The 117,368-nt window shown below is 37.6% G+C and overlaps 2 protein-coding genes across 5 annotated transcripts; both read right to left on the reverse strand.

Annotated features, from left to right (window-relative positions):
• Positions 1-35,461: 35,461 nt before the first annotated feature.
• mknk1 (MAP kinase interacting serine/threonine kinase 1) lies at positions 35,462-58,345 on the reverse strand. 3 transcript variants are annotated; one of them, XM_031900025.1, is made up of 12 exons: positions 58,218-58,345; positions 53,913-54,014; positions 52,275-52,372; positions 49,956-50,035; positions 48,033-48,106; positions 45,585-45,689; positions 42,175-42,230; positions 40,077-40,172; positions 39,267-39,461; positions 37,457-37,621; positions 37,114-37,157; positions 35,462-36,592 (listed from the first exon to the last, which is right to left on the reverse strand). In XM_031900025.1, the coding sequence occupies exons 1-12, from the start codon at positions 58,225-58,227 to the stop codon at positions 36,352-36,354; spliced, it is 1,266 nt and encodes a 421-aa protein (XP_031755885.1). In that variant the 5' UTR covers positions 58,228-58,345; the 3' UTR covers positions 35,462-36,351.
• Positions 58,346-70,070: 11,725 nt separating this feature from the next.
• On the reverse strand, positions 70,071-106,854 carry mob3c (MOB kinase activator 3C). Of its 2 annotated transcripts, none has more exons than XM_002931406.5 (4): positions 106,601-106,854; positions 96,002-96,492; positions 76,376-76,578; positions 70,071-71,480 (listed from the first exon to the last, which is right to left on the reverse strand). In XM_002931406.5, the coding sequence occupies exons 2-4, from the start codon at positions 96,417-96,419 to the stop codon at positions 71,451-71,453; spliced, it is 651 nt and encodes a 216-aa protein (XP_002931452.1). In that variant the 5' UTR covers positions 96,420-96,492; positions 106,601-106,854; the 3' UTR covers positions 70,071-71,450. The 2 variants fall into 2 exon arrangements, with proteins under 2 accessions (XP_002931452.1, XP_004914043.1); XM_004913986.4 differs by lacking the exon at positions 106,601-106,854 and adding an exon at positions 106,296-106,406.
• Between the last annotated feature and the right edge of the window lie 10,514 nt (positions 106,855-117,368).

A 117,368-nucleotide genomic window follows, 5' to 3' on the forward strand; every position in this document is an offset into this window, starting at 1 on the left:
TCTCATCCCTTGAGTCAATGCCCTTTTTATACAAGACAGCACTTTATTTGCTTTAGTAGCCACTGAATGACACTGCCTGGAATTAGACAACTTGTGATCTACAAAAACCCCTAGATCCTTCTCCATTAAGGATGCCCCCAACACACTACCATTCAGTAGATAGTTTGCGTTTATATTATTTCTACCAAAGTGCATAACTTTGCACTTGTCAACATTGAACCTCATTTTCCAGTTTGCTGCCCAGTTTTCTAATTTTGTCAAATCGCCACTCACCCTCGTTAACCCCCTCACCATCACATACTTTACTTTCAAGCACTGCTTCTATAATGCTTTTCTTTCTAGTTCTAGAGAAAGGCTGTTGTAGGAAACATAGAACAATATTGTTGGAAATTGTATCTTCATTATGCTTTGATGTATCAGATCTCTATTCATAAATGTATCTAAATTTTGTGCCTTTATGTAACCTTTATCTATTTATAATGAAAGAAACGTAATGCCAAGCAACTTTCCAATAGGCAATAATTAAAAACATCAGTGGTTTCGAAGAAAATGTAATTGCTGTTGATATAGATATTTGTTTATCCCTTTCTGTTCTCTGGTTCTGACATTTGAATCGATGCCACATTTTGCAAATAACTTTAAAACCTATGAAAATGTTTAGTTTGATTTGTTTGATTTATTTCAATATGCAAAAAAATATTTTTGTGTGAAGATCCCCTTTTATACATATACATTCCATTAGTACAGCATCAGACTGGGGTGTGCAGGGCCTATCATTGCTGCCAACTCAGGGATCATCAAACTCCCCAGGGACCCCCACAAACTGACCACCCAACCCCCCATACCAAGTGTACAAACCCTATTCTTTAACGTAATTGGGGGAGGGAGGTCAGCAGGGGAGGCATATGTTTCCGATCGGGTCTGGGTCGACAGGACCAATAAGACCTGGGGCCCACCGGGGTTTTTCTCTGTTTACCGCCAGCCAAGTCTGACCCTGCATTGGTATTACTGTATAGGAGCTGTTTGCTTCCCAGTGACTTAATATTAGGTTTGTGCAATAATAAATCTGCTGATTTTATCTAAATCAAAAATCAATACAGTAAAAGACTCAAACAGAGTTCCTGCCTGGCCTTTCATTTGTAATGGTAGGAAATGTTACAATAATTGTCTTAACACCAGATTTAACCTTAGAGGAGCTTGTACTGAAAAACTTTAATCTTTTTAGTTCGAAGTTTCTTTTTCAATTCCTTTTATTTCCTAATCATGAATGCAACACCTTGATGCTCTTAAAGGAACATAGGTCATGTAAATATCTAAAGATATCTTAGTAGAAGCCAAGGGACTGATCCAGTATTTAAAGACAGATTGTCTCAATGCAGCAAAATAATGTTGACCAAAACGTAACTAGGCTAAGTTTTTCTTTTTTCCAAGAGGTTTGATTCACGTATATTCCTAGGGAAACTAAACAAACAAATTAATGGGTTAAATTTTAAAGTAATATGTAAATATCTCTTCTATTTCTGACTATATTTTTTCAAGACCACATGAAATTAAGGAAATCTGGATCTGGGGGTCTCCCCAGCTCAGCCCCTATCTAGCAAAGAGCTGTCCAGGTGCCGTGCTTCTAATGAGCATGAGTTCTGTAGGACATAAACACTGAATCAAATCAGCTTCACTACATATCTTAATGTAAACATAATTCCAGTCATTAGGCCCCATTCACCATTGAGGGTTTAAGAGCCCCATTTTGCAGAATTACATTGTTTGTGTTATATTTGTATTGCATACTTAGGGGCCCATTTATCAATGTACGATTGTTTCCGAATACAAAAAAAAATCTTATTTTTTCTAAGTTTTTGTACTGTGTGTATTTTTTGCAACTTTTTCGTTAATTTGCGCAACTTTTTCGCACTTTGCGACAAAAAGCATGAAAATTTGTGCGACAAAATCGTACTTGTCGCACCGAGTATGAAAGTTTCAGATTCATTCAAGCTTCGTTTCATTGGGCCGGGTTGGAGCTGCAGAGTGCCATTCATTCCTATGGGAGGCTTCCAAAAACATGCACAGAAGGATTTCCCGCCCGCCAAAGGTTTTCCCGCCGTTTACAATCGTTTGGATATGAAAATTTTGTGGCTTTCAGATCGCCAATACGATATTATCGTGACTAATACGATTTTATCGGAAGCATTTTCGTGACATTTCCGATCATCAGAAATTATCGTATCGAATCTGAATTCCGGGATTCAAACTCGTACTTTGATGAATCAGCCCCTAAATGTGTCAATAGTGAGAAGCTAAATAACAATAATAGAATATTTAAATATATTTTTTAAATAGCCATGCAGAAGTAAGCAGCACAGATCCCCTTTTCTAAAAACAATGTCAAATTTCTAGTCGCTGTGCCAAGTACAGCTGGGTGATTAATAAAAACACACACACACACATTCTAAATGAATTCAAGATAAATGGTAATATCTTGTTTTCTTGCATGACAACTTGTATTGCAGAAATACAACACATATTTGACAACAAGTTCTCAGCATTAAACACCTAAGTAAGAATCTAAAGGTTTCTTTAAAAAAGTGCTGGGCAGGGTGGGAAACATAGCCATGGTTTCTGCTGCTTGACCGCTAGCCTGTACTTAGCTCCCCTAGGCAGAGGTCTTTGAGCTCCAAGTATCAGAAAGGATAGGAAATACACACATATATAATATATTTGCTAGCTTATTGACAAAACTTACTATATACCCAATGGCAGGCCAAATATATTTTCCACTGAATATGCCTCTTAGATTTATATATGTATAATTTAGTATAGTATCACTCACATATTGTGCTTGATCCACCTTTCTCCTGGCTTCATTAAAGTTACAGCATGTTGGATTTCTTTTTAACTCAACATTTGTGTTGTTTATCCCAAGAAGTTACATAGATTCACATGAACAGATAAACACATTGCACATACATACAGTTAATGCATTTTATAATTTCTACCAATCACAGATGAGGCAATTCTGTGCCCTTGGCCACCCTTGGATGGGGCTTTACAATGCCGCCACCCTGCGCCTGCTGTTCGGTGCTTCGACATGGGTAGAGCAGGGGTGGCAATTGCCCCCGCTGTTAACTTGCACGGCGCCACCTAAGGAGAATCTCCCAATTCACCTCATGGCAGCAGCACACCAATATTTTGTAGTTTGTGACCTTGGTAGGTTTATTGACATATACTCCCAAAAGACTGGAGTCTCTACAGTCATGTAACTGCAGTGGGAGGGTCTGTACAAATGCTATTGGACTCCATTGCAATTCATGAGGCAAATCAGCTTCACATATACAGTTTTATCTAAACATTCCAGTGGGAAAAGTTTGTCTAGCTACAGCGCAACATATTATAGATGAATTATATAATATGTATACAGTATTATGTTTATGAGACTATTATTCATCCAGTTCATGATATACAGTTGCTAGTAGAATTAAGTCTAAAGCAACTGGAATATCTGAGGTTTGTTTAAAACAGTTTACCACTCAAGTGGATGAGGTGTACAGTGTTACTGAACACATCAGACTACCACTCCAAAGTTGCCACACTACACAGTGATTCTGATACATATGAACAACTCAAGAGGGATCCTATGAGCAGCTACAAGAAAAAAGCTATAGAATGCTTGCAACAGCTTAAGAAGGCCAAGGCCTGCTGTCTGGCTTTGTATCACCACCTCTACCCAGGTGAAGCCACTCTATGCCTATATAGACTCCCAAATTTACAGAAGAATGGAGCCCATCTGAAGTCTATTGTCTGCAGCATCAACAGCATCCCATAACACCACATAACAGAACACCACATTCAGAACTCCATTGACTTTGTCAACAAAGTTCATGGGGTAAAACTGGAGATCGATGAGAAAATGGCGTCCTATGATGTTACATCTCTAGTCACATGCATAGCCATAACCGAGGCAAGTGAGGAGATGGGCTGGAACAAGACACCTCCCTCTGCAACAGAACAAAGCTAATCCCAAAATAAGTTTGTTCCTTACTGGACCTATGTCTTAATATCACTTACCTTAAGCACAAGGAAGTGTTTTATAGACAAAAACATGGCTGTGCCAACACTGCCATATGTGAAATAAAGGCAGTTTTATGAGTATGAAATGGGAGTGCTGCAATTTCGATATTTTGAAGTTTAAAGGTATGTGGAGGTGAACATATGATGCTGCGTGCACCCCTCTGATAAACTTACAATAAGCGTACTGGAAATCCATTGTATTTTAAAGGTAACTGTGTTGACATCTGTCTTTTGCCAAGATAAAAGGAGGACCTACTGCTATTGCACACTGTTGGGCATATCTGCACCTGCCATTGAATGAGGGTGGAAGACAAACATGGCAGTAGATATCAGGCAGCTCTGGGTTTCTCTTGTGTGAAGCAAGCATGACAATCCAGCCAAGAAAGAACTGTTGAGCTGCACGGCATACATACAGGGGCAGAGGGCAAATATTCTTTCCATTAGGTAAGAACAGAGCAAGCCCATGTAAAGGGTAGGATTAATAACCTACAACTACAGATAATGTTGCTGGAAAATTCTCGCCTGCAGGTTCAGAGATAAATATAGTAGTTAGAGGGCTTACAGCTATAAACCACTCCATACCTGGGCAGCAGAAATTTCTGCTTCAGGTTAGAAATTCCCAGCTATGAATGTTAGCTTATTTTGTGTCTGCCAGCCCCCTGTTGGATTGCCTGAATGTACCTCTCCTGTACTCACAATATCTCCTTTTATGAGGTCCAAGCCTGCATTCAGCTAGATCCAACTTGAAAAAATGGGCCAGGATTAAGTTTAGAGACATTGATTGTGACTATTATTATAGAGGCAATCCACTAAAAGATAGTTGGTTAACAAATGTTTCATACGGGTTTCCCACTTGTTGAGATTATATATAAAGATATATTTGTGTGCTCTTCAAAATTTTGTCCCTGACTGATTTATGAGACAAATTTTTGGTTGTGAAAAATAACTGTTAAAGTAGAAGGAAAGCTACCGAGATATTTTATTGCCAATAAAAAAGTCACAATAGTGCATGCTAGAACATTATATTTTTTCTGTTGAATGCTTTACCATACAGACCTAGAAGCTGCAATTTTAGCTTGGTCTGATGCCACTTCCCTGCCTGCACACTGCTCCATGGAACAGCTCTCAGCTCAGATTACAGCAGGGATGGGAGGGAGGAGGAGGGAGAAGAGAGGGGGAGAGAGCAGAAGGAGTTTTCTGAGAGAAGGAAGTCTGACACAGAAGATCATGTATACAGAATAGGAGGAAAACGTGGTGTTTATTTACACTGAGCAGCAGTTCTGTAAGTGTTTGTTGCTGTATTTTCAAAGACCTTCCTGATAAAGCTTACTTAGTTTTTACCTTTCCTTCTTCTTTAATCAACCTTTCCAATCTGAAAATACAACTCTATGCAGATCAGACATTGTGCTGCCATTTCAAACAGAGGACAAGGTACTAATGAGGAAAATAAGAAAATCATTTATGCAGTCTCAGGCAGTTTACTAGTAATTTATAAATGACGCTACAAACATTACAATTTATAATGCTAAGTTCTTAACCTTTTGGATGTCAAAACAGAACTTTACAAGACAAGTTGTGGCTCCCTCTCGAAACTCCAACATCAACAGCCCCCCCTCAATTCTGGAGCTACATTATGGTATATTTGCAAACCAGTTTTTCTTCTAATTAATATGGTTATCTTTTTTACTGAGATTGTTGCCATTCTCATAATATATATTTATACATACAATAGCAATAATACATGCTGACATTATGGACCTCCTCAGTGGGTAAAATTTATATCAATCTGAACAGGATATTGCCTTAATTTGTGGATAACTGATGTGGCTTCTGGGCGATTAAATCTGGGGGACCAGATGATGTCCTGAAACAGACACAAAAAGGAAGTTATTTCTAGCCCAAGATAGCAATTTATTTGTTACAGAAAAAAAGGAGAGAAGACAATTAACAGTTATTGTAACCAGAAAAAAGGTGTTTCTTTTTGCCTTTTATTGAGGTGTGATACTGTGTAACAAAGTACAACATATTTTTAAAGAAAAAAGTTTTACATTACTTCCGAAAAAAAGATATTCTCTCATTTATACTTGGCAGAATTTGTTCCCTGGTGTTCATGTCACTATTACTGCTTCCTTATAGCAAACAAGTTCTGACTTTCTCTATGTCAGGGTATAGAGATATACTCTCAAGAGCCAGTGTCCCACAAGTCAAAGCAGTCTAACTCCCCCATTACCACTGCTGCTTTGGTGCCATTTGTACAAGAAATAGTATTCCTCTAGGCACCTTTACTGGATGTTTCCCTCTTGTTATTCCAATTCCTTGCTTCCAAATACAATTTTTTCTTTCTTTTTAACTCTAATTCACATGCACTTTGCCTTTAAGTTTAATTTCCCCTCTTCCCATTTTCTTTCCATCTGCTAAGCATCCTGCATCCCATACATTATAAATATATTTAGTTATTTATTAGTGGAGGGTATAATTGACTTAGAGAAGTTGGAAGACTTAAGGGAGCTGAAACTTGAAAAAACTAGTGTATTAAAATCCTGCAAAATTTTCTAATAAAATGTTTACCAGATATAATATCAGAAAAACTGTTTTTAATATAAAAGCAGAAATTCTCACCCTTCATCTGGAGAAAGCGTGTGATCCCTGGGACCACTGTTAAGTGTTTTTCCATCTGATGTATCTTTAATTGGGCTCAAAGAACCTATGGAAAGAAATAAAGAAAGTCATTGCTGCTCATTTAACACTGTTCTAGGCATTCAATGGATGCATGTCACGCTTCTACTTTCCTAAGGGGGTTATATAATAAAAGGTACAAAGTTTGACCAGGAGCAGTTTGTTTAAAAGCAAACATCCTATTGGTTGCTATGGGTTACTGCTCCTGGGCAAACTTTTTTTTTATTATTATTATTATTACATAGGGTTGAAAAAAGACCTGTGTCCATCAAGTTCAACCCATCCAAGTAAACCCAGCACACCTAACCCACACCTACCAATCTATACTCATACATAAACTATAAATACAACCACTAGTACTAACTGTAGATATTAGTATCACAATAGCCTTGGATATTCTGATTGATCAAGAACTCATCCAGGCCCCTCTTAAAGGCATTAACAGAATCTGCCATTACCACATCACTAGGAAGGGCATTCCATAACCTCACTGCCCTCACCGTGAAAAACCACCTACGCTGCTTCAAATGGAAGCTCCGTTCCTCTAATCTAAAGGGGTGACCTCTTAGTGTCTTATATACAGGGGTTGGTACTTTTTGTTATGGATTTTACATGCCTTCTGTAGAATGAATTGTAGACACACAAGAATCACCTAAATCAAATACTTTTAATCATTTGAAAGTATTTGAACTTATTAATAACAATGTGAACTAAAAACTGTTTAGCTGTTATAAACTGTATTTGTATACCTAATTTGCAAATGATATTTTTTTCAGTGAAATAGGATTGCAAAGGAAGAAGGAGCATTAATTAGCGTGGAAACACAGAGCTGTTATTTAATGGCATTGTGGGTCACTTTGTGTCACTGCATTAATACACATACTGCTTCAGCCTACAGTGACCTTAGTTCTATTTCCCACATGAAGTTTCTTTAATTTTAGCAGGCTCAAACTAAATCATATATATATATGATGTGCCCTACATATTATAGTTAAATATAAATGGTCTTGTTGTTGTGGTGAGCACAACTTCCCCTTTAGTTGCTATAGTTTACAGAGGAGCAGTGTCCAGCTCCATGTTGTAGCTCCCACCATTCCCAGCTACAGGTGATCCCAATGGGCCAATAAAAGGGTAACCATTTGGGTGTTTTAACCTTAAAAGCAAGCAAGTTGCTTTTTCAGCCCCATTGTTAAATGTATATTGAAGTAGCAGAATTCTTCATGAATCAGATAAGTCAGTGTAGGACTGGCCAGACCGGGGATGATTTTGACGTAGCTTGAAGTATATTGCAATATATCGACAAACAATCCCTCCCAGAAGGGCAAACATTGTTGGTAATCATACACATGACACATGCATGAGACGAAAAGGATGCAAAAACCTAATGACCATTTATTTTAATAGCACATATTAGTCTCCAGGTTTGTCAGCCACGTTAATGCACACACAGAGGGGGGTAGCTGGTGCTACTTTATGGTAAATATGCCATTAAAGTGATACTGACACAAAAAAATGACTTTTCAAATTATGAATCTACATATAAAGTTACCTATGGGTCATGTTGATCTTTTTTTGCTGATAGGGCTGGTTTTGAATGTAATTGTTGCTTGAAGTTCCTAAACCTGACTGTTTTGCCAACCTGACTGTCCCTTCTCAGACTGTCAGTTATAGCTTCTAATGCTAACGGACTCCAGCTGCACAAATATGGCAGCCCCCTCATAGAAGAACATGGGGGATCAAATAGAGAGGATCATTAAGATATGATTGAAATGTTGTATATTTTGTGCCCATGTAAAACACCTTTACAGCTCTTTATACTATAAAGCAGATTCAGGTTAGTGATCATTTTAATGGTTACTGTGTACCAATTGTACTCAGGCTGGGATTTGTGGCGAGGCCACAAAGGCCCGGGCCTAGGGCGGAAGATATGTAGGCATTGTGATTTTTCTCATGGGAGCAATTGGGACAGGATGCGGAGAAACTTTGCGCATCCTCTCCCCACCGCTCCGTATGACTTAAGTGGCACGCATGCGCGAACTGGGGGGGAGGGGGTTGGCTGCGCTAATGGTGTGGGTGCGCGCATGCACGATCGAAGTAGACGGGCGGCAGAACGGGGGCGGCCTTGGGGCGCCAAATACAGAAATCCGGCCCTGATTGTACTCCCAGACTGCCTGTTCCTTTAGGGCTCTGGCACACGGGGAGATTAGTCGCCCGCGGCAAAATCTCCCCGTGTGCCAGAGCCCTTAAGGGTGAAGACATACAGAGCTACTAGTAGCAACTACTTGTGGCTACAAAAATAGACAATGCTGATCATTTACTGATAATTGTCTTTACATGTGTTTTAGCAGAGGCAATTCTCAGTATTGTCTATGGCAGGGTATTTCTGGCATTTAGTAGCCATGACAACTAGTCACAAGTAGCCGCAAGAACTTTTTCTTTTTCTTACTTTCCCTTTTTGCTGGTTCATTTGTCATCTCTTCATTATTTGCAGATGGATAGGGTTGAATCCTTGAATGTCCTAAAATTTGAGAAATAAATATCATTAAAAAAAATAAAAAGCAAAGAATTTGTTAGACCATCGTTAGTTAATATGCAGTCTCAATTTTTATCATTTTGATTAATTTGGAAATTACAGAAACACGCTATAGTTTTTCTACATTTAGAAGAAGATATTGGTTTTTTACTTATGACTGAAGTGCAGTATAGATGAGGACACTGGTGTGATGTACAGCATGTGCTTGTCATGGCCCTTGTTTGTGCCACTTCAGTCTTCTTTACTGTAATCTACAAAATAGACAGAGGAGTCTGCCATTTCTGGGTGATTTGTTATACAATAGTTTTGCCAGTTGGAAAAGAAGTTGATAGCTTACAATATCACTGATGGTTTTTTCCCATAGCACTAAAACAGGTGCCAAGTTGTGTGATAGATAAAACTGACATATAGAATGGAACAACAGCTAAAAAGATGTATCTCCAAGAAATGACAGATACCTTGGCTCAATCAAATTAAAAAAATATGTACCATACAGTATATAAAGAAAATATGTGATATCAAATTTTCAAAGGCAAACTGTTACTACCCTAAAACAAGTACAGAAGACTGTATTTGATGTTCAATAAATGTCTTAACTTTTTTATAATGGAGATCATTACCCTAATAATAACCAATATCAAGATAATCAATACAACAATACTTATAGCATTGACTTGGCTCTACAGGGCTTTCTTGGAACTTTTCAATGGGGTTAATCTCAACCTTTATACTTACAATTTGAGTATCTATGCTAATGATAGCCACTTGAGTAATGATCCCACTAATAGTTCTCAGTTGCGCACAAGTTCTAACACCGAGCCCCAATTTTGGTACTAGCTTTGCAAACTTTAACCTTACTTACTTGGTCCTCTTTCCAGACTGAATCTCTTCTTTAAAGGCTTATATTAAGCAACCTCTGAATTCACATCCATCCTACTTATTCAGGGTGATTCAAATAACTGAAATATATTTTATTCTATAGGATCTTACAGTATATCATTATAGTGGTGCTATCCTTAGCTCATCCCCTATTTTCTTCCAAAGAGCCATACTTTCCTACCAGGTAGGAACTTTAACCCTTTACTTGTATCCTTTCACCTCATTCCTCCTGAGCCATGTTTAAGGAGCAACGAGTTAAGCAAAGTCTGGTGGAATGTGAAAGTGAATTCCAGAAAAGTGGTGCACCTCTACAGAAATCTGGAAGATACGCGTTTCAAAAGGTAATAAAAAGAACTGGTGACAAGTAGATGAGTAGAAGTAAAAGGGTGGTTAGATGAATACTTAGAGATGGGGTTACACATAATAGGTGGAGAGACATTGTGGACAGCTTTGAAGGTCAGGGATGTTAGATTTAATTGTATCCTAAATGAAATTAATAAAGAGTGTAGTAATCATAAGTATGCCAAAGTATGGGTTATCACCTGAAAATGCATAAGAAAATATAAGAAATACATTTTGTTCAGTGAAATAGATAGGAAAAAGTAACATGTAGGTATTTCAGGATGACATTTGTGCAGACTAGCAATACTCCATAACAATCCCAGCATCCTCAGCCAAATCTCATTGGCTAAGAATGATGGAAATTTAGAATGATTAGAGTTTAGCAGTAGCTGGAGAGTGAAAGCTTTGTTCTTTCTCTTTACATGAAGTAATAGCAAGATAATTTAATTGTAGATGTAGTATTGCTGCAGGTGTCATGGTGGCAAGGTGCTCTCTAACTGAGAGGTCTTTATAAAAGGGAGTGTAACATTTTGTATAAAGGAAGATGCATTGATAATAGAGAAAACTGCTTTGGGTAGCTGATGAATACAAAGCGAGTCACCTTGACATTCCACTGCAGGCGGCACTGAATGTAATTATGTGTGGATACAATGCTTAGATACCTGCGAGCTAGAAAGAAATGTTTTACCATGACACATACTTTTGGTTTAATTTACATATAGCTATTGTTTCAACTGCCAATTATTATTCACTTGATTTATACACATAAAAATTTTAAAAAAGGAAATGTATTTAAAGGGAAGCTAAAGCCTGTTCTGCAGTTAGCATGCATGTTTCCATAGACAGTATCCCTAGGGAGCTTACTGCTAGATGGCTCCACCAGCATATTCTCTGGATTCCAAACGTGTGTCCCATCACCCCCATCCCCTTGGGGAAAAGCAGTGGCTGCTCTAAAACTTGGGGTCCCAGAGTTGATTTCAAATACACTTTAACTTCTACCATGAGAGTGAAAAACTGTAAATACCTAGAAAAAAACACCTCCTACGGCTCATGGATGTTGTTCTGTTTCCTGTCACCTAACAGGTGACAATTCCTAACTGGTATTAAGGCCTAATGTGTTAATTAGTGTTAGGGACCTTGCAAAATCAATGTTTAAAACTGAACAAGTAGAGGGGTGTCAAAACTTTTGTACAAGCCACAATTACTATTTTTTTTTTTGCTCCTGTGTTTTAAGTTTGAGAAATAATATGTAACTGTGCATTAATATTTGCAAATATTTTGTTTTTTAAAGGGTTTAAATTGTGTAAAAAAAATGAGAACATGTCAGGGTATTATACTCTTTTAAATATATAAGGAATGAGCTTTGAAAAGTTTAGGGCTGATTTATTAAAAATTTCTCCAAAAGCCCTACTGTTCCACTTCCTGCTGCCTCCTTTAGGGGGACCAACGACATTCATTTGAAACAGGGATAGTGACCATAGCAGATCTAAAGGGAACTCCAATAAGTAGGTTTTGCTAAAGTGCTTGGTCTTATGCCTCAGAATACGATGCAAGACAGGGGCATGCTGGTAGCCTCCCATGTTCCCTCGTGGCACAACTTTCTCCTAAACATGTGCAATTCGCTACTTGGCTTAACTGGACCGGTTCCAAAGGGTTAAATCTTTGCACCCAGTTCTAGAGGGGCAAAGTTTTGCATCATTACAATGGGAATGATTACTCTAGAATGCTGGAAAAGTATAGTGCCTTGGGCAATCTGCACTAGTTTTTTAAGCATGCATGCCTTTGAAAAGTGCGTTCTGAAGTTTTGAATTCAATAATTAATTAAAGACTTTAAGAATCTATTCAATTACTTTAAAAATGTGTTATGATAAACTGTATAACAATGATATCACCGTGCCATTTTCTCTAGTCTTTTTTTTCAGGAGTCATTACATACTGAGCACTTGCTTGATTATATGTACACAGTCCCCACCATTTATCCTGTGAGGATAATAACTTATTTGGCAGGTATAGATTTAATTAAATACATGATTCATTTTAAGCAATCATCTTCGTTCATTTATGATTAGTTGGTAATTAAAAATAAGATGGATTACTTAGGTCTGTTACCTAGATAATAGCTTACCTAGGAATGGCAGCATTTGATTGAAGTTCAACCATGCCTTAATGAATGGGCTTATTGAAATAAAGAGAGCTGTTGGAAACCAAAAAAATGGCTGTATCAACCAGTATTATGAGGACAAAGCACAACATGTTGACCATATGAGTTAAGTAGCAGATGCCAAAAACACTTTTTAAGATCTGATGGGTTCTATACATACATAGTAATGTACACAACCTAATAAACAGAAAAATGTTTTAGTTTAGATTTAGATTTCAAGTATAAGAAAAATGTGAATAGCATTGTTTGTGTACATTAAAAAGAATAGAGCTGCAGACTTGCATTGAAACAAAACAGAGGCAGATGGCTCCCAATGATCAATTATATTACATACGTTCCAACTTATGCAAACAATTGCTTGCGTTGACAAGGTCATAGGAGGAAATTGTGTTAGGCAATTTATTAGCAGCTTCAGAGTCCAATTAAACACAAGGTAATTATAGGCAGACAATATACATTACTTAGAAATCCCATATTATTATTTCCTAATTGGTCTATACTGAACTTTTTCAAGAATAATCCACTGAAACAAATAAATGTAAATTTAAAAAAGTAGATCTAAGTACTTTTGTATTTTTTTTAATACATTTTAAACATCAGCACCTTGCAATTCAGGTTTTGAGAAAAAGTCTTGTGATGTTTCTCAGTTTAGAAAATGCAGAGCAATGGCATAAGGCTTTCCTTGTCTCAAAACTCAGGGGCCCATTTACTTACTCACGAACGGGCCGAATGCGTCCGATTGCATTTTTTTCGTAATGATCGGTATTTTGCGATTTTTCAGATAATTGTTGCGACTTTTTCGTTGCCATTCTGAATGTTGCGCAAAATCTGGCGATTTTTTCGTAGCGTTAATACTTGCGCGAAAAGTCGCGAATTTTTCGCAGCTTTCGCACCGAGTACGAAAGATTCGGATTCATTCAAGCTTCAGTATGGTGACTTTTCTTGGGCCGGGTTGGAGCTGCAGGGTGCCATTGAGTCCTATGGGAGGCTTTCCTTGGGCCAGGTTGGAGCTGCAGGGTGCCATTGAGTCCTATGGGAGGCTTTCCTTGGGCCAGGTTGGAGCTGCAGAGTGCCATTGAGCCCTAGGGGAGACTTTTCTTGGGCCGGGTTGGAGCTGCAGAGTGCCATTGAGCCCTATGGGAGACTTTCCTTGGGCCGGGTTAGAGATGCAGAGTGCCATTGAGCCCTATGGGAGACTTTCCTTGGGCCAGGTTGGAGCTGCAAAGTGCCATTGAGTCCTATGGGAGGCTTTCCTTGGGCCAGGTTGGAGCTGCAGAGTGCCATTGAGTCCTATGGGAGACTTTTCTTGGGCCAGGTTGGAGCTGCAGGGTGCCATTGAGTCCTATGGGAGGCTTCCAAAATCATGCTAAGTCTGAAAGTTTCGCCCGCCGCTTACGAGCACTCAATACGAAAAAGTCGCGACAAGATACGAGCGCATTGTAATGGCTACGAAAAACTCGCGTTTTTTCGCACAAATCGTATTGGTAACGAAAAAGTCGCGACAATTTCCGCAAAGTCGTAAAGGCGCCGAAAATTCGCAAAAAATACGAAAAAGTCGCAAAATGTTCGTTTTCCAATCGGAATTTTCCCAATTCGGATTCGAATTCGTGTCTTAGTAAATGTGCCCCTCAGTGTAGAGAAGATTCAGTTCAATGGGTTTACTTCCAAAAGTCAGAAGTTGGTAAGAGATGATGATGATACCATCCTGACACATCATGAGGACTGTTGTTGTTATTTGTTGAACGCAGACCCATTCTGCAAAACCTGGCCTATATAAAATAAGCTCAGACTTTTTATTAGTTCTAGAATAGCCAGTAGTAGCTTCCACTTCTCACAGGGCAGAGTAATTGTATACTCTAGTACGCAGAGTACATAATGGAAAATGAAACTTTCTCCATTTCTATTGTCATCAAAGGTCACAGGAATCTACCTCTGCTTTGTCCCATAGGCTGATGAAAATACAGCTTTTGGTTGGTTCTTCAGCAGAGCAGGATATGATACTATTAAAATTCACATTGCCTAGTAACCTTAATTTGTACTGATGTAACTAGATACATTAAAATGATAGGATTTTTCATTGTGTGTTTTAAATGTCTTTCCCAGGTGTTCCAGCTTTACATTTGGGTTAACTCAGCATTTAAATGTCAACATTGCCCCCAGTCCCTATTTCAACGAGAAGTCTTGTTTCTTAATGTATCATTTTTATAAGCACAGATGGTATTAGTGTTTAAAAAACATGTAAAGCCTACATTTGCCTACAATGTATATCAGTTGGGCACGTCTCCCCCACCCAAATAGCATCATTTGTACTGCATATATGCCCTCTGCTTGCCAGCACCATCACATTTTCCTAAAGCAAATTGCAGCTTTCACCCAGTGGCCATTTTTCCTCTGATACATAATCAGATACATTTAAATCTGCAAATAGCATACACACACAAAGACTCTTATTCAGCAAACATTTCATCAAGAATACAGGCTCACACAGGCAGAACTGTCTTTTATAAAAGTTCTGCTTTGTTTGAGCTGAGCTCAGGAGAGGAGGTTAGGAGAAAAAACCTGAAGCAGACAGCTAGAGCTGAGTTTCTATGGGAACCGGCAATGCCATCTCTTTACTGGCTGCTAGACTGGAGGATGTATTAAGTAATCTGAGCTTAGAACAACTGAGCATGCCCACAAGCCAGAAGTCAAAGCAAATTCCCGAGGGAGGGGGCCGAGTGGGTTACAGGAGGAGAAGGAAATCGAAGTGATTAGGGGAATGCTGCAGCCTTACTATTAACCTCTGGGCAACCAGAGGGGCAGGTATTGAACGATTTCAAAGAAGCTGTTCATTGATTACATTTTTGTGTGAGGAGTTTACATGTCCTTTAAAATCCAAAATGGCTGGCTAAGAAAAGCTAATCACTGGGTTATTTCTATAGGTCACTTGCCATGTGCAGAGTTGACTAGTGTTAAAGGAACAGTAACACTAAAAAATGAAAGTAATAAAAATATAATGCACTGTTGCCCTGCACTTGTAAAACTGGTGTGTTTGCTACAGTAACACTACTATAATTTATATAATAAGCTGCTGTGTAGCCACGGGGGCAGCCATTCAAGATGGAAAAAAGGAGAAAAGGCACAGGTTGCATTGCAGATAACAGATAAGTTCTGTAGAATACAATAGTGTTTTATCTGTTATCTGCTATGTGCTTGTGCCTTTTCTCCTTTGAATGGCTGCCTCCATGTCTACATAGCAGCTTATTTATATAAATTATAGTAGACTTTCTGAAGTAAACACACAACTTTTACCAGTGCAGGGCAGCAGCACATTATATTTTAGTTACTTTTATACACTTTGATTTTTTGGTGTTACTGTTCCTTTAATAAATGAGCCACTTTCTTTTGCTTTCAAAAAATCCCACATAGCTTGTATAAATACATAATAGAAGTAAAATTGCACCATGTCACATTAGCTTAAATGTGTGATTAAAATTTAGGCAACCCAGAAAAGATATCCAATATAAATATATATTTGTAAAATGAGAACAATGCCCAGCAATTTCCATTGGTAATTTTGCTTCAAGTACTCAAGAATGGAGGAAGAACAAAGAAAGCAATATAATTTATATATATAGCGAGAGACAAAATGGTGCGCACCACTCCCAAAGAGCAAACCTGGGTGCGCTACAGAAGTATTTGAAATAAAAATAGTGAGCACTCACTGGATTTTTAAAAAAAAAAATGAAATGTCAATACATTTGTCCCATAATGTCCCATAGTGACTCAACTTTTCTGTCCCCCACAGGGGCTTCCATCAGGAGAGAAGAAAAGGTGCACCTTTCTACATATATATAAGATACACAGAAATAACAGGGGAAATTGAGAAAATTAAAGGCCAAGTCCTGATATAATAATGAGGTATACATCATTCTTTTTTTTTTGTATACTTTCATTTTTATTGATTTTTGACACGTTTTATAAACATAGCATATTGTTTGCTAGATACATTGTTAAGCTTAGGTAGTTCTTACATTCAGTTTGTTGCATATTTATGTGCATAGTAGGAAGAGAAGGGGGGAAGGATGAGAGGGGGGCAAATGCAGAGGAGAGAGGGAAGGGAGGAGATAAACGGGGGGGGAAATAAAAACAAGAACCAATATAACTTTTTGCGCTCTAGGTTTCACTGCTAGTGTGAGATGTTTATTGTTGTTTTACATCATTCTTTTTCATATTAACACCATGGTAAGTGCCCTTCTATGTGGAGCAGACACATAACACATATATAGTTGACATTTTTATGTTGGAAGTGAATTTGTTGAATGTATTATTTACAACAGATGCACATGTAAAATCTCATTCCCTAGTACTAGTAAAGAAAGGAATCTCTACCAAACAAGCTTTCCTAGGACTAACAAATATCAATATATTTAGATCAAGATCAAGTCCTTATGTCATATTTATCGGAACAGTTAAATGTAAGATTTCATTTAAAAAATGGCTATTAAGATATATATCTTTATCTTACCAAATCCAGCTGCACCCAGGAATATTCCTCCAACCGCAGCTGCTCCACACGAATCTGAGACTCCCACAATGATGCTCCCAGCCACTATACCAATCAGAGCACTAGCTACCCGAAGACCATAATATTCATTGGTGCTGACTGGATTCATACATAAAGGTTAATAATATCAGATATTTCACATTAGGCTGTGTGAAAATGCTAAAGCCAAAAATTGATTGCTGTGCATTGCAAAATGCTAGAAAATGCAAAATCTCATTAGCACCCACTCATTTCTGTGCATGTTTAAGGTTTTTTGCCTTCGGTCTATGTTCTTGGTTGATTAACAGTGCAAAACTTAGAGCCTTGATGATCCTTCATTCCCATTCACTTTACCCTATTAAAGTTTAAAGTTATGTGTTAGGTTACTTTAGGGGAGAAGGTCCTTTAAAAGATTATGTTGAATTGTTAGATTCAGACTTGCAGGGCAAAGTTTCATCTAATGAAAAGCAATTTGTTTATCTGCACAAACTGAAACAGGATCTGTACAGTAGTAAATAATTTGCACTCTGCTCAGTCTGCCCAGAAACACTATTCTCATATATTACATTCCAAATGTCTCTATTTAGTCTGTCAACCCAGAATTCAAGTGGCTGACCTTAATAAATGCCTTGGCCTTCTCACTCCTGTATAAAGTTGCCCTTTTTTCATAATCATCTCTTCAAATTCATGTGCTTCTAGCAATGGCCTTAGTAACATAGATTAAATACCAAACTGTCTTTGTTTAATAAGACAGAAATAAGTTTCGGGAGCAGATATTTGTCATGCAGACATCTATATTAAACCACATCTCTGGCTATTTAGCACAGATAAAAGTCATTAATATGTCATTTAAATTATTATTTTTTTAGACTTTCTTTTCAACTTTCTGTAATATTCTTGTGAACCATGGTCCATGGCAACTCCAACATAGCAAGGTTTTTCAGATGTTTGTATTCCTTCTCTCTAGCCTCTGCATTTGTTGCCACAGTTTCAGCTTGATTATGTAAAGTGTTTATAATCCCCAGTTTATGTTCCAAAGGGTGATGGGTATCAAGCAGCAAATATTAATCAGTGTGATTGTGTTTCCTGTATACTTCATGTCCAGGTCCCCTCTCTCTTTGATAAGTATTGCACAGTCCACAAATGCCAGTCTTCTGTCTTTTACATCATTCGTTGTGAACTTGATGACAAAAAGGAACACCAAGAGCCCCAATAGTGTAATATGTTTTTACAAGGAGTAATGGTAGAATAAACAAATAAATACTCACAAGCCAGGGTTACCAATAGGCAACCACTGTATAGGCAGGTGGGGAGATTGTCCTGACAAACAAATAAATACTCACAAGCCAGGGTTACCAATAGGCAACCACTGAAACAAATAAATACTCACAAGCCAGGGTTACCAATAGGCAACTTGATGTTTTTGTTCAGTGAAGGCTGGAACCTTGTGTGCTTTTATTGTGACCCAGGTTTCATCCACATATCTGAACCAATGACTTAGTTCTGTTCCCTTGAAGGTGTTCAGGGCTTTCTTTTCCATTTTTTCCATGTAAAGGTTCACTACATTTGGAGACACAGGCGAACCTGAGATGTAGATAGACTGCCCTATCTTGTCCTGAAGAGATTGGCCCAACATATGAGGGCTTTCTCATACAGAGCGGTTGTTTAGTCTCCCCAATGTATAGATCTGAGCACTCTTCACTACACTGAACAGCATAGACCGCATTACTTTTAATGTGCTTTGGTGTTGGATCTTTAGGGAGCACAAACTTCTGTGTCAAGGAAAAGGGACACTCCTTTGAGGACAGCAATGTGCATATTTTGGACTGAGAGGATAGATGGTTTGAAAGAGGTGTAAAAGAGGCCATTTATGCCAGACTGCAAAAACCATCCCTGAACACAGGATGTGTTAACCTGTGTGATTAACCTTCCACTAGCACAGGGAGGGCCCACCTAAAAGAAAAAGGATGACATGTAACTCATTCTCTAATGGGAGTTGCAAGGAGTTGTAACTTGCCCAGCCAAGTTCAAGGTAATCCATTTGGGGTAATTCAGAGTGTAAGATACCACAACTTCCTAAAATAGTGTTACACGAGGTGCCCTCAATTCTTTAGCCCTGCTATTTACAAACAGGACAGTAGTTCTCCATCAGCAACATATCAGTACCATTCTTACATAACTATTCACTTAATAGGCATCTATGACATTGATATGTTGTGACTGTTTTCTTAGCAATGATTCATTTATTCTGCAATGTAAATTGTGGGGTGTATTGTGGCAAATGGTGAGTTTCTTATTTCACTGGTTAAAATTAGTATGCAAAAGAGAATAATATATATGAAACAAAGGGAAAAAAAGAGAGGGGGAAAGACTGGACAGAGAGAACATAATCAGGAGTGACCCTAGGCCTAGTGTAGAGAGGTAGACCATGCCAATAAATTAGCAACATTAATAAAAAATAAAAAAATACAAAAGGGTTAATTTATAATGAGTAGGTTGCAATGATCACACTGAGGAAGTTAGAGACCATGGATTTACTACTTGCTCACCCTTTGTGAAAGCTGGAATCAGCAGTATAGGGCTCCCTTGCTGGTGTTCCAATCTTGTGTGTCCTGAATGATGCGCAAGGCACGGGGTGAATGACTGTGTGCAGCCAGGGAGAGATTGTATGCAGCCCTGGAAGCCTCTGCCAGTTTGAAACAGAACCCGATACAACTCTTTGCACTTCATCTTGCAAATACAAAGACTTTAAGCTATAAAAGCAAACAGGAAATGTCAGAGGGTCAAGAAGCAAAGTGCATAAAACAGGCTTTGAGTTTTTTTGTGCTTCGCATCTTCTACTGCCATCATAAATGAGCCCTAAAGTGTCTGATGTTAAGAACAGAGATACTGTTAGTTTAGGATTTTCCAATGGTAATCAACTGATGGTGTATGGTCTTCATCCGGAGCTTTAGTACAGGGGAAAAAAACTGCTAAGAGCAAAGAGTAGAAGGATAAAAATGATTCTAATTTGCTATCATTTCCTTTAGTCTACTAGCAATTAAATAGGCTGGAGCTGCTTGCTGATATCTGAAGCCTCTATAGAAGTTAGTCCTTAAATAGTATGTTCTAAAGTAGCTCAGGGGATTTGTATGACATTAAAGCATTTTCTTTTAATTAGAATAGAACTATCCTGAAACTGTGGGCATTTATTTTAAATTGATCAAATACTCTGCAAAAGGCAGAGCATCATAGTCTATATGGCTAAAAGAATTAGACTCCTGCATAGCCAGCATATCATTCCCAAACCAAGCGTGTTAATGATAGTGGTCGTCTGTTTGTGGTCTTTACCCTTTACTTTTCTTGGAAGGCTTTCCACAAGATGGTAAAAGATTGTTGGTGGGATTCGTTTGCATTCAGGTTGGGCTGGGATAATACAGATTGGCTCACAGTTGCTGTTCTAATTTATTCCACAGCAATTTAGTTGAGTTGAGGTCAGGGCTCTGTGCAGGTCAGGCAAAGTCTTTCACTCCCATTTCTGCAAATTAATTCTGTATGGACCTTGCTTTGTGCATGGGGTTATTATCCTGCTGAAACAAAAAAAGGTTTTGTTGTAGAAAGCAAAAAAGATTGTTTTATGATTTACTGGCATCTATGATGATCTGTGGTTTAAACTTTCAATTCCAATAATAAAATAAAAATAAAAGTCTTAAATATCTTAAATAGCAATTCTAATAATAATAATAAGCAACAGCTACTTCGGAACAGTACTGGGACCAATACAGCTGTGTATAGGTAGAATTTACTGCATTGTACATATCATTTGGTGTGAAAACATACCCTTTTATTGCAGCTGAGCCTTTTAGCAATCTTAAATAGATATAATTGTTCCCTGTGTTCCACACTACATTTGTGATTTGGCAACATAGGATGCAGCCCCACTATAATATCACTGCTCACTGTGATTCATTTTAAGATCAAATTTTCCCAACCACAGGCACTCTATTTAGGTTTCTACAAATTGCATATTTAGGGATTTAGTAATTATGATGTCTGTGCTGCAAGAATGATTTTAATAATTTTGTTTCAGTGCTATGCTGTGTAATGTACTTTTCATGGTTGTCCTGCATCATCCCAAATCATATTTACAACATCGGTACACACAGGGGAGACTTGCCACACAAACTTCCCAATGAACAATAGAACCAGAACTGGGTATCACAGGCCACTGGGCCCCAGTCTGATGCCTACCTTCCCTGCTCCTTCCTTCCTGTCTGCTGGGACACTGTGCCCTTACACACTTTCAGCACAGGTGTAAGCCTTGCATTTGAGGCACTAGGCTCTACTTAACCTAGTCCCTCTTCCACTGGGTCCATATCTAGGCAAGGTACTGCCAGGGCACTGGTGCTTTTAATTTACTAATTTACCCACCACTTACCTACAGTGAGCTCCACAATAAACTATCTAATCTAACTCAAACCTCCCAACAGTCCCAATTTTCATGGGACAGTCCCGATTTTATTAGCACAGCCTGCTGCCTGGAAATTGTAATGTAGATGCCCTGCAATGACAAAAACCACTAGACATTCCTCATTACATCTCTTCTCTTATGTCTCCGAATGTTCCTGGCTGACTCCTTTGTTCCTCGCAGAGCAATCGTTTGGTTGCGCCCCCCACTCCTACTGCTGTTTCCCGCCTTAAACCTTTCTGCCTTGCTGCCCCTTACATTTGGAATGCACTCCCTGATTTCCTCCGGAGAGAATCCTCCCTCAGTCTTTTTAAAACTGAACTTAAAGACTACCTTTTGGAGCACTCACCCAGCACCTGATCTGGGAATCAGCACTTATATTGTAGTGTCACCCACTGTGACCTACAGCACTTATATTTGCCTATTTGTGTCTGTAAGTTACCCTCCCATATAGATTGTAAGCTCTACGGGGCAGGGACCTCCATCCTCTTGTGTCTTTGACTCTTAACTTATTGCAACTGTATTTATCTTGTATCCATCTGTATTTATTGTTATACTTTGTATTTATCTATTATTATCTTAATAATCCCCTGTTTGTATTAATGTATTCTACTGTACAGCACTGCGTACATAAGTAGCGCTTTATAAATAAAGATATACATACATACATACATACATAGATGTTAAATATTCCTCAAGTGACTATAGCTCATCTGCAGTTCTTAAATGAAACCACTAGGTGTCAGTACTACAGGGACCTGTTCCTTATTTGCTTCTTATGGGGATCTGTGGGGATCAGCCTTATTTCCTGGCTCCCTGATGCTGATGATCCCAAGGGTTGGTAAGGTTTGTACAGTTCATTCCTAAAGTAGCTTTTTATGCCACAAGCCATATTGGGATTTGTTTCTGAGTGTGCAGCCTTTATTTGCTGCCTCCCTGGTGCCAAAGGGTTGGTAAGATTTGTTTAGTTTATTCATTAAGTCGCTTTTTACGCCACAAGACTAATCCAGGGCCACTACCTAGTACAGAATGCTTTTAAATACTCCCTTGCAGAAGGGAGGTGCCGTTGTCTGGCAAGTTTATAATTATTTTGCATAATAAAAACTAAAGATACGCCTTCAATCTGTGGCTGTGGGGGTTAGAGTAGTAGCCCATACCACAGATCATATACAATGCTTGCAGGCTATGCATGTGTTTCTTGATATTGTATATGACAGGATGCCTTTAACTCAACTTAAAGATAATCACATCTTTAAACTGACACCACTCCATGAGCCTCTAGACTGGTGTGTCCTGGTGTTGCCAGGTTTTTGGCATCTGAGGCTTGTGCGTAATGTGCCCTAGTTGCAATGCGGCTGATACACATGGCAGAAATGGGCCCTAAGTTTTAAAAGAGACAATATGCTTGAAGGGGTGTGGCAAAAAGTGGGTGTGGTCAGGAAATTTGGCTGTGCTGCCCATGGCTATGGGTGCTGCTGCCATGAGGCAAAAAGCTGCTCTTCCGATATTTAAATCAAAATTCTGGCTCTTCTAGTGCAGAGACCGCAATTGCAATGCAGTCCCCTCTGGCCCCCCCTCTGACATGAAAAAGCTAAACGCAACTTAGCTGCCTCAGATGGCTGGGACCCCTGTGGCGACGCTGCACACTGTAGATCATTCTGTCCCTCTCTCAAATGCTGGGAGGTATACTAACTAACCACTCACCTTGGTATCCTCATTCTCCGTACAAAACTCTAGCCTAAAATAGCAAATACTCCTCCTCTTCCATCTCAGCTACCTCTATCCAGTACTGCAGAAGCAACAGGATGGCTGTTCCAGGGTGGACTCCAATGCTCTTGATAGCAGACAAGCAAAGGTAATACAGTATGTAGAAAAGTGGGGGAGTAAAGGATGAAAGAAACATTTTTGTATTTTATCAATGCAACATTATTGAAGCATACAACTGCCTAATACTAATTCTACACATCTAAGAATTTCACCACAAAAATATTTCTATAGGTCCCATTTAATATATAGAATCCAAGTTACATAAAATATGTGGTTGCAACCACAATAGCTAATACCCACTATAAGATATTTTTATAACTTCAAGTGGTTAAAGCATGACTGCTTCTGATGCTATCAGAGTTTCATGTACAACCGAGAGAGCCTTGAGACTTAAGGCAACTAGATGTAATGTTTTCTTTCAGTCATTCTGACACAGAACATGGTTGCTGGGGTGAGACTAAATTAAACTACAAGAGGTTCTCCTAATGGACTTATGAAATCACAGCTCTTCTATAAATACCAGAAGCCAGACAGCCGCAGTAAGAACTGAATGGCAATGGTGGCTTTTTAACAGCCTTGTATATATAATATAAAATTTATATATATATATATATATATATATATATATATATATATATATGCAACGTTTTAAAGATGTGAAGAACAGGCTTTTAGTGGTGTATTAATAAGTGCTATGGGTGTATTATACTTGCAGTTGCTTTGTAGCAACCGAAAAAAGGTTTAATTGTATAGTTTATAGTCACCAGACAGAATCTAGTTATAACAATCATGACGATTCATGCCAAAAGAAAATACTATTTTTAATTAAAGTGGACACACAATTAAGAGATTATTTACAAATGCAATATGAAAATTCCAAAAACACATGCAAATGGACATATCTTCTACATACAAACCAGGGTTTCCCCCAAAATCCTAGCATAATAGGGGGCAGACCTAAAACAGCATGTATTAGTAACCTCAGCTGGTCTTTTCTTTCTTACTAGATTAACTACATTAAAGGGTAACTCTACCCAAATACAACTTGAGCTTTTTTGGGGAAAAAATCATAATTTAAAGCAACTTTGCAATATACATCCACTAAAACATCTGCAGACTTTTCATGAATTTTAAAGTAATAATATGGTTTGAAACAGTCACCTAAGCCTGACCCACTGTTCTCCTGCTGATCTGGTTGAATACTTAAGAGAAAAAAAAAAAAAGGAACAGCGGTCGACTGTCCTCAGCCTGCATCCTCCAAATCCCACAATCCCCCGCACACATGATGTCAATAAGGAAAGGCTTGTCACAGTGCAATGCAGTGTGGGTTATGTAGTTACTGCATGCCTTCTGCAAGCTGTGGAGAAGTTGTTAGAATTTGTTACATCAGTGTTTTAGTCTCTCCTCCTTGCCAGGATTTCAAATGATGCACAAAGAGAAGAATTGTTTTTCTGCTGGATTTCAGCATAAAAAATGGCATTTATTAATACTTTTTGTAGGACCAGATTACAGTGATTACAGATCCCTTCAGACCGCCCAAATACTCAACCTCACTTGTTATAAATGTCTTTATACATGTAATTAGAGATCAGTACAAAATATCAATTATCCTTCATCATAGTTCATGGAAGCCACTAACCAAATATTTACACGTGATAGTGTTTGTTTATTATTATTCATCCATTTGCATTGCACTCACTTTGAGCGATCTGTTTACCATTAAGCCTTGAAGAACTGTATAATATACTGTATATTACAATATACTACAGAGGTATATCTTTATAAATTACATGGTTTTAAAGGGTTTACTTATATGCCCTGAGAGTGTAATTTGTCTACCCTGGCTCATAGGCTTCTTTTAATCTTCTCCTTTCTAAATTGATTTGAATATATTTACTTTCTTCTTCTAGGTAAAAATAACTTGTTCTCCACTTATAACCGTTTGAGTTACTGTCCAAATGCCACATCGACAAAAGCAAATATTGCATCTTTTTAGCATAAATATGTGCCAAAAAGCAACACCTTCTGTTTTTATGATCCTTTGGAGAAAATGTACAAATATCTTAGTCTTGCTTCAATAGACGAACATGTACACACACATTATTGCAATCGGCTTTTCTATTTAGTCAGTTGTGACTAAATGTAAGGGGAATCTGTATTTGCAATCTCTTTAAACGCAATACAGAAATATATAAGCTGATACGCTTCTTCTGTATAAACTGTAGCTACTGAAGAAAATTAAAAATAATCATTGCTATCGTTGGAGTTTTCATTTTCATCGCCCTATCCACCCAGTAAATAGGGGTCCTGTTGCTCTGCTTTTAATTACATTTGGCTTGGTGGTTGAGAGTGATAAGGATGCTAATGGTATGATCGTACCAGTGCCTCCATCAGGGGTATACAGTGATTACCATTCAGGGGTCAGGAGTCAGGGGAGATGGCAGGCAGAGTCCAATAATGTTAGGATATTCAGGGACAGAGTCCCAATAATATGCTAGTGTCAGGGCAGGCAGAAACAGAGGCCCAGAAGCAAAGTTACATTAACATACTGGAGTCATGGCAGGCAAATGCAGGGTCCAATAACAGTCTGTAGTCTTGGCTGACTGAATGCAAATAACAGGTAGAAGTCAGAACCAACAAAGCCACAGAATAATTCAGGACCACAGGAACCAAAGCATGACTTTAGGATAAACAGAAGCTATGGAACACGCAGGCAGTGTAGATCATAGGGTGGCGTATTACTAGAGAAGCTGAGCTGGCAACGCTTTAGGTGGCTTAAGGGGGAAAATGCATCAATAAACTATTGCACAGTTCAAGAATTGAATCCAGGCAGTCCCTTAAAACAGTATTTTTTTAAACTAGAGTCCAAATGTATCAAGAGGCAAAATAGATGAAATAGCTGAAATTAGAGCTGGAGAATTAAAGCAGAAAGATAAAGGCAATCTCTCATAGACTCCATTATAAGCAAATAATTCTAATTCTTAAAAATCATTTCCCTACCCTCAGTAATAATAAAACAGTAGCTTGTACTTGATCCCAACTAACATATAATTAATCCTTACTGGTGACAAAATTATCCTGTCCCAAAGTACAGAAATATCCCTAATCCAGGGGTGAATATTGATGGAATCTATTACATTTAAGTTAAAAACACATCTCCTGGACATAATCCCTTTTCAGGTGTGTATGACTAGGCCCAGGAGTGGTTTGAGAGTAAGTATGAATATGACTAAGTGAAGGATGTAAAATAATTATTTTTAGTGAGGTGTAGACCAGAGTTTTCCAAATTGTGGGGTGCCCCTGCCTGGGGGCATGAAGTGCAGGGAGGGTGTGGTGCAAGACATTATCACAGTGCATACTGCTGTTGTAATGTACTTATGTGTTACTAACAGTTCTGCTTGGATATGAGCACTATGGCCTCCTCTAGAAACTGACCAGTTCTACCATGGTACCAACTTGTTTATGGATACTTTCCATGCTAAAAGTACTAATATGTCATTATTCTCAGCCCACTACAACTGAGGCAGACCTGCCCTGCATCCTAGAGTGGTGCAATATTCATAGTGCCGTTTTGAGCCTAAGTTGCCAAGTCTCTTGGTGCAATTGCACTGAAAATCTTTGGTACTAGAATGTCATCATTTCTGTTGCTCAGCATTAAAATGTCTGTGCATGATTAGTTAAGGTTAAGTAAGTTGCATCTACTGATACAGGCCACCTTGGGAACCACACTGGCCTCTAATGTTCCCCTACATCATTAGGTGCATTGTGAGCAATTCAACCAAACAGACGTACTTTTTCCCAAAATGCACAAGTGCAAGGACTGGCTTTAGATGCAAGTACCTTTAATGAATGGTACCAATTTGCAAAAAAAGTGACCTCTTTACGGAACCACAACTGTAGTTGTGCTTTGTAAGTAAGCCCTATTAAGTTGGATTTTTGCACCTGTGTTATAGTGAATATATACCAAAAAACATCACTGAACTCTTTATCTTTCAACTAAAGTCATAATAACCATTTTATAAGTGTGTTTACACGCTAAGCACGCTTCAGCCTTTTAAAAAATATTTGCCTTCCTACTCAGTTTCCCTTTTCAACTCTGAACAGCTGTGAAGAGCAATTTGTCTCAAATATGAAATGTCAATTGGAGCACAATCAGTTTTTCCTTTCAGCATAAGATCTAAAGCAAAAATTAGCACATGATAGCAACAGCAAAAAGAAAAGTCTCACTCATCTGTATGAAAAATAAGCAAGTTTGTTTAAAAAATGTTTTATTTTATACCGGACTATATTAACTCTCTTGGTGCTAGGGTAGATCTCTTCCAGGCAGTGCCACTACAGCACTTCATCATCAACATTTACAGTATTTCTATTGAACCAATACATTGAAATTGTGATTTACTGCAATATAATAACAGGTGACTTACATTAAAGTAGCTGAACGGGATGGCGAACAAGTGACATATTGGAATCTGTGAAAAATTGGAGATCTATGTTTATGGTATGCTGACTTGTGATAAGCCAGAGGAGAGGCTACAGATGCCACCTGACCGATATTTAACCGGCCTGGCTGATAAATCACCAGCTACAGCTGGCACTAGTATTACAAATTTGCAGACAATATACTTGCCAGTAAATTTGTAATACCCTATAAATCACCCCCTCCCCTCTTTCCTCACCTTCTCCACACTGATCAGCCTTTATACACACAGGCCTACTACTGCCCTGCCCATTTACCTGCCACCCCTATTTTCCTACCACTTCCATCATAGCCCCACCCCAAAATTACATCACGGCCCGGTCCAAAGTCCAGAATTATAGAAAAAAAGGTGGCAACACTATGAAAGGCAGGAGATTCCTGAGAGAACTTTTGAAGTCAAGAATTGAGTCGGAGAGAGGTAAAAGTCAGAATAGGAAAACATGTGGTGTGAAGGAGCGTCAGAAAGTTTCATTATTAATCTTACTCCCATATTTAATGAAAGGCAAAGTTTGCCCATTAGCAGTAACCCATAGCAACCGATTAGAGGTTTGCCTTTAAAGAGGTGACCAATAAATTCTACCTGCTGATTGGTTGCTATGGGTTACTACTCCTGTGCAAAATTTGTGCCTTTTACTACATTACCCCCTTTGACTTTAATCGAGCACATCAAGGGACTTTCAAAATAGCTTGTGGTTAAATATAGGGGGATGTAGAACATTGCTTCTCAGCAATTGAGAAGCCAGATTTCAGATTGTCAGGTATGCGGTTGAAAAATTAGTGCTTGTGTAAATAAAGACCAAAAGTTTAAAACGGTGATTGTGGATGGAATTGGGTGGAGGATGTGATAAAGTATTGGGTTAAGGCAGCGCTGTCCATCTTCTGTGGTACTGAGGGCCGGAATTTTTCTTGCTTACACGGTGGAGAGCTGATAATGGAAGCCTGTTTTGGCCACTCCCCTTTTTTTAAAACCACACCCATGTTATCACAAGAGCTTTTAAGACCATATGCACATAAATGGTGGTAGCACACCAAAAAAAAATAATTGGTAATCACTGCAGGGATAGCCCCATTCACTCATATGTGATAGATCACATTAAGACATACTGTACCCTTAATTTCATATGGCCTCCTCCCTTAGCACAGCAACCCCCAGCACAACAGTGGCTGCTTTTTGCTTATTTTTTCAGCAGTTTTGCAAACTTTTTGGCAAAACAAGACAGATTCACTCATCACTAATTGCAAGCAACACAAACATTGATATGCAATAAACACTTTAATAAGCCATAAAATCCATAGAGAAGTTGGAACCTTCTTTAATATTATTTGATCTGCAAATTAAATAACTTTACATAGACAATAATATTCTTTCCAATTAACACAATTTTTGTGGTTCATATATACAATATGAAATTCCTATTTTTAGGGTTGACATGAACTATTAATACATAAAGATGATAAAGAGAAGTATTAATTATTAGTATTACTAAACTGGAAAGGAATGATGAAATATTTTCATAAATACCTGGCACCAAACGTGGTCTCATCAGAAAACAAGGATAAGATTGTATGCAGTTGGGACAAGCTATGTGTAACCCCGATATCCTGTTTAAATAGTTTATAGGTAGAGGGTAACTATTAACTCTTGTTCGACCTACTGCGGTTGACCTGGGGGAAGGTTAACTTGAAACTTTTTTTCTTCCAGATATTTTGGTAAAATCTTTGGCTTTTTTGGTGAAAAAATATATATTTGTATAAATGGTGGCCGAATGGTAAAATATGTCCTTGGCAGTTGCTTGTTGTCTGAAAACTATTGTTACCAGAAGTGAGCACATTAAGCATGGTCATTAGCCTTGTTATATATGCATGGCGGTTCTTATAAAAAATTCTGCTTTATGCTCAGTTATCATTGGCCCAGCAGTTTTCTCGGGGTTTAATTCTTTTCTTACAGACATTGACATGTTGCATTTGATATTTCAGCTTGGTTTTAACTAACCCATAAATGTGTTTATTCTTTTTATTATTATTTTGTCTAGTATTATGTATACTGGGTTGCTATATAAAACGCTTCTTTTATTCCTTATCATCACAAATTTCACTATTTATAGGCTCCTCCTTTGTTTCCTCTTTCATTATTAAGAAATGCTGTGCTTTGATAGATACCACCAAGCTGTTAAGCTAGTTCTGACAGTAGATCATTACAAAAAAATTAAAACAATAAATCACGCCTGGATCCCTTCAGCCAACAAGACTATTCAATATTCCCTTCAAGACCTCCCTTCTATTAGTTGCTATGGCAATTGGTTTCCATGGAAGCAAGCCACACTTGTTCAAGGGAACACGGAGGTGCTCCAATCTCGTTTTAGAAATTGTGGAAGTTTCAAATTCAGAAAAAAAGGACTTCTATAGCCCGGAACTGTACTGTATGCTTGGTAAAGTTCAAACAGTACTGACAAGAAAACACTGTTTCTGAGCCTAAACCATAGTTTTATGCACATTTAATGCATGTCATATTGACAATAATATGAGGGCATTTAAGGACATGCACAAACCTAAAATGAAAGCTTGCCAGCCTTGCTTGTATAAAAAGGCTTCCAAGGTTTTGCAGTGACACAGAGAAATATTTATTTACTAAAAGAAATCTCAAAATAATATCCAAGTCAAAGTTCCCCAAAGGATCATATTGCTCACAGCCAAACCTAAACAAGTGGGACAAATGATATTGTATAGATGAGCATGGACAGATTACAAGGTTATAAATACTGTGCTGTGGAGCTGACGGAGCAAGGGCCACATCAATGGTCGGGGGACAATCAAACCTGCCCAATCAACATTTGGCTAATTTTAGGCCAGATATCTAACCTTATTTAAGTATGGTATCCCCCCCCCAATGCCAAGAAATATTACATTGCAATCGCTGAACTGACAGTCTATAAATGCATCACCTTAAATCAGTTTTTAAAAGAATATCTGAGCAGCTGGGAGAGAAGAAACGGAAAGGTTGTGCCTGACAGACATACTGCCATACCTTCTGGTTTCCTAGGCAGTGCAGTATCCACATAAGCCTTGATTAGGTTACATTCACAGATGTTATTAAGATCCATCAATACACAGAAATCGCAGGCAGAATACTTCATTGGGATAACGGCCTGCTAGCTGGCCAACAGGCAGAGAAAGCTGTGTCTTACAGAAGTAGTTTAGCTTTAACTTAACTTTTTGTATTATAAAGATGGTGCCTATTGGCAGTGCAGTTGGTATTCATTTTTTAAATTATTTTGCTTTTAGCTCAAAACCTCTCCAGTCTGGGACTTCAGCAGCTATCTGGTTGCTAGGGTAAAAATTGCCCTAGCAACTAGGCAGTGGCTTGAATGATAGAGACTGTAGGATGAATAGCAGAGGACCTAAATTAAGTAGTAAAAAGTCATAACAATAAAACTGTACTCTCGCAGAGGGGGTCAGTGACCCTCATTTAAGCTGGAGACAGAAGGCAGCAAATAATTCAGAAACTATAAAGTTGCTAAGAATAGGACATACTAAATATACTAGAATATAACATATTAAAATTAAAATTTGTTCTGGCCCATAAGCTGTGCTTATGGCTAATAAGGTTAGCAGGAAAAAACTGGGGTACAGTTTTTAAAAAAAATCAGCTTAGAGGGGTTGCATTGCTTGTATTACGTAGAAAAGTACTTTAACCAAATGATATCAGGCATCCTTTTCTGTTCTGCATCTACATTTTAATGTTTTTAATAAGCCCTGTCATTTTAATGTGCTAACTCACACTTGACCACTGATAACTAGGTGCAAATGTAACTAAAACCCAGAGCAAATTCTTGTACCAACACACTTGGCCAGCAAGTAAACAAGAGACAATTTTAAGCAAAAGGCTCTATATGCAAAATCACCACAAGATTGGTACCATTTTCATCTTAGTTTCCGTGTTTGGAAAGACAGTTTCATGTGTTTAGGTCTCATAACACAATCTTTGTGAGCATTAATGAAGTGTTAGACAGGCACCTAGCCAAACTTTGTGCCTTCTGGTGGAACAATTTCATGCCACTTCCAGCAAATTAATTAACCACGTGTAGAGATTGTCTGCCCATTGTGAGTGAACATCAGCTCATGCCATCTGGAACGTACATTAGTTTTGAGATCATTTACAGCATTTGACAGTCTATGATGCATAAGATGAAGGATTTATAAGCATAGAGTTACACTATGTATTAACAGGAGGCTGCTTTGTGTGATCAAAACATTAAGCAGGCGGTTTAAAGAGTGACAACTTTTAATAAAAGGATCTGATGAAATTCCATAGAATGTGTGTCTAAAGTGAGATATTTAAGACAACGATAGCATATGATTTATGTGCATTTGTAAGTGTCAGAATCACAATGAAGCAGAGAATAAGGGGGAAGCTGGCCATGGGAACCAGGCAGAATAGATAAGTCCAATGGTGTGGAATCAGAAATCACACCAACAGGGGACATTGTAGAGGTGTATGATTATAACAGATACAGAAAAATACAATTTAAAAACTAAGATACTACCTATGTAATATTAGTTGCCTCACTGGCCACTCCAATTACCTCAGCCTATAATTCCCAATAGTGGGGCACTATAACTTTACATTTATTATATATACACATTAAAAGCAACACATACTAAAAATTACGTACTGCTAGCAAGGGTACCTATATAAAGTACTGGCCAGTAATCGCTACAGAAGATGCACAATTGACAAGAAAAAAAGTGCAAGGATTTAAAAGCTCAAATAGGCAAGCCAGGCACCTCAGGAAGTTATGACCACCTTGTTCCAATGTGACTAGGCAGGAATGAGAGCAGCTGATTGAGCTAACTGCTATTAATTCACATATGATTGCACCATAAATAGTGCTGCAGAATATATATTATAATAATAATAATAGATTTGGCTAATTCAGCCGTCTTGTTAGGCAATATTTGAGGGGTACCTACTGCTTTTAGAAACATCAGATCAAGGGGGCAAAATGGGTCAACTGTAATTAGTGTCCTTGTTACTAGTAACCCTGACTATCCTGAAGATGAAGAGATTAGGACACTACCACACTGGTAAATTAAATATGTTAAGAATAATAGTTAAAGGGGAACTATCATGAATAGATAAGTGCTTAACTTGGCTCGGTACTGACAGGCAGCTTGTGTTTTGAGGAGAGGAGTGGGAGAGGTCCAGCCATTCTTGATTGACATCTTAAGTTCAACTCCCACATGCCCATCATTCCTATCTGATAAAAAAACCTGGAAAAGACTTTTAAGAAGGTCTAAATATTCTACCCATTTCACCCTTACATAGTCAGACACTTTCCTTCTCACTTACCAAGTTCCAACAAACACATAGTACATTATTTCTTGGTTATTTATGAGAAAAGCATGAAAGGTGCCACTTGCTTTTTTGAGCAGCAGCAATCAAGTTATTTAGCACAAAGACCCAGCAATTTGAAGCACACTGTACATGCCAAGTGAGCTGGCAGGTGCTGCTGGGAGTTGTAGTGAAACAATAACTTTAGGGCATCCACTTACACATTCCCATAAAACTACAATTTGCCTTATTGTGCAATAACATAGTCATTCTCAGGGGCGTTTCTGGCCCCTGAGTCAGTTCCTCTGATGCAGCCCCCGCGCTTAGCTTTATACCGCCAAAGGGGGTCCTGGGGGGAGGTCGCATCGCTAGTGTAGAAAGCGCGCCATGCGCTTTAAAAATTTGGTTACCAGGAGCAGGTTTTTTGATTGTCTAGACTTTATATTTCAAACATTATAAAACATTTTTCATGATTGTTCCCCTTTAAGTTTTTGTCTTTGTGCATCCTGTTTTATTGGAAGAATATCAAGCTGATATTTGGTAAGCAGAGCCTAGCAAGGCAACTCATTTTCTTTCCTTATTACATTTATCTTTACAAAGCCACAGGAACATATGGTGCAGAAATGTTTCTAGGGATTTAATGAAATAAAAACATGCTGCAGAATATATATGAAACATTCTGGTCACAAACACTATGTTAGAAAACACATTTTGCCACAAGCAGTGCATACATGAAATGTAAATAGAAGAGCTGTAGAGATTTACATAAATACTCACCCCATAAACTTTCCATATCTGGAACATTTAAGACAAAGGTTTTTGACAGTGTACGTTTATGCCCCTCTAACCAGAATAAAATATATTCAATCACCCAATCAGCTCTTGCTAAAGTTATAAAATATATAAAAAGATAATTTTAAGTCAACTTAAAAATAGTTTAATAAACATCCAGGAGAGCAAAATATTTTTCCACCCTAACTGAGTTACCCAATCATTCCTTTGAGCCATCATAGAGACTCCAGCTTTACAGTTGGGGGAACTACTTAACTATTATGTTTCAAACTGACTCATTTGTTTGTCACTGTCATAAATGTCAATTAGATTCAGACTTTGTTCCCATATTTAACCCGTTGGGTAAAATTTCACTTTAATCTAAGTAACCTCCACATGTCTATCGTCAGAATAAAATATGCTTGTTTTCTGGAAGAACAAAGTACATGGTAAGTAAATGAGGGCTGCTTTAGAAAAATGCAGTTTACATTCATTCTGAAACTTCTAGCCTTTCACCTTTGGGCAAATTTTTTATACAAAAGTTATTTGTTCTCTTAAAACTCTCTCTCCACAAGTTTTTTTTTTACAAGGTCATATATTGTCCAGAACAGTGATCCCAAACCTGTGGCTCAGGGGCAACATGTTGCTCACTACCCCCTTTGATGTTGCTCCCTAGGTAGGTGCCCATTTTTACATTTCTGGCTTGGAGGCAAGTTTTGGAAGCACAAAGACACAGTTTTACTCCAAGCAAAGCTTCCTCCAGGCCAGCAATCCACATAGGCCACCAAATAGCCAATCACAACCCTTATTTGGCATCCTCAAAGAACTTCTGTCATGCGTGTTTGGCTCCCCAACACTTTTTTTAAATCTGAATGTGGCTCACAAGTAAAAAAGGATCCCTAGTCCAGAACATGGATTTAATGCTGGTTTACTGGTCATAATTTCCACTGGCTGGCACCCCACTCCCTGGATCCATTGTTTTGGGGAAACAAATCTCCTTACCAATTTATTGGTCCTACAAGCTTATCCTCCCCCCAGCTGTGTGTTTTGATAGAACAGAGTAATCCAAGATAAACATATTATTAAATTCATATGAACACCTTTAAAGGGGCAGGTTAGGGACCATAATACCATATAAATGTATTGTAAGAAAAACTCAAGGTATTGTGAGGCCAATCAAAGGCTAAACAAATTGTAAGCACTATTAATCTGGCCAAAGTTATTACAAAAAGAGAAGAATGCACATTACCTACCTCCTGTTTTTTATAGGCTGGAATCTTCCTGCCTAGAGAAGTTACACTCCTAAAACTTGGAACCAGGGAATGTGCATTAATTTTATATTTTATTAGGCATTAGAATGTCATCGCTTTTCAAAACATACAACAGAAAATGCAGGAAGCAAATAGCACTTTGGATTTCATGCCAGCTGTTTCATAAGGAACACAGTGAGCTCATTAGCACTCAAAATCACTCCAAAACAAAAATGTGTTTGTAAAACTTAAAAAGTAAGTAAATTTATTTCTTTGCATTTGTATTAAATAACATTGACGAACCAACTCCATTTCCAGGCTCTTCAGGAGTAGACACAACGTTGTCAATAAGAATATTTAACAGCTTGTCACATTGCTACAGTTAATGTGACAGCTACATATTCATTTACAGTTATAGCTCTATACAAAACATTCGATTGTGCATTCCCCATATGAAAATAATATGGTTACCAAAATGTTAAAAATATGAGTACTTATATATTTTTTCCCAACATTTTGATATGAGACAAAAATAAATGACCCTATGGTATTGACAATGTATACACATAATTTAAATAAAAAAAATACATGTAAAAATACACATTTTGTAAGACATGTAAAAAAAAGACAATTTTTAAAATTAAAGAATGAGGCAGTTATGTTAAATAGACTTTGTTTTTATATTAATAAATAACCAGTGATTATTATTACCATTTTCTGGTTTTGTTCTTACTTTTCGTTTTGGATCAGTTATGTCCTGGGAATGCTCTAGCTATGCCCGTGGTGTTAGGCAGAGCTCTATGTTAAACTTAACAATAAAATGAAATTGTAAAACTACATCTTTTTACATATAACAGAGAAACACACACAAACAAACAGAGTTAAGTGTCACAGTTATTTAACCAGATTTTGGATTAACCTCTTTTACTTTCAGAGAGGATTTCCAATTTGTTGCTGCTAAATTAGCACCTGAGATTTAAAGGGAAGCACTATTTGAGCAAAACAAATAAAAAGCACCAGTTTAAAGTGCTCTTTAAAATCAAAATTGATTTTTAAAGTGACAGGACAAATAGTTCCTATACAACCCACATTGCTACTGCAAATAGGGAAAGGTGTCAAGAGAATCTTAGGTTGCCCCTTGGCTTGTCACAGTAGTATGGGTAAGATGGGAGCCACCCTTGCGTGCATGGGCCTGGGCCCGACGCTTTGCAAGTCGAGATTTTGATGGCGGTGAGAGTCTCATAGAGCAGACTGTGTGGATGAAGCTTTCGTGCTCCTCATTCAGATCACTGTCATGCTGTGAGAGCTGACGGTTTAAGGCAACTGCTTCTGCTGCAAAGATAGTCAGGTCCTTTGTACTGCTGTTTCTGTCACGACAGAACAGGGGTAGAAGCTTAATATATTGCAGTGTTATTTATTATGAATGCAATTTATTGCGTGGTTCATAAACTTTCCTTTACAGAATCATTGTTCACTCAATCACTCTCTCTTAGGAAAAACTCCTATAAGCAAACGCCAGCAAATATCATGAATGTCTTTGGATGGCTATTATGGATGACACCAACATATAGCTCTCATCATGAAATCATTATAAAATCGCCTGCACCCCATAGATTAGTGGTTTGTCTAATTCTGCAAGCACAAGAATCTGCATGAAGTCTGGTAGGATGTCAGAAGTGACATATTTGCACTTGCCTGCTGGCCTATGCCCTCCCCTCACAGAAAGGAAGGAAGAAGAGCACAGCTGCTGCACAGACCTAATCTGCCTTTATGGCTACAGAAATTTGTTTCTATGCTTCTTAAATAAAACACGAATGATCTACAGAAGCTCATTTTCATCATCTCAATCAGAACTTCATTGTGATACCTTATAAAAAAAAAATAGTACCTCTGAAGCACCAGTGGGGTGGGCAGTCCTCGCTCTGGAGCATCCTTGAAAGAAAATAAGGATTAAAAAAAACATCAAAGTGTGTTTCTTAACCGTTATACAGGCATTGGTGACGATATATAAAAAGGAACAAAAATGTCTACGTGTATAAAATCCTTTATATCTGTAGGTCTTGGTATAAAAAAAAAAAAAAAGTAAAAATAATCTAAATTTTGAACCAAAGAAAGCAAAATAACAGACGAATATATGGCTTTCAGCCGAGATATTAGCTCTCTAGTACTCACACATATCGCCATGGTGATAGTGGACAGGCATTTTCTCAAACACTGATCGCAATGCTTACCCCTTGCAACCATGGGTGCTGCAAAACCTGAGCAGCGCTCAGTCGCTCTTTGGCATCCCGAACAAGAAGCTTGGAGATCAAATCTTTAGCAGAGTTGGAAATATGGGACCAGTCCTTTTCTGGAAATTCATACTTGCCTTCTTGGATACTTTCAAATAGCTTGTTCTATAATAAGCAATCAAATTCAAAACAGACAAGAATAACTTGACACGTCGATTAATACAAAAAATACACAAATCTGCAATATACCTGTACAGTGTACTATTTTTCTAAATTTATGGATGTCACTGCAAAACCACATTGCTTAATTTTCCAGGATTCTTTGATGTCTGGCATGATTAACTGTGAATTGCTAATGTGGTGCCAATATTTAAAAAGGGGTCCAGTTCTCCCGTTCTGCTTGAAAGCTAGAGGCCTGTTAGTTTGACATCAGTTGTAGGAAAGCTTTTGGAGGGGGTAATTAGGGCTAAAATACAAATCACAATATAATTTTTGTGCCAGCATGGTTTTATACACAATAGATGTTGCCAGACAAATTAAATTGCCTTCTGTAAGTAGGTGAGCAGAAGCCTAGACAGTGATCATGTTTTACATCTTACTTAGATTTTGCAAAAGCATATGATACAGCACACAGAAAATTACTGATTAAACTAAAGGGTTGGTTCACCTTTAAGTTAACTTATAGTATGTTATAGTATGCCCTATCCCTAGCAACTTTGCAATTGGTTTTCATTATTTCTTTTTTATATATTTTTTTTAAATTATTTGACTCTCTCTTCTCCCTCTTTCCAGGTTTCAAATGGGGGTCACTCCTGCAGCCAAAAACGATTGCTCTGTGGGCTTACTATTATTGTTACTTTGTATTACTTATCTCTCTCTGCAGGCCCTCTACTATTCATATTCCCATCTCTTGTTTAAACCACTGCCTGGTTGCTAGGGTAACTACAACCCTAGTAACAAGATAGCTGCTGAAATCCCAGACTGGAGAGGTTTTTAACAAAAAGTTAAATAATTTAAAACATGAATATCAATTGCACTGCCAATAGCACAATCTCTATAATGCAAAAAGTTAATTTGAACCTAAGACCCTTGTAACAAGATAGCTGCTAAAATACCAAATGGAGTGTGGCTGAACAAAAAGCTAAATAACTGAAAAACCATCAAAAATAAAAAGAGAAATTGCAAATTGTCTCAGAATATACTTACATACTTACGTTGTGTTGAAAAAAGACCAGAGCCAATAAGTTCAACCCTTCCAACTGAACCCACACAAAAACCTATACTGACCTAACTATATATTCCAACATCAGTACTAATTATAGATTTCAGTATCACAATAGCCTTGGATACTATGCTTGTTCAAGAAATCATCCAAACCCCTCTTAAAGGAATCTGCCATCACAACAACACTCAGAAGGGGATTCCACAACCTCACTGCCCTCACCGTCCATAAAATATTAATGAGCTAGAGAAAGTACAGAGATGTGCAACTAAGAAAAAGAGCATTTGCGAGAGGACATGATTTCTCTTTTCAAGTACATTAGTAGAGATTATAGACAGACAATGGGGAATTTTTTTCCCCATAGAAACTAACAAAGCAGAAATACAAATGGTTCTTCCCAATGAGGGCAGTAAAGTTGTTGATGTCCTGCTGAGTAATGTAGTGATGGAAGATTCTATTAATGCTTTGAAGTGTGGTGTTAGACAAGTATAACATTCAAGGCTACAATAATCATTAGCTCTAGAATTATTGTCCTGTTCAACAATAAAGACCATTGTACAGAATCACATTTAATTAAAAGTACTTTACCTGGCAAACTCTGCACATTTCTCCTCGATCCCAACCACAGTCTGCCCCACAGTTGCCCACAAAAGGAGGATACCCGCTAAGCATAATGTATAAAATTACGCCCAGACTCCACAAATCACAGCGCTTGTCATAAAAAGTAGCTTCCTCCGTGAAAACTTCCACCACTTCTGGAGCCATGTACTCTGCTGACCCACACTGTAAATGAGAATCATATGGAAAGGAACTTAAGTTAGTCTGCCAATAATAATATCCTGTTCATAATGCTTCACTATAGCAAGCCATGGCAACTTTTGATCAATGTAAATATCCGACTGGTTGTTAATGTTTACAAAACTAAAGCAAATTTGTATGTTATGTTTTCACCATTACAGTATTCCTAGGGAAATGGGGCAGTCAAAATGCCTTTTTCTGTCTGCAACTGCTTCCCATTCATAAGAAAAAGCAACCCAGTTGTTTTGTACCCTTAGGGATTAATAGCTTTTATCCTTAAAAAAGGAAGGGGAGGGAGAAAAAAAAATTCAACCATCAAATATGGTTATGGATTTCAGAGCACTACACATAAGTAGCTGAAGGCTTTACCTGCTGTTAGAGGTAAAATTTTGCTTGCAGTGTCAACTCATTGAGGACAAAAAAAATATCATAGACTAGTAATTCATTACAATGGTTATTTAAGGAATGATAGCAGTTTTATGACTGTAAGCTTTTAAGATCCCCTAAAACTTTATTTAAAAGCGTTGAACGAATGCAGTAACACATCAAAAAGCATTTCTAACCCTATAAGTGTACCAAAAAACCATGTTTGCTACTTACAGGTGTTGTTAACTCAGGCGTGGTTATAGGGGTGCATGCACTGTTTAGTTTTACACCGCTTCCAAGATCAAAGTCACAGATTTTCACAGGTGACACCTAAAGACAGAATGATAATATTACAAATTGTGAAAATTATTTTGCAATTTTGTCTTTACAAACTTTAAGACAGTTGCATGTCCAAGGATATAAAAAAAAAAATCAAACAATTAGGTTAACAAATAATTAAAGGAGAAGGAAATGGAAAAACTAAGTAAGCTTTATTAGAAAGGTCTATGTAAATACAGCCATAAGCAGTAATGCTGCACTGAGCCTCTATCAAAAGAAACACATGATTTTTTTTTTTTTTTTTTAACATGATGTTCCAGTGTCTGACTTCCTCTCTCAGAAACATCCTTAATTCCCCAGGCCAGAATCTGCACAGTTCTCTCCTCTTTCCCCTCTCCTGCCAGCCCCCCCCCCCCCACCCCCACCCCACTAGAATGCTAAGAGCTCCCTCCCCCTCCCTTAGGAATGTGTGCTCTCAGCTATAATGGCTAAACTGCAGGAAGGAAGCTACTTAAAATGGCAGCTACTATCTTAAGCAAATGGAGAAAGCTTCTAAAGCTGTTAACTCAGGTATAGTAATGGTTTCTGCAGAATAAATATTTTGTTCTAGATGGCACTAATGTGGCAAATAATTACTTCTTTGTATAAACATGGTGTTTTTAAATTTCTTTTTCATAGGTGAGCCATCTAGGCCAGACTTGAACTAGAAATACAGTACAAGACCCCCCAAAAAAAGACGATATGGACCAGAAGTAATGAAACTCTGTCCCTGGCCAGCTGTCCTCGAATCACAACTCTCAATAACCTTAAGCTGTTGGTAAAACATTGGGAGATGTCGGCCATTCCAAGCATGAATGCTATAAGTGCCTTATAGCAGTATTATACAATGTAACAGCCTGTAATTAGTATTTACACTTAGGATGGCAGCCAGTTTAATTACACTCTCTATCCTTCCTTAAAACTGGAACTGTAAGGAAGCAGTGCATTTTACAAATATAAAGAGAGTTACCCTATAATATAACCATTTCCTTTATCTGTGTAAAGCCACAGATCAGTGTGCGGGCTCCAAAATATCGTGTTGACAATTTCCATGTCATGGTGATCGGTTGTTTAGTCAGACAGGCTAGAAATTTTACAATAATATGTGCATGTATTGCAATATCCTTGTGTGACCTAAAATGTATTTCTGGGACATAACTTTCGTACGTGTTGTCTGGCAATTATTCAGAACAACGTCCCAATTTGTTATTTGTAGGACTAATCTGACAATTTCAATCTGAATATTAGTTTTAGATCATTGTATTAAACTATATGATACTCGCAAGATGATTGTTGCAAGATGCTTAAAATCTAAACCGGATGGCCACCTTAATGGTGGTTATACACAGGTTGATTAAAGCTGCTAAATCACCCCCTCCAGACTGAGTCAGCAGCTTATAGTCCTATGTATGGGGTCCACCCAATGGCCTGCTCAAATGATAAGATCAAAAATTGGCTGGTTATTTAAAAGGTTTAAAAATCACGCCAGGCAAGGACCACATCAATTAATGTAGTCCAGATGGTTTCAGCTATTTTCTGTTAATTACAAATTAAACTGAATGGCTCCAAAGGTTCTATTTCAACATACATAGATAAGAGCTCCAGTACACAGAAGAGTACATAGCCTTTTATTGCATTTATAGAAGTTCATATAGATTATTAAGCGGCACACACATTTTTAGGAACTTCTAAAATATGTCCAGAAACCTTAAAGAACAAGGAAAGCTTGGAACAAACTGGCACCCACAGTCATTTTAGTTTACTTGTCCTTTAGACAATAGATACATAAGAGAGAAAATAAATATACAGTAAACAGAATTCTGAGCTGAAAGGTTTCCCATACAACAGCACAAAAAACTATATATAGTATGTTATTTCTTTTAAGTCCCCATGGGGGTCCTTGATAAAGTGCCCCATGGGGACTGAAACATGTACAGCGATATAGTAAAATAAAGAACTATGGAGAAACACACCATAAAAAGCCAACAATATAAATTAGAACAAAATTACATACCTTATCTTTGAATTCACACAATATGTTTTCTGGTTTTAAGTCACGATGAGCAATACCTAACAACAAAAAGAAGATGGCAGAGTGTAAAGAAGAGCTAACAAAATGTACTAGGGAACACTCAGAAAGGGATTTTTGCTCAGATTATTAAAGTAAAAGTAACACAAAATTTTTAAGTAAAAAATATATTCTACCCTGCAAACCATTTATTATTTTGAATGCTGTAGTACAAAATACCTGTTAAAAGTTAGCTTTCTGGTCATTTAAAGAAAGGCGATACGGTGTATCAGGGGAAGCATCCACTATGCGGCAATTGATTGATCGAGCCTAGCCTGACTCCTTCTTCTACAGAAGGAAAGCTAGGCTCAATCAATCGTTTGCCGCATAGTGGACGCTTCCCCCGATACTTCACCTGCATCGCCGTATCGCCAACTTTTAATAGGTATTTTGTACTTCAGCATTCAAAATAATAAATGGTTTGCAGGATAGGGCAATTATAGGATAGAATGGATTTTTTACTTAAAAATTTTTTGTGTTACTTTTCCTTTAAGCACTTTGCCTTTTTGCCATGTCTCTTCTTAGCACATTTAATCAATAAGTTAGAGTAGCAACCTTCTAACAACTTTCTTTTTTTTTGTGTCTTTCAATGAATGAAGTGTCCAAAAAAAATCCGAAAACTTCTAATACCACAAAGCAAAAGAAGATATTTCAATTGGAAACAGGGCAGCCCAGTGACTATTACATGACCTAGACAAGTTTTAAATGGCATGGTTTTACTTTAGGATTTTTCACTGTTCTGACACGTAATAAATGAAAAAATAAATACAAAAATGAAGTCTTTTCTGTGAAAAAAGCCCAGTGGGTATCGGCTAGTCCTCACATCACTAGTTTGAACTGCTACCACTTGGTGGTAGAGAAACCCTGTTTTACTATTATGTGCCTTGCGTCATATTTATAGTATAGTGAGCAGGAGAAACAATGGGTTATCTGAAAGCAGTTCTATGGTGCAGTGCTGGCTCCTTCTAAAGGCTCATAATCAGGCACAATGCACAATGGCGCCTACACACCAACATTACAACTAAAAAAATACATTTGTTGGTTCAAGAAAAAGATTTTACATGGTAGAGTAATATATTTGCTATGTATAGAGAGTAATTTAGAAATACAATGTACATGTAAATCATGACAGAATTCCTTACAAGATGATTTGGTATTTAGCCAAATCCAAAAATGATGGCTTTGCTACATCCTAAAGTACCAATTTTGAAAGAAGCATCGAACACCCCGGACGAAGAGAGTCTGCTAAAACCCGGTCTTTATTTCTTCGTTTTAAAAAGCAAGCAAGCCTATGATTAAGTGCTCTAACGCACGAAACGCGTCAGGCACCTTGCTTTTTAAAATGAAGAATTAAAGATCGGGTTTTAGCAGACTCTCTTCGTCCGATGTGTTCGATGCTTCTTTCAAAATTGGTGTTTTCTCCCTCCAGCTACGGGTTCGGGGCTTTGAGCACCCGGGCCACTCTTGGACAACGGTGAGCACATATATTTCTTTAGGTTGGATTTTTGACTGTTTGGGAGTGTGGGACCTGACATTGAGCGACAGGTTCGGGGTTTATACACCCGGACCTCTGGTAATTATTTGGTACGTATTAGCATTAATTCAGTGTCCCTAAAGCCAGTAATATATTATTAGATTTATTTACCGGTATTCATTCACTAACTAATTTGTACCTTGAGAAATGAACTCAGGCTCAACTTAGTTGAGTGTTCATTTATGCATCCTAAAGTACATCCTAAAACACAAAGCGGCTGAGAAGTCTTATGACTTCTATCAAAAGGTGCTTGAGAGAATATAATGAACTGAGGATTTTTTTTTTTTATAAATATATTTAAAAGGTGTATTATTCTATTTTATCTTGTAGTCATCTCCTTTCCTACTACTAATCCCTCTAGTCCATACACTAGATTCCTTAATGTGCCCACACTTGTCTGTTTCAGATAAAAAAAAAAAAAAAAAAAAAAAAAGAGAGAAAAACAAGATAATCCAATGTTTGAAAGATGCATACTCCAAATGCTATTTATTTGTGAAGTCTAGCAAAGCAGCCAACCGTGGTTGACACTGTTTTATTACAGTCTCAAAATGAGATTTTCTTGTCAGAGAAACAGTGGCTGCTAGCCAATTAAAGGGGCACCAGCAGGTAATTTCAGATAGTACAGAAATAACTTTTTTTAAAACTACTTTTTGTTTTTTTATTTATACAATTTTTCTAAAATTAAAACAAACTCTAATGCTCCTCTTTTTGCTGTTACAGTCTGGAATCTTAGTAATCCATGTGCAGAATTTGAATAGTCAGTTCCAATGTCAGCTTACTGGTTGAGGATGTTAAAAGAGAGTTGTGCAGAAAAACACAGCTTCACTTCGAAGGGGTTGGTCAACTTTAAATTAACTTTTAGAATGTTGTAGAAGAGAGTGCTATTCTGAGATAATTTGCTATTGGTCCTAATTTTTTTTATTATTTGTGGTATTTGTTTAGTTTTTTTTGTCCAGCAGCTTAGCAGTATGGAACTTTAGCAGCTATCAGGTTGCTAGGGTCCAAATTACCCTAGCAACCAGGCAGTGGTTTTAATGAGAGACAGGAATATCAATAGGAGAGGGTCTGAGTAAAAAAGTAATACAATTAACAAATAGTAATCATTATTTTAGCTGCCTCAGTGACCCCCATTTGAAAGCTGGAACACGTCATAAGAGGAAAGTGAAAATTTCGAAAACTATAAAAAAAAAAAAAGAAAAAAAAATAGTAGTAGTATTCTACAACATACTAAAAGTTAAGTTAAAGGTGAACCACCCCTTTGAAGGGGAGTTGTGACTGATACAAACCTGCAACCAAACTGTAGTGAATGATAGATTTTTATTTTTATGAAGAGGTTTTATTCTTTTTCTATTATATAAATTGAGCTATAAGTGCTTTATTAGTGTGCTTCCTCAATACAATACATTTTTGCTGCGCAACTCACGCTACTTGCTAGTTGTGCATTGCACACTGCTGTTCAATAAATGGATTTATTAAACATCCACTGCAGGTAAGAGGTTATTTTAATAGTGACGGATCACATTTAAGAAAGCATATCGAACTTACCCATTGATTTAGATTTACGCATTCTACTCTTTCCTCCATTTAAATTATTTTTAAGCTAATCAGCCACTGTAATTACTTACACTGCATGCCTTTAAAGTAAGAAAGGCCTTATAAAGCAAATAGACACAGTAGGGGTATCAGCACAATATGCTGCGAGACTGCTGGGTTCTAGCCAGCAGGAAACTGGTACAGTGCATAAGTCAATGTCATTAATCACAATTAATTACAACAGTGCCAAGCAGTAAAATAGAAGCCATAATTTTTGTTTTTCCCTTACCTTTCGTATGAAGGAAATCAAGGGCAGAGGCTATATCCTTAACCACTTTACTGGCCTCCCTTTCATTGAAGTGTTTTCTTTTTTGAATATGGGAAAGTATTGATCCTGAAAGAGAACACATTCAAATACCTGCTTATATTAAACAGTTTAATATCCAAATACAAAGTTTGTTGAGTAACTGGCATATAAAATAGTTGACATGCGTCTTTTGGGTGATCAGCAGTAGACAGTAACGATGAACATGCAGCTGGGGAAACTGGTGCATATCGACTAAACTTTAGAAAGATATCAAACACGTAAAAGCTTATTAAGGAGTCATTTCAACTTTCTTACTATTATTTTACCATATCATAGTCTACATCACAGGCTCATATATATATATATATATATATACATATATACATATATACATATACATATACATATATATACATTTACATATATATATATACACACATACACACACACACACACACAAACGGAGCACACCATCCAAAAGATCAAAAGCCCTGGGTGCTGACAAAAATAATAATAAAGAAGCAGGGAGCCGCACACACAGGGACTTTGCAAAAAGATAAAGCATTTATTGAAAAGGATCCAACGTTTCGAGCACTAACAGTGCTCTTCTTCAGGGACAAACCTCAAGAAGAGCACAGTTAGTGCTCGAAACGTTGGATCTTTTTCAATAAATGCTTTATCTTTTTGCAAAGTCCCTGTGTGTGCGGCTCTCTTCTTATATGTATATATGAATGTTTATATTTTCGTAAGTCGAGTTTTGAAACATAAAAGGGGAGAAGTCAGACAACCTGTGTCCTACAACAAACTGAAAGTAAACTAAGGTAATGAACCTCTTTACAGCCAGACTTGCCTGTGAACTTTACCTGACTTTGGCTTATAAGCTTTTGTAATAGTGACACAGCAAAAACCTGCTTGGCTTGAAAAATAAGCAGTGTACCAAGGAAAGTCACATTCTGGATCTTTCATCTCCAAATAATTTTTAAGCATGACCTTTAACCATACTCTTTGGGATTTAATGTTAGAATGTATAATATCTGTTTGAACTCCCCACATCTAAAAGGTACAAATAGGTTAAGTCAGATCAAAGTGAAGTAAATATCTTTTCCAATCTTTCATATGGTAAAATAGTTTTTTCATTTGAGGCAGCATGTGACTCTTATCTACTAAATACTTCTTCCAGAAATGGAATTTACTTTTCACTGGACAGGTCTGAAAAACTGAAGGTGGATGCATTTAATGAGCCTCATTCAGAAGGAATTACAGTTACAATACAACCTTCCTCAAAGCCCATCTGATCAGATGGTATTTCCTTAACAGCGCTTTTTAAGCATAGTCTCAGATTTAACAAATTAAATAAACAAGCATTAATAACAAACAGCACAGCATTAATCCAAAAAAAGCCAGCACCTAATCTAAAATGCAACACAAAATTTCTTCTATAAAAAGTGTTGATCCTAAGCAACATTTATGGGATTGTCTGGTTTTAAAGCTTGGTACCACCAAGACTAATTCGCTTGCCCATTAAGTACATTATTATATATACTGTATATGGCATTCAGAGGCTATACTAGTATTTAATTAGCAAACAGAGCTGCAGAACAAAGCAATTAAAAATTAATACAAATATGGGACCTGTTATCCAGAAAGCTCAAGACATGGGGTTTTCCCATATAAGGCATATTTCCATAATCTGGAGCATTAATTAAACCCAATAGGAAAAAGGAAATTCTTTTTAAAAATTAGAATAATTTGTATATAATGGCGTCTATGGGAGATGGTCTTACCGTAATCTAAAGCTTTCTGAATAACGGGTTTACTGATAGTGCATCCCATAATTGTAGTTAAAATTTTTTTAAAAAGAATGCATCCCATAATTGTAGTTAAAAGAATTTTAAATTACTTTAAAATAACTTTTGTATTTGAGCCCTAAGGCAACAGGAGCGAAGGCAGCTATTTTAATGGCAGTACCATTTTGGATACATTGCAGGCTTGGTTGTGGGGCATGCAAGTCAACTGCTACAGAGAGACACTTCAGACCCATTCAGTTTACTTCCAGTCTAAAGCAGTTTTTGACATTATTTATACATTTGTACAAAAGCAGAAGCCAGCAGAGGTATGTCTTTAGCCTCGAAATACTTAGAAACTGATATTTTACATTTAAGAAATGTTTAAAAGTCTTTAGGGATAGATTTTCCAAACTAGCTAAAGATGGAAAATGCGTCCATTACTCATGGACTTGAAATGGTTTGTGATAGCTCCAATATCTGCTTCCAAACATTACACAATCGGACACTCCTGTCTCCTGCCCTTCAGCTCTTTCCTGCTTCATTAAGGCTGCAGTACATTCACCTGCCAATACACATTCATTTTAAACGGTTTAAATGTGCTACTCAAGGTGATGAATAAGCAGGAAATAAGTCTGTACTGTACCTCCTCGCAGCTTTTCAAAGACCAGATAAAAACGAGCATCATCTTCACAGAATTCTATTAACTCCAAGATGTTCCTAAAAGAGAAAAAAAAAATAAGTCAGAAAGCAAAGCAAAACCTTAGTTTCCCCAGCTCTGTATCTTACGGCTAGTACACATAACGAGTTTATACCATTTAACTGACTCCTCTAGTTATAGGGAAGATAGCAAGTGTGAAATAAAAATAATGCTCTGCAATTGCTTCATAATTTGAAAAAAAAAAAAAAAAAAAAATTTTTTAATGGAAAAAAAAAAAACACACTATAATGTTCTATATATTGTTCATGTTAAAAAAAAAAAAAAAAGTTTATTGTCCCTTTAATTTGCAACTGCTAGAAGTAATGTATGACTGCTAATTACTGTGCTGTTTGAGCCTAATCTACTGCTACTTGTAAACACTCCTACTGTAACTCCCAGTGTCTTAATCAGTAACAATCACTGCTGTGAGACTCCCTGAACGTACTAATGAAACTTTCTTCAAATTGCAAAAAGACCTAAGTCAGCCAATGCTAAACTGAGTATTTAGTCAGATCCTCATTCCAGATCAAAAGAAGTGCTCTTCTGTGTGAGAAATTGTGTAATATACAGTATAACATGGTATCCCTTTCCTTGTGTCTTTCACAGTCACATTAAACCAAGATTTAAATGTAAATAAATAACGAAATGCTGTTAAATAATGAAAAATCAGGCTTTGCAACCTGGCTCAGTGCAACTCGCTTCCATTTACTGGCTGTATTAGTTTATATTCTGTTACACACTCATCTATTTAGTGATTAGAGAGTTGCACCATGGCAGCATTTCTACCAGGGGACCCTTTGTGCTTTATCCAAAGCTGTGCAGGGCTTACAAGCTTTAAATTCAACCCTATGCCAATTCCTGGCTCTGCTTAAAACAGAAACAATACAACTTTTTAAAAAAATATTTTAATTTAAGAATCCTAAATATAAAATCCTTAAGAGTAGTTTTTTTCATTTTTAAAGGACATGTAAACCCCCATAAAAAATGCAATCAATAAACAGCCTCTTTGAAATCTCTCAGTACCAATAGTAAGGCTGCAGCATCCCCTTAATCACTTAGGCTAATTTCACATGTAGTGTATTTTTGGCAAGCCGAAAAAAGCTTGCCGGGAGTACAACCCTACGCTTCAAAAAACTTTGTACTTCAGCCTATCCTCCTGTCTTGAGCTCAGCTTAACTGATACAGTGCTCAATCCAAGCAGGACTTTTTATTAAAGTTCAGACTGCCTGCATTCTTTATTGCATTACCAGCACATGTGCTGTTCTGGGTTTACAAGTTTAAGTGTCTTTTAAGTGGAAGTATATACTGCAGGTAAGATGGAATCTGTCAATTCAACCACATCCATCCAACCGGGGGTCTCAGACAACATTAGCAATTCATCAAAATGTGTTGACTGCTTTGAGCGGTCAAAAGACATTCTACTTTATATGGTAGTCAGCTGATCTCAGAAGTAGCAGTGAGTGAGTAAGGTTTATCCTTTCATTAGGGTACATGAAACTAACATTATTTCCATTATCTGTGTTTATTCTACAGTCTGCCCTTGAAGCAATAGAATTGAAGTTCTAATTGGTTGGTAGTTGTACCTCTTAAAATAAGCTTAACATTCATGTACAGCAATTGTAAAGAAATCTAATTATATCCTAAATATGGTTCCTTAGCTGGAAACCTGTGCATGATCAATGATGGGATTTTATCTGCAAAATTTGCAACATTTTAGAAATCAAGTATGTTTATCTTATAAGCTGCCTGGTATTCCTGCCATACAGTGCATATCAGCTGTTTACACAATGCAATATTGTGTACATAGGTGCATGAACCTATCTACACAATATTCATATAAACAAAATTGTGGATGAATGTGAATATTACTTGTTGCCTTGGCACTGGTATAGCGTTTCCACTTCTCTAAATACTCTACTGCGACTGTGCCCAGCCTTCTTTTCGACGATCTGCAGAAAGAGCATAGCAAAAACTGTGAAAAGCACAATAACAATTAAACAAAACCAAAAGCAAATCACACCCTATTTCATAAAGGCTAGCCATATTTAGACAGTTTTCTTGATAGCACAAACTATATGCCAAAAGAATAAAATACTAAATAACATTTATTATTTAGATTTCAATTAAAGGTAAGGACCCATTATCCAGTAGTGATGTGAGGGTCAGAAAAACCCAACCCACAAAACCTAAACCCACCATTGTAGGACAGGCACTCAACTCGTACCTGTGCCTTCCCACGCTAATTCTGCATATTAAAAGTTCTGTGGCTTATTATAAATTCCAGGATCTGTGCCCCAAAGTTTATCTTCCAATAAATAATAAAGACAAGACCTTAGGCAAGCAATTAAATTGCATATCCCAGTGCAACAAGTGTTTTGGTAGCATCATCTATCAACAATGTGTTTCAGCATTTAAAAAAAAAAAAAAAAAAGTTGACTTGAAAGACAGAGAAAACAAATTGATTGGTTTAATTGCTGCAAGGATTGTTAGTGTATTAGACAAAAAGAATGGTTTTTAAAACCAGATACTTTACAGTAGGTTATGTGTTTCCAGGGGGCTTTATCTGTCATTCATACGTTTTTTGTGGTAAAGCATTCATATTTCTTATGTATGTGTTTCATTTCTCGTGTACGGGTTTCATTGGATGTCAAACCAAAGCCTTGTAGTTGTTTGTCAAAGGCTTTGTAACTCCTCAAACAAATGAACATATCTTAAAAACAAGCAAATAAAAAGTGCTCAATATATATATTTTTTTTGAGCTGAAAATAACCTGTCCTTTTGGGCTTGTCAGAAAGAGGGAAACAGCCACTTCCTACTGGTACAGCACAGCTTGCTAGGGTCCACTGTCAGTCAGTATCATGCCCTTACTTTAGGGACCAGTATCCTTCCCATCACCAGTATTTACTGACGAGACCTTTGTGCTGGAGGAAACAGGCTTCTTCCTTTCTGGCAGTCATCACAGCTCCAAAATGACAGGCGGACATATTTAAAAAGGTAAATATCCAAGCTTATTCTACTTCTGCTCTTTTACTGCCTCTTTTATGGTGTTTTTTATGGTGTTTTGTTCCTTCTCATACTTAGAAAAAGCCGTTGAGAAAACAGTATGCTTACTTTCAATAGACATTACTAAACATTATAAACAAATAACAGGACACCATTGATAAGTAAGTTTTTTAAATTATTTATGTTTTTTGCTCTACAGATCTGATGCTTGGGATGTAAGCCATTAACTAACAACAATAGCAAGAGACCAGTTTTAAAAAAATAAAATGCTGAATGACTCTGGGTTTTGTTATTAACCCTGACAGCCAGACTATGTTTAGATGCAGTATTTAAAGGAAGCAGATTAGTAAATCTACTTACTTAGAACAAGTTTATATATAATATACTAAAAGTCAAGGTTAAGATAAACTTTTCTTTTAAAACAGAAATTCGTTTTTCTCTAAATCAGTATATGTATAACATGTGCAGAGGTTTTTTTTAAATACATCTTAGAGAAGCAAACCAAGACTTTTCCACCAAGAGCAGTGCTTCTCAGGCATGACTGGTAAGGACAGAAAGCACTGGAAACTGACCACAAATAAAAGATTTAGCAGCACTTTTAGGAAACACAAAAGTGCAATGCTGCAACAACAGAAGTAATAACTAAATTATTTGTGATTAAATATGGTTGTCGTTATGCACAGGTTCCAGCTCACATTGTGACTTACCAATGTTTGTACATATTCACCAAATTTCCCATGAATCAGAGCTTATGGTAGGAAGGCTCAAGACCAATATATGGGACTTTGATGACCTTTGAGGCCAACCAGACAAATTGATTTATTTAAGTACTTTTAACATGTAGGGGACAAATGGAAAAAAAAGATACACTTTTTGAGGCACAGCAAACAAACAAACATACAAAATAATAATTAATCCTAAATCATACATAATAACTTTGAGACCCAACACATATGCAATGCAGGGACAACCTTATTTTGAAATAAAAAAAGACATTTGAGGACTATTACACACAGCTGAGGGAGCACGTAGAACATTCTGAAGTGCAACTGTAATGATCTGGCACCAGAAAGTTTCCTTTCAGTGTGGCCAAATTGCCTGTTTCTGTCATCATAATCACTGATGCTTCAGGTAGAGATCATGCAAGAGACACGGACAAACAGAATGCTACGGGAATAATTTTACCTTGACAGCGTAATCTTTTCCATTCTGTAAACTGACACAGCCTTGAACTTTAGCATAAGCTCCCTCTCCAAGTAGCTCGTCAGTCAGTCTGTACAGATCTGCCAAGGGAAAAACACATGAGCAGACCAGCAGCCACCCCAGCAATGACTCACTCCTCATACAGAGGTGTTACATGCACAAATGGAAGATACCGTATACAAATAAGACGGCCTCATAGTTAATATAATTTCCATTTTTTTGTTAAAAGCTGTATAGTTATTTTATAATAGTACACCACTTTGTAACCATCTCCTAAAACTCTGCATAAGGAGACAATGATAATTTGCTTCCATTCTCCCTCCCAGTGCCTTATAGAGAAATAGGGGGAAAAAATAAAACTACCAATAAAAAGGGCACTGACTATTTAAAAAAAAAAAAAAAAATCAGAGTTGCACAAAATCTACATTATCTGAATATTCTAGACAAAAATGTTCACACATTTACATCACTGATCTACAAGGCTACATCCTTACCTATGCAAACTGATATTTAGTTCAAAGGCTAGCAACCATTCCTATGCCCCTCTCATGTGAATAAAGGCAAATGTGCAGGCAATGTGTTGGTGCAGAATGACCAATGCTATATGCTATATATTTTACAGAACTTTTAAAATTAAATACAGAGAAAGCAAACTTCTTATCAATGGGGTTCAGTTTCATTCAAATAAGCAGTTTAGTGGGGTTCAACGAATATTACTTCTGGCTACATCAGCTTTTATAAATACATTACTGTTATGTTTGCTTTCTCAGCAGAGACTTACAGTAACCTTAATATAAACAGTGCAACAAAGCTTTCATAGGGTACTGACGCAAACAGTATAGAGACAGAAGCGCTCTATTGTAAGCCATACTGAAACAATTCATATATTTACGCTGGATAAAAACAACTAAAGGTAGCATCAGCTTTCTTATATTAAAACAAGAAGACTGCAAAGGTTTTTCACTTTTATTTCTAGTACAAATCACTGTACTAAAGTGACAAGCTATGGTAAGGCACTAAGCGAAATACAGATGAAAATCTTATTAGAAAATACTGTGCAGGGTATACAGCAGACCATTGCATTTTCATGTGTGTCAAATGCTTAATTCAAACCTGCATATCTATATCGATCCAATTTTCAGACTCAAAAGCCCCTTTAAAGGGTAACATGCTGTCTAAACTATATGGCAGTTTTTGTTACACATAACAGTCTATTTTGCCCAAAGGGAATCTTATTGGTACATTTGCTCATTCCTGTCAGCCAGCATTCGTGTATATTTGGCTTTCTGTATATATGCATTGTCCTATGCAAGGAGAGCACCTTGGCTGCAGAACACTTTGAGGAGTAAACAAGACAGTTCTAGACATGATGGGAAACATGTTATGCAGTACTTAACAAATATAGGAACACACACACAAGTTAAAACATGTATAACTGCCACAAAAACAGCTAGAAACAGTGGAAAAGCCCAAACTGCTTTGCAGTGATTTCAGAGTAATTAATGAATTTTGGGTGAGTAGTAGCATTTGGCTCTGCACACAGATCACAGTGTAGCTATGGAAAGTAAATGTAGGCAATTAGGAAGCACACCAGCACACTAAGATGCCAAGAGGAGATACCTGCAAACTTCCCGGTAAAGCTCTCCATTGCTCTAGTCCTCCGCTTCTTCTTTCTCCTTTTGCCTCCATCATCGATTGGGACAGGCTGACTGCTCACCATTTCTAGGTCAAAACAAACCTGCATCAGCATTGGAGTTTAGGTTAGTTTGGAAACAGAGGCAGAAAAAGAGTAAAAACAGGACATGACCAGACCTTCCTCTATGATGCCACTAAAAGGGGAATTTCGATAGCTGATTATAAATAGATTTGCATATTTTATTTGCCCTTATAGTTTCATTTCTGCACATAATCTGTAACCCACTAATGGTAATTCGCTTGTGCCACTTCCAAACCTTCATCCTTCTTTGGTAGAATGGTGAACTTACAAGAAATTCTGCTAGACTACTTAGCCTTTAGTGCACTTCTGCCATTTGCATTTGCACCCTATGCAACAAGGAAGATTGCTTAGAGTTAACTCCTAAGTGCTAAGCCTGCTGTCACTACCAAATTCATCCTGCACATTCTTCCTCTGATGAAGCTTTAAGGTTTTTGTTTTTTTTTCTTTTAAGGGAAGCTTCTCTTTGAAGATGCAACATTAAGCAAATGCCAAAACCTCACTGTTAGCTCATAACAAGGTTCTAAATTATGAGTAGCATTTAGAAGTTACAGTTTAAGGTCAATACGTTATTATTATCCTTAGGATTGACTGATACAGTGACAACATACTCCGTAGTGCTTTATTATACGTCATTCTCAGTGGAGCTTAAAATATAATGTTCTTTCTAAAAGAATCAGAATGCAGTTTACCATAACTAACAATGGGCTGACACGTCACCAGTTTAACATCTTCAATGTAGGGATGCATCGCATACAGGATTCTCCTTTTTTTCAGAAGGATTCGGATTTGGGTGAATCCATGGCCAAACAGAATCTTTAAAATCACATGTCTTTTTGTCACATAACACAGAAATTTTAAAAAAATTTCACCTTTTGCAGGGAGTTCGGATTTGGGCCCAATGTGTGGTCTTAGTTACACAAGTGGCACAGTTAGAAGTGGTCTGTTTTTTCTCTGATGTCCCTAAGAAATATAGCTGTCATAGGGGTTCAGGGTGGAATCCAGTCAGGGGCCCAGTAGATTCAATGGGACTTTTTTGGGGAGTTAGTGAAGTTTGGGTGGATTGTGGGTGGGGTTCTGGTGTTACTGGGAGTTGTCAGGCGGATCAGAGCCATGAAATCAGTTGCAGCCACAACAAGTGTATTTCATTGTCAATGAGATGCAGCTGCAAGGGTTGGAAAGCGTTGCTGTCACTTGCATAAAGGATTATTGTAGCCACATGAAAGTTCTTGTGCAATTTCCTTGTAACTCAACAGAACTTATTTAATGTCTGAAAGTAGGTTTCTGCGTAAAATTCTCAATGTGTTGCATGTAGCATGCATCCAGTAAATAAGAATCATATGTAATATTCATATGGACAAAGGCAGTAGGAAACAAATGCAGAAGTGCCTGTTGCTTGACAAAGAAAAGCTGTTTCTATATCTTACACCTTTAACATGCTATTTGCAACAGCTGCAGGACAAATGTAGGAAGTGACCATCCCAAACAGAAATGAAAAAGTTATAATTAGGTAATAGGTACATGCCATATCACTGCATGATAAGGCCAGCTTAATAATTAACACAAACTCCAACCAAGGTGAATCAACTAGCTAACTAAACTAAAAAAATGCTGGAATATGGTGAGATCTTAGACAGCTCCAGGAATGCCCAATGTGTGGTCTTAGTTACACAAGTGGCACAGTTACAAGTGGTCTGCTGATTAATATAGATAGAGGTACTTATCACTTTTCATTATATTTCATCTGACCCAGATTAATGAGTATGCTTCCTCATGGGGGCATATTTTACCTGTCAAGGGTTGGGCTCGGGAGATATAATGTCATGAGCGAGCTCTTTTCCTCACTTACATATTCTGAGATTGACTGCTTTTTGCTTTGTGTGGTTCTTTTTCCCCACAATCAGGTTTTTAGAAAACATAAAAATCTCACACTTAAAACCTTAATATATTGTATTCATAGAGTGATCCAAATATTTTTAACAGTGACATTTTTCTGCTGCTCCGCTTATGAATTGCTGAAAAAAATATTACACAAGCTGACATGCTGGACAAGCAAGAACAGGCAATGCTCCCAAGCTTGTTAATAGCTAGAGACATGCCACAGCTTCACACATCACGCAACCTGAGATTCTCAGTACTATCCAAGTCTTGTAACATGTCACTAAGCTAACTTTAGGTTCTCACGTCTCAGACTAAAAGAAGCAACAGCTACTTTTAATATATCAATATATACCTGCCCCCTACAACCTGGATGTCTTAAAAGACAAAAGATGAATAACTGTATTGTCTTTTCAATATAAACAAAATCAAGATCAGTCTCCTCCAGCAAGTCAGATCTGTCAGTCTGCTGCCTTGTGTTACATTGTTTCAAATGCCAGAGCCACCAGGGCAGAGAATAGAAAAGGAATGGCAAACACTACTTCTAATAGCAATGATATATACAAATAAGTTGCTTACAATTATGGTTTTTTTTATGAGTCAAAAAAATTAGTTTGGGTTGATTTGTCCTTTAAATCAAAGGACCAATATGTGCACAGTCTATTTTTAACCATATTGTATGATAATTAGTACATGTGTATTCCCCACTCATCAATGTGCCAAAAACAGGGATGGTTGATTTTGAAAAGCCTGTTAGACGACTTGAACTCTGTCCATAAAATTCTTTTTCAGCTGCAGTCTACTGCAACAGTACTAGGGAAAAAACTTCTTTGGGCATATTTAGCAAGTTAAAATTTTCTAGAAATTTGCTCTTTTTAATTCTCCTGGTCTTAGCCATAAGCACTTCAAATTCCTCTCTTCAAAGGCTCAGCACATTTCGCTGATTGAGGGGTTACAGCAAAAGCATTCTTGCATAGCATTACCTGTCAATAAAATTAATGCTGTTCAAGTGGGAAAAATTCCTGACATTTATGGTGCTGTAATCTGTATTAGCATAATGACCCCAAACTTTAATGGGATATTCTGAGCGTTTGAAAGCCTGTAAAGCAGATAAACATTATACGCAGTTTAATTACTGGCCCTTGGCACAAGAGGGGCTCAGATACCTGCTTCAATGTATTTGCAACTCAAGGGGACCCTTTTAAACACTGTGAATGATCATATCTTCTACCTCTATAAGATGCCCTGCTTCCCTGATATAAGGTAGCAATATGAAGCAAGGCAGGCTTTTTCAGTGCCAGCTTCAGTAGGGGTTGGGGTCATTATAGAACATGAGCAGAAATGGAGGCAGGCAGCTTGCGCAGCCCCGCTAACCTTGTTTGATTGCAGAGATTTTTACAGCTGATTGACAAACTGTGAGGTTGTCAGCATTTTTCTTAAATCAGGAAAAAGGATTCCTTACAGTTAGTTAAAAGTATAAGAATACCTAATCTGAATAGCAACATTTTCCATACCTCCATAGAGAAAGGAAGTAAGAGTTTCTTCCCATACGGTGTTTCAGTAGGCTAGGGAAGCCATTTTATTCTCAATGACATACTTCAATTTAACCAGTGTCGGAAAAGGCTTTCTCCAAGGCAATACCTAATGCATTATCACAGTACTGATAGGAAGGTTCAATCAGCACATTTGGTTTTACTTTCTATTTACCTGATAATAGAAAGATTGAAAAAATGCCAAGATATGACCTAATTATCTAATATAATATGTGAGGATAGAGAGGATATTTATGGCTTTTGCGTGTGAATGTCCCAGTCAACCAACTATAGCAGCAGTGTTAATTAACCTTTGTCTCAGGGGATCCAAATTAAGTTGAATAATTATCTTTGCAACCCACCAATTGGTTTGTGTACCACATTTTAATGACTATTTTCTACTGTAAGACCAAATGCCATAGGTATTTTGGTGACCCACCTTAAAGAGCAAAAGGACCCATTTTTGATTTATGGGACCAGACTCAAAGTTTTCTGATTTCTGGATTATTCACAACAGAAATGTCTACTCAATTTTCACTCGGAAATGAATCCCTATGGGAAACCCCTAACTTTGGGAATGTTAATGTGACCAAAGGATTTGCTGAATTCAACTCTTTCACAGACATGGGCCTGTAGACAAGATGCTGTGTTTAGTTACAGCACAAGAGGGACAGATCAGCCATCCCTACTGTTTAGGAAATTAAAGGTGTACAGCAACAACCAGGACATTTACCTCTCTGACCCACCTATCTCACCCCCTCCCCCCGATTCTTCTTCCCATTCCACCCTAGTGTATCTTACCTGCGGGCATCGGCACCGCTCGGCCCCCACTCGCAGATGACAGTCTCAGCGACTAAACCACTGGACACAAACTCTGCCCAATGCAATTCCGGAAACGCGCACCACGCCTCACTATCACACATCTCGCCGCCTTCTGAGGCAAGAGGCACCACGTGATGCGGAAAAGTAGCGTGGAACGCAAACTGCAAGCGCACCATTGCTTGGCTATTTTTCAAAGCAGCTGCTGATGTAATTCCAGTGAAATATCAGCTTCCGAGTTTCTTCACGAAACTGGAATCACCACCCTCAAGTGATTGTGACAGATATAGAACCTTTGTAGCCAAAGCCATTTAGACAAAACTTAGCGGACTTTCTATATGATTTCCTATATTGTACTGGTCTGGCTACAAAAGTAAAAAAAATAGTAATAAAACGAAATTACCCATTTTATTGCTTTGGTGGTTTATTTGCCTGGTTATTCTGAAAGTTGCTGTGTACCGTCTTCCAGCAATCATGTTATGGCTTATGACAGTCTGAGACTCAAATAGCTTGGATTAGAGCAATGGCTTTACAGAATACATAACAAGATCAACCTTTAATTTAGTGTAGGTTTTGCAGATCGCTTGAAAATTCAGTGCCAGGTATAAAACATGCATGTTACAGGCTGCACGGTTTTTTGCACTAGAGAGGAGTGTGCTCATGTGATTCTTGTCTATGTAAACAGAACAAACAGAATATTCAATTTAATAAATACTCTGTAAATTAGGAATAAGGATCTGCTTCATATTAAATGCAGTTTTGGGTAATTGAGTCACTTAATTGTATAGTCATTTATATGTTGTAAATTAACACCTTTATATGTCATTAGTACGTCTATGAAGATTTTCATTCATCCAGGTCATGGTATATCTAGTATAAATAAATTTGAAGCAACTGGACTTGTTTGGTAATCATTGAAGACGTTTCACTACTCATCCGAGCAGCTTCTTCAGTTCAACTGACTGGTATGGGAAGTCCTCAGCATATATACTCTTCCACTAATCCAATCACAATGGCACTATGTAACTCTTCAGAAAGGTGACATCTGAAACTCACAGAGGTGTGAATGCTGTGGAGTTACTTTGAAAGTTTACCACTAGTACCTTCTCTTTTTACTTCTGTTGGATTTAAGCAGAACTAGATTAAGGCATTTGCTATGTCTGCCTTTCTCCTTTGCTACTTTCTTACATTTCTGTCCTCTGTACACCAGCCTGCATTACATGATTTCTTATCTTCTGTCTCCATAAAATAGTTCTTATCTTTCATTCATTCTATTTCCCTTTTTGCCTCCTCCCTCATTTCAGCCTTTTTTTCTTAGTATTTCCTTCTCTAGATTACAAGATGCATTCATTGCAAACCAGTTTCCAGTGGATAAGAAACTATATACAGGTATGGGACCTGTTATCCAGAATGCTTGGGACCTGGGGGTTTCTGGACAAGGGATCTTTCCGTCATTTGGATCTCCATACCTTAAGTCTGCCAAAAAATCATTTAAATATTGAATAAACCCAACAGGATTGTTTTGCCTCTAATAAGGATTTTTATATCTTGGTTTGGATCAAGTACAAGGTACTATTTTATTATTACAGAGAAAAAGGAAATAATTTGTAAAAATTAGAAATATTTGCTTATAATGGAGTCTATGGGAGATGGCCTTTCCGTAATTCAGAACTTTCTGGATAATGGGTTTCCAGATAACAGATCCCATGCCTGTATACATTTAAGAAGTGGACAATGTATATAATGTACAAAAACAAGAGTAATAAAGTCTTTAGGCTGTTGGAAATTTTAGGCTCATCTTTTCTGGATGCTCTTGTTGCTAAAATCTCAAATCCAACAACCAGGTCCTTTCATTTCGACAAGCACCCAATGTACACACTTTGCATCAAGTTTTTTAATAACCAAGATCTGCACAACACTACATCATGCAGACACAGGCACTAGTGACCCACACATATGAGGAGGCTTAGCAGCCCATATCTCATGTGGAGCTGCTTTGGGGGACCTCGTGTGGAGTAGGAACAATGCTGCTGGCTGAGCTATTTGCCCTGCAGCTGCAAATGGTTGTCTTTTAAAATGATATTAAAATGATATTAAACTAGTAATTTTATTTTATAAAATAGATATAACATAAATGCACAAACCTATGTGGCTTAACCGAGATATAAAGAAAAGACATACATTTTACAGTAAGTGGTTTGAAGCAGCAAGGCAGAAATAGAAAATGAGGAATTGATTACATTTACATAGTAATATAGTTTGAAAAAAGACATTTGTCTATAGAGTTCAGCCTTTTATGTGAAAGTGAAACTTGCCTAACTGGATTAAAAAATATATGCCTGGAGACTATTGGTAAAAATGGAAATATTTTGGTTTCAGCAGATACTGAAAAAGCAAATAAACTTCTTAAGTATTTACCTTCTTTTATATAAAAGAGGAAGGTTTAGCTCATACAAATTGTCAACACTGAGCAATTTTGCATTTTACAATCATTTTCTGTTTTTAACAGGTTCTCAAATATTTGAGGTTAGATGGCTAATACTAAGCTTTTGGCTAAGAATCAGCAATCCAAGGGTTAAATGGATCCAGGAAGTGCATAGAACAAGCATATACAGGGTCACTGACACTCTCGTCTAGGCCTTCAAAGAGAGTTGCTTAACTAAAGCCTGTCTAGGAGTATACAACTGTCTAAAACTGTTAAAAATATAACATGAATGCAAATTGCAAAAGTTCTCAGAGAAGTACTCAGGGTAAGTTTACATAAATGTATTTTTTGAATTTAGATCCCCTTTAAGCAAGGTTAATGTAAACCAGGTCCTGATCCTGACCGAATACACTCATGAGTACTTAGTTTTATCAAAACTATTTATGATTCTAAATAACATCTGATAGAATAGCAATTGATTTTTATAACTCCTATTTGTATAATGATTTTAAATAACATTTAAAAGACCACATTTTGACAAAATAGCCCAGATATCAATTAGACAGGTTTAGGGTGGGGGGCTCATCTGCTTTCCTCAGCCTATGTTTTTTACACAGGTATAGGAAAACAGATCCACTGTCACCCATTCTTTCATGACAGGCACACCATTGACCTATGTTGAGCTACACTGAGCGGATATGAGCAGGGAAAAGGGAAAGTTTGCATTTTCACGCCAATATCAGCTCAGTATAGCGCCACACGGGCCAACACCATGCCTGTTAATAGGCCTACATGAAAGAGCAGATGAAAGCAGATCTGCTTTTTTTCCTTCTGGGTACAAAATGTAGGCTGAGGAAAATAGATGAACCATTCAGTGTGCCCCTACTCATATGAATCATTGGGCCACGGTGCCAAATGAGTGGATCTACCAGTTCATACCACCCCCACAGCCAGACAGATTACATATCCAGAGTTACCTGGACGTGCAATATAGTTGTTTACAGCCAGTAAAACTTCTGCTGTACATTGAAGTCCCCTTATTGAATTGAAGTCCACTATGTGAGATGTGTAATTCTACCAAGGGCAGCCATATTTCTAGCTGTCCCACAGATTGAGAGATGTATTGTTATTATGCTAATTGTTGCAAATACTATAATTGTGCATTTGCCCTCCTCTTGTAAGCTCTATGGGGCAGGGACTTCCTTCCTACTGTGTCTTTGTACTCTGTACAAGTACATTAGAGGGGATTATAGGCAGATAATTCCCTCTGCCTAAAAAACAACCAGTGTACCAGAGGTCACCCCTTTAGATTGGAGGAACAACACTTCCACTTGAAGCAGCGTAGGTGGGTTTTCATGGTGAGGGCAGTGAGGTTGTGGAATGCCCTTCTGAGTGATGTTGTGATGGCAGATTTTGTTAATGCCTTTAAGAGGGGCCTGGATGAGTTCTTGAACAAGCATAATATCCAAGGCTATTGTGATACTAATATCTACAGTTAGTATTAATGTTTGTATATATGGTTTATATATGTGTGTGTATAGATAGGTTGGTATGGTTCTGTGTGTGGGTTGGGGTTTGGTTTGAAGGGTTGAACTTGATGGACTTTTATCTTTTTTTAAACCCAATTTAACTATGTATGTGGCACCTCATCATTGTATAATTAAACTTGTTTATTTATTATAATTTTTGTTATGTCTTACCTGACAAAAATACTGTATTTGGTAAGTTATAGTACAGTAGTTTACAAAATATTTAAGTCAAAAATCTCCCTGTCTTAAAGAATTTAGATTAGTAAAAGTAATTCTTAAAACACAACAAAAACAAAATGGGATTATCAAAAAAAAAAAAAAAGCTCATTTACAGTGCCCCAGGCATAAGAGCACTAAGGGGCTCAAAGACCTGTAGCAATTCACTGAAGGTGGTAAGCAGGGTACAAGGTGTAAAGTGCAAAAAATGGTGGATTTTGACAGTTTTTTGCTTTGCATCGACTCTGTCATGATTGTTATGGTGTACTTTTTATTTCTAAATAACATTGCAAATACATTTTTTTAGCTGTAATATCGGTGTGTAGGCAGCCATCTCAGTGCATTGTGCCTGATACTGAGCTTTGACAAAGAGCCATCACTACACATTAGTACTGCTTTCAGGTAACCCATTGTTTCTCCTACTCCCATGTAACTGGACTTGGCTTTCTTACTATTGAGAGCTTTTCTGATTTTTACTGGGAGCTCCGCTATTTTTGGATTTGAGCAAATATCGAATCTGTATCCTAATTTACATAATAAAATTAGGAAACGTAAGAGCCAAAGCAAACAAATTTTCAACTTCTGTGTTTATGTGACAAAAAGTCTCGTGATTTTAAGGATCTGGATTCAGTTGGCCAGGACTATGGATTATGCCGAATCTGATTCCTGCTGAAAAAGGCAGAATTTTGGTTGAATCCTGAACCGAATCCTGGATTGGGTGCATCTCTAAAGCAAAGGCACGTATGCATGCTAGATTACATGAGCCAATGAATGGGTACAACTGTATTTATTACTCCCACACGTCTTCCTGTTACAGCTGCATTATTTCCTGTCAGGTGATCTCTGAGGGAGCACACAGTACTTCACTAAATGGTGGCTAAAAAGAAATCTGTAAAAGGGAAATATTCACTGTTATGTATATGTGCCAGTTTGTACTTATAATAATATCATACACTCTAAAGGTATAGTCTGCCTTTAAAATTAATGGAAATTTAATAGGGGCTACATGAAAATACTGTTTTAGCTGAGAGAGGGTGTAAACCATGATTTTTTGCACCAGTACATCACTCTGTAAATGTGGCTATAATATGAGCTTAAAGTTAGGAATGTTCAATCTGCAAGCATCCCATGATCCATAAACAATGAAAATACCAAAGCATACATAGAATATTGATAAAATGCTGCACATACCCTGGCTCATCTGTGCTCCAACCCTAAAATGTGGAAGCTCAACCAAATGTCAAAAGGATAATGGGCCTGCGTTTGCACAAAATCTGCTGGAATGACTTCATCAGCAGTGTCACATTCTTCCTCTCTCATCCTGAATGCATCAGAATAACAGAGGTGGATTTCCTTTCAACAGATGTCGTTCTCCACCCACCACGTGTGTGTACTTTATATACATTACATTCGTTACCTCTGCACTCAAGTAGCGTAACTTTAGAGAAACCAGACCCTACGGTCACGGGACGGGGGGGGGGGGGCAGTTGGCCCCTGACCGTGGGGTCTGCTCCTCTATAGCTGTTGTCATTGCCGAAGTTATGTGCCCCCACTGCTTAATATTTTCATGCACGCATGTAAGAGTGCCAGGGAGGGGGGGGCAGCTAGGTACTTGTGTTCTCCGGACCCCTCCAAAGAATTTTTTGCTGGGGGATCTGGGGCATTCTCGTTATGCCGCTGCGGTACTCCATTGTTCACAGGCAAAGTATTCAAGTAAACGTAAACTTACTAGCTGGTGATCCATTCCTACGTCACACCTACACACTTACACCCTGCCCTCTACTTTGCTGAATGGCATAAGGTAGATCAGGGGTCCTCAGCCTTTTTCACCAATGAGCCACATTCAGATGTTAAAAACATTGGAGAGCAACACAAGCATGCAAAAAGTTCTTGGGGGTGCCTGCTAGCCTACAGGAGGTTCTGTTTGTCAGTCCACATAGATTTATGCAATTAAACCTTGACTTCATGCCAGGAACCCAAAAATAAGCACCTCATTTGAGGCCACTGGGAGCAACAATTAATAGGTTTGTAAGCAACATGTTGCTCACCAGCCACTGGTTGGGGATCACTGCTCTACATTTTTGTATTCTTAAAGGATGGGTGGGGGAGGCATGAAGTGGAGGTAGCACCCTTCCCGTCCCCAACTTTCATGTCATTCTGCTTCAGCAATTACGACAGGGGCATAAGTAAATAGCCATATAGATTTTAGGACATGTCAACCCCAAAAATAATTTTTGCCTAATAAAAGAAAGCTTTATTCTAAGCAACTTTGCAATATACATTCATTACATATTTATAATGGTTTCTAAGTTATTTGTATATATAATTGCTACCAAAAGCAGTGTCTGCCTGTCCTTTCTATTCTCTGCCCTGGTGACTCTGGCACTTGAAACACTGTAACACAAGGCAGGAGGAGCCTGGCACTTTCCCTCCAACTTAAAGTATAGTTGCAAAAGTAATGTCGCTTATCCAAAGCTTTATGGGACAAGATTGGGTGCAAAATGGCTAACATGTTTTTATAAAGTGCCAATATTTTCCACAGCTCTGTGCAATAGGTGGGGAAAAATACAACAAACATACACATTATATGCAAACAGTAATTGATGTAAGAGTAAATACAATATGTTACCACAGCACTACCTTGCTTTTGTAGCTTTAAATGAGAAAAAACACATTTTTATACAGATAGCAAGAAAACTACTTGCATGAAGTCAAAAAGAAACACATTTGGTTGCACTGTAATTAATAGGAGGTCTCTCTTTCAGAAAGATACACTTAGTTTTTTCCTAGGACAAGGGCACATTTGTACAAAGTAACCAAATATGTGTCTTTTTTGACAAATGTTTGCATAATGAATTTGTCATTATTTTTTTCCAGGCTGCTACTGCGTGACAAGCAATGACAAGCTGTAAATGAGATTTTAATCCCCATTTAAATACCCCAGCAGCAAAAAGGCACTCTTTAGTGAATGAATGCTTTTTACAGTATGGTAAGCTTGGGAGGAGATCTGTTTTACAAGATATTCATTTAGCCAGATAAGTTCAATTTTAAAATAATTATATGTATCATTCTTGGTTATGCCACTAAGTTATGTTATTTACTGTGTTATGCTCTTGCACAGTGGCACTTACCTACTGCAACTTTGCAAATTCTTCTATTAGTATTTCTTTTAAAGATAGATGGAAATACTTTAAATAATAGGTGCATTTTTTATTTAAAAAAAATACAAACCAAAATAAAGGAATACATTCCTTGAGCTTTGGATCCCCCCCTTGGAAATGCTGCATTTTATCTCTCCTTTAGTTACTGGTAAGGGATTCTACTATAGGGCCATTAGTAGATGATGCAACTGTTTGTGGCTCTGTGGCTTATCTGAAATCTTTCCAATTCAGTCTAATACACAGCTCACATCAAAATACCAACAGGTGCTAAACATCCCTCCAGATGATTTGAGGACATGAAATCCTTTCTGCCTGCAAACCCTGGTAATGCTAATGAACCTGCATGAGCCCTGTAGTTTTCTAACTATTGACAGGTCACTCAACTTTATAATGCCCTATTAATAAGGCCTTAATGCCCCAGGTCCAACTAGGGTAATCTTAGGCAGTCGCTTTGTGCATGTTTCCAACACAGGACATGACTAGTGTAAGAATCTTGTTCCATAAAGATAGCAGAAGCTGCCTTGTGGTGGTTATAAGTTTATGACCGATTAATACCATATAATACAAACTGTGCCAGCATATCTTTGTCTTTGTCTTTGTGCCAAGCATAATGCTCCTGTGGTGTGCTAAATTTTTTTATTTTATAATGATTTAATGATTCACTGGACATTCATAGTGAGTTCAAATTTGCCTCTAATGCTCTCTTTATGCATGTTTCCTTCAAATCAACTTTTAGAGGGAATTTAAAAAAAAAAAAATCATAGTCTGCCTTTCAACTTGGGTGAGCTACAGTTCCTATCAGGTTTTTTTATGCTTTTAAGTTTCAGGTGATTGTCTGAAATGTCAGTAGTAGTATCAACCAACACCCTCATACATATACTGTGAGCATTAGCTGTAGTATTTGAGGGGTAGTAATATTTGCACCTCTCGTGGACAGCAGTGCCCTCACAAGGTTAGTCTCACATGTTGGATAATAATCAAGGGAACAGGCAGCAATTCTTTTCCTGCTGTAGTTTTTATTGTTCATGTAGTTACCATGATTGCTTCTAGTTATTGCTTTATATGAGCTTTGTTTTTCTTTTGTGTTACTGAAAAATGAACTCGTTATTGCATTATATTTTACAATTTTATAGGCTGCTTTCTATTTCCAATATAGACCTTGCTGTTTACAATTATACTTTGTATTTTCAGATTAGGATTACTTTCTGTATTAAACTCTATGAAAGGCAAATGTTTTCCAAAGTGAAAACATACTGTTATCTTACTTTACTACATGCTGGAATAGCCAGTCATAGCATTTGTTATTTCTCTATCTTTATTCTAAGAGCCCCTTTGGTAACACAGAAGCATTTTTGTATTCTGTATATCTCCCCCAATATTTTGAACTCTTTGAACTTCTGGGCACGTAGTATTGGATTAGTAGACCAAAACATGTTCTCTGAATTAATTAAAATAAATAGCACAAGATAAATAAGAACATAGCTTGGTTTTCATTATAAGTTTATTTTTGAAAGCAATTAGAGCTGTTGTATGTGAGAATGAGCAGTGAACCAAATGTTTCATTTTCAGAAGATGGCTTCTTGAAGCAAGAAATTTGTCCTTGTGTCTATGGGAACAAAAGATAAATACATACAAAGTCTCAGTGATAATTAGTCACGCTCCAGAGAGATCAAATATGCCGGCCACCCCCAAATTCTTGCCAAAAGCCTGAAAATGTTCTACTGAGCATGAGACTAATTTAGATGGACTGTTCAAATAAAACTTTTTTTTAAGTATTCACCAATACGTGACAGCGCTTAAACAAATACAAACAGAGTTTTATGACAGTTTATTAACATATATGGCCTTTTATTTCTTTGTGGCATAGAGGTAAATTCGACACTGAAAAGAAAGACAACAAAATGTAATTTTTGTTTTAGATATATATTTTGTAGATACAAAAATAGAATAATTGCACTTTTATCAAAACAAATATGCAGAAGTTCACAGAGATAAAAAGGTTTTGCAATAATAAAACATTCCATTGTATGTCTTGGATTGCCTTTGCTGAGACTTGGAACAGCTTCCCAGAAAGTTTTAAGTGATAGAAGGAACAAAATCACATACAGATTGCACTTCAGAGAGTTCTCATAAAAGGATGTGGAACTGCTGGTTGACCAATGAAAAGACTTTTTATCCAAATTAGGCAGGTTTGATCCAATAAAAATGTGATTTAACATGGCAGAAGGTAGTATGATGTGATGCTATTATTCCTTTTCCAGGCTGATGTTTTGTCAGGTGAAGAGGTAAATCATCTCACAACTCAATCGTGACAAAAGTAAATAATGATTTAAGGTCTAGCTCCCCCTAATTCTTTGGGATTCTCACAACAGAAGTATAAATATTACCACATGATCTTACATTGCATTTTTAAACATGCCATGGCTGTTTAAGAAAGATGTGGGCTCGGTAAGGATAGACAAGCCACCCCCCAAAAAAACTGGCAGTACTTACTTACTCTACATATACATCAGCAATGCCAATAATGGTGTGATACAGTATATATCTATTTAAGGTAATAATTCCAGGGGTAGTACTGCAGCTAATTCTGTATCACAGTGCTCTAGGCTTGGGATAATCCCAGGGCCATCTGCATGCAGTTCACTTTAGTTTATGTAGTTCCTTACACTTCCTAAACATTCAGGTTAATTCACTTCTAAAGATTGCTTTTATAAAAATCCACTAAACTGAATCAGATGTTTAATAAATAAGTTTAACAAGAAGTAATTTTATTCCTATGGTTGTGTATATATATATATTATATATACATACACACATATATATATATATATATATATATATATATATATATACAGGTCCTTTTCAAAAAATTAGCATATTGTGATAAAGTTCATTATTTTCTGTAATGTACTGATAAACATTAGACTTTCATATATTTTAGATTCATTACACACAACTGAAGTAGTTCAAGCCTTTTCTTGTTTTAATATTGATGATTGTGGCATACAGCTCATGAAAACCCAAAATTCCTATCTCAAAAAATTAGCATATTTCATCCGACCAATAAAAGAAAAGTGTTTTTAATACAAAAAAAGTCAACCTTCAAATAATTATGTTCAGTTATGCACTCAATACTTGGTCGGGAATCCTTTTGCAGAAATGACTGCTTCAATGTGGCGTGGCATGGAGGCAATCAGCCTGTGGCACTGCTCAGGTGTTATGGAGGCCCAGGATGCTTCAATAGCGGCTTTAAGCTCATCCAGAGTGTTGGGTCTTGTGTCTCTCAACTTTCTCTTCACAATATCCCACAGATTCTCTATGGGGTTCAGGTCAGGAGAGTTGGCAGGCCAATTGAGCACAGTAATACCATGGTCAGTAAACCATTTACCAGTGGTTTTGGCACTGTGAGCAGGTGCCAGGTTGTGCTGAAAAATGAAATCTTCATCTCCATAAAGCTTTTCAGCAGATGGAAGCATGAAGTGCTCCAGAATCTCCTGATAGCTAGCTGCATTGACCCTGCCCTTGATAAAACACAGTGGACCAACACCAGCAGCTGACATGGCACCCCAGACCATCACTGACTGTGGGTACTTGACACTGGACTTCAGGCATTTTGGTATTTCCCTCTCCCCAGTCTTCCTCCAGACTCTGGCACCTTGATTTCCGAATGACATACTTTGGACCACTGAGCAACAGTCCAGTGCTGCTTCTCTGTAGCCCAGGTCAGGCGCTTCTGCCGCTGTTTCTGGTTCAAAAGTGGCTTGACCTGGGGAATGCAGCACCTGTAGCCCATTTCCTGCACGCGCCTGTACACGGTGGCTCTGGATGTTTCTACTCCAGACTCAGTCCACTGCTTCCGCAGGTCCCCCAAGGTCAGGAATCGGTCCTTCTCCACAATCTTCCTCAGGGCCCAGTCACCTCTTCTTGTTGTGCAGCATTTTCTGCCACACTTTTTCCTTCCCACAGACTTCCCACTAAGGTGCCTTTCTGTGTCTTACCCTCTTGCTTGAGGGTGTCAATGATGGCCTTCTGGACAGCAGTCAGGTCGGCAGTCTTACCCATGATTGCGGTTTTGAGTAATGAACCAGGCTGGGAGTTTCTAAAAGCCTCAGGAACCTTTTTAAGGTTTTTAGAGTTAATTAGTTGATTCAGATGATTAGGTTAATAGCTCGTTTAGAGAACCTTTTCATGATATGCTAATTTTTTGAGATAGGAATTTTGGGTTTTCATGAGCTGTATGCCACAATCATCAATATTAAAACAAGAAAAGGCTTGAACTACTTCAGTTGTGTGTAATGAATCTAAAATATATGAAAGTCTAATGTTTATCAGTACATTACAGAAAATAATGAACTTTATCACAATATGCTAATTTTTTGAAAAGGACCTGTATATATATAAAAGAATAGAGAAGCAGGCACTCACGTAAAACTGGAGTCACAGATGCCTGGGTGGAGTATATAAACTGGTATCATACAAAAAATATAAATAGATGCCGCACTCACAGGTCTTAGTGAAAGAATAAAATTTTTTTTTTTTTTTGAGTCTCCACATACTAATGAAGTTTGCAAGTGAGTGTGGGAGTTGCAGTTCAGCTATAACAGGTGGTTCCTTTCGTTATTTCTTCTTACTACTTCTATATCTTTCTGCACATAATCTATTTTCTCCTTGTATATTCCTTTTCTGGATTACTAATATTTTTTCTCCAATCATGTGTATCTTCTTGTATTGCTTAGTGCACGGTGGGTGGGTAATCACTAATTACACTGTCTATGACGTCATCAGCTGAAATTTGGCGCCATTTTGGGTTTATGAGTGGGTTTGCTGTATTGTTTGTTCACTTAGAGAAAGGCTTTGGAGACAGCCAAAACGTTCGTTTGACACAATAAAAACATTTTTATTCTTTCACTAAGACCTGTGAGTGCGGCATCTATTTATATTTTTCATATATATATATATATATATATATATACATACATACACATATATATGTTCCTCACCTGCTGCAACCAAAACACACACTAATGCCGATACCTACTTTCTCCTTGCAAAATATGTAAGCAAAAAAGAAAGTGTAATATGTAAGAAAAAAGGTTAATAGGATCAACAATATACAAACTGCTGTTTTAACTCTTGCTGGCTTACAGGTGCATGCTTAAATAAAATGTGGCCGAAGGTTTCTTCTCAGATAGAATTTCTTTTACTGCAGTAAAAAGGACTGATGTTGGGACCCTTTGTGCTGGTGGGCAGGTGGGCTTTCTTGACAGTTTATAAAAAGTGACTGCACCCATAGAAAAGCAAAGAAACAAACATATGATTCATTTTTAACTGGATACTGTAATGTTGGCAATAAAAGTTTGTTTGATAACTACCTTGTGCATGGTTTATTCACTTGTATATCCTGTGGCAGTAATATTTTTACTACCAGAAAGTATTTTGACAGTACTTGTATCCATCGGTGCTTTGGTGAGCGTGAAAGATCTTGTCACAAGCAGTCATTTTTGTGCATTTGTGTTATCATACAACCTAATATATAGGTCTTTTAGAAATGTTTTGTTTCAGTCATGCATCAAAAATAGTCTAGTTTCCTTGAGTCTGTAGTATATAAAATACTGATGTGATGCTATAATAACTGAAATAAAAGTGTGCTTGTGGGTGGAAAATTGAATAAATAAATAAATTGGGTTATCCTTGTTAAAAAAAGGATTATAAAAAAGCTTTAGCTTGTCGTTGTATAAAAAACAGATTCACATTTCTTGGAACAGACATTCTAAGGCTCCATCTTCCAGCCCGCACTGTGAATATTAATATATATATATATATATATATATATATATATATATATATATATATATATAGTAACCAAAGTATCTTGGCTCCGGGTTTAGTGGCAGATTCTCTCAGTCATTTCTTTCTGTGGAATCAAGATAAATAAAATTAGACTTTTCTGTAGAAATAAACAAGCTGTGTGTATGGCTTTTCTCATGAAGTAGCACGTCTATAAATCCCTTTGCTTGCCTGTGTCACTCTCATGCTCTTTATAGGAAACGATGAAGACACACGGAGCTACTAGTACCAGCTACTTGCCATGGCTACAGAAATAGACAATGCTGATCATTTACTGATAATTGTCTCTACATGTGTTTAGCAGAGGCAATTCTCAGTATTAACTATGGCAGGGTATTTTCTGGTGTTAAGCAGCTGTGACAAGTAGCTGCTACTAAGTAGTGTGTCTTCACCCAAAACTCATCCAACCCCTCTCAAGTGTCCATATCTTAGCAATTTACTACATCATGCTGTGTAAAAAGTGGAGTAAAACATTACTGGTGATGTTGCTCATAGCAGCCAATCAGATGCGTTGCTTTGGTTTTCAACTGATGAAATCTAATTGCTGATTGGTTGCCCTGGGCAACATCACTGGTAATGCTTCACTCCACTTTTTACACAGCTTGATAAATATACCCCAAGGGTATATTTATCATGCTGTGTAAAAAGTGAAGTAAAACATTACTGGTGAGAGCAGGGCCCTTGCAAGCCTTTTGCCTCCTTATGTGATGCTTGCACCGGGGAGGGGGCTAGTATTTATTTTAAGCAGTATTTATTTATCCCATTCCCATGTAACCCAGATCAGTTCTTTTCTATTTATCAGGCTGCACTGCTATATTATTTCTGGAGGCAGAACCAGAAGTGGCTAAACTACCAGTTAAAAAGATAAAGATAATAGGGTTCATCAGACGTGCGTGCAGGAACTTGATGCTGTTGAGTTCTGTATAGGGCTGTGTTGCACCTGCAGTGCTGCTCCTTGCACCTAGCGTGGGATTCAGCAAAAATAGAAAGGAGCAGTCAGTAGGTTCTACACCAATCCCCCGCCTACAGGTGCTGTAACTGAGCACTAGGGTGCACAATTTAGCAACAAGGGATTTTTATTAATGTTTATTAAATTTTTTATAGTTAGTATCTTAAATGTTTTGTGTTTAAACAGCTTCTTGAAGTACTTTCCTGCCTTATCATGCTGGGAATACTTTCAATAGCTTGACATTTCAGCTCTGACAAATGCAGTAAAGTGGTTAGAAACTCTTGCTCATTCTTATTTATACAACACTCCTGCATTCCCATATTAAGTCCTTCTTTTACTTTACATATCACCTTGTCAGTATATAACACCACAGGGGAAACATGACACCAAGTTGCCTTTTAAGCAAAGCAATAAGAACACGATATGTCCATTTCTAGTTCTATACTTACCTGGCAGCATGCACTGAAATAAGGTGCAAGTTGTATAATGTGTGCTGGCTGCTAATATATATATATATATATATATATATATATATATATATATATATATACACACACACACATGTTATTGACACTTGTGGATTGTATTTCATGTATTTCAAAGGTACTCTCAAAGTGCTATAATAATCACATACATTAGCATAAAATGTATTAAGTATTAGTAATTCTTGCTAATACTTTCCAGCTTTCAAATGGGCCAGAAAAACTATTGCTCTGTAAGGCTACAGTTTTAGTGTTATTGTTATTTTATATTGCTACTTATTTTTCTATTCAGGCCCTCTCCTATTCGTATATCAGTCTTTCATTCAAATCACTCCCTGGTTGATAAGGTAATTTGGATCCTAGCAACCAAATAGCCACTGAAATCCATGCTGGAGAACTGCTGAACAAAAACTGAAATAAGACCAATTGCAAATTTCCTCAGATTATTACTCTCTACACCATACTAAAAGTTAACTCAAAGGTGGACAACCCCTTTAAAGATTTGTTTTTGTTTAAAGATAGTAAAACATTAACAATACTTTTAGATTTAACAATTTATTTTCTAGTGCTGACACCCTATTAAACAGAATAGAGTGTTACTGCTCAGCCATTTAGACAAATTGCCACAGATATTTTGTTTGATAAATGTGTCAATTTATTAAAAAACAATTCTGACTGTCCTGAACCACACTGCACTAATATGCAATGAATAACAAAGGGCCTAAATATAAAGAGAAGCAATAAAAGGTAACAACAGCAATAAAATTGTAGCCTCACAGAGGCCCACATTTGAAACCTGGAAAGCATCAGAAGAGGAAGATAAATAATTCAAAAAACGAAATAAAAAAAATAAAGATCAAAGAAAAAGTTGCTAGTCTGCCATTCGATAACATATTAAAGGTGAACCACCCTTTTAAAGTATCAAAGGATATACATTTTGCCAGTAATGATCAGGGGTGTTTTTTGCCATGAGTGAAGGTGTCCTTGCTACATGTGTTGCACACGAATGTGATTCCTAAGCTGTACATTTGATATATTGGAAGAATGATTCATTAAATGACATCATTTCTTATTCAAAAAGAACTTCATTTTATAATATATCCAGAGAGTGTCGTACTTAGAAGCATTAAGAACAGGGCAGACCATATGATCTATGATAAATATTATGCTCCATAGCAATTAAAGATAAAAGCACATTAAGGTATTTTCCCTGTCCAGCTGTATGAACTTGCCAATGACTTTCAGCTATGGAAAAAATGAAAGTGTTCCGATACACCAATTTATACATGCAGTGTGTGTTTTATTCATTAGTGACCCACAAGCATGTTATTACAGTAATCATATAAGAGATCACCAGATAAAACTGGCATTCATTTAAATTGAAAGTACAAAAACCTTGTATTGACTGTGTGGCTGTACATAATGTAAAACTGCTGATGTAGCATACACAAAACTCATTGGTCTGATTTAAACAGAAGTATCCCAGAGACATTTACTGCTTTAAAGTGGACCTGTCACCTAGACATAAAAAGCAGTATAATAAAAGCCCTTTTCAAATTAAACAAGAAACCAAAAATCATTTTTTTATTACCACATCCATACCCATTATAAAAGCATTTAAAAATCCCAGCTGTCAATCATATATGCCTCTCCCCCTATGCCTTAGGCATAGAGGTGGGGCAGACAGTTACTTTCACTTTCAATTCAGAACTTCTGAAATGTTGCTGCTCTCCTCACATCCCCCCTCCCTCCTCACTATGTAATTTTGTAACCATTGCATGGACATGGGCATCAGGTCCCCCCATACTGGCAAAGAAACAAGAATTTGGCAGGGTGCAATGCCTGCTTTGATAACAGTGCCCACAAAAGGGTGCCTGCCTGCTTACTGCAATTGTGAATTCCAAGGCTGAAGAAAATAAGATTAAAATAATTTATATAGTGTAAGTAAAGTTTATTTTGCTTGACAAACACAATACAAAACAATTTGGAATTATTCTTAAGGTGACAGGTCCCCTTTAATCCAGGCCACAAATAAAGCCTGCACGAACATCTGTACTAGCAAACTTCTATTCGGTAGATGTCACTATATGTGCTGTTGCCCATCGTATAAAATGATTGTAAGATATATATTATATATCTAATATATATATCTAATATATAATATTAGGATTCTCTTTTAGGCATCACCAACAAAAACATTACATTAATTTAGAATATTTCTGACGCATTATAAGTAGTTAGTGAGGCAACATACCATTACTTAGGGTTGCCACTGCACAGAAAATCTGGGCAGGGAGGTGGGGCCTGACATCACTGGTCGGGGCAATAATGTTGGGGGGGCGGGCTGTTGCCGTCACGGGGGTGGGGCTAAATTAATCTAGGAGTAATTCATTAAGCATCCCATGGATACCCCAAACATCAATTATTCTTTTATGGTGGTCAATAGCACACTCCATTTATTTTTAAATTTTTCTTTTACTTAATATTTTTTAGTGGAAAGTGATACTAACACACTAAATTATTTTTAGCTGAAAGTGATACTAACACACCTCTATGAATGACAGCAATTGTGTCAGTATCACTATGAAATAGTAGTATGCTTTTTTTATTTAATGGAACAGTATACTCCCCTTTTTAACATGAGCTCAATGAATAGGGCTTGTGCTGCACTTTTTTCCTATTGTTTGGATTAAGAAATATCTGTGTTTTGTTATTTCTGGCACTAAAGAAAACAATAAAACCAGTTTCACTTTGGCTTTTCCCATCTCTTCATCATTCTGATGAGTGGACGAGAAGCTGATTAAACTAATTCATTCTCAGCCCCCTGATTTTCCCTCTGATAATGAACTGCTTAAAAATTTTAGCTTAAGGGCAGTGGCACACAGAGAGAGATTTGTTGCCTGAGGTTAAATCTCGGCTACCACAGGAAACAAATCTCTCCTGAATGCTTTGCCTCGGGTGACAAAGTGAATTGCCGGTGGCAAACAGACAAGGTACTTCGTTTTCCAAAGTCACCTAAAGATCCCTGCAGGAGGAGCGCATGCTTCCCCACCGGTGATTTATTTTATTGCTGGTGGAAACAAATTTCAGGGAGATCAGTGGCCCATAGTAGCTGAGATGCTGTACAACTAATCTCTCCATCTGAGTTTGTTTATTCAAAGGCAGATTTGCCTGCATGAAGAAGGCCAGGCCCTATTTATAGACATTCTAGAGGTGTTAAATAGACAGGGGTTATTAAAAGACATTAAGGGGTATAGTTATCATGCTGTGTAAAAAGTGGAGTAAAACATCACCGGTGATGTTGCTCATAGCATCCAATCAGATGCTTTGCTTTGATTTTCTGTTGAAATCTATTTGTTGATTGGTTGTCCTGGGCAACATCACCGGTAATGCTTCACTCCACTTTTTACACAGCATGATAAATGTACCCCATTAAATCTAAAATCTACCCAAAATACATTTGTTTTTACATTCAGGACTGGGTCATTGTGTTAACATTCTATCTGAGCCAATAAAATGTGTGTTCCTCACCAGTGGTTCAAGCTCCCGGTGGTCAACCAAGCTAAATTCTGTGATGAAATAATAGAAGTGCTTGTAGCAGGTATTGACATGAGCTTCAGCTCCCACACTGATGATGGCATCAAAATGATGAATATAAACATGAACAAAAACTCTGAAGAGCCTGGTGAGTATCTTGTTGCAAACCTGTTGGAAGTTCTTTGGAAAGGGAACACCTGCAAAACAGGAAATAGATATGGTAAGAACTGAGAGATATTTTTCTTTTATGCAAAAACATTTCAGATTTAGACTTGTATATATTTACCCATATAATGCTACACATTTGTCTACTGTCAATGCTACACTATTAAGGCAGTAGTACCAAATGTCTTTGCTAAAACAGGTCCCTCTCCTGAATGGACAAAGAAAGGCACAACGATGTGTTATTTATGTGAAAATTTTAGCTATGCACTGTTTTATGATATACTCAGAATGTCATCCTTTTCTTGGACTTAATGAGAGAGAGGCCACTTATTTTCATTTAAAGGTCCAGTTACAGGGGCAATAATTTTCACATTTCACTTCCTAGATGTCAATGCACTCCTCACATTGCCCCTCCCCCCTTAAGGTCTATAACTGTGTATCCTGTGCATGAGAATAGGCATTATATCCCCCCTTCAAGTGCATTCACAAGATTTTGGGGTGATACAAAACTTGTCTTAAAGAATAAGTAAACCTTTTTTTTTTATAAGTAAAATTACTCTAAAAAGCCTCCAGAATTACCTACCTTTGTCCCAGCATTCTCTTTGACCTGGTTCTTCAGTCAGAAGGTATTCTTTTTGGTTGCTTCCTTGTGCAGAGTGAAGCCCCGCCCCCATTTCCTGTTCAGGTCTCTCATTAAAAAACAAAAACGGCTAATGCACAGACTGGCTCCTGCTGCCTCCAGGCATGCTCAGAAGGCTCTCCACTCCGACAACCTTGTCCAATTGAAGAGAGAACTGAACAGGAAATGGGGGCGGAGCTTCACTCTGCACAAGGAAGCAACCAAAAAGAATACCTTCTGACTGAGGAACCAGGTCAGAGAGAATGCTGGGACAAAGGTAGGTAATTCTGGAGGCTTTTTAGAGTAATTTTACTTATAGAAAAAAAAAAGGTTTACTTATTCTTTAAGTACAGTTTCCACAAAGTGGCACCTGCCTGCTTCTGTGAATTCCAGGACTGAGGGAAAGAAGAATTAAACATCTATATAGTGACAGTAAAGTTTATTTTGCTCAACTAACATGGTAGAAAATAATTATTTTTTAAGATGACAGGTCCCTTTAAAACAGCAGACGTGTTTAATTTGCTGCATGCACTTTGCATTAAAGGGTCCTGCAATGCTAGAGCCTCATGAGGTATTGAACTAGCTTCTCAACAGTTAAGCGAATACCCATTGGGCTGGTGGTAGGATACATTAAACTAACTTGTGGCACTATTCTAAATATGGTACTACAAAAGCCAGTGTGGCTGCTGTAGATCACCTGAAGCAGTACAAGCAGCTAGATGTTTACATCAGAAAAGCCTTCCTTTTCCTATTTACTGACCACAGTTTTCTTAGTTCCTTATCCTTCTGTCATCTAGACACTGCTTTGATGTGTTGATCTTTGGGTTTTTATCTGATATGGAGGGAGGAGTCAAAATCTCTCATGCTAATGCAAACGGTGGCACGCCATCTGACATTAACTGATTAAACATTGATAATAATATATATGAAAAAACAAAACTTGAATACTTTGTATGAGTATTGAAATTGCAGTCTACCATGTTGGTGCAGACTTAACTAGGCAAGAAGTGCTATACTCTCCACAAGCTATTGATATTATGTAGGGTAAATTTCAAGCTATGCTAAATAGCTTATGGCTAACACATTTAATGACTCGCTCAGTGTCAGTATTTCTTAAGATAACACAACAGGGCATATTTGTTTTATGGTCTGCACTTAGATGCCTGCTGTGTTATAAATACCGAAGAAGGTAACAGGTAATGCTTAATGCTGAAATCTTCTAGCAAGGAAGCCTGATTACTGGTCACAATACTGGAATCTGTGTCTCCGAAAGTGATACTGCAAGATATAGCACTATGCCCAAGAATAATAAAGGGGGCCGTGAATTCTCTCTTTTTTTTCTTAAGATGTGACTTTCTATATTCTACAGCATGCAAGAAATCATTAACTGAGATTGTCATCACACCTTGTATCACTGTCATCCAAAATTTGAAGATAACATACACTCAAAGTCAGTAAAACTGGCTATTTATCTGAACAAAATGTTCTAGTCTATAAAATCGATGGCTTTATAATGGTACACAATTTCCCATTTAATTTATTAAATGTTAGTTAAATATTATTATGGACTACTGGCCCACAGAAAACTTAAAGTAATAGTTCAGTGCAAAATAAAACTGGGCAAAACAGACAGACAAGAAAAAAAAAATAAAAGATGTTTTCAATATAGTTAGTCAAAAATATAATCTATAAAGACTGGAGTGAGAAGATGTATAACATAATGGCCAGAACAGTACTTCCTGCTTTCAGCTCTCTAAGCTGTTAACAGTCAGTAACCAATCAGTGACTTAATTTTGCACAGCCTGTCTATTTTCATTTTTACACTGAACTGTTCTTTTAAGCTTATTCTCTATAAATCCATTAGAATATACATGTTCCAGGTTCACAGTGACATGGACAAGTGGATAGAATTGATGGTAGCATTCAAAAGAAAACTTTATTTGACAGATTTTAAGACTGGATCTCAGAAAGTTATGGTTTAAATCCCAACACTGGGCAAATTTGCCCGTGGGCAGTAACCCATAGCAACAAATCAGAAATCAGCTTTTTTAAGACAGTTGCAGGTAAAGCAATGAATGCAACAATGTCATTGGTTGCCATGGGTTATGGCCATGGGAAAATTTGCCCATTGTTCATAAATGAGCCAGCCCCACTATGTTTACCCAGGAGCAGTCACCCATAGCAACAAATCAGCAGGAAACATTTACTGGTCACATATCTAAAAGTTGCTATGGATGCTGCTGCTGCTGCTCCTGAGCAAACTTAGTGCCTTTTATTACATATGTGTGTTAGACCTTACAGGGTGTTACATGTGTTTAATGCTTTTCTCCCTGAACTGAGTGATTTGTATCTTCATACTTTGGTAAAACTAGAATTAGAGAGCAATTCAGCTTCCTATAGCACTTTACATGCGCTAATATAACCCATACACACAGTTTTCCAATCTTCACTTATAATAAATCTATCTTCTTGGTTTTAAGGATTGGAATGAAAGCATTTATATAGAAAACTGAACATTATGAATGACTAATATTATGACTAATAATATGATGAACATGCCAAATTATCATTTGCTTTTGCCAGATTTTTAGTACTTAATACATTTTTGCCCGATACGTGCGGCACACAAGCTGAGTACATCTGTTATTTTTGGCATATTATTGTTATATTGTTATTTAATTTTTTTTTTCTTTTAATAGGTGAGGACTAGAGTAATAAATTTGCTCATTTACATAGTCTTCAGTCAGTCCTCTCAGTAACCTTCTAGAGTTACCCCCATATATCAGCAGGCAAAATTAGTCAGACTGAAACTAGATAGCTGCCTTTCATGTGTGACACAGTATCCAAGTGTGAGGTAGCACAATGTAATTTGAATCAAGCTAGAAACAGATAAGTGTTGTTAGTATTAGTGTACTTATTTTATTTTTCACATGAATTACCAGCTTATTGATCTGTTAATTCAAACACAAAGCTTTAGAGGGGAAATCTATCCTGTTTATCAATGTATATCAATGTATTTTATCCTAAATATAATGAGTATCAGTATAATGAGTGGGCAGAGTTTTTGTGCACCTAAGTATGATTTCTTTTTACGGGGCCGCCTTTTATACTGCCTTCTGCAATTGCAGAATTGCCGCACACCCCTGCCCAGTGTTTTGGAGCACAGACATCTGCAGCTAGCCCACTGAATGGAGTGCAGTCTGCATTCACCAGTGCTGTCTGAGAGGGGCAGCTGGTGAGAGGCACAAGTTAGGGAGCACAAGGAAATGCAGTCCACAGCTGGGATCTGTTCTTACCACTTGTGCTGTGGTAAATGGCAGTGTGTCCAGGTCTTATAAACCACAGCAACCAGCAATCAGATTATAGCTTTCACAGGTAACCAGTAAATAGAACAATTGTACCCTTAAAAAGAGATCAACCCCCCCCCCCCCCCAATAATTGTAAATACAACTTATTTCTTTGAGCACTTTAGCAAATAACAGGAATTCTCTGTTTTAAGTGCCTTCTGGGAGAGTAGCACTTTTACACAGTTTTAGACTGCTAATACCAGTTTTTTTTTTTACTAAATAAGCTTTCCTTTTGCTTCATTTTATGCTCATCTCACCATAAAAAGAAAAGAGTTTTAGAATTCTTTTTTTTCACTCTGCTGCCTATTTTAATGCTTTGTTTAATCATATACAACATTGTTGAAAAGACATGGGACTTGCTGAACACTGGAAGTGAAAATCAATAGCATTGGGTAACCCAGAGAAAATGCACCCTGCTGTTCTCCACAACCCTCTTCAAATACAGCTTGTATATTTACTGGCAGAAAACAAAACAAAGACATTTCTAAAAAAAAAAACTTTTCTTTGGGAAGACTTGAATACACTCCAGAGTTTTTCTTGTTCAGATAAAAAGTGGAAGCCTCAAACAACAGAGCTAATGGCATTCTGACTGAGAGCTATAGCAAAAATGTTTTGCTCAGCCGCTAAATATATAGACAGTAAGGGGAGCCAAGTCAGCACCTGGGAGTGTTCCCATTTAAGGGGCCCTACGCGTGGACCGGGCTGAGTTCCTAGGTGGGATCACCTGGCGGGAGTACTGGGGGTAGCCCAAAGAAAGAGAGTGTGACTTGACCCGTCTGTGTGACATCCTCTGAAAGTCCTGCCTGCATCAATCAATAAAGCAAGTTCATCTGGTTCATCATTATAACAGGTGTCTTGGCTGTTTGTATACTGAGGATCCTCAACTGCCTGGTAAGCAGCTATCCCCAAGGGAGAGGCAAGGTACCGGGATTTGCAGGTAGTCCTGGTCCAAGGAGGACCCCATAGAGTTTTCCCAGGGAGGAGACATATAGTTCTACCTATACCTACCCTGGGTGGAGGCACGCCATTCATTTACATCATACCTGTCCCCCATAGTAAGCGGGGGCTTAGGGCTCCTGTAGCCACACGCAGGTGATTGCGTGTTAAAAGTACAACAGTAGCCAAAATAGGGTTACAAATTCTTATGGAAGGGGAGAGAGCAGCGCAGACTTGTGCCCTGACAGAGAGGAAGGGAAGTCTGATACAGAAGAACATGTTTACATAAAAGAAGACAAGAAATCCTGTGTTTCTTTTGATAGAGGACTCACAGAGCTTTTCTGTGAGTGCTTATGGCTGTATTTACATATACCTTTCTAATAAAGCTTACTTAGTTTTTACCATTACTCCTTTAAGAGAACTATTTTTGTCAAGCTTTTTTTGTCTAGATAGGCTAGATTATTGAAAGGTGTGAAAATTTAAATTATTTCATTTAATATGTTAGAACCTTACAAAGCCATTAGAAGCTACAAGCCCACTCATCCTGTGTCCCTTTTGCTGCAACACCCATAATGCCTTCATGTTAGAAGTAGCTGGAGTACCTTCCTGATTTAGTAAATATGCCACTGTGCCTAGTACACAGGAGCCATTGTGATCTATGTTTTTTCATTATCTTCCTCATATTTGTAGGAACAATAAATGTCTAAAAATGTTGTGATGTTGTGATGCTAGGATTTATGCTATTCTTTCTCTCCATCTTCTGTAAATTGCATTTCATCACCTATAACATGCCCTTAATTTCCCAGAACAAACATAATGTGCAATGCTTAGGCAAGGGCACAAGAATTCACTAACCTCCTTCTGTTTCTCTTCCTAATATCCAGCCCTCTTTAATGAAAGTCACCTCAATGATATTATAAAGCACAGCCTACTATATATATATATATTATATATATATATATATATATATATATATATATATATATATATATATATATATATATATATATATATAGTATGTATATATAGTACTGTGTGTGTGAATTTTAAATGGTGGTAAATCAACATTTAAAACTGACAATAGGCTTAAAGATATTTAACCTTTTGAAATTAGCTGTAGTCTTATGAGATGTTACACCAGCAAAGTCATCACAGTCAAAAAAACACATGGACACAATATAATAATAATTATTATCAATAATTTATATAGTGCCAACGATTTACGCAGTGCTTTACATTAATATTTAAATCTCTATTTGCAGATTATCACTCTGGCAGATGATGTGGGTGCCAGGTGACTCTGTTCTTAATTAAATGCAGTAAGAACTTTAAAAAATGTGTCATGTGTTTACCTAATATTAGATGTTGTTCAGTGATAAAGAAGGTGGCGAATAGTCTTTCACATCAATATAGCAGAATCTTAAATCCTACTGGCTCGTTGGCTGCTTTTGGTTACAGAATTAGTAACATATTATGTTGCTCCAAAATCTGTATTCTCAGAAATAGGTACTCTAGTACAGAATATTATAATCTCAAACATATATGTTTTTTAAATATTATGCCTGCAAAATAACTATCTAGTCCAAACTGGGGGGCTGTCAAACTTTATACTTGGAGAGCTGTTGAGGGTGGGCATACCTCTAATGATTTAAGTGCTTTAAAGTTATTTGTAAATGTAATTGCTATTGAAAGCAGCATTCGCTGAACTCCCTGTTGTTACTTTTTAAACAATGTTGCAAAGGCCAGTCTCCTCCAGCAAGGCAGGTCTGTCAGTCTGCCAGCTTGTGCTACATTGTTTCAAATGCCAGAGCCACCAGGGCAGAGAATAGAAAAGGACAAACACTGATTTTAATAGCAATTATATATAGAAATAACTCAAAAACCATTGAAAATTTGTAATGAATGTATACTGCAAAGTTGCTTATTCCTTTTATTAGGCAAAAAATATTTTTATTTATTGTTTTCCAAAGATTTCAACATATTTAAGATAGATGTTTATTTAGCCTAAGACATGAAGCATAATCATGAAATACTGGAAGAAATCTGGCATTTTACACACAGCAAAGAATGGACATGTGGAATGATTACAAAATGGATATGAAATAGTGATTTACAAAAAGGGCTTCCTTCCAAAAACAGTGAACGATAAACAATGCTTATGTGTGTAAACAAGATGTAAATGCTATCCAGTGGGAAAAAAAATAAATCTGTTTTTCCGCCTGTCTATAATACGCTTCATATTAGTGAATTCAGGTCTTTCCAGGATAATATCCTCAGACCTAAATAAAGCTTGTCATGCAAAAATTTTACAAAACCTTTCAGCATATTAAACACTCATGTTAAAGTTATGCTGATGCATAAGCAAATGACCAGACCCACTTACAAATCCCTAATGAAGGGGGTAAAGATAGGTCCCTAGACATCCCAATCTGTATATGCAATTTTGCAGTGAAAATGAAGAACACCAATTTTTTAGTTTGTTTTTCATGGACTTTTCTTCTACACAGCCTAAATGAATATGTGCACTCTTCAGAATTGTTTTGGCAAACTAAATAATCCTCAGAAGCTGAGTTAAGAAAGAAGAAAACTTTTAGATAAACCAATTTGCCACGTCACCATTTTCCTTTTATGGGCTACAGAGTATGTAAATTCTTCAAATAAGCTAGCATTCCTGCCTCCTTAGCAAAATGCATAAATAGTAGAGAGGAAGGAAGAATGTAACGTTTTACCATTGACAGGTTTCCTCTGAGTTAAAATATAGAACATAATAACCAATTAGGCTTTTGAGGAGGCAATGAAGAGCAACAGTGTTTGATGCATGAGGAGAGTAGAGTATAAACCCAAGGTAACACGTTAATGAGCATGTATAATGAACATATAAACATACGTAATATAAAGCAATGTTTCTGGTTATAATTAACAGTAAAAATACATGTAGCATTTGCTGAAGGGGTTATTAAATGCCAGCATATTTTACTGTTTTTAAGCTGTTTCCCCAGCTTCAGGCGGACATTGTCTTTTTTTTTTTATTATGCAGTATTCCTGTTTTCCTTTACATTTAGCAGTAAATGTACAGAACCATTTTAATTTGTATGTTAATCCGGCTACTTTTCAATTCCCTGGACAAATTACCAGTGTTAAATAAATATAACAATAGACAGTAAGTTTTTTCATCAGAAAAATAATTATTAAGTGAGGTAATTATGATTAATTTGCTTGTTTGTGACATTGATCCAAGGTTATATTATGTGTAAGGAATAATTGCCAACAAAAGTAAATGCTGATGATAGATAGATAGATAGATAGATAGATAGATGATAGATAGATAGATAGACTGCACTCACAGGTGCAAAAAAAATAAAATTTATCAAAGAAAATCCCCACAGACAGATAAGTTTGATGATATAAATGTATTAGTATGTCTGGAATAGTCTTTAGGTTTTTATCAGGAAAAATCACAGCACAATCAAAAGCATACAAGTAATATGCCTTATAGTGGGCTGACAAGGTAATGTTTGACTCTTAGGGGCACATTTACTAATCCACGAATCCAAATCGCGAATGGGAAAAAATCGGATTGGAAACGAAAATTTTGCGACTTTTTCATCGCCGTCGCGGTTTTTTTCGTATTGAGCAATTGTAAACGGCGGAAAAAACAATCCTATTTTTTCACGACGGCAACGAAAAAGTTGCGGAAAATATACGATAACGGCGACGAAAAAATCGCAGGACATACGAAAAAGTCGCCACGGCGATGAAAAAGTCGCAAAAATACTGATCATTACAAAAAAACACGTTCGGATGCTTTCGGTCCGTTCGTGCATTAGTAAATCTGCCCCTTAGGGTGGCCATACATGGGCCTATAAAAGATGTGATGGACAACAGGGCAGCTTTTGGGGCCCTAAGACAGGCCTTTCCAACTGATATCTGGCTCAATGGTGCAGTCCTCATCCCGATGGCCTACATCACATCATTGTGATCTCATTGTTTGGCCCTTGGGATCAAAATAATAACCGCTATATTGGAAAAGAGGTTGCCAAATCTTTCAGTGTATGGCCAGCTTTAGGCTGCCCATATCCATCTCACAACTCTGTGCTTCTTATACTGCCAGTCTTCATCTTGCCACCTGATTCACACCCTTCATGTATTGAACCCTAACATAAATCAAATTTAAGGGTACACATTCCCTTTTGTAACGTCTTTCCTTTTGTATTTGTCTAAAGTAATATTAAGAGATGAGAACAGAAGTTGAGATGCAACTCTACTTACTCACATGCTGTATAACCCCAGCAGAGCTGCATTCAAATTTCTGTAGATCTGATCTGTAAACACATTGGATAGAAACACCATTTATATATTAATCTCTAATACAGATGAACCAGTCTTACATTAGGCTGAGATAGCTGTGTCCCACCATGTACTCCAATGAGCACCTTTTCCAAGAAAATTTATTCTGCAACCTATTATACGTACAGTATATTTCTTGTGATACTAAGTAATTATCAGGGCCGGATTTCTGTTCTGGGCGCCCCGAGGCCGCCCCTGTTTGTCGCCCCCCCCTCCACCCATGCGCAAACGCACCCCCCCCAGTGCGCATGCGCTAACGCGTGATAACCCCCCGCGAGTGGGCATGCGCTACTTTAAACTCCCATACGGAGCAGTGGGGAGAGGTCCCGACTGCTCCGTATGGGAGCCAAATTTAAAAATTTTCTTGCGGCGGGGCGGCATGCCGCCCCTAAACTTCTGCCGCCCTAGGCCCGGGCCTTTGTGGCCTCTCCACAAATCCGGGCCTGGTAATTATATAGCCCCTAGCTAAACAATCTACTCAGTCTACATCTTAATAAAGATTCAGTACAGTAATATTAATGCAATCACTGTTCCCAAATGTTTTGATGGGATGTATGCCAGGGTCCCATGAATATCTCCCAATCTCCTCTTAATACATCATGAACTATGACTATATATATAGTTTACACTTAATTACAAAACACACTAAGTTTCCTTGTTAGGTTTTGATGTTTTCAGACAAATCCCTGTGTAAGACACTAAAGGTGGCCATACACATACCAATTTTCGATCTTTCCCACCCTCCACAGACAATCAGGGCTAAATCGTCAGATTCAACAATAGAAATTCTACCTCCTTCTGCTGATTCAGCCCTGAACGTAGATTTTGCTTGGGCACCCAACCCACCCAATCGACGAGTCGACTGATATCCACAGCCTTGTGCGATATCGGTTGCCTCATCGAGCCACCATACATGCACCAAATATCGTATGAAAGATATCATCGGTGCGTGTATGGCCAGCTTAAGAATGAGCTTCTACAGGGCAGGGAATCATTGTGAATGCATTTTTATTTTCAGCACATACAGCATTAAATTAGATATAACGTAAAGGATTTTTCTGCCAAAAGGGTCCACATCTGCTTTCCAAATTACAGAAGGAGTTAAACTGTTATGGCCATTAATTTGTTCAGCTTGGAGGCAGATGCAGAAGAACATCGAGGGAGGTCAGATGCTCTTTCAGTGGAAGAGATCCAGCGGATGCTTCCAAGAAGCTTATTAAAATGTAAGCCAATTCGTTAAAGATGCAGCGGTGTCTGCCAGCTCTGTGTCCTGAGGTTACTTACATTTATATTGAAAGGGAATATGGTGCTGCTGGGAATATTGCTGGTTAGCAACCTGCAGTTAAAAACTAAAGCTGAAGGATGATAAGCTGACAGCATATCAGCAGCTACAGACAAGTGAATACCTGTGATTAGACACCAATTTGTGCATTGTGTTGAATCGTCTGTTACAGATGTAAATCAGTGAATCACATTGATATTGCTGGCACGCAGCATTGCCCTTGTTGCTTAATCGATTTCCTTGGACAGCTATCATCTACTTCAATTAATCTCTTGTACTGGGAAATCAGAGTTGTTCTTCTTCGAATATGTCCTCATCCCCAGAACTGGCCTGTGCTACCATACCTGGCCAGCTGTGAGCAGCCAGCCTCAGAGGCAACAGAGCCCAAGTATATCACTTCAAATTAAAGGGGAAGTTCACCTTTAATTTAACTTTTGGAATGATGTTGACAGTGATATTCTGAGAAAATGTGTAACTGGTCTTCATTTTTTATTTTTTGCTGTTCTTAAATTAATTAGCCTTTATTTTCAGCAGCTCTCCAGCAGCTATCTGGTTGTAAGGGTTTAATTTACCTTAGCAACCATGCTTTATTAATACCCCAGACACAGGTCTTGTTTATTAATAACCCAGATTGCAGGTACAGGTATGGTACTGTGCCTCCTATAAGGATTAATTATTTATTAGTTGGGATCAAGTACAAGGTACTGTTTTATTATTACAAAGAAAATGTAAATCATTTTTAAAAATGTAAATTATTTTATTAAAATGGAGTCTATGGGAGATAGCCTTCCCATAATTCGGAAGTTTCTAGATAATGGGTTTCTGGATAATGGATCCCATGCCTGTACTACTCCCTTAGTGCTCATTCAGAAAGCTCCTGCATCCAGGCCCTTGCTGAGCTCTACATCTTGCAGCAGATTAAATATCCCAGCAGGATGAAGAGTGCTGCATTCTCGTTTTATATAGTTGAAATGGTGGGATCCGATTCAAATGTGCTATACCCTCATACTGTACTAACTAAGGAAAACAGGAGAGAAGGCAGTCAGTTATAAGTGAGTTATAACTATGTACCTGTTCTGCCCCCCCATACAGTGCCCCCAATGACCCAATAGACAGTACCCCATATACACAATGCCCCCATAGAAAGTGCCCCCAATTGCACCCATAGACAGTAGCCCCTATAGACAGTACCCCCCCAATTGCCCCCATAGACAGTTCCCCCAATAGAAAGTAACTCCCATACACAATGCCCCCAATAGAAAGTGTCCTTAATTGCACCCATACACAGTGCCCCCCATAGACAGTACCTCCCATACACAGTGCCCCCCATAGATACTGCTGCTTCTTCTTCTTCAGCGGCTCTCCTTATGTGGCTCCTTATACGGCGGAGCCAGGTTCTTTTATAAGGTTGCACCCCGTGCGTACGTGTGACATCAATACGCACGGGGCACAACCTTATAAAAGGGCCTGTCGCCGCCGAACAAGGAACCGCATAACGAGAGGAACCGCTGAAGAAGAAGGACGCCCCGATACAGCCAGCGGAAATGCAGGACATTCATGGAACTATCTGGGACAGCAGGATAAAACTGGGACTGTCCCGTGGAAAGCGGGATATTTGGGGGGGTATGCTTACTACGTTCCACTGAATTACAAAAAAAAAACCTAAAATAACCACAAATTTTGTGAAAAACAATTTGTAGAATGTTGTGCAATTTCCAGACCAGTCAGGGGCATTCCCTTACATCATTACTCAGAATAAGGCATGAGTTCATTGACAGACAAATCATACTTTTCTGCTGGAAATGGAGGAGACTGAGCTAAGAATCAGTCATACACAAGTCCAAACAATATGGATGGTAAACATTTAACCACAGGCAAAGATGGTATTTCCTAAAGTTACTATGTAATATGTTACTCAATTTAAGTGATTAAGATACACCTAAGGTACTTAAGTGCTTTATGTGCCATCAGCCTCGTAACTAAATATCAGCAATAAAATCAATCTCACCAGTTTTGGGAAATAAACAAAATCATTTTTTATTTTTCTTGCTTCGACAATAGCTAGACCTGAACACTAAGAACATTAATGTACCAGAACAGAAACACAGGAATACATGAATGGAGTTTAGCATGTGGAAACAATGCACTGCACTGTCAGCAAACTGTACATGCCAAAGTAAACAGTTTCTTATGAATTATGGTTGTTCCGCACTCATTAACACTCTAAATTTGTGATGTGTCAGCTCAGATCTTTTCAGGAAATCTTTTCAGTTTTGAGTCCACCTACACAAAGCATGCTATTCAATCACAGACCCTCAGGCAGGCCCCCACTATGTGGGTGTAGGCGGGTAGGATCATGCAAAAAAAATGTTGGCGCCAGAAATTCTTAAAGGGGAAGGAAGTATGACAACTCTATTTTCAATTACGTTTTTTTTCCCATTTAATGGACATTTGGTTCTCAAGTGGCATAAATAAGGCCCCCACAGCACCCCAGGGCCACCGTCAGGGACTTTACAATGCCTGCCCAAACCTGCAAGCCGACAATGCTCGCAGCTCTTCAGTCAGCTGAAATAAATCAAAGATAGCTTTGAATTCTTTCCACTGTGGAATGTACAGCCATCTTTGATTTGGGACAAAAGAAAGGTTTTTGGTATTCTGCTTTGATAAGGTAAGTCTATACTCAAATATAAAAGCACAGTCTAATTATTATTATTATTTATTTAGCGCCATCAATTCATACAGCGCTTTACAGAATAAAGGGGTACAGCCAACAGAACAGTTAACATGTACATATAGACAATTCACAAAAAAGGTTTACAGTTACATTTCAATGAGGATTAGAGACACTAGGCGGAGGGCCCTGCTCGCAAGAGCTTACATTCTAAATGGGAGGGGGCGGCTGAGACATAAGTTCACGGTAACTAGCATAGCGTTAGAGTTCATGTTGGTGTGTAAAGTGACAGTAAGTGCGGAGTGAGAGGTGAAAACCACTGGTTAGTGAGTGAGGGAAGATTAGGGGTGCTCAGTGGGTAATCGCATTTCTGAGGATTAAGGTTAAAGGCTTAAATAAGAAGGTGAGTTTCATGAGTCCATTTAAAGGCTTGGAGACTCTGACAGTGTCTAATGGGACAGCAAAGAGCGTTCCCGAGGATGGGTGCAGCGAGTGTGAAGTCCTGGATGCGAGAGTGAGAAAGATGTCATGTGTAGAGCGAAGGTTACGTCGGGGGGTGTACTTGGGGATTAGGGTGGTTAAACAGAGTGGTGCAGTACCACTGAGTGCTTTGTAGGCGAGTACAAGAATCTTGAACTGAATCCTGTACATGACAGGTAGCCAGTGCAAGGATTGGCTGAGATGGAATGTTTAAAGGAGAAGGAAAGTCATTTTGGCATTTTACTGCCAATAGATTTGCCAAATTAGTGCCACCTAGAACACTATATTTATTCTGCAAAATACCATACCTGAGTAAACAGCCCTAGAAGCTTTATCTGTTTGTTTAAGATAGCAGCTGCCATTTTAAGTAGCTTCCTGCTTGCAGCTTAGCCATTACAGCTCAGATAACACATTCCTAAGGGTGGGGGGAAATGGGTTTTATGAATTCTTATTGGAGACGAGAGCAGGAGAGAGGAGAGAGCTGCACAGACTCTGGCCCCAGGAATGAAGGATTTTTCTGTAAGACGATGTCAGATACACAAGAACATGTTTGCAAAAAAGGACACAAAATCCTTTGTTTCTTTTCATAGAGGACTTTCTGTGAGTGCTTATGGCTGTATTTTCATAGACCTTTCTGATAAAGCTTTCTTAATTTTTACTTTTGGTGCTAAATGCTTACAAAAAACACTGGTATTCAGTCTGCCCCTTGCTCCTTGCACTAGCACTGCACTGTCTAGTAAACTAAATTTATGACATTGTAGAATATTTTTCTAACAGTGTCAGTGTTACAGAAAATGTAATACATTTTCTGATATTGGAACAGCAACATTAAAGTAAGTAAAGATGGTATGGTTGTCGGAAAGCACTATATCAACAGTATACATATCCTAACCTTTAATGCTTTAAAGCAATTTTATACCCACTTTTGCAGTCTGATGTAGTTTGTGTTTAAAAGGTATTGCTTTGTGATTACCTGTATGTCTATATATATATATGTAGAAAATGGCTGAGGCACACACTTATAGGGATTACAACCTGTGTGCAAATCAGAAAGACAATAACAATATGTAAAAAATGCTGATGCACACCAGGAAAATATTATCAAAAAAATATACTTATTTTATTTAGATCGATGTTTCGGTCCTCACCCGGGACCTTTATCAAGATATGTACCTTATATATATATATATATATATATATATATATACACATGGGAAATCAAAGCATCCAGCACTCAACAGGTCTTGTGCATTCAACATTTCGGTTCATATATCTGCTAAACAAACTTGCAGGTATAGGACCACTCCCAGAGGGCACCATGTTGGCAACAATGGATGTGGAATCACTTTATACAAATATTCCACATAAAGATGGTGTAGCCGCCTGCAAAGAATTTCTGGAAAAGAAGAGCCTACCATCTCATACAGTTAAACAACCGAGTTTACCTTGACACACAACTACTTCTTATTCGGCCAAGAAATATATCTACAGAAGATGGGTATATGCTTTGCACCCCAGTATGCCAATCTTTTCATGGCTAGACTAGAAGAGGACTTTTCCTCCCCCTGTAACACCAAGCCTTTGATGTACCTCCGTTACATAGATGACATATTCATAATCTGGACAGGTACTGTACAAGAACTGATTCAGTTTCACAAACAATTTCATGACTTTCAACTAACTATCAATTTAAAACTGAACTACTCCCCTACTCACATTCACTTTCTAGATAGAGCTATTCATATCAGGGAAAATAGTATACAAACCACCATATATCAAAACCCAACGGATAAACCATCATCTAATGTATGATAGCTTTTACCTTGACCACACCAAACACTCCATCATCTAAAGCCAGGCTCTACAATATAATCGGATATGTTCTAACACTTCTGAAAGGGATCACCACCTAAAAACACTCAAAGCAGACTTTATTAGCAGGGGCTATAACCCAAGGATTGTGGATTAATACATCCATACAGCCACCAGGATTCCTGTCGACTTCTATAATACAAACAAAAAACAGAAATAAATAAGTTCCTCTAGTGGTCACATACAATCCCCAACTAAAAACCCTCAGAAAAAAAGCCAAGGATCTACAGTGTACACTACATAAGGATGAGAGAATTCCTTTTACTTCACATTTCAGTAACTTACCCTAATTTGTATCAAGCCACTTTGATCCACATTATTCTGTACCTTATCTGTGTGTCCCTTGCAGTCCCCCTTGTATATGACATTGTTAACACCTTCCACACAGATGGATATTGCTTTTTTCTGGTTATTTGATATATGAGCTGAATGTTGTATATACTGTATATCAGAGAGCACCACAGCTTTACTGTAATCAGCTTGAAAAGGGAATTAAAATGTTCTGAAAGCTTGCTATGGTTATCTTAGCCAATAAAGCACCTTTATACCACTTTTGTTACTTTTTTATTTCAAAAGGCTAACATAAATATAGCTTTTTTTTTTTAATATAGAGATTTTTAATCACAAGGGGCTTAATATTTTTTAGTGTATCCAAACTATCTGATGATAGTATAAAGATAAGCAGAGCTTACTTTATCTTTTCTTCAGCCCAGCTGAATATGCATTGATGTGACATTTTTAGCAGTCTGGTAAAATTAGCTAAAATATGCCACTTTTTTCTAACCAGTTTCTGTGCTAATACTAATTCCTAATGATTAAATAAATTTAAAACATCTTGGCTTTCTAATACACATTCAAAGATAAATCATGCCATTTTGCAGTCTGCATAAAAGCCAAAATGGTCAAAATGTAAAATCTGCATGACCAAGTACAGAAAATATACAATGCCCTACTGGGAAGCATCACTTTGCTCCAAAGATTGTAGGTTTAGAGCTCTTACACATGGACATTTTTGCTTGATGCAAAGCTACCCTGTGTGGCAGCTATTCTATGCATTCCACCGCGTCAGTGCAGGAGTTAACTTAACGCATTCTTCTCAATGGGGCTTGTAATGACAAGACTGCACTTTATAACCTCTGCACATCCTGTAGTATTACCCCAGTAAGAAAGAAAATAAAGAGGTGACAAGGGTGTTTTTGCCCAGCTTAGCTGACCAGCCCTTATAATATGCTCAGTACACCTGTCAATCATTTTACCTTTAGTTTTACCTTTTAAACTAATACAATTTGTAATCATTCACATAGCATCCTTTACTTTAACAATGTAATGGTCTTATCCTCAATCCTGGGAAAAGCAGGTAGATGAATCCATTAAAACAGAGACTGGCAACAACTGTTTAAATTAATATATCACATTGCCACAGCAGCCTACATTATAACATCTCTCTACCTGCCACTGTGCCATTGCCAACACCTGTAAAGCACATCAGGTTGTCATGGAAACCTACAGAAAACCACAGGACACAGGAGGTAGTAACCTTCAGCCACATATCTCTATAAAACTACAGATTATTACATTATTCTCTCACAACCAAGGCTCTTCAGACATTTCTTAGGGCTATCTCAACACATATGCAGTATATATTTAAAAGTTAAAGTGCAGCGACTGACCGTTATTACACAGATTTATAGCAGAGATATGCCATCTTAACCCCTCCAGATGCTGTACAACAACTCTCAGCATACACCAAGAGCCAAATAAAGGGATGCCACAGTTGGTCATCTTTGATTATTCAGGTTGAGAGTGTCAGCTTTTCTAAATATTCCTCTTTTTTAACCATCACCATGAATTTAATACTCTAATATCATTAAAACCTTTGCAACTATTAAAGCATTATTATTATTATTATTTATTTATTATTATTATTATTTACAGCCATATTTGGGTTGTATCATTACAACACCCAAGACCTGGAGATACATTTGAGTCTAGTGAATGAAAGGTTATTTCCTACATTGGGTTTTTTGCCACAGCTAATAAGATGCCAGACCAAAGGGAATGTTTATGTTATAATGGAAGGTAGTCTTAACCATGCCCAGTTTTTAAATGACAGGCACTCTAAGCCATGCCCATATTATCACATCCACCTTTAAGCCCAAAGTGCAATAGACTGGCTGCTCAACATTAAATGGCACAGTAACTTTCAGCATCATTTGCACTGACCACCCAACGTTACAAGGCACGGTAACGTTCAGCATCTAATGGCACTGATCACCCAAAATAAAATTCTAAAGTAACATCCAGAATTAAATGGCAAAGTAACTTCCACCAGTGACCCCAAAATAAATAGTAATCTTATATCAGATGTAATCAGTGGAGCACAAGAGACATTTTCACAGAAGTGATTACACAGAAAGTTTTTACCAGATGCAAGGAGAAATGCAAGAAGAACTTTTAAAGAGATCAGTGTGCCACTGGTGAAAATACATCATAAATAACCTTGTCTCAAAGGCAAAGAGACTTTCAGCACTTTCCTACATCAGCAGCAGGGCAGGGAGGGTCTGCACAATGGGAGAGAAAACCGCAAGGCGTGAGCCGCACAATGTAAATGGCCTGCAGGCTGCCACTTGGACAGCACTGGTTTAGGATATCAGCATTTTTCCTGTGATACCTCAATAATGTAACAGAAATCTGTAAAAATGGCCCCTTTATTGGAGCTCCCTATAGATCCTATCAGTTATCTGTCCTTGTTTCAAATAAAGGGTAGGCGTGTCCTAACAGTCCCTGCCAGAAGCACAGCAAGAGGGGGACAGCCAATCACAGCCTTGCACTCACACAAGCAAAGACAGGCTTCAGTTCCCTATCAGGTCAGCCTAGCTGCTAATTGGTTCCTATCCTACAGTGCTATGTACTGAGAGCCACCGGCTCCCCTGCACATCCAACAAATCCAGCCAGCAGAAAGTGGAACAGATGGGCGGGACTAGTGGGGTTTTGGGGAAATTTCTCAATAAATCAGTCCGAAACACAACTTTTTTAAGCACAATCCTTCTATATTTAGAGAAGTATAATTCACTGGTACATTCTTAATTTTTATATGATATGTCTCGCTTCAAATGGTCAACTTATAACACAAAATCACAAACTTCCTATAATGAACGGCGACCCTAATTTATTGTGCACAAAAATGAAAATTATATTTATTGTAAAGAGTACTTTAAGTAAATATTGAATGTCACAGCTTGTTCATTTATACAAGGCTAACTTTCCTTTATGTTTTATTCTGAATATCAGTCAATAGAAGAAAGCCTGCTGCTATATTTTGTTAATCACAAGGCGTAAGTAGCTTTTGTAGAGATCAGTTCTAATTCCAGAAAGACAGAGCTGATAAATCTGCTGTTCGCCTTTAAACCCTTCACAGCAGAAAGGCCCCACCATGCAATGCTGTACAATTTTATTTTGTGCTCTGTGGGCAACAAAAGCACTCTAAGCAAAAACAATGAACATTGCTTTCATTTTTCCAGGCATCACATAAGGCAAAGGATCAGCTTTTATGGCATGCACATCAATAAATAAATACTTCTGGAGATTTTTCTTCTTTCAGTTTAAAGAAGCAAGGACAGTGCCAGAATGAAGTCATTTCCCTAGCAACAGATAGCAAATATGTGGCCTGAAATTCTCTTTTGCAGAAAAGAATATGTCTTCACAGTGGCCCTATAAATATCTTCATCCTTTCAAAGGACGCAAGAGCTGGAGAAGAAGTGATATTCAACTAAAACTAAACGTTGAATGAAGACAGAAGCTGTCAAAGATATCAAGGTCTGAAAAAAATACATACTTCTTTTTTTATCGTCAATTATAATTTCTTCAGCCCACCTTAGGTATAAATAGGTCAGTCACTTACCCATTCTGGTTGGGAAGATATCCTCATTATTTATTAATGTTTCAATCCATTCCATTAGCATGTTCATATAGAGTGGAGCAGAGACCTTAGTAGGCCGCTTGTACTTGTTATCATCCTGCCACCTGTATTCATACTTTAGACCACCACACATAATAGGGCAGCTCCTCTCTGTGCAAAACTCAGACATGGTGCCATAAATCAAGTTAATCCTATTGAAAAAGTCCACCACATGCACAGCTATCCAGTCATTTATATTTTCTCCTGGAGGTAACTGGACCACAGTCTTAAGGTCAAGTCCAGATTTCAGGGAGGCTTGGGCCTTCTTGTAGAGCTCAAAGCGTTGGGTTCCTGGTTCAAACTTCTTCCTGGGACGAAACGTTTTGTCTTTATTGAACACTTGGTTAAGGCATAGAGCCATCACGGTTTAGAGAGCACTGCATAAAGAGCAGACTCCAGAAGCTGATATGAAGAATCACTCTCAAAGAATTAACCTATACAAAAAAACAAAAACAGAAAAGGTTCTAGGTCAGGTTTACAGTCTAAATGAAGTACAAAGATAACCAGTGCTTCTTCTATCCAATGCATTGGTAGGTCCAATGTATCCCATATGGTGCCCTGGTTATTGAGCAATACCCATTTTTAGAATTTTGACCATACATTTTGCTTCATTTCCATGTATTCATTATTGCGTATTTTAGAACAAACAATAATAAAGATGCCAACACATAACAAGGTCCCTAACAATGTACATATTTGATTCTGTACAGGGTGAAAACAAACAGAATAGGATATTAGACCTTTGCATGTACATAGACCTATATCTGCATAAACCAAATGCAATTGTAAGGGAAGTTATGTAAGAAATGTAACTGGTAAGGGATAAATTCACCTTAAGTATCATGAACAGCTTAACATCCTATAAAAAAACAAAGCAGGGTTTTAGCGGACAACAAATTTGCTTAGCTTTTCTGCAAAAATATAATAGGGGTTATTCACAAAGGTAGAGTAAATTATATATATATATATATATATATATATATATATATATATATATATATATAGAAACAACAACAAGAGGATCTCTTGTTGTTGTTTCTATGTATTTCGTGGTCACAACCTCATTGCACCCCCGCCTAATGGTTTAAAATTTAGTGGTTGAGCACAACTTTCCCTTTTTTTGTTATATATATATATATATATATATATATATATATATATATATATATATATATATGTATAATAGTAAGTACAACTAACTGAGAAAAACTGTTATAAAAAGTAATATCCACAGAGTCTCAAATTTTTATAAATGTAGTGTTTTTGTATGATTTGCAGTAATCTGTCAGACCAGTTTATGACATGAGGTCAACGCATGTTTTTAGCTTTGTAAACTCCATTTTGCTTGTGTTAATAACAGCAAATTCAAAAAGGTGGACTTAAATTCTATTCTTCCATTTTGGTGATCAGGCTACTAACCCTGCATTTATATGCCTGCCTACTCTACCCTGGCCATTCTTATACCCTCTATGCATTGAGCTCTCAGTGACTATTTTAAACATTGGAAGACCAATACTAAAATTGAATGATTACAACTGTAAGGGGGGTTCCTTTTAAAAAAAAGGGGGATTTCATTGTCATGTTCCTATTCAGGATGAGGTTGTAGGTCCATTTTTGTGGCTGCTGGGGATTTTTGCTCTATACAAGGAGGAAGTGAGTGTACAGTTCATATCACTTTCTTGCAGCACAATACTCTTTCAGGGTGCCCGTGCTCTAACCAGATAACCAGCCCCTGCAGCTAAGCCTCCTCTCACTGACCACAATGAATGATTTTGTTACAACTGGGAAATGCATTCAGTCACAAGGGCAGTGTCTCTAAATTCTGTGCAACACAGTCCTTAAGATTCACAACACCATTCTACAATTAACAAACAGTACCACCTTTTGATATTTTGTGTGTGTAGAGCTAAACAGCAATAGGACATCTAGCATTAAAGTAAGGCTGCTACTGGAATGCGACTGTCTCAACAGATTTCTTAGATAGGTATTCCTACAGCAAGAACATCAATGGGATTTACAGACTGCAGTGTCAGACACAGGCCTCTAATCAGCAATACAGTCCAACCTCTTCATATATTATTTATAAAACAATTTGCTCATACCATGATCATACTGGATTTTTTTTTACATTATATACATATGTATGTTTATTAATAATAATAATAATAATAATAATAATGTAGACTTGCAGCATTTTATTAAAGCATCATTGCACTCTCGCACCTAAAACAGCATAATAGAGAGATGGAATAAGCTCTTTTTTTTGGCAAACATATACAATATAAAGTAAATAGTTTTGATTATAATATTCTATTTATTCTATTTATTACTCATTGCTCTCAATATAAATCTTGTATTCCTCTAAGCCTGATAAGGTATAGAGACAGAGAGGCATTTACCCAAAGCCCCAGCACCACATGGCTCCTTGGAGAATAAAAAACAATTGTTAGATAGTTGTAATACATCCATCCATCCAGGTTGTCCAGCTTGCAACCCTCAAGCTGTTGTTGGACTGAAACTACCCACTTTGGTATTATACAAAAGTATTACCTTGAAAAAGGGAATTAGGGCATTCCATAGGAAGTCCATGTTCTGCCCACCTCTCATTTTTAATGCAACTTCAAGCAGCTCAACATTCAATGCAAGGTGCAGCCCTTTGAACTCCATTTTAGTTAGTCTGCCAAATACAGGCTGTATACAGCAATACAGAAATATACAGCTAAAATGGTAATGCATCTATGCAGTTAAGTAACATTGATATAAGAAACATTTATTATTCTTTCTATCCCTGTAGCTTCTGTGACCCAGGTTAGTAAACCAAGCCTCAAAGAGACCCAAATAATGTCCTGCTGTTCCCCACATGATGTTCTGTGAACCTGCTGTTCTGCAGCCATACCCTTTCCTGATCAGCTTGGAAGCCTTTGTGATCACATCCTTCCCCTTCACCTTGCAAGGCACTAAAGTTTCAGATCCAGCACAGGAAATCCTCCAGCATATTCACTCTCTGCCCATTGTTTGTATCATGGTGTGGGAACTGCCCAAAAGATACAGTGCCCAATAGGACAGTGTAAATGAATTGTGGCACAAAGGAAATTTATTTTTTAATAATTATTAAATAATATTATTATAAAGCATATTTAAGTGCCAAGGATTAAACAGACACATCAGCACTCCTTACAACACTGTGTTTGCATTTCCACACTTGCTTTAACAAACATTCATTCTGGCATTTGGGCATGTATGACTGTATCCATATTCAGCTGTTTCCCATTATTATTATTCAACAAAGAATTCCAATTCATCAGGCCTTTTTACTTTTTAAATATATGTATATACTCGAGTATAAGCCTAGTTTTTCAGCACCCAAAATGTGCTGAAAAAGTCACCCTCGGCTTATACTCGAGTTGGGTGCCATGGGTCCCTCTAGACTAGCACCCTCTCTTCTTTATGTGCAAATTAGGCCACCTGCAACCAGACCCTCCAGTGCCCTGGCCTAGGCTCCCACTAGCAATACTTATTTCCCCTTACATCTCCTCCGGGACTGGGTCTGCTGCCAGTTTGCCAATGTGCAATGAGCGTGGGGTAGTACTCATATTGTTTTTGTTGACCCTCTTCTCCGCTTACAGAGCTAGTTTACTGTTTTTCTTTGAAATAAATTTTGAAAAACATATACCCCACTGATGCCTCAATTAATGTAATTTTATTGGTATTTATTTTGATTGTTAAAACATAGCAGTAGCTGCTGCATTTCCCAGCCTAGGCTTATACTCGAGTCAATAAGTTTTTCCAGTTTTCTTAGGTAAAATAAGGTACCTCGGCTTATATTTGGATCGGCTTATACTCGAGTATATACGGTACTCTGATTACCGAAATAGTTTCAGATCAACACCCTAGCAACAGGAGCAGGTTTTCACCTTACAAACATTATTTTTCCCGTTCAAGTAGTAACACCAAAAATAAAGACTTTTTTTTTTTTAATTTGCTTTCCATTTTTTATTTTTCACCATTTTTGTTGAAATTTAAATGTTCCTTTCTCTGGCGTTTTAGTCTGGCAGTTAAGTAATCCAGGAATTTGTGACATTTGCTACATTAGTTGATACATTTCCCAGCACCATCTATGTATGTTAGTAATTATTGTATTAATTATAACAGCTGCCTTTAATGAAACTCAGGAGTTATGCTAAAGATAAGAAATGTATCAACTAATGTATGAAATTAGAACAGGTCGGTGACCTTCCCAACCAGAGCTGCTCCAAGGAGACAAGAGAGGGTGAAAACGAAACTTTAAAGGGGTTGTTCACCTGGGAGTTAACTTTTAGCATGATGTAGAGTAATATTCTGAGCAATTTGCAATTGGTCTTCATTTTTTATTATTTGTAGTTTTTTAACTAGGGAGGGAGTTAAGTAAGGAGCATATAATTTGCTAAGCCTGTTAATGCTGAGTGCCTACCATTATTTAAAAAATTAAACATGCTTCAAGGGGTAGTTTACCTTTACGTTCTCTCTTAGTATGATGTAGAAAGTGACATTCTGAGGCATTTGGGCTTCCTTTTCTTGTTTTGTGTTTTTTGAATTATTTACCTTTTTTCTCTACAGTTTAACCCTAGCAACCTAGGTTTAAATAAGAAACTGACATATGAATAGGAGAGAGCTAAAATAGAAAGAGAAGTAATAGAAAGTAAAAATATCAAGAAAATTTTTGATTAGGTGTCATGCACTAAGACCCATCGGACAGCCATCATTATTTCAGGCACCAAAAGCAATCTGTTCTTAGAAACTCCTTTGCAGTTATGCTAAAGGTTAAACAGCCTTAGAATAAACAATCTGCAGAATTGAAACCAAACATATTTTAGTGCTTATTGCAAAGGGACTCTCCCTAAATGAATATTTATGTAGATTAAAGCTCTGCCAGCATTAGAATTATAAACAGTGCCATATGCCACCCTGTTATCAACTAGAGGGCTCTTCTCTTCTGCTTCCGACTTTATAGCAGTACAGTGCAAAAAATAGATAACATGTTTGGGGGGCTGAAATATATTATTATATAAATCAGTCATACAAATGGTCAGGGGGTGGAATGTACCCCATGTGTCGTTCCACCCCCCCACACTTCCTGGGTACCAGTGTTTCACTTTTTCAGTGTAAAAAATAAGCCTTCTTGGATTCATGGGTTGTTGGTATCTCACTCACATATATATGAAGCTACATCATTTACAAATCTACTCAGCATGACATATTTCTTTCCTTTGCTATAAGATAAAAGGATTGCAGACTTGGACCTAATGCTGGACAAGAATTACAGGAATAGCATCTACTATCTAGAATGCTTGGAAGCTTTGGGTTTACCAGATATGGGAACCTCTGTAATTTGGATCACCATACCTTAGCTCTGCTAAAAATAATTTAAACATTTAACAAACCCAGTAGGATTGAACATTGATTTATGCAGTTAAGTTACCCTGAAGTGCAAGGTACTGCTTTATTATTACTGAGGAAAAGTTAAAAATTAGAATTATTTGCTTAAAATGAACTGTTTGGGGGATGGCCTACACATAATTCAGAGCTTTCAGAATGGGTATTCCATACCTGTATAAGGAAGTATCTATAGCACAAGGGTATCCTATTGCACCAACACAACTGTTCATTGTACCCAAAATATCAACACACTGAAAGACTTTAAAAATATACAGAAAAAAAACCTTAAAGGGGAAATAACCCTTAAAATGAATAGGGGTAAAAATTCCATATGTTATATACTGAACTTACTGCACCAGCCTAAAGTTTCAGCATCTCAATAGTAGCCATGGTCTAGGACTTCAAGCATGCCACAGGAGGTCACCATCTTACATGCTTAGTGAGCATCTTTTAGCAGCTGTTGAGAAGCTGAGCTTAGAGGTCGTCAAAAACTATCAAAGTGAAAATGAGGTTTGCCTTACATATAAGCTGATGCTACATGGCTGATTATTAAATTTTGATGCTAACTGCACTGGTTTCTGAGCTGCCATGTAGTAATTATCTGTATTAATTACTAATCAGACTTATATTGTGACATTGATATTCTCTATATATAGTATATTGTAAGTGGGTCCCTTAGCTCAGTATGTGAAAGCAGCACAGAGCATGTGAAGTGAATCAGCAGAAAAGAAGATGAGGAGCTTTGGAGGCACAGATCTTCCATGCTAAAGGGCTGGGGTAATGGATAGTACAGAAACCCAAAACATAATGTACAACATTTCTAGCCTACTTATTTATTTAAGCTTAATTTTCCTTTAAGACACCTCAAAGGCTACATGTACTCTGCTCTATATGCAGCAACACACAGTGCCTATAACAAAGCTACACCCTTTTAGTAATAAATTTCCAGCTATTCATGGTAATCACTGCATCAATACTGACTTAAAACTTGCCTGCTGGGCACAGTAGATAGAGAAACAAGAGCTGAATAGGTATTATACTGCAGGAGCTGCTGTTCTGCAACAAAGTGATTGGATTTGATTTATACTTTGAAAACACTGCACAGCAGCCAAAGCAATATTGTTTTATAAATATGGATAGGTCACTTTGCCCCAAAATAGCTGCAGTTTGTTTTATAAATATAGCCCAGCTTTTTATGAAGGCATGGGCATTATGGTACTGTTAGATTGCCCAATACATTTTATATATTTATTGGATTTGACATTTCTTGCTGGTTTTTAGACTGTGCATACCATTATCAATCAGCGCTAATCAATACATGTGAATGGAGTGGAAAAGATATGTACATACATCATGCAGATACAGGTAAATTCCATAAAAAAAAAAAGAACATGAAATGAATACACTGCTAAATTAGATACTTTGGGGGTTATGTACTGAATTCCTAGTTCTGGATTCTGTTACTTTTGTATCACTTCAACAGCAAACCTAACATTCAACTGTTTACAGTGCCAGGGAAGTTCAATTTACTTAACCTTCATCATAAAGGACCTACATATTTATCTCTTGCCTGTAACCTTCTAGTTGTTGTAAAACTGCAACTCAAGTGCAAAGGGTTCAATATCATGCCAATTCCAAACCCCTTGAATATTCACTTCTTACTTTTGGCTAACAGTGCGCCAAACCTCCTGTTCATCATTTTAATGCCGTTTTGTGATAAAGTCTATGTTGGGGCATTTTAGTAGCTACAGTTCAGCAATAGCTAAAAAAACTATACAGTATATTATCCCTGATTTGGCATTAAAGCCATCAGTGTGGGCTAAGTAACATGAGCATAACCGATTGCAAGGCTGCCTTGCACAAGTTGGAGTACAAATGTAAGCTTTATGTGAGAAATGGAACTTCTCATACTGAGGCAACTTCTGGCTTGCCTGAGTGACAGGAGGGTTAAGTACTTCAGGGCTGGGGACTGCTTAGGGGCATTTCTCCAAACAAAAGATTGAAACTTTTGATTATAAGCAGTACTGACATATGCCTATCTATTTTAACATGTCTGTAGTGTACAGCCCAATGATATGTTGTGTAATGGAAAGAGCACTTGACGTGACTTGACAAAAATGTTAGCGAAGCAGCAAGTCCCTAACTTTAGGACTGGTCAAATACAAAGATTTGGACAAACTGAATCTGAGCGGTGTGTCCTTTTAACAAACTGAATCTGAACCCTTATTTACATATTTCATTTTAAGCAAAAGCCAAGACAATTGCATCATCTAAATAAAAATGTGCAGCCACTGAATCCTGCATGTGATTTTGTTTTATAAAAAGATGCATTTTGGCAATAGGGCAACTAATAAAGAAATGGTTAGTGACAGATGTCCTCTCTTGCGGCCTTAAAGGAACCCACAAATAAAACTGCAGACCAGAGCTTTTACATGCCACATGAAACAATAACAACGCAGTATGGGAATAAGCACTTGACCTTTAAACAAATAAAGGAAGTAAGTGAAACCTAGAAGCATATTAATAAAAATTATATTACATTTAGAGACAAGAAACAGGAAAGCTTTTTTCAACCATTTGTAGTCATATGACAGACCATGAAGTGGTATGAATTCAATCATTTCAGACTAACCACTGAACAGGAAATCTACCTTTTCCTCCAAGTTGTATTTATCATTAAAACAAGGGTCACTGAATGACCCATCAGTGCTTAAAATTTCTTAAATTGTTGCAAATACTTGTACAATGCTTTCTGCTTAAGAATTTTTGAAAGAGGTTACCTAATTGGTTGCGTCCACTCACAGAAACACAATATATATCTGCTTAATGAGGTAGATCACCTTTAAATTAACTTTTAGTATGATGTAGACAGTAATTTGCAAATGCTCTTAGTTTTTTATTTTTTTGTGTTTTTTTTTGCTTAGCTCTCTAATTTTAGCAGCTAAGGGTCCAAATTACCCTAGCAACCTGACGGTGCATTTCAGATGTAGTAGAATTAAGTCTAAAGCAACTGGATTTACCAGTCATCCGAGTGGCTTCTTCATAGAAGAGGAAGAAAAATAATTTCAAAAACTATAATAACAGCACAGAACATTCTATAGTTAAGTTAACTAAGATGAGAGAGAGAGAGACAGCAGATGCCACCACAGTCACATCTCCAAAAGTTGTCTTAGGACAAGGGCACACTCTCCACTTCTCTCCACCTGCATTTTGTAGCATCGGCCTGTTTGCAGCTACACAGCTGAGATAAGCCCAAAAATGCATGCATTCTCATTTTTGTGTGATCTGTGTAGCTTCACTTAGACACAGGAGCATATAGGACTAGATCCTCTTCTCTCCACTTTCCTACAAAATGCAGATGGAAAGAAACCCTTGCCCTAAGGTATACTTGATAATTCTACTTGATAAAATGTATCTGCTCCATGGTACCCTCTTACTATCTATTTTCTTCTTCTTTGCTTGTTTGTTATTTCAACTTGCATTTATATGGTGGGTTTTCTTTGTCTTAAAACAAAGCCTGGATTGCACTGATGAGAGAACAATACTGAAAAACCCAGTTTGAAACAGTGCCCTCTGTTGGCCAAACTGATATTTGTTATGCTGGCCTATGAAATAATGGTCTGTGACATTAAACTCCCCTGATGAAGCTGATTTTCCAATTACGTGACTTCTTTCTTGGCCACTAGCTTCATTATTCATACAGCAATGGGTTGGCCAACTGCCTTGCATCTCTGGCATGTCATTCATTTCCCTTCCATTGAACACAGTTACCAAGGTCAGGCATCCTGACATCTCACCAAGAATGCCATATCTGTGCCCTATTCTACATTTTAGCCTGAGAGCCCGATACCCACCTAGGTGTGGACGACATCAAATAGGGGCAAGTGTCCTCCCCTGAAATTCTGTATACCTCACAGAATCGAGTAGGGAGGGCAGAGCAGGGTAGAGCTGTACTGTATTCCTCTTCTTTCCCTTACACGCTTATTAGAGAAATTAGGATACAGGCAATACAGCTCTGCCCTCCCTACTGGGCAATGTTACTCCTGACAGGCAGCTACCTGTTGGAAATTATTCCTTGCCACAGTTAATGGAATGCTCAATATCCTGGTTAACTATTTCCTGTAATAATTATAGTGGCACATCTGGGGTTAATATACTGATTCTGCATTTCCTGTAGTAATGATACTGGCGTATCTCAGGCTAATATGCAGATTATCCATTTTTCATAGTAATTATACTGGTACATCTGCGGGCAAAATGCCCATTTTCTATTTTATTTAGTGATTATACCGGCTCATCTGAAGTAAAGATTTCCATTATCTGTTGTAACTATACAAGCACGTTGGGTTAATATTCAGATTATCAATTTTTTTGTAGTAATTATACTGGCACATCTGGGGTTAATATGCTGATTATGCATTTTTGTAGCAATTTTACTTGCATACCTTGGGTTAATATGCAGGTTGTCAATTTTCCTTAGTAATTATACTTGTTATGTCTTGGGTTCAAATATCCATTATCTATTTTATATAGTGATTGTTTTGGTAAATTGTGTGTGGTATTTAGGAGCGTGTCCAAGTGCATGTGGCCAAAATTTTCTCATCATTGCAGAATTTCATATTTTATACTCTCTACTTAAAGTCACCCTAGTCATACAATTATGCAAGTTGTAAATACTGGTTTCCTACAAACTTGGCGCCTAGTAATAGTAAACAGGTTGTTTTTGCTTGATGACTTTGACTCCTGAAATGTACCAGCTGCCAGCAGAGAAAATGTATCGAACAGCCCTCTGCGATGCTATTCTAATAATAACAATACATACAATACAGTCCTGGCCAGCTTAAAGGCGATCTGAGCAGGTAGAGCAGCAGGTAGACGAGCGCCTGGGTTAGCCTGCCACGGCCACCTCACTTCCTTCACGCTGAGCGGTAACCTAGACGCTAAAGCCAAACACACTATAATAACTGCGCATTGATCTGGTGCGTGTCCCCTTTATTTAACTCTTGTAACTCCGGGCCACATGGGTGCGCACCGTGGGAACTGGGTCTTGGGCCAGAAATCATGTGCTGATTATTTAGCTGTTGCCACAGGAGCTGTGCCCCTGCACTGCCCCAGTCTCCCACTCACCGTCCTGCAGGCACTTCCGAACGTGTGGAACTGGTGGAACCAACTGGGTCCAATGGTTCGGGAGCGGGTTATTGTCGGCTGTGGTGTAATTGCATGACGGCACAGTGAGCTCGGAGCTTTGGGAAGTTTGTATTAAACAAACTGCCTTTTTTCCTGTCAGTGATGTCACATCCTGATTTTGTCTAGAAGTCTGTACAGCTGTTCGTGTCACAACCTGCAGGCAGCCCGCTCCCACTCTATTCCACTCGCACTGTGCTCTTCCAGCGTGTGCTGACTGACTAGCTAAACCTTATTATACAAACTCACACAAAAATATAAATCTATCTATTGCCACACAGAGCATAACATGTCATTTGGTTGTTGGTTTTTGCCTGTTTTACAGCTTGCCAGGGTTATTAGTCTACTGTAATGTAGACTAATTACAGGCTATGGACACCTCTATGTATTCCACTAACACCCTGCCAGGTAACCAGGGTAAGTGTGATCATAGCAACCAGATCATGTGTTGGCTGTGTTGCTAATACAAAGAGGGCAATAAATATCTTAGGCAGGCAAAATATCTACTGAATTGCTTTTTCATACAGTATATATATGTGAGGGGGATGGCAGACAAAAGCATTTTTTGCACAAGGTAAAGTAGATGTAACTACAAAAATGCTCTTCCACCAGTTCACCTGCAATAATGTTTACCAGTGGGCAGACATACGCAGGCTTTTTTTGAAGTCCCCCGAAGTTTCATCTTGAGGCAACTTTGAAAAAAACAGTCGTATGTTTTTCTACTGGCAATTATTGCTGGTGGGAAAGCATTTTTCGGAGATTAAATCACCAGGGGCTGCCAAATGTTAGGAACATATTTGGACTGGGATATAAAATAGACCCTGGCATTTCCAGTACACAGAGGCCCAAACAGCCCATGGCCAGCCCAATCAATAAGTGACTGGCATTTGTCAGAACTCACAGATTGCCAGTCTTGGCCTATATAGGCACCCCCTAGTGATTATAATCATTTACCATATACCCAAGGGGAGTGCCCGTGTTAGCAGAAAACTAGGGTACCCCTGAGTGAGCACCACATTGCAATATTTTTCCTGCTTCTTCCTTCTTCTTGACAGGTACACATTTGCAGTAGAGTGAAATGTTTAATAAAAAAGCCGGCTTTCTCACTCTTCTACACATGCAACGGCCGAGGCCACTGAAGATCAAAGAAGCAGAAAAAAATCATTCCGTTGTACTACAGAAGTTCTCTGGGCCTGTGCAGTTTTCTGGTAACCGGAGCAAGGACCCGGGTTATCAGCTAAGTGATTACACTATAATCACAGGCAGTGGCAGCACCCCACAAGTTTCTGGTTATTAAACCGGAAATTCAGCTCTTATAGTGCAGAGAGCGAAATTGCACTAGTTATGCAGTCCCTCTGACCAGCTCCAGTACAGGAAAGGTAATCATGGGGTGCGAAATATATTTTTCAAGCAGTATGTGCCATGTTGGTGAATTGCCATTTTAGGTGCTACAGCCCATCCCTCTGGCTTATATGTGTCACTGTGCTGACAGACAAACCAAATGCCCAAATACATGCTATGTCACATCAGCTAATGAATAGATAGTGCTGTGACTTTTACTCCCACACTTCTTCCTGTTACAGTTAGAGCTTATCAGGTGATCAGTGAATGACACTGATAATATCACATAATGGTGGCTCAAGGCAAATGGTGTAAAATGACTTTGTATACTGATCTGTATACTCTCTTGTGTAAAAGTTTTTGTTCAGAACATATATTTCTCCTTTTAAAAGACTTCCTTATGTAGACTGTACTGACAGGAACATCCCACTGAATACATACAACATGGAAATGCTCAATTTTATCTTCTGCTGAGTGTTTATAATGCAAAAAGCTGACTTTGCCTGCCTGTTACAGGTCAGGGAAAATGGAAGATATGCTCAAACAGCAGCTTGCAATCAGCTGTAAGAAGCCATAAAGTGGGAAAAAATAAAGGATGTTTTCAGGCAACTAAGTGAACATTGGGAGGTAGAACATGAACATGTTCTGGGGAGACAAGGGTGTGCAGGAGGATTACATCAGGGAGAGAATGAAAAGGACCCAGTTCACAATTATTTTATTGTTTTATTATTTACTGCTAAGCTGCAGTTTACTTAATAACAAAGTGTCTATGTATTTGCTAAGGTAATAATTGGCTTCCTGATCTATACTGCAAACAGCGACCTTGATACAGCATCCCAGCATGACCCTAAAGCAAGATCCTGTATCACCTGGCTGATTACAGCTCAGCTCTGGCTTTTTTGCAGCTAGCTGAGGAAAACAATCACAGTGATGCTTGTGTGGCCATGATGCCAACTGAGTAGTGATTCCTTACTACTTTAATAAAGTAACCCTTTTTCTGCACAATAACTTTGTGTAGTTAGCATCTGTGCCGTTCTTGTGTGGTATCTGTGTGCAGTTATACAGTAGTATACCCAGTGTACTTGCAGCACATACAGAGTGTGCAGCACGGTAACAGGCTAAGTGGAAGTTGGTGAACTAAAGTACTCATTTAATAACATTCATTAAAACATAACTCTTCACCAATTAAAACTGAATATTTTTGTACAATGTGGAATGCACTTTACTTGTATTAACATAGCCGGCATTATTTTGATAAGAGCTAATTCTTGCAAGATGTTATTTTTCTGGTTCTTATTTAAGGCCCACTCCAGTTTCTGCTCTATATCTTGCAAAAGACAGCAGTAATGAATAACTTATCTCAATTATCAATAAATCACACTAATAAAGTAAACGTTAGCAGTTTATCAATGCATTATCAAATTATTCATGTACACAATTAATATTGGCTATTATTTGTATAATAATTTTTAGCAATTAATTCAGGAATAAAGGTGTTATTATCCTTCTCTCTCAGTTAGACTCACTGTTCGCTTATTATGTTAAAACCAACCACTGGAGTAATTTTACGAACAGAGCTTCAAGTGCAGTCATTTTAAAAATTATGCAAAGGTAGTACTTTTTGACCCCATTTATTTAAGGGTTGGTTCACATTTGAGGTAACTTTTAAAATGTTATAGAGCAGTGATCTCCAACCAGTGGCTCAGGGCCAACATGTTGCTCACCACCCCGTTTGATTTTGGTCCCAGTGGCCTTAAAGTAGGTGCCCATTTTTAAATTTGTGGCTTGAAGGCAAGTTTTGGAAGCACAGAGATGCATTTCTACTCCAAGCAGAACCTCCTGCAGGTCAGCGGTCCACATGGGGCTACCAAATAGCCAATCACAGTCCTTATTTGGCATCCCCAAAGAACATTTTTCATGCTTGTGTGGCTAACAAGAAAAAAAGGGTTGGGGATCAGCGCGTGGTTCACGAGTAAAAATAGGTCGGGGATCCCTGTTATGAAATGTCCCTTTAGTAGCAACTTTGCAATCTATCTCTATTATTTATTCTTTATAGTTTTTTAAATTATTTGCCTTCCTTTTTGCCTTATTCAAGCTTTCAAATGGAGAGCTGCTAAACAAAAAGCTTAAAGAGATACTGACACCAGAAATCATAACATTGTCTTTGCATGACCTTCATTTTTGCCATAAAAGTATTTTCCCAATGCTTTTATATTACCTGTCTGATCCCCCATGTTCCCCTATAAGGGGGCTGCCATATTTGTCCAGCAGGAGGCCGTTAGCATTAGAAGCTATAATTGACAGGGACAGTCAGGTTGGCAAAACAGTCAGCTTTAGGAACTTCAAGTAACAATTTTTTTCCAAATGCAAATCTCTCAGCGAAAATCAATCAACATGACCTATAGGCAACTTTTTATGTACATTCATATTTTGAGGAGTCATTTTTTTAGTGTCAGTATCACTTTAATAACTGAAAAACCATAAAAAAATAAAACATGGAGGCCAATAGAAAACTGTCTCAGAATATTACTGTCTACATGATAATAAAAGTTACATTAAAGTTATACTACCCTTTTATAGGGACTTGCTTTTATACAAGCTCCTTGCACTTCTGTATAGTTGCAATAACCACAAATGTGCCTATTAACACTGCAACCATTTTGACATGGCTATGCTTTAGTATACCTTGTGATACAGCTTAGGTTTATGTCAGATGCATCAGGATCTCTATTAACACTATTTTTGGATGTTATTATTGGATGACACTGTGTGACACAGTAACAAATGGTCTGGTGGCATCACAAACACAGCTACAGATGCTTAGTGTTTGTCATACATTTTTGAAAACTTAATGCAAATTGCAAAGTTTATAGTGTGGGTGCAAAACAAGTTAAGTAGTTATTTAATTAATTATAACACTGATTTAAAGGTATAAATTGCCTCTGTTTGCTTGTCAGAAACAATCATATTTCTTTCATGTTATTATACAGTAGTATATAAAAAAATTAGCACACACACATAAATTGTACTTGCGTTAGCGAAGACATTTTCAGTATGGACATAAACAAAAATAAAAATTACCAACCCTGTTTAAAGAAATCAGTTGTTCAGGGTGCTTTTGTAATGTACATTAAAGTTTTCTTTGTTTCAAACAGCAAATATAATGAATTTTGTAACAGCGCCACCTGCCAATCAGGAAAGACATAACTCAGCCCTCCAGGGAGAAGTTCTCAGCAGCTGTTTTGCCACTATCATGGCAAACCATGCAACCACAGAGTTGTACCTCTAGTGGTCATAAACAGATAGTGCTAGTATTGTGTCCTAAGGCTGTCCAAGAGAACAGGTAACGAGATCCACTAGGTTCCTGAAGAATATGCAATATAACCATTGGCTTATAACAGGTTACCTTGACAATAAATGGTTGGTCTGAACATATTGCCTTTGTTAAATAAAAGTATAGCCAAAATAGCTTTTCTTGTTCTCTTGAACTCTTCATTTTTTAACTTGCATTTTATGGCTCTGCAAAACCTCAGGCTATTTAGCTTCCCACACAGATTACAACAATTTGAACTTTTTGTTTTAGCAACATGAAAGTGCATTTTCATCACTGATGTATGTTGGCTTAGAAGCCCTGAGGCTTTTCTTTCTGTTGCCAATGTTTGTTCTCCTACAAAACAAGGTACTATTTAGTCCAAGATATCCTCTGCCATCCCACTAAAAACTGTTGTCCCTTTATACAGTCTTGTGTATGAGCTACTTAATAACCTGTGCCTGTAACCCATCTCTTCCATTGATTTTCACTTTTACAACCATGTAAGTATTAAATTATCTGTCACCTACATCATCTTTACACATAGTTTCTTCATAATCATTTTTCCACTGTAGTAAAGAAATCTAACCCTATCCTCTCGTGTACTGGAAAGCTTCAGTCGATATTAATTCATATTTCTAGTGTGTATAACTGACCACTTAGAATCAAAATCCAGGTGCATCAGAAAAAGTAGAAGCTGGGCTGGCATGTGGAGATCAGTGATATTTACCAGTAGTATGACTGATAATCAGCACTCTGATTCTCTGTACTTCCTATTTGTGGGTTTCTCTCCTCTTCCTGTTCATCAAAAAGAGCATGGGGTTTAGTACAGACATCTGATGTGATAAGGTTATCTTAATTGCTCTTTTTTGCACTCACTGAGGGAAATGTACTAAAAAAGTACAAGAGCTGAGGACTAGTAACTAAAATCAGCAGGTAGCATTTACTGGTTGGATGTTTGAAGAAAAAACAAAAAAAACCCACTTCACTCACTGCTTATTTTCCTATACCCTTGCTAATCACAAGTTATCTATGAAATCATTTAAACTGCCACACCTCAGATTTGAAATCACCTCAATCTACTGCTTCTTTCTGTCTGAATTTCCCTCCCAGTTTCCATTCTTATCAGCACTTTTAACACCTGCACCTCTGTTGGTAAACATACCTTCAGTCTTTTTAGCTCTCTATCATCTCATACTATAATGGAAAGCTCTTCTATAACTACAGCTGCCAGCTGGACCTCAGCTACCTAATCTTAGGCATCTAATTTGTCAGACTGCCTTATCCTTTTATTGTATGAATTGCTGTATATATCCAATTACTTTTGCTGGAATATATGCTGCTTGATAATAAAAAAAGGCTTGCTAAAAAGTATGCACCAAATCATTATTTTGGGATTCAGCTGAACAGCACTGGAGTAACAGTTACAGGGGTACATGGTGGGTGTGACTGTGGGATTTGTGATGATGTCGGGGCTTTCTTTGCTGGGGTGGGAGCTTTCTTCGCTGGGGTGGGAGCACTCAAGCAGACACCCCAGTCTGACACTGCAGTCAAATCCTGAATCTTTCATGAAGGATGCAGTCGAATCCCTAACCAAAATGAAACTTAACTTGCATATGCAAATTAGGGTAAGGGTTAACAAGAAAAGTGCACATAGCGTGTGGCAAAAAATGTTCAATGTTCTGGTTTTCACATGATTTTAAGGATTCAGATTTGGTTCTTTCAGGCACTTGGATTCAGCCAAATGCTGCTGAAAAAAGCACAAATTCACCGAATTCCCAAAGCAAATTAGGGTTCAGTGCATCCCTACATGCTAGCAATAACTGGCAAATAATAATCAATGTTAATTCCTGGATAATTCAGCAACACTTTCCACATTCAATGGAAAACAGCTTTTCTTCTTCTTCTTTGGCCCCAGTGAAATTATAACTGCTCTATTGAAAACAGGTGTCAAAATTCTATAAAATGTACATTTACATTTTGTCATATTTTTGTATACAATAGTTTCTTAATAGTTTCTTGCCTGAAGGCTGCCATAACAATATATTAGTCAAGGGATGGCATGGAAACTTATGTTCAGGACACATTTAGCACTGGACACAGATCATTTGGCCCCATCAACAAACATTTGGGGATATATGACCCTGGAACTTTGCCATGCTGGCAAAATACATGACTATGCAACTTTAGCCAACACATACAGATAAGTATATAAGGAAACAAGTTGAGAACTGCAGCCAATTACAAGAAGTTCCACATCTCTATACAGTTAAATACTTACATTCAGCACACACATGCTTAATATCACTGGAGCATTTTTAGGCATGTTAGTATTTTGGTGTTTACTGTTATCATGTTTGTTATGTATGTTTATATTGCATGAACAACTGTTTGGAAATCAGTGAGAAATATGAGTGTTACTGTGGTTTAAGATGGATGTGCTTATATATTTATTTGTGTTTGTGTATATTCCTTTAAAAACTCTGAGATCCCCATCACTGTAAGGCGAGCTAACAGTGCTGATTATTTTTTGCAAATGACACATACAGACGATCGTATTATCAAAAATGAACCAAATTTGACAAAATACCTTAACATGCAAGGGTTAATTTTCCTGACAGTTGACCAATTTGCCATAGAAATAAAGGGTTACAGACATATATCTGCCAGGTGCAGTGTGCCACACGTATATCACACAGTACTAGCACTGCATGCATAAAAAGGCACAACATTTCCTTTCCATTTTGTGAGCCTATAGGTGCACCATGCGAATAACAGAGGGGTAAGGTGCACAGGCTGTTGTTATGAAAGGATCTTATATGCACTGATCACTATAATATATTTACCCTTGGAGTATTATGGGGATTAATAATGTATCATTCTTGTTCTTTTGATGGAAGAGTCTGACAGCTAATATTAAAATAAATCACAATGCATAAAACATATAGACCAACCTGAAATGGTTGATAAGTCAGTCTTTAGCATTTTGAGCGTTAGCATTATTTATACCTGCTGCATATCTATCGGGAAACACTTCAATAAAGAGTTAACTGAATATATGTTTATTCCACTTGAAACTGCCTCTTTGGGTTGTTCTGTTTGAGTTCAGAGAGATATGAGCAGGTTCTGCTCCACAGAGGCCAGATGGTGGTGTTGAACAGCTTCATTAGAAGTGTCATATCAGGAGAGGAGCTGCTCTTGGAGTACGTGCTTGTTTACTTGTCTCTGTCTTCTCATCTCCCAACATGCAGAAGCTTCCATTCCAACTTTCCTACAATAAACACATAAAGAGATTTGAGATTTGGCAGTAATTACAGTTATAATAGGTCTGTTTAAAATGAAGGTCAGATTTAATTCTCAAAGATGTGGCTGTTAGGGAAGAGAAAGCGATTAAGAGATGGCAGCCCAAGCTTTTATATTACAAGCACAATTCTGCCACAGAATAATCATAAACGACATTTAGGCTGCTTCGGAGGGCCAGACATTTATCCATTATAAGCCTGCATCTGCTTTTCTACAGGTACACTGGCTGCATGTTCGATGCATTTATAGAAGCAGACAGTGCAGAACGGACACAGAGCACTATGTACATTTTATCTTCTTGCCCTTTCTCGTGTGCATCTGACTGAATCCTCTGACACTTTTAAAGGATCAGGAATGTTGCTTTCATTGTGTGTGTGGCAGATTTAAAACCAAATAAAAATGACACATATCTTTTACTAATTAGTACTTAACTCTAAATAGACAGTTCTGCCGCTAATACCCAACTCCTACTTATGCCTACTCGGTACGCCCCCAGGTGCACACATATCCCTGTCTCAGGCCTGGACTGGGATTCAAAATTGGCCCTATCATTTCAAGCACACAAAAGCCCAAACAGCCCCCCACCAGCCCACTAATAGTGACTCTCCAGGGCATCTTACTCAACACTGGTTTTCCAGCAATCTGTGGGTTCTGGCAAATGCCAGAGGGGTTGCAATAAGATCAGGGCCAGATTTGTGGCGAGGACACAAATTTAAGGGTGGCTAAATGAATATTGCTGGTGGGGCCATACACATTTATATATATGTTAAACTGTCCAACCAAACCTGGGAATATCCTCTCTAATATAAGGGTTATCGTATAAGGTACAAAGTTTGCTAAAATTGTTCTCACCTATAGCAACCAATCAGCAGGAAGCATTTATTGGTCTCCTGTTTGGGTTACTAAACCTAGGCAAATGTTGTGCCTTTTATCACATATCAGGGATTGAGTTTAGCCTAAGGGTACCCAGACTGCTTGTAAACCAGGGACGGACTAATAAATACATGTTAATGGGCTACAATAATTGCTTCTAAGTGCAGAACTTTGTAGGATTTTTAATTAAATACTCCTAATTTAATGTATTACTTCTGGACAAAGAAGTATGTTCACATTCGACAATATTAAAAACACAAGTGTGCCATCTTGTGGCATATGTTTTATTTACTAATAAGATTTTGAATATATTAATAAAAACCTATCCAATGTACACATGCTTGACCCTTAAACAGTAGGTTTTCTTCTTTTAAAACAGTTACAGTTGTATCATATATGGTCTGCATCCACATTTTAAAAATATTTTGAATTGTCTTTATCCTTTTAGGGCTAGTGAACAGAACAGGTAGGTTTGCAGGGGACATAGGGATCTAAGCATTGTTGGGGGTGTAAGGGGATGTGACCAAGTATCTCTTTTTTAAATCTCCTCCAGATCAACTTCTCTGTAGATGCTTTCTTTATATACTTAAGGTATATAAATGAGGCAACTGCATTTAAACATTTATTCAGTATTATTAATTAAACTGAAATTTCTTTTGGTCTTTGCTGAAGCTCCATTTTACTTGTCATCCTTTCTGGTACGCATTCCATTAACCTGCCAACATTTCCTTGCATAGGAATGTAGTTATTATAAAATGCATCCTTCTGCTAATAAGTCATTTTTGTACTTTTAGAATACAGAACATATTTTTTCTGTTGTGGACGCATTATTATTTCTGCAATACTTTCTGCTTTTCTCTAAAACTTAATGGTTAGCAAATACCTCCTTGATTTGTTCCTGTTTTGTCTGCATGCATGCTGGGCCAAGGAATTCTTCACTGCAGTCCATACAGAGGCCCAGCCAGGGAAAGAATAAGCAGCCAACATAAAACTATGCAGAAGCCGAAGCAAAGCAAAACAGAAAATGGATCATTAAAAAGATTCCTTCCTAATATTTTTGCAGTTAAAAAAAGATAGTAAGAAAGTATTTTTTAACCAGTAAATATAATGTTACATTGCGTATGTTTGCTGGGTTACTGGGGTGGGGGTGGATGACTGTCATCTTTGAAAACATTGCAGGAGGAAAAGCAAAAGGTGGGAGCCGTCTGTGTGAGAGGGGATCAGATCTTCGGTAATACTGGTCATAAAATTTGCAGCTGCAAGCAAATAGACCTGTCTGTGTGCGTCCTCATTTAATCAAGTTAAAGAGGCTGTAAAATTAAAGTGAAACCGATATCTTTACTCTCATTCTTTTTTTTTTTTTTTTTGAAGGAACAGTAACTCTAAGAAATGAAAATGTAATTAAAATATAATGTAACATTTGCATGCTTGTTACCAGTGCAGGACAACAGAACATTATTTTATATTTTAAAATATTTGTTGGTGTTACTGTTCCTTAACATGCTCAACCAACTAACACTATGCACGGTTTGCTTTTTATACAGCAGGGGGGTGGGAAGACACAGGAGTGTGTGTCTTTCATACTTTCTGCAATCATAACTTGATGGAATGGAGAATGGAACAGCAGTGATTAGAGAACAGAGCTTACAAACTATTTAGGAATGTTATAGACATACACATGAGGTTTTTATGGCAGCAGAAGGGTTTCAAGTTTTAAGGGAAGGTACACCAACCAGTGTTCTGTTAACGGTGCAGCTTACTTACAGGCAGCTCCTGCAAGATTTGAAGCAGAGTTCTTTTACACCTCATAAATAGTTGCAGCAGCTGTAACATCCCCTAATGGTCTATTTTGAATATTGCAATCCATCCCAGAATGTCTTCTGT

The sequence above is a fragment of the Xenopus tropicalis genome, chromosome 4 (genome assembly GCF_000004195.4).
Source record: "Xenopus tropicalis strain Nigerian chromosome 4, UCB_Xtro_10.0, whole genome shotgun sequence".
Taxonomy (NCBI): Eukaryota; Metazoa; Chordata; class Amphibia; order Anura; family Pipidae; genus Xenopus; species Xenopus tropicalis.

Bases quoted from the DNA above. Each gene is read 5' to 3' on its own strand.
- mknk1 (XM_031900025.1), bottom strand. The intron at 40,173-42,174 runs GTATGTAATTTT...TTCTGTCTTTAG, and splicing joins TGTGTGAATTCAAAGATAAG to GTGTCACCTGTGAAAATCTG. The intron at 36,593-37,113 runs GTACTATTTTTT...CTGTCGTGACAG, and splicing joins ACCCCACTGGTGCTTCAGAG to AAACAGCAGTACAAAGGACC.
- mob3c (XM_002931406.5), bottom strand. From the start codon at position 96,419: ATGGCTCTATGCCTTAACCAAGTGTTCAATAAAGACAAAACGTTTCGT. The intron at 76,579-96,001 runs GTAAGTGACTGA...CCTGTTTTGCAG, and splicing joins TATCTTCCCAACCAGAATGG to GTGTTCCCTTTCCAAAGAAC. The intron at 71,481-76,375 runs GTGAGGAACACA...TTGATTCCACAG, and splicing joins ACCGGGAGCTTGAACCACTG to AAAGAAATGACTGAGAGAAT.